The following is a 144,179-nucleotide window of genomic DNA, read 5'->3' on the forward strand; positions in this document are numbered from 1 at the left end:
TCCCTGCTCCTTGCATCTGGTCTGGGCTTGTGACCAATAGAATATAACAGAAAGGACTTTATTCTCCAAATAATGGTAAAGATGTTGACAATATAATTGAAGAGAGTGACTTTGTCTACTCATATTTGACTATACTCATAACGCTAAATATTGAGTCAATAAGTTATCCTAGATTTGGGCTATTTACATTAATAAAAAACACAAAGACCTCAACTTCAAGAATCTATTATGTTATACAATGTGGAGTCTCCCATTTCTCTGAAGTCAGCATATATCAAGTATATCTAATGGTTGAATGAAGGCACCTCTTATGTTATCATTTGTCTCCTACTAAGGGGAGCACTTCATTACTACTTCCTCCAGTAATACTGTCTCCCACACATCTAGCTATTACCTCTGTTGATTCCCAGAGCACTGTTTCTGAGACAGTCTCCATGGAAGTGCAAGGTTTGAAATTCGGGGATGATCCACATGCCACTTTGAAACCATTTCTTTTCTTAAGCTATAGAAGAAGACTTCTGAAGAAATTAAAACATTTTAGTTACACATATCAAATCCCTAAACAGACTTGCCAGACCAGAGAGAGGGAGTGAAAATGAGAGTGAGGGAGGGGGAGAGGGAGCAAGGAGAGTGGGGAGAGGAGAGCAAGGGAGGGGAGGGGGAGAGTCTAGTCCTTCTCAGTTTTATCTTCCAGTGCAGGTGGAATTGGTTTCTCTACTGAAATCCTCATGTTGATCTCAGTTTTTCTTGAAAATTCATCTTTTCCCAAGGTCTTTTCCTGAACAACCTCCTCCTATGGAATTTAATTAGATCTTTAGTAATCCAGAAATTATTAATGTAGTTTAGACATTTACTCTGGAGAAGTAAACTGTCCAAAGTGTTGTGCATTAATAGCAAAACTTCAGTTAACATATCAGAAAATGTCCCTCTGCTTCCTATACAAGGGGATTAAAACTACTTAGAATTAGTGCAGGGACAGAAGTTTGTTTTTTGGTGATAACAGCATTGCTTCAACTTATATTTTTTTGACATAAACTGTGGATGAGTCTGACAAGAAATCACCCTCGTGAGGAAGAATAACATTTTTCTGTTGCTAAGGAGATAACACCCAAATCTCAGATGGCAGAGAACATTAGAAACAAACTCAATGCTTCACAAGCATAACCTTTGAGAATTTTGAGAATTGCAGCCTCGAGAGCAGGTTTCCAATGCAGATTCTACTATGGACCAGCAATTCTTCTGAGCCCTCTACATTAGACTTCAAGGTAAATACTTAAGGAAAGCAAGAAAGGAGGGAAATGAGAAGAGTCCTAACATGGGTTTCCAATAGGGAGTGGGACCAAAATATGACTTTGTCTCAGGATTTAAGAAGCTACAAGACCTGAAAGAGTGGATATTCATACTTGTGTGTTTAAATATGGGTTATATTGAAGTATTGAAGGACTTCCAACCTCCCACATAGTTAAATGTCTCTAAAATGATCAAAGATTTGCTACCCTTGGTGCCACATCTCAGATGACCATTTGGATGCAATCACTTAATTTTTAATTACTATCTCCCAATTTAAACACTTGGAATCCACTGGTTAGCTTCCCTACAGAAGACATCCATGCAAAGAGGTCCACTTCTCCTTTCCTGGGTTTCCCACCAGACACAGCCCCCCTTTGCTCAGCTCCTATCTAGACAAAAGCAAGTTCAGGCAATTTAACTCCATGTAATGAATGACAAATAAGTTTGTAGAGGATAAGTCATTTTTCCCACTGATTTTCTCATTTCTTTTATCTGTAATTGGAGGGAATTTGAAATGATTGGTGCCAGTAATAACATATAGAACATGTCCTTTCAAGTGAAGCAATATTGCCCCCAGTGGAGTGAAGGGGTGGGAGGAGGCAAGTTATCTTATATATTACAATGCTTTGAAATCCTCCAAAGCTCAATTTTACCAAAAAAAATCTTGTTCCTTAGTATTCAATTTCTCTCACTAGGGAGAAATTAAAGTTAAATTAATTTTTCTCCTTATGATGCTAATAATGAAAAACAGGTTGAAAAACACTAGTACAGAATGGTGATTCACAAAATACAATATAATTGATTTGTATACAATATCAGTTAACTATATATGAACACTTACAAATGATATTGTCTTTAAATCCTGCATCAGTAAGGATTACCTGACTAAAGACTTTGTCCTGATTCTCTTTTTAAATCAGATGATTTTGCTGGTCTTCTTTTTAATCTCTCATGTTCCTTGATCATCTGTGCTAAAATCATTGCTACTTTTTAATCAAAGAACTTACTACTGGCAGGAAAAGTCTCAGGTTCTGCTTATGCAACTACTTAAGTTCTGATTTACATAAATTTAAAGAAATAGGAATGGCTTTTTTCTTTGTGTATCCCTGTAGCTTATCATCCCTTCCTTCCTCCCTCCCTGTCTCTGCCCATCCCCCCTTTTAACTACTAGCTTTGCCTTTTGAACCACACAGTTATGGTGCATGTGGCAGCTTCCAACTTCCATTCAATTTTCAAAGCGCCCCCCCACCAGGCAGAGTTATGGATATTGTGATGCCTTCTCTGTCACACTTAGACCAACCCCTCCAACAGCTGCTGGTTGAGGTTTTACTCCTAATCATTTTATTCCTAATTCTGTGTAGGCTATATCTATTGTTGAATCTGTTTTAACTTTTAAGTTAAAAATTTTTAATGAAATTATTTTTGGGAAGATACTTCTGAAAGAAAAAAAAATCAGCTTCTCTTAGAAGACTAATTATTCCCTTGGAGAGGACTTTAAAAATAAGGGTGATTGTATAACAGTCTAGACTTGGCCAGTTTTATCAACATTTTAAGCAAAGAATGGCTTTGCTAACTCCTTGATTTTACTGAGTCATCCATCTGATCTCTTTAGTATCATATCACATCTTATTTAAAATTCATGAATAAATATTTCACAGAGATTTTATATTTTTATTATATCATGGGAATGAAGGAACACAGTAAGTAAAATATACACATACACACACACAAACATACACAAATGTAATTCAAAATTGTAACTCTTGATTTGGGGGAAATAATAAGAAACAATTGTAAAAAGAAAACTGAGGGAATGGTCTAATCACATGTCTTACCAATGTTTATGCAACTTCCCCAAAAGAAAAGAATGAGTAGTTTATTAAATTAAATCCTAATTGTACCAAACAAGTTTTTTAACACCTGCCAGTTCATTTAATAAGCATTTATTTTGGACCTAATATGCATTTCCATATTTTGTACTTTAGGGGCAATGAATTTGAGCATAACTCTTTCTACAGGACACTTATAATCTGTGGAAGGAACAAATCCAGACTAGTATGCAATAAATAAAAAGAAGGTAACCTGATTCAGGAAAGAAATTAGATGACCAAATGCAGTAAAGAAATAACAGCACCTGCAACTGAGGAATGAAGATGGTATGTAAATAAGAACGTCAAAGTACATTCAAGGACATAATTTCTAATGCTATGACATTCCACTAACAATTCACACAACACCACAGGAATTCTCTAGAAAATGTCTTTGTAATTTGACTTACATAGAAGCTTAAATTAGACAACTAGGATAAAAAATATATACATTTGGTTCAAAATATTTTCATTTGTTGATTTTGAGCAATGATATTCTCAAAATCTCATGCGATTTAGTGTCATGAAGACTACCTTAAAATATATGCTTGAGGCAATAAACCAGAACTTACATTTATTCAGATTTATTTTAAAGAGAAAAATATGTTCTCCATTTGCTTCAACCGGCAGAACACATACTCAAAGGAGCCCAAAGGGGTTTTGTTTGTGTTAGTTATATACATCAATATTTACCGTATTAGAAATTAATATTCTGGCATTTAAAGATATTTGTTTATAAAGTTATTATAAAATAATAGTAAACATTTTTATGAAATGTCTTGACTTATAAAACAAAAAATAGAAACAGAAAGAAATTGAAGATGACACAAAGAAATGGAAAAACACTCCATGCTCAGGGATTTGAAGAACAAATATTGTTAAAATGTCTATACTATCCAAAGCAATGTACATATTCAATGCAATCCCTATCAAAATATGAACAGCATTTTTCACAGAGCTAGAACAATCCTAAAATTTGTATAGAACCACAAAAATCCCAAATAGCCAAAGCAACCTTGAACAAGAAAAGCAAAGCTGGAGGTATCACAATTCAGGACTTCAAGTTACATTACAAAGCTGTGGTCATTAAGACAGTATGGTACTGGCACAAAAACAGCTACATAGATCAATAGAACAAAATCAAAAACTCAGAAATGGACCCACAACTATATTGTCAATTAATCTTCGACAAAGCGGGGAAGAATAGCCAAAGGAAAAAGACAAGTCTCTTCAATAAATGGTGTTGGGAAAATTGGACAGCCACATGCAGAAGAATGAAACTGAACAACTTTCTTACATCAAACACAAAAATAAATTCAAAATGGAAGAAAGACCTAAATCATAAAAATTCTAGAAGAGAACACAGGCAGTAACCTCTTTGGCATCAGCTATAGCAACTTTCTAGGTATGTCTCCTGAGGCAAGGGAAACAAAAGCAAAAATAAACTATAAGACTTCATCAAGATGAAAAGCTTCTTTACTGGGTGGCTCAGTTAGTTAAGCATCTGCCTCTTGATTTCAGCTCAGGTCATGATCTCAGGGTCCTCGGATCAAGCCCCGTGTCTGGCTCTGTGCTCAACAGGAAGTCTGCTTGAGGATTCTCTCCCTCTCCCCCTCCTCCCATTCACACACTCTCTCTCTATCTCTCTCTCTTTCTCCCACTCTCTAAAATAAATAAATAAATCTTTAAAAAAAATTAAAAAGCTTCTTCACAGTGAAGGAAGCAAACAACAAAACTAAAAGGCAATCTACAGAATGGGAGAAGATATTTGCAAATAAAATATATGAAAAAGGGTTAGTATTCAAAATCTATAAAGAACTTACCAAACTCAACACCCAAAAAAACAAATAATCCAGTTGAGAAATGGGCAGAAGACATGAACAGATATTTTTCCAAAGAAGACCTACAGATGGCTAACGAACACATGAAAAGATGTCCAACATCACCATCACCAGGGAAATACAAATCTACAATGAATATCACCTCACACCAGTCAGAATGGCTAAAATTAATAACACAAAAAACAACAGGCATTGGTGAGGATGCAGAGAAAGGAGAACCCTCCTACACTATTGGTGGGACTGCAAACTGGTGCGGACACTCTAGAAAACAGTATAGAGGTTCCTCAAAAAGTTAAAAATAGAACTACCCAATGACCCAGCAATTGCACTACTAGGTATTTACCCAAAGAATACAAAAATACTGATTCAAAGGGTTACATGCACACTGATGTCTATACCAGCATTATTTACAACAGTCAAATTATGGAAACAACCCAAGTATCCATTGACTATGAATGGATAAAGAAGATGTGAGATAGCTAGATAATAGATGATTGATGATGGATGATAGATGATAGATGAGAGATGAGAGATGAGAGATAGATAGATAGATAATGGAATATTACTCAGCCATAAAAAATGAAATCTTGCTATTTGCAATGACACGGATAGAGCTGGAGAGTATCATGCTAAGCCATACCAAATGATTTCACTCATATGTTGAATTTAAGAAACAAAACAAATGAACATGGCGGGTGGGGTTGAAAGAGAGGCAAACCAGGAAACAGACTCAACTATAGAGACAAACTGATGGTTACCAGAGGGGAGGTGGTTGGGTGGATGGGCTAATTAGGTGATGGGAATTAAGGAGCACACTGTTGTGATGAGCACCAGATGTTGTATGTAAGTGATGAATCACTAAATTCTACACCTGAAATTAATATTACACTGTATGTTAACTAACTCAAATTTAAATAAAAATTTGGAGAAAAAATAGTGAGAATAGCTCTTACGTTTTTGTAAAATCTATTTAATGAAGACATTTGGGTTTTCATACCTGCATTTGCATCTAATTTATTGTGATGTGGTTTTTTTTTGGGGGGGTGACCTATATGAAGAAAATCCACCATCACCCAGATACGTAGTTAGAAAAAGAAGAACCTCATGGAACCTGAATAAAGGTCTTGGGGGAGATTCCAGTGGTCCTGGGAGCACACCTTGAGAATAGCCACTCTAAAGCAGACCAGCTGAAATCGAGGAGCTACCCTAGTTACACAAAATAAGAGAATATTTTCTGTACCTATAGTTCTGACTAAGCACTTAAAATTCATGCTTGAGGAGCAAACTGTGTTACAGACAGCAAAATTAGAAGGCCCTGTACTTGCCCAAGTTGTAGTGTTAGTTGGGAATATTTTTTGTATAATTCCCACCCTTTTAGTAAAACGCTTGCTGGAAGAGTGGAATCCCTGACTAAAACACATCTTTCTAGTTTCATTCACTTTCACAGGAATGGGAAGCAGTGTGTTTGCACCTGTATGAGTAGAAATTGATAAGGAAAAGTACACAGAACAAACAAAACAACTCACAGAAACAGAAAATAAAATCTATAAATTGAGTTATTGGACAATTAACCTTTTAGGGAAAATGCATTTAGGAGCATGATAAAATATTGTAGTAGGTGTATACAGAATGATAGATAGATATTTCCAGCCTTCATAATATCACAATTTCCTCTTTAATTTTTTTTTTAAATAAAGGCAGGGGAGGAAAAGAGGGAGAGGAAGAGAATCCCAAGCAGACTCCCTGCTGAGCACAGAGTCTGACACGGGGCTCGATCTCACAACACTGAGATCGTGATCCAAGCCAAAATCAAGAGACTGACACTCAACCAACTGAGCCACCCAGTCACCCCCACAATTTCCTCTTTATGATGCAGTTTCTGCTCAGAGTGATATAATGAACATCATCCTAAGAATTCTTTAGCTGATTCATAGTAAGAAAACACAAATGAAATTTTGCCATATGCTTAGAAAAATGAGTATTGAAAGCCTACATCCATGTGCCCTAATTTCATTAGACTTTCCATTTTCCCTGCACTTTAAAATCACTTTCATCCTTGATTTAACAAACATTTTAAATATCTACTTCATTTTTAAATGTGAGGCTTTTAAAAGATGGAGAATACATTTAGTCTTCCTTCATTTTTATAATAAAATATTACTAAGGAGAGCAACACCAAAATACCAGTTGGTTTTATTTAAAACAGAGAATGCATATAATTACACACACAAGTTGTCTTATTAATCCATCTACAAAATATTAAACTTTTATTTACCAAGGACCAAATAAAGTCTTGATTGGAGTAATATTCAAATTGACAACAAAGATAAGGGAAACAAAACTTATCTCCACTCCCTTGAACCTAAAATTAAACATGACCACTTTGCTTCAAAATAGAATCTTGTTGGTCCCATATTCCAGGAAGTGGTATCAAAGGTTTTATCAGTGAATTTTCAAAAGGAAATCATTTTTTCTGCCTATTAGTATCAAAAGAATAGATTCACTGCTTCAATAGAAAATGTATCAATTATATATACTAATAATACCACATTCACACCTTAGAGTTATCATTGATCCTTTTATCAAGAAATGTTCTAATTGAATTATATTTTATTAATTCTTAATTTAAGGCAACCAACTATTTCTGACAAAGTGTTTAATTATTACTTATCTATGGAGCACCAGGGTAATCTAAAAAATAGATAAATGCCTACATACATGAGAATTAACCAAATATTTAAAACCTCTAGTGCTAGTGTGCTATCACCCACAGCCTGGCAGAGTCCCCTTTAAAAAACACAGACTGTGATGCATGGGGATTCCTGCTCTGAGCTCCTGGAGGACCCACATTCCACCCAGCAGTCCACCAGCATGGTAACCCGTAGTGAAAATCAGGGCAAGGAGTGGACATAACAAAGCTTAAGTAAAAATATAGTGCTAAGTTTGCTATTTTACCAAGTTGTCTTCTAAATGGTAAGATCAGGTATTATCCAGATAGAATATTTTCAGACATGAAGATTTCAGATAGAAAGTTTGAAAACTGGCCTACATATTTTAAAATAGAATACCTTGCAAGCTTATGCAGGTCAAATGGCCAGCTTGCTACAGGGCTGAATTTGAACAAGTTCTATGGCTCCCAGCCCTGTACAGCTTCCACTTAAATGAGGTTAATTCCCTCATTTTCTGGTTTAATTCCTGTTGAATAAGGAATTAGCAATTATAGCAAATCATTTATCATTGTGAACATTATTTATTAATAACCTATGGGTAATGAACTTTGAATCCTGCCTGGTCACACTGTGGGCATCAATTTCATTATGTAAGGGAGGGTTGTAGAGAGGATTAACACACTGAAGCACTGAGCAGCTAGCACAAGGTAGTTTCTCAAGAAATGGTGTTATTTTTTGCTTATGAAAGAGTTATTTTATTCAAAGTATATATAGGATTCAATGATAGTCATATAAACAGTGATGGAAAAGAAGGCAGTATTTTATGTCTCTTCAGCAACTCCTTGAAACCTTGAGCTTTTATGTCTAGCATAGAACTCTAAACCCAGTGAGAATCCAGTGATTAAAACAAGGTGATAAAAATGCTGTTTTTTGTAGACAAGCTATAGACAAGCTGTCTGATTTAGGGACTTTCTGCACGGGACAGTCGTTGGTCATATCTTTTGTATTTAAATATATTTCATGTTTTGTTCCCCCATTCATGTTCAAGCCCTTATTTCCCATGAGATTTCATCATTTTCTTGAATGAAAGGACACCATGAAAAGAAGTAAGTGACCAGTTCTCATTGTATTCTCATCATTCTGAAATGACTTAACTCCCCTCACTTTTGTTCAAGGATAATGACTCCCGATTTTTATAGATTCTTAATATCACCGTGTATGAATGTGCACAATTATTCAAGTATTCTGTTTTAGTATCCTTTCTAAATTTTAACAGTATCTTTCAACAGGCCATTAATTTAGCATTATGTACATCATCTGATAAGGACACATCATTTTCCAATATAGTGTCATTGCAAGATGCTCTTTGTGCTTCAAATATTTAAATCTATGCAGAAATTTTAAAGCTAAATCACACTAAAACTACTGTGGAAATATTTTCACTAAATGTTACAGCTTTTAAAAAATTCAAATGTATTTCTGTGTTAATTAAGCTTTCTTTGGTTTTTTAATTTTCAATTTTTAATAAAATCACTACATATTTACCATGTTTATCTAACTGACACTGCAGGAGTAGTGGGGGACCTTACGCTTACCTCATCCCTCCAACATAGCCAGATAAATATCAAATCATTCTGAACACCCAAGTAATTGATCTGAAGACTGAGAAAACAAACTGCACAATTAGAGGGAGAAAAACAGCCACATTATGGAAGGTAGGAGCTGCAGAGAGTTGATTTGGGGGAGAAAAGAACTGTATATGTTGTGGAGGGGAGAGAGCCCTGATCATGGAGAGAGGAACAAGAGAGAAAGAGAGAGAGACAAAGAATGAAAGCAGCATGCAGGGGATTACACAAGAAAAACTCTTCCCCAAAACCATTGACTGGGAAAAGGAGAATGTCTGATCACCACAAGTTTTTATAAGCAGTGGAGCTCAAAGTCTGAAGTTTTAGAAGTCTGCACTATCACTGGAGTCATGCCTGGCAGGCTTAGTGGTGCTCCTGTGAGGAAGGAGGGCAGAGACCTGGGAGAAGGTAGTGTGGTCTGAGGATCCCCTGTGTCGCATGGGGAGAAACAGTTCTCCCTCTTGGAGTGCATTTGGGAGTGGTGGTATGGCCTCTCCAGGGAGAAAAGACCTGGTGGGCACCAACATACTCATTAGCATAGGAACAGAGGCACCTGCTGAGGGCAGCAAACCTTGGTGCTGGCTTTTTGATGCACTTTACAATTAACTCCAAACTGCTGTGTGATCATGGGACCACTTTTCTGGGACAAACTGGCACCAGCCACAGTACAGCAAGGCCCTCTCCCAGAGGATCAGTACATGTCCATGCTGTGCTGTGTCCCTAAAATTTGGAGTTTTGAAACCCAGCTGTGAGCCTGAGATAAAACACAGGAGAACTGTACCACCTAGCAAGCAGACCGCTAGGGCATAGACAGGGTGAAGGCAGGTATGTGACAGAAGCCAGGGACACAAGAGAGGAAACTGTTCACTCTTCTGAGAGGGCTTCCTAAAGAGTGGCAGGCCCAAACTCCCCACTCCCAGAGGAGGGAGCAGGGCAAAGCCATTTTTCCCCAGCTCATTAGCAATTACCGACTTCGGTGAGCAGCACAGCACCCTCCCTCCCCCCGTGGAGGGTGGAGCTGCTTACACCAAGCCCTGCCCCCCTACACCGTGCAGGTGCATCTTTACTAGGGCAAGTCTGCCTGAGAACAAGCACAGCAGGCCCCTTCTCCAGAAGACCAGCACAAATCCCCACACACACCCCAAGTCTACTGATCATAGAGTGCTGGATAGCTTCAGTTCTAGGGGAAATAGGATTTAGCTTCTTTTAACAAGCAGACCAAAACACACCTAGTTAAAACTTGCCACACAGTGGATAAGATCCAAACACTCCCCACTGCAGGCAAGAAGAAACTCTGCAGAGGACAGACCTGAGGACAGACAGCAGCAAAAATACAACAGCAGAGTGCATACTCAAACACTTTCTGAAGCACCAAACCCATACTCTTCTTAATATAGCCATTATTCTCAGGATCAGGAATATAACAGGCTTTCCTAAAACACACACACACAATAGTGACCTAGACAAAATGACAAGATGGAGGAATTCACCCAAAAGAAAGAACAGGGGAAATCATGGCCAGGGATTTAATTGAAACAGATATAAGTAAGATGACTGAACCAGAATTTAAAACAACAATCGTAGGGATCCTCGCTGGGCTTGAGAAGAGCATAGAAGACACTAGAGAATCCCTTTCTGCAGGGGTAAAAGAACTAAAAACTAGTCAGGCTGAAATAAAAAAATGCTATAACTGAGATGCAAAACCAACTAGATACAATGACACTGAGGATGGATGAAGCAGAGGAATGAATCAGTGATACAGAAGGTAAAATTGTGGAAAATAATGAAGCTGAAAAGAAGAGAGGAAGAAAAGTATTGGATCACAAATATAGACTTAGGGAACTCAGTGACTCTTTAAAGCATAATAACATTTGTATCAGGAGTCCCAGAAGAAAAAGAGAGGGAAAAGGGGGCGGAAGGTTTATTTGAACAAATGATACCTGAAAACTTCCCTAATCTGAGGAAGGAAACAGATATTGAAATCCAAGAAGCAAAAGAACTCCCATTAAGTTCAACAAAAGCCAGCCAACACCAAGACATATCATAGTCAAATTCACAAAATACACAAAGAAAGAATTCTGAAAGGAGCAAGGGAAAAAAGTCCCTAATACAAGGGAAGAAAAATCTGTTTTGCAGCAGATCCATCCACAGAAACTTGGTAGGCCAGAAGAAAGCCACATGATATATTCACTGTGCTGGGTATGGGAAAAATATGCAGTCAAGAATATTTTATCCAGCAAGGCTGTCATTCAGAATAGAAGGAGAGATAAATGGTTTCTCAGACAAACAAAAACTAAAGGAGTTTGTGACTACTAAACCAACCCTGCAAGATATTAAAGGGACTCTTTGAGTGGAAAAGAAAGATCAAAAGTAACAAAGACTAGAAAGAAACACAACATCACCAGAATCACCACCTTTACAGGTAACACAATAGCACTAAATTCATATCTATCAATAATCACTCTGAATGTAAATGGACTAAATGCTCCAATCAAAAGACATAGAGTATCAGAATGGATTAAAAAAACAAGACCCATCTATATGCTGCCTACAAGAGACTCATTTTAGACCCATAGATACCTCCAGATTGGAAGTAAGGGGATGGAGAAAACTCTCATGATAATGAATGTCAAAAGAAAGCCAAAGTAGCCAAATTTATATCAGACAAACGAGATTTTAAACCAAAGACTGTACCAAGACATGAAGAAGAGCACATTATCATAACTAAGGGGTCTATCCATCTAGAAGATCTAACAATTGTAAATACTTATGCCCCCAACTTGGAAGCACCCAAATATATACATCAGTTAATAACAAACATGAAGAAACTCATCGATTATGATACAATAACAGGAGGGGACTTTAACACCCCACTTACAGCAATGGACAGATCATCTAAGCAGAAAATCAACAAGGAAGCAATGGCTTTGAATGACACCCTGGACCAGATGGACTTAACAGATATATTCAGAACATTTCATCCTAAAGAAGCAGAATCCACATTCTTTTCGAGTCCCTTGGAATATTCTCCAGAATAGATCACATACTGGGTCACAAATCAGCCCTCAGCTAATACAAATAGATTGGGATCATTCCATGCATATTTTCAGACCACAACATTATGAAACTTGAAGTCAACCACAAGGAAAAACTTGGAAAGACCACAAATACATGAAGGTTAAAGAAAGAATGAATGGGACAACCAGGAAATTAAAGAAAAATACATGGAAAGAAATGAAAACGAAAACACAATGGCCTAAAACCTTTGGGATGCAGCAAAGGTGGTCCTAAGAGGGAAGTATATTGCAATACAAGCCCACCTCAAGAAGAAAAGTCTCGAATACACAACCAAATCTTACACCTAAAAGAGCTAGAAAAGAAGCAGCAAATAAAGCCTAACACCAGCAGAAGAAGGGAAACAATAATGACTAGAGCAGAAATAAATGATATAGAAACAAACAAACAAACAAATCTGTTTTTGTTCAACAAAAACTAAGACCTGGCTCTTTGAAAGAATTAATAAAATTGATAAATCCCTAGCCAGACTTTTCAAAAAGAAAAAGAAAGGATCCAAATAAACAAAATCACAAATGAAAGAGGAGAGAACACAACCAACACCACAGAAATACAAATAATTATAAGAGAGTATTAAGACAAATTATATGCCAACAAACTAGGCAATCTGGAAGAAATGGATAAATTCCAAGAGGGAGGCACATGTCACACAACGGCGTGAACATCCAATCATCATGCTTATGAATTACAAAAGGATCTGGATAAATTCCAAGAAACATACAAACTACCAAAACTGAAACAGGAAGAAATAGAAAATTTGAACAGACCCATAACAGTAAAGAAATTAAATTCGTAATCAAAAATCTCCCCAAAAAAAACAAAAGTCCATGGCCAGATGGCTGCCCAGGCAAATTCTACCAAACATTTAAAGAAGAATAAATACCTATTCTTAAGTTGTGTGGAAAGCCTTCAGGGAACAAAAGCCACATAGAGCAAACCAGAGCATATTACTCAGTCTGCCCCTGGCAAGTGCTGTGTAATTCTGCCCAGGGCAAAGACACTTGAGAATCAAAGCAACAGGCCCCTCCACCAAAAGATCAGAAATAATATCCAGCCAAGACCAAGTTTACCACTCAATGAGAACTGCAAAACTCCAGCCCTAGGAGATTACAACACATAGAATTCATGGGTTTTTCCCCATAATTCTTTAGTCTTTCAATTTTAATTTCATTTTCTTTTTTCTCTTTCCTTTTTCAACCAATTTCTTATTTTATCAACTTTTTTAAAAATCTTTTTTAATTTTCATTTTTAGAGTTACATTCTATCCCTTTATTGTATTTAATTTTATTTTTGTATATATGTAGATATATATATATGTGTGTAAGTTTTTCTTTCTTTACAATTTTGGGATACAGCTTCTTCTAACAGACGAGTATACACCCAAAATCTAGTATATGGCTCTGTTGTATTTACCTGTCTGATCATATTCTCTCTTTTCTCTTTTTCTTCTTCCTTTTTTTGTTTGTTTTTCTTGTTTCTTTGTTTTGTTAGTCTTTTTTAATTTTCATCTTTACAGTTACATTCTATCCTTTCAGTGTATTTAATTTTATTTTTGTATATATACATTTTTCTTTCTTTACATTTTTGAGATGTAGTTTCCTCTACTCGACCAAAATACACTCAGGATATAGTGTATTGCTCTGTTCTGCTCACCTGTCTGTGTATATCCCTTCCTTTTTTGCTATTGTTGTTGTTTTTCTCTTGGTTTTTCTTATCTTTTAATTTTTATTTTTGCAGTTACATTCTATCCTTTCATTGTATTTAATTTTATTTTTGCACATATATAAGTTTTTCTTTCTTTACAATTTTGGGATCTAGTTTTCTAACAAACAGACCAAAACACACACAGGATCCAGTGTATTACTCTGTTCTGTTCACCTGTCTGATTGTATTCTCTATTGCTTTTTCTTTTTCTCTTTCTTTTCTTCCCCCCCGATTTCGGGTCTCTTCTGATTTGTTTAGGGTATATTTCTCTGGGGTTGTTGTTGCCATTTTAGTATTTTCTCTCATTCATATATTCTTCTCGGGATAGAAAGACAAGATGGAAAAACTCAAAAAAGAGAACAAGAGGCAGTACTGACTGCCAGGGACCTAATCAGAATGGACATAAGTAAGATGTTGGAACTAGAGTTCAGAATAACGATTATAAAGATAATAGCTAGGCTTGAAAAAAGCATAGAAGACACTAGAGCATCCCTTTCTGGAGAAATAAAAGAACTAAAATCTACCCAAGTCAAAATCAAAAAGGCTATTAATGAGTTCAATCAAAAATGGAGGCCCTAACTGCTATGATAAATGAGGCAGAAGAGACAATTCATGATAAAGAAGACAAAATGATGGAGAATAAAGAAGCTGAGAAAGAGAGAGATAAACAACTACTTATTCGAGAGATAAGTGATACCATAAAGCAAAACAATATTAGAATAATTTGGATCCCAGAAGAAGAAGAAAGAGGGAGAGGGGCAGAAAGTATATTGGAGCAAATTATAGTGGAGAACTTCCCTTATCTGGGAAGGAAACAGGCATCCAAGTCCAGGAGGCACAGAGAACCCCTCCTCAAAATCAATAAGAATCGGCCAAAACCCTGACATATAATAGTGACCCTTGCAAATCTCAGAGACAGAGAGACAATCCTGAAAGCAGCTCAGGACAAGAGGTCTGTGACCTACAAGGGTAGAAATATTAAACTGGCAGCGACATATCCATAGAGACCTGGCAGGCCAGGAAGGACTGGCATGATATATTCAGGGTGTTAAATGAGAAAAATATGCAGCCAACAATACTTTATCCAGTTCAGATGTCATTCAAAGTAGAAGGAGTGATAAAAAACTTCCAGAACAAACAGAAACTTAAGGAATTTGTGATCACCAAACCCGCCCTACAAGATACTATAAGCGAAGAGAGAGCCCAAAAGTAACATAGATGAGAAAAGAACAGAGACAATATACAGAAACAGGGAATTAACAGGTAATACAATGGCACTAAATTCATATCTTTCAATAATTACCCTGAACATAAATGGGCTAAATGCCCCAATCAAAAGACACAGGGTATCAGATTGGATAAAAAAAAAGCAAGACCCATCCACATGCTGTCTGCAAGAAACTCATTTTAGACCCAAACACATCTCCAGATTTAAAATGAGGAGGTGAAAAACCATTTATCATGCTAATGGACATCAAAAGAAGCTGAGATGACATCCTTAATCAGACAAATTAGATTTTAAACCAAAGACTGTAATAAGAGATGAGGAAGGATGATATATCATAATTAAAGTGTCTATCCAACAAGAAGACCCAACGATTGTATTTATTCCCCTAACATGGAAGCAGCCAATTATATAAGCCAATTAATAACAAAATCAAAGAAACTTATCAATAATAATAAAATAATAGTAGGGGATTTTAAAACCCCACTCACTGCAATGGACACATCATCTAAGCAGAAGATCAACAAGGAAACAAGGGCTTTGAATGACACACTGGACCAGATGAACTTCACAGATATATTCAGAACATTCCATCCTAAAGCAACAGAATACACATTCTTCCTGAGTGCACATGGAACATTATCCAGAATAGATCACATACTGGGTCACAAATTGGGTCTCAACCAGTACCAAAAGATTGGGATCTTTCCAGGCATATTTTTGGACCACAATGCTTTGAAACTGGAACTCAATCACAAGAGAAAATTCGGAAAGAACTCAAATACATGGAGGTTAAAGAGCATCCTACTAAAGAATGAATGGGTCAACCAGAAAGTTAAAGAATTAAAAAAAATCATGGAAGTAAATGAAAATGAAAACACAGCTGTTCAAAACCTTTGGGATGAAGCAAAGGCAGTCCTAAGGAGGAAGTATATAGCAATACAAGCCTTTCTCAAGAAACAAGAAAGGTCTCAAATACACAACTAACTTTATACCTAAAAGAGCTGGAGAAAAAATGGCAAATAAAACCTAAATCATGCAGGAGAAGAGAAATAATAAAGATCAGAGCAGAAATAAATGAAATAGAACCCAAAAGAACAGTAGAACAGATCAAGAAACTGGGAACTGGTTCTTTGAAAGAATTAATAAGAGTGATAAACCCCTGGCCAGACTTATCAAAAAGAAAAGGGAAAGGACCCAAATACATAAAATCATGAATGAAAGAGGAGAGATCACAATCAACAGTAAAGAAATACAAACAATTACAAGAACATATTATGAGCAACTATATGCCAACAAATTAGGCAATCTGGAAGAAATGGATGCATCCCTAGAGACTATAATCCACTAAAACTGAAATAGGAAGAAATAGAAAACCTGAGCAGACCCATAACCAGCAAGGAAATTGAAGCAGTAATCAAAATCTCCCAAAAAACAAGAGCCCAAGGGCCAGATGGCTTCCTGAGGGAATTCTTCCAAACATTTAAAGAATCAATACCTATTCTTCTGAAGCTGTTTCAAAAAACAGAAATGGAAGGAAAACTTCCAAACTTTTTATGGGGCCAGCATTACATTGATCCCCAAACCAGACAAAGACCCCACCAAAAAGAATTACATACCAATATCCCTGATGAACAAGAATGCCAAAATTCTCACCAAAATACTAGCCAATAGGATACAACAGTACATTAGAAGGATTATTCACCATGACCAAGTGGGATTTATTCCTGGGCTGCAAGGGTGTTTCAACAACTGCGAATCAATCAATGTGATACACTACATTAATAAAAGAAAGAACAAGAACCATATGATCCTCTCAGTAGATGCAGAAAAAACATTTCACAAAGTACAGCATCCTTTCTTGATTAAAACTCTTCACAGTGTAGGGATAGAGGGAACATACCTCAACATCATAAAAGCCATACACGAAAAGCCCACAGCGAGTATCATTCTCAATGGGAAAAAACTGAGATCATGTCCCCTAACGTTGGGAACACAGCAGGAATGTCCACTCTCACCACTGTTATTCAACATAGTACTAGAAGTCCTAGCCTCAGCAATCAGACAATAAAAAGAAAGAAAAGGCATCTGAATTGGCAAAGAAGAAGTCAAACTCTCACTCTTTGCAGATGACCTGATACTCTATGTGGAAAACCCAAAAGACTCCACCCCAAAACTGCTAGAACTCATACAGGAATTCAGCAAAGTGGCAAGATATAAAATCAATGCACAGAAGTCAGTTGCATTTCTATATACCAACAATGAAACAGAAGAAAGAGAAATTAAGGAGTCGATCCCATTTACAATTGCATCCAAAACCATAAGACACCTAGGAATAAACCTAATCAAAGAGGCAAAGGATCTGTACTCAGAAAACTATAGAATAGTCATGAAAGAAATTGAGGAAGACACAAGGAAATGGAAAAATGTTCCATGCTCATGGACTGGAAGAACAAATACTATTAAAATGTCTATGCCACCTAGAACAATCCACACATTCAATGCAATCCTTATCAAAATACCATCAACTTTTTTCAAAGAAATAGAACAAATAATCCTAAAATTTGTATGGAACCAGAAAAGGCCCCAAATAGCCAAAGGAATGTTGAAAAAGAAAACCAAACTGGTGGCATCATAATTCCAGACTTCAAGCTCTATTACAAAGCTACAGTCATCAAGACAGTACGATACTGACATAAAAACAGACACATAGATCAATGGAACAGAATAGAAAACCCAGAAATAGACCCACAACTATATGGTCAACTAGTCTTCAACAAAGTAGGAAAAGAAAAGGTAGTTTCTTCAACAAATGGTGTTGGGAGAACTGGACAGCAACATGCAGAAAAATGAAGCTGGACCACTTTCTTACACCATACACAAAAATAAATTCAAAATGGAAGACCTAAATGTGAAATCAAATTCCTAGAGGAGAACACAGACAGCAACCTCTTTCACCTCAACTGCTTACTAGACAGATCTCCTGAGGCAAGGGAAAGAAAAGCAAAAATAAACTATTGAGACTTCATCAAAATAAAAAGCTCTGCACAGCAAAGGAAACAATCAACAAAACTGAAAAGCAACCTAAAGAATGGGAGAAGATATTTGCAAATTACATATCTGATGAACTGTTAGTATCCAAAATCTATAAGGAACTTATCAAACTCAACACCCAAAAAACAAATAATCCAGTTAAGAAATGGGCAGAAGACATGAATAGACATTTTTCCAAAGAAGACATCCAGATGGCCAACAGACACATGAAAAGATGCTCAGCATCACTGATCATCAGGGAAATGCAAATCAAAGCTACAATAAGATACCACCTCACACCTGTCAGAAAGGCTAAAATTAACAACACAAGAAACAACAAGTGTTAGTGAGGATGCAGAGAAAGGGGAACCCTCTTACACTGTTGGTGGGAATGCAAACTGGTGCAGTCACTCTGGAAAACAGTATGGAGGCTCCTCAAAAAAATTAAAAATGGAGCTACCCTACCACCCCGCAATTGCTCTAGTAGGTATTTACCCAAAGGTTACAAAATACAGATTCGAAGGCACACATGCACCCAGATGTTTATAGCAGCGGACTAGAGTATATTATACTAAGTGAAATAAGTCAATCAGAGAAAGACAAATATCATATGATTTCACTCATATTTTGAATTTAAGAAACAAAATAGATGAACATACAGGAAAGAAAAAAGAGAGAGAGGGAAGCAAACCATAAGAGACTCTTAACTATAGAGAACAAAATGAGGGTTGTTGGAAGGAGGTGGGTGGGGGAAGGGCTAAGTGGGGGATGGGTATCAGGGAGGGTACTTGTGATGAGCATTGGGTATTATATGTAAGCGATGAATCCTTAAATTCTACTCCTGAAACCAATATTACATTATATGTTAACTAGAATTTAAATAAAAATTTGAATTGATAAATAAATAAACAAATGACACTGAGGGGATAAATTATGTAAAAGATCCTTATCTGTACCCATAACCCTCCCACCAACTTCATTCAAAAGTGCGCACACACACACACACACACACACAACACACATTAAAAATGAGAAAGAGGGAAATTGGTTTATGCTTGTTTCCTTTGTATCTGAGTTTAGCTCTTCCTAATTTAGAGTCATGGCTTTTTTCCATTACTATAATGATTATATATGCTGTTTGTATTACTAATAAGTAAGTACATAAACTTTGAAGATGAAGCATCACTAGATTTAGAGAATAAAGTGATTCTCCCTGACATTTCCTCAAACTTCTTAATCACCCAAGTTCCTGTATTGAAATCACCATTCAGTTTTAATACATGAGGCACCTAGTGTAATATGAATTATACATCCTTTGTAGACTAATTATTTATCCATGTCCATCCTCAAATTTAAAATGCTCCAGTACAAAGTTCAATTCTTCACTTTAATGTAGCTCAGAACACCTTCTAACTCATTATTAATCAATCACCATGACAGTGTATTTGAAGAAAAAAAGAAAAGAAAAGATGTCTTATCTTGCCTATTACCCCGTAGTAAAAGTTGTAGAGAGATTAGTAGACAAACCATGTTATATTTCCTTAAATTGCTATTCTATGCCTCACTATATCCAATCCTCTCAGGCTACTTTTCATTTGGATGTTTAAAAGAGACATTTTGTTGGCTACATAGCCATTTTTGCTACTTTCTTTTCCAGAAAATTGTGCTTTTAAAAAGGTTACCATGGTTACACATGGGTCAGTAACCAGCTGTTGTTGTTTTTCTTAATTTGCTATAAACCAAATAACAATAGGACTGAAAGTTACAAAGTGCATGGATCCTTACATCTTAGAATTTTCAGGCAATGGATGCTTCTCTACAAAATGCATGTAAGTGCTTGCTGCTTATCTAACTATTCCTATGCTACAATGCCTACCTTAAGTCCTACTTCTTTCAGAAAGTGTCCTCCCTCTTTGGAATTCTTTTTTGTCCATTATCTCTCAAAATGTGAGCCAGTGAACTATCTTCATAAGAAGCACCCTGAATGAGGGGCACCTGGGTGGTTCAGTCATTAAGCATCTGCCCTTGGCTCGGCTCATGGTCCCAGGGTCCTGGGATCGAGCCCCACATCAGGCTCCCTGCTCGGCGGGAAGCCTGCTTCTCCCTCTCCCACTCCCCCTGCTTGTGTTCCCTCTCTTGCCGTGTCTCTCTCTGTCAAATAAATTGATAAAATCTTAAAAAAAAAGAAGAAGAAGAAGAAGAAGAAGAAGAAGCAGCATCCTGATGGATTGCTAAGCAGGCCAATTCCCAGGTTTCATGCCAGGCCTAATCAATCAGATTCCCTGCTGTGGAATATAGTAATCTAAATATTTAACAAATCCAGAAAATGTGCACAGTAAGGTTTAAAAATGTTTTTATCATTTTATACTTACTTTATGGAGTAAAATTCTACATATGAAATAAATCTCATAATCTATTGTTTTTTTGCTTTACACAGTCTTAAGAAATTTTCTATGTACAATTTTAACAAATGTAATACACCTATATATACCTTATCATGAACTAAAACATTTCCATGTTTCCAGGAAATTCTCTCATACTTATTTCCTGTCACTCTCCCCTCCCCAGAGCACTGCTCTGGTTCTGGGTTTTTAAAAACATATTTTATGTGGTTTATATATATGCATATGCCACCTGAGATTACATCTCTTACTGATGCATAACATAAAGCCCACTCTCACAGCTTCCAAGCATATGGCTCTAGCTTTTCCTTGGCTGGTAGGAAAAACTGTTTCCACTCAAAATAAAAATTTAATTAAGGACTAAACCATTTTTAGCAGCTGTGATGGATTTGGGTACAAATTGAGTGTGACTATACTGCTCTTCAAAAATTCAACCACACCTGCTTCCCTAAACATTTCCAGATGAAAATAACACTGATTATTAAGTAATACATGGTTGTACCTTAAAGTATTTCCTGTGAGAGCTCCAAAACTCTCATCAAAAGGTGTTAATAATGTGTGCCTCGGTGACTAATATTACAATATTCTATGCCTAACCATACAAATGTTGATATGACTCCATAGTCATTATAATTAACTCTATAACAATAGCAGAATTTACATTGTTTTCAAGTGGGTGTGTAATATTAGCAAAAATAAGCTAAATAATGTTTCATAAAATAAGTCAATAAATTTAAAAGAATGAAAGTAGTCTCAATATGAAATTAAATTAGAGATAAATAAAAAATATGTCTGAAAAGTCTTCCAAATATTTGGATATTAAATAGCAACATATCAGTCAAACAAGATATCACAAAAGAAATTAGAAAATATTTTTTGTTCTTTTTTTTCATGAGAAGTATACTCTTTAATCCCCATCACCCATTTCAGCCATCCCCCCACCCACCTCCCCCCTGGTAACCATCACTTTGTTCTCTATAGTTAAAAGTCTGTTTCTTGATTTCCCTCTCTCTCTCTGTCTCTCTCTCTTTTTCCTTTGATTCTTTGTTTTGTTTCTTAAATTCCACATATGAGTGAGACCATATGGAATTTGTCTTTCTCTGACTTATTTTGCTTAATATTATACTCTCTAGCTCTATGCATGTTGTTGCAAATGGCAATATTTCATTCTTTTTATGGCTGAATAATATTCCATTATATTATATAATTATATAATATATATCTTTATTCATCTATCAATGGACACTTAGGCTGCTTCCATAGTTTAGCTATTGTTAATAATATTGCAATAAACATAGGGGTGCATGTATCCCTTCTAATGAGTGTTTTTGTATTTTAGGGGTAAATACTCAGTAGTGCAATTACTGAATCATAGGGTAGTTCTATTTTTAATTTTTTGAGGAATTTCCATGCTGTTTTCCAGAGTGGCTGCACCAATTTGCACTCCCACCAACAATGCAAGAGGGTTCCCCCTTCTCTGCCAACACTTGTTGTTTCTTGTGTTTTTTATTTTAGCCACTCTTACAGGTGTGAGGTGATACCTCATTGTAGTTTTGATTTGCATTTCCCTGATGATCAGTGTTGTTGAGCATCTTTTCATGTGTCTGTTGGCCATCTATCAGAGATTTCTCTCTTTGGAGAAATGTTTGTTCATGTCTTCTGCCCATTTGTAAATTGGATTATTTGGTTTTTGAGTGTTGAGTTTGATAAGTTCTTTATAGATTTTGGATACTAACACTTTATCAGATATGTCATTTGTAAATATATTCTCCCATTCTGTGGGTTGCCTTTTAGTTTTGTTGATTGTTTCCTTTGCTGTGCAGAAGCTTTATATTTTGATGAAGTCTCAATAGTTTATTTTGGCTTTTGTTTCCCTTGCCTCAGGAGACATATCTAGAAAAATGTTGCTACAGCTAATGTCAGAAAAATTACTACCTTTGTTCTCTTCAAGGATTTCCATGGTTTTAGGTCCTACGTTTAGGCCTTTAATCCATTTGGAGCTTATGTTTGTGTATGGTATAAGAAGGTGGTCCACTTCTGTTCTTTTGCAGTAGCTGTCCAGTTTAGAAAATATTTTTAAAAGAATAAGTTCATTCTAAGAGGCCAGCAACACCCTAATACCAAACCAAACAAAAACATGGGAAAAGAACACCACAAAGCAGTATCTCTCATGAATGTAGATGAAAAAGCCTCAACAAAATATTAGCAAATTGAATCCAGCAATGTGTAAAAAGAATTACATATGACAACCAAGTAAAATTAATCTCAGATATTTACAGCTGTTTCAACATTGGAAAATTGATTTATGTAATCTGTCACATCAACAGGCTAAAGACAAGAAAAATCACATGATCATATCAATAGATGCAGGTAAAGCATTTGACAAAATCCTACACTCATTTATGATAAAAACTCTCAATAAACTAGGAATAGAGGGGCACTTCCTCCACCTGTAAATAATAACAAAAAACCTACAACTAGCATATTTAATGGTGAGAAATTAGAAAATTTCCCACTAAGATGAGGAACAAGGCAAGGCCCTCATCACTCCATGTCAACATTATATTGGAAGTCCTAGCTAATGCCATAGGACAACTGATTGGGACAGAGAACATAAAACTGCCTTTGTTCACAGATAACATGGCTATCTATGTAGAAAATCTGAAAGAATCAGCAAAAAATACCCCTTGAACTAATAAGCAATTATAGCAAGTTTGTAGAATATATGATCAATATACAAAAGTCACATTTCCATCTCCAGCAATAACAAGTGAAATTTGAAATTGAAAACACATTGTCATTTGCATTAGCACCCTCAAAAATGAAATACTTGGGCATAACTCCAACAAAATATGTATGCAGTCTATATAAGGAAAACTATGAAACCATAAAAGAAATCAAACTAAATAAATGGAGAGATGGTCTATGTTCATGGATAGAAAGACTCAAAAATGTCAAGATGTCAGTTCTTCCCAACTTGATCTTCAAATTCAATGCAATCTCAATCAAAATCCCAGCAAGTTACTTTGTAGATATTGCCAAACTAATTCTAGAGTTTATAGGAAGAAGCAAAAGACCCAAAATAGCCAATACAGTATTGAAAAAGAAGAAAAAAGTTGGAGGACTGATGTTACTACCTGACTTTAAGACTTACTATAAGGTGACAGTAATCATAAGACAGTGTGGTTGATGAAAGAATAGATGAATAGATCAATGGAACAAAATAGAGATCCAAGAAATATAGTCAACTCATCTTTGACAAAGGAGAAAAGGCAATACCATGGAACAGAGATAGTCTTGTCAACAAATGGTGCTGGAATAACTTGACATCCACATGCAAGAAATAAATCTAAACACAGGTCTTATATGCTACATAAAAACTGACTCAAAATGATTCACAGACTTAAATGTAAAATGCAAAACTATAAAACTCCTGAAAGACAACATAGGAGAAAATCCACATGACCTTGGGTTTGACAGTAACTTTTTAGATACAACAGCAAAGGCATAGCCCATGAAAGAAATAATTGATAAGCTGGACTTGACTAAAATTAAAAATTTCTGTTTATGGGAGACACTGTCAAGAGAATTAGAAGACAAGCCATAGGCAGGGAGTAAATATTTGCAAAAGACATATCTGATAAAGAACTGTTATCCAAAATACACAATGAATTCTTAAAACTCAACAGTAAGAAAGCAACCCGACTTCAAAAATGAGTCAAAAACCTTAACACACACTTCCCCAAAGAAGACATCCAGATAGCAGATAAGTACATCAAAAGATGCTCCACATCATGTCATCAGGGAAATGAAAACTAAAACAATGAAAAAAATAAAATAAAACAACAATAAAATAACACTATACATCTATTAGAATGACCAAAATCCAGAACAGGGACAATACCAAATGCTGGTGAGTATGCTAGTAGGAATGCAAAACAGTACAGCCACTTCAAAAAATAATTTGGTCACATGGTGTGGATATATGATCTACAAAGTTGTTTGTTGAAACTGTGTAAAGCATAGTTAAATAGTGTAGGTGGGTTAGTAGATGTTGATGTGTATGGTGTACTGTGTTGTCTCAGTAGTGTTACAAAGAATAAGCATTTGGTTCTTTTTTTCATGGTCTCCATTTATGTGGCTATCTTGTAAGTCAATAAATTCATGACTATATTCCAAAAAAAATAATAATAATTTGGTGATTTCTTATAAAACTAAACATACCCTTGCCATGCAATGAAACAATAGTGCTCTTTGGTATCTGCCCAAAGGAGTTGAAAACCTAAATCCACACAAAACCTACACAGAGATGTTCATAGTAGCTTTAGTCATAATTGCCAAATCTTCGAAGCAACCAAAATGTCCTTCAGTAGGTAAATGGGTAAATAAACTACTGTATCCAGACAATGAAATATTATTCAGTGCTAAAAAGTAATGAGCTATCAAACCATGAAAAGAGATGGAAGGCCTTAAGTGCACATTAATATGTAAAAGAAGCCAATATGAAAAGGCTACACACTGTATGATTCCAACTCTAGGACATTCCGGGAATAGCAAAATATAGAGACAGTAAAAAGATCAGTGGTTGCTAGAATCTGGGCAGTGGAGGGTGGTATGCATAAGCAGAGGATAATTAGGGTAGTGAAACTACTCTGTACAATACTGTGAGGGTGGAAACATTTCATTATACATGTCCAAACCCATAGAATATATAACACACCAAGAGTGAACCCTACTGTAAACTATGAGTTTTAAGTGATGATGTTATATCAGTGTAGGTTCATCAGTTGTAACAAATGTACCACTCTGGTGGGGGATGTTGATAATGAGGGAGGTTATGCATGTGTAGGGGCAGGGGAAATATAGAATATCTCTGTACCTTCCTCTCAATTTTGCTGTGAACCTAAAATTACTCTAAAAATTAGACTCTTTTTTAAAAAGAATAAAAATAAAACAACATATTAAAATATATGAGGTGCTAATAAGCAGTACCTAAAAAGAAATTTGTGACCTTAAGTGCTTATTTAGAAAAGGAAAGTTCTAAAATGAGCAAGTTTCTATTTTATGAAGCTACAAAAATAGGAAGAAATTAATCCCCAAATAGAAGAAAATAATTAAGCTAAGAGAATTCAGTGAAATAAAAATGGTGAAAGGATATTCCAAAATCAGAATAGAAACCATTTCTACAAAAAGTCTACCAGTGAACATTTGGAAATTTAAATTTTTTAATAGCCATTTACAATCACAACAAAAGTATGAATACTTAAGGATTAATTTAGCAACATATATGTAAGAACCATACATACAAAACTATAAAACATTACTGAGTAAAATCAAAGGTGATATAAATTTTTTTAAAGATGATGTAAATAAATGAAGGCATATAACACATTGGTGGGTCAGAAGACAATGTTGTTAAGGTGTCAGTGTTACTCAAATTCATGTATACATTTAATCCCAATCAAAATTTCAGCAGGATTTTTTATATTAATTGAAAGCTGATCCTAAAATTTATATAGCAACATAAAGGAATTAGAATAGCTGGAACAATTTTGAAAAAGAATAAAATTGGAGGACTAATATTCCCTGGTTTTCAGACTTATTATAAAGCTCATAGTAAAACTTATTATTGGCACAAGAGTAGATAGATTATAGATTGATCGAACAGAATACAGAGTCCAGAAATAGACCCACACCTTACATGGTCAATTGATTTTATTTTAAAGTATGCTCCATACCCCACATGGGGCTTGAGCTCATGACCCTGAGATCATGAGTCACATGTTCTGCTGACTGAGCCAGTCAGGCATCCCTGGTCAATTGATTTTAGACAATGGTGCCAAGGTAACTTCAATCAGGAATAGGATTGTGTTTTTCAGTAAATGGGGCTGTAACAGCTGGATATCTACATGGGGAAAAAAATAAACCCTGGATGTTTCCTCACCTCATACACAAATATGCACTCAGAATGGATCATAATTCTCATCATAAACCCTAACACTTCTAGAAGAAAGAATAGGAGAAAATCCCTGTGACCTTGGAGTAGGCAAAGATTTCTTAAGGCCACAAAACTCATGAATCATTAAAAAAATATATTTTTGACAAATTGCATTTCATCAAAATTGAAAACTTCTACTCTTCAAAAGATATCATTTAGGAAATATAAAGGCAAACACTGATGGAGAAAATATTCACAAAACCATAAATCTTTTATCTAGAAATGAGTTTGTATACAGAATATATTAAGAACTCTTATAACTTGATGATTCAAAGACAAATAGCCTAATAAAAATGAGAAATAATATATGAACAGTTACTTCATAAAAGAAGATATATGAGTGACCAATAAATATGAGAAAACATATTCAGCATCACTCATGTTCATGGAAATGCTAATGAAAACTACAGTGAGATATTACTCTGTGTCCATTACAATAGCCCAAGTTAAAGTCTTTCATATCTGGCTACTGTGAGTACAAAATAATACAACCAAATTTAGAACACAGTTTAATAGTTTCTTATAAATTTAAACAAATACTTCACACATGACTAAAACTCCATTACTAGGTATTTACCTGAGAGAAATAACACATGTTCACACAAAGACTTGTTTACATATGCAAATAGCAGCTTTATTGGTAATAGCCAAGAACTGGGATGTCTGTCATGTCCATCAACAGATGAACTAATAAAAAAAATATATTATACATCTGTATGATGGAATAGTACTCAGCAAGAGATGGAACAAGCTACTGATACTTCAGCAACATGGATGAATGTCAAAAAGCATTGTGCTGAATGAAAGAAATCAGTCTGGTGTGAGATTACACGTATATAAAACACCAGAAAGGCAAATCCAGTCTGTAGTGACTAAAAGATTAGTGGTTGTCTGGTGCCATGAGGGATAGGGTATTGACTGGGAACGGCCACAAATTAAATCAGGTGATGAAAATACTCCTGAGTATAGTGGTAGCACACAGGCATGCCCTTTTGTCAAAACTCACTCTGCAGCATACTTAAATAGGTACATTTCATTCTAGGTTAACACAATAAAGTCCTTTTTAAGGAAACTGAGTCACTGGGAAACAGCATGAAAAATGTGAATTTTCCAAAAGTCTGCTTTTGTTTACAGTCAGATGCAGACAGATGCTTTTAAATAAAATGTTAAGGGGCACCTGGCTGGCTCAGTTGGTGGAGCGCATGACTCTTGATCTAGGGGTTTTGAGTTCGAGCCCCATGTTGGGTGGAGAGATTACTTAAAAATAAAATCTTTTAAAAAAATAAAAATAAATAAAATGTTGTTAAAATCACAACGGTATCATATGGTGAGAGTTTGATCAGAAGGAAACAATTTGATCAGAAGGAAAAATAGGTTGTAGTAGCTCATCATTAGTGCAGGAGGGGGTCCAGATCACCACCTTCTTCTCTCACCCTGACAGCGCAGCTCCTCACCCCCACCAAGTCAAGGTACAGCAGAAGCAGTTGATTGTAGCCGCTCAGTCCACATACCTGGCGCACTGTTGATAGGTCTCACTAGGAGATAGCATATCTGTGTTTATCTTTGTGTTTTCTTTCTATCTTGACACACAGTTTTGACGTTTACACAAACTCCGTATCTACCAAACTTTAGCTTGTGTTTCACAGTTTACATGGTTGAATTTATATGCTATATTTCAAGCTTAATTACTTTTTGCAAAGTTACATATTATTATTTCTTTTGAACATCACGATTTTTCATTGTAATGTTCATGATGTGCCCTTCATTTTCTCATGCTTTCTACTGGAATCAAGAATAAAGGAGGTAGAATTTAGATAACAGGCCTGTTCATTCAATACATCTATCTACATGAATACAACATTCATGGTTATACAGCTGTATGCAGACTCCATACTGCTGCTTTATGACAGTTTTTTAGAAACCTAAGGAAAGTTACATAATAAATGAGGGCAAGTAAGGTGAAGTTAATTAAATTCATACTCATTTTTCCACTTGGACAATGGCTACATTGGTGTGACAGACCTGTCTCAGCATTCTGAATGATGACATGCAATGAAATTTGGTATGTCAGAGCCTTCAAACCTTTCCAATATCTGGTGCTGCCTCATGATTCTTCATCAGTTTGCCTTCAAATGTTATTTCAAAAGTACAAAATTATGCCCGTTGAATGGCCTCCTGTCAATTAATCTTGCTTTATGTAAAGTAACAACTGATAAATGTTTGCCAGTGAAAGTTACCTTGTTTGCCTTTATCATTGCTTTTCTGATAGTCTCTCTGATATTAATAAATAAAGCATTTTCTAGTGGACTGCTAAAAAGGTAAGGCTACTTAATGAGTCTCCTCATTTAGATGGCAGATTTATGTGTGTATGCAAATTTCTCTAGTTATTTTTCATAATCTGTCAATCTAGCTTTAAGTTTCCTAAGAAAATTTCTAGAAAATCTTATATAATCTTCATTGATACCATTAGAATAATTTTAGATTCTTTACAGAATTTCTGAATTTATTGTTACGAACATAAGGCATATACATATAAAACATTACATTGACAAGCATGCATTGCTAAGACCACCAGCAACAAATCATACACCATATTTGATGCTATTTGTGCTATCTGATAGCACATAAATCTTTGCACTAGAAAATGGCTTACAAGTCAGAAAGTGGGGATCTCAACTGCAAGGAAAAAGGTTTAGGTCTGAGAAGGTCACACAGAAGATGTAATGGGATGTGGATCAAGAACTATAGTGCTTGGTAGAGTTGGTGATAAATGTGAGGAGACAGACCTCAAGTTTCAAACCCGGAGCTGTTAATACAGAACAGCAAAGTGCATGAGATTCTAAAGGCTTTGGGCGAAAAGAAATTTCAAAGACTGTGAAATCGTCTGAAATAGGAATTCTGAGTTATTCATCCCTTTATTTGTTGTATCTATCACAGAACTCGGTACATCAAAGGCAGAAGTATTAGTCAAATGCATAACGTATGAATGAAGTGGAAATCCATCTGGGTTAAAAACAGGGGGTAGTATTTCTTCGTGAGAGGGGTATACCAAGCTCACCTCTCCAGTCACATCTTCTCTCTTTCTTGCCCATTATCTTCAAATAATACCGATTTTCATTATGTTTTTAGAATACTCAAAACTCTTCCCTGCTAAAGAATTTTGCCCTTGCTGTGTGCCATCTGCCTCAAACATATTTCCATAGCTAGCTTTTTTGTCTCAACTCAGAAGCTACACCCCCAGATAAAGGCCTTCTCTGACTACTATATCTCAAGCATCTCCCCCAACATTACTCTCTATCACATCACCCTATTAATGTTCTTCATAACAGCTAACTCAATCTGGAATTATCTCGTCCGTGCAAGACCTCATATATTTACGGTCGGTGCTATCTTTTCCCAAAGAACACAATTTTCTTGAGAATAAAGACCCTGTCTATCTTGTTCACTGCTTTAATCCCAAGTTGTTGGACACAACCTGGCACATGATAAATACTTGCTGAATGAATAAAATAAACTTCTAAATAAAAATGTGATTTTTGTATCAACATAACTCTGGGTTGAAAATGGCAGAAAAACCTCAACTGGCAAAAAAAAAACTAAATAAGGAATGGATTGGTTTCATCATTTAAGTGATTACATATGAGGTAAAGGAATTGCTACCTGAAACAACGTCACCAGGATGCACACATCAGCTCTATTTGCCTCTTCATGGGCTGGCTTCATTGTCAAACTCTGCTTCAGGCACACATCTTAACAATCAGGCCAGGAAGGGAGAGAGCTTCTTTTTCCTGGGAGCCGAACCTATTTCTCCCTGGTTATACCCTCATCACCAACCCAAAAACTGACCAGAGGGAAGAAATAAATTGCTTGATTGCAGCCTAACAGGTCGCATCTGGGAGTTACAAGTGGAGTCAATCCCACCCAAATCACAAGACTGAGGATGAGGGGGGGGTGGTTTCCCAAAGGAAACTTGGGGTCTTATTACTAGAAAGAAAGAGAGCAGATGCTGAGCATCCAAACACAAGATATTTTCTACAGTATCTTTCTTCTAATCCCTTAACTGGAATCAATCATAGTTTGATTCAAACCTATCCTTTTTATTTGGATGTTATTTAGCTTTACACAGTTCTCCTATTTCTGATCAGAATAAGGAAGACAGAAAGGCGTGCAGAGGCTATGTTATTTAATAGTCCTTTGGTTGTTTGTGAATATTTCTACAGCTTCTAATAGCTGGTTGCTACTCTGCCAGAATGCCCCCAGAATGCTCTATGGCTCTTTTCTTTGAGCTGGAAGCTGATAGATAATACTTAGGAAAGTCTTGGTGGTATAGCCAGCAGAACTCTGGAAAATGCTTGCTCAGCAGGCAGGGAGGTAGACTTTTGCGATTGGGGGTTGCTGGCGGGGAGACAGAGAGTAATGTCTCCGCATTAGAGGAATTTCCTCTGACTTCTCTTCTGCTTCCATCTTCAGGCTACCTTGACTTACAGAGCTCTTGAATTCAGCACAGCCACCTCTAGGGTTACCAGTTTCGCTCTTTAGTACCTCTGCTTGCCTTCTACCTCTTAAGTACCTTCTCCCTCCCACTTCGCTGCTCTTGTCATACTTCGGACTCACGTATGTCACCCGCACCATCACACCCGCCTCCTAACTGCTGTCTTTGTGCCTGTTTAACCTTTATAGCTCATCTTCACACAGCTTGAGAGTTATCTTAGAAATATATACCTGCTCCTTTCCTGCTCACCTCCATCAGGGATTCCTCACTCCTTTTAGATTATAGCAAGGGATAGAAGCCTTTCCCAGTATCTTCCTGTCTCCCTCTGCAGCCACATCTCTGACATCTCCTCCTTCACAGCTCACACTTCATCATGAAACCCTGGCAGTTCTCCAAATGTACTACATTCTTCTCCACCTTTGTAGCTTTGTAAAGACACAGCCTAAACTCTACAAAGATGAACTTCTACACATTACTCAGCTCCAACTTTAATCAATGAACGTATAAATGTATGGGAATTATGACAAAAGGAAAACAATGGAATTATTTTGACTACTTCATGTCAAATGGGAATATGAGATCTAGATTACATTATAGAAACTGATACCTTCACAAAAGGGAAATTGTCAAATAGGAAATACCCTGAAGAATACACATATGCTTGATGATGTTACAGCTAATACAATAAAATTATAGGAGTTGAGCTCCTTTCCAACTCTCTTCAATGGAACAGAAATTCAACTAGAATAAAGATAGTATTCAAAAGACAGGTAACAGAGACAGATCTCTGTTGATGTACTCTGGGGAGGTCAAGGTGAGCGGACTTCAGAAATGTCTTTGGTCAACAAGAATCTGCTGTATGTCCTAGAGTTGTCAAAAAAAGTTACACAAACTCATAGCTTCATATACTATTTGTTTTCCTATTCAGCCATTTAAATCATGAATCAAACGAGCCCATAAGCTCCCAAAATGAAATGTGGTGTTGGAAAAGATTAGGGATCTAAGTAGGAGCTGAATTTAACTGCTAACAACATTAAACTAAGAGTCAGTTAAGAGAAAAGGACGTTTACCATTTTACCTGGCTTCTGCACTGTTTATAGTTACTTCCAATCCACTGAGTGGTTTTTATAATAATGAATAAGTGGAAACCCACATAAAAGCTATCTTTAAATGCCATAAAGATGAGTAATCTAAAGATAAAGCGTTCAAAGTCATCTTTGCAACAATACGTGGGCAAATTTTCCATGGTCTCATGAGGCAGCTGAAGAAGGATTTAGATCTCTGTCTCTAGCTAGAGATTCTATCTAGAATTAAAAGAAGAGTTGAGATTAAAAAGTTATTTTTTATTCTGATAGTCATAAAATACTGGGAAATAAAAATGCTTTTACCCAAAACTATAATCATGTTATTACCGTTTTTCACATTCTCATAATTATTGGTAATTTGCCATCACAATAGTTAAAATAAATTCTTATTTATTCCCTGGTTGACTTGGCATACTATTAGTTTCCTGATAAAGGAAGTAAAAAGGCCCATATGCTTGAGAGAACAATCAAAGGCCTTAGAGTCAAACTGAACTGGGTTCAAATCCAGATTCATTCCCTTCGATTTGGAGCAAGTCCTCTAACTTCTGATTATTTCTACATTTTTGAAATGGTGATAACTTCACAGTGTGTTATGAAGATTGTATGATAAAATAGACAGAAAAGGCTGAGCTCAGTTTCTATGTTATTCCTAAACTACCCACAGTGTGGGCCATCTTTTCAGCCTAAAACTTCCCTGGATGAGCAGGCAAGAGCTTTACTGAGCAGTTGAGTCCTTATGGGTCTCACAGAGATGGGCTGAGGGTGGAGGACATAGGCAGAGCACACCTAAAAAGAGTCAAAGATTGAAATCCTATTCATAAAACCAGATATTTAGTAACTCTTTAGAAAAGATGACAATGGCCTTTACTGATAAAAATTTATGTTTCTAAAATGAAACAACCACTGGTAAAAAAAAAAAAAAGTGAGTTCGGTAAATAGGCAACTTTCTTCCCTGCAATAAATGCATCACACAAAATACCATAAACACTAGGAAAATAATTGATCTCCATGAAGCAAGCAGACAAATAGCAATTATTCAGCATAATGTTAATCAGCCATTATAATTCTTTCCATGTAGACCATCTATATAAATCTCTGTAATAGGTTTCTATGGGTACCATAACATATTACCACAAACTTAGTGGCTTAAAACAAAACAAATTGAGGGGTACTAGGGTAGTGCCATTGGTTAGGCATCCTACTCTTGGTTTCAGCTCAGGTCATGATCTCAGGGACCTGGGATCAAGCCCCACACTGGGCTCTGTGCTCAGCGCAGAATCTGCTTGGGATTCCCCCTGCCCCTCCCACTCGTGTTCTCTCTCTCTCTCTCTGAAATAAAATACATCTTTTTTAAAAAACACACAAATTGATTATTTTATAGTTCTGTAGGTTAGAAGTCCAATAATGAGTGCACTGGGCTAAAATCAAGGTGTCAATAGGGCTCTACTCTTTCTGCGGGTTCTAGGGGAGAGTTTGTTTCTTTGCCTTCTCCAGTTGCCTACATTCCTCAGCTTATAGCCCCTTCTGCCATCTTCATAGCCAGCAACAAGAGGCATTCCTTCTTACATTACATCACTCTGACTTCCTCTTCTGCCTCCCTCTTGCACTTTTGAGGATCTTTGTGACTACACGGGGCCTACCCAGATAATCCACTGATTTTAAAGTCAACTGATTGGCAATACTTAATTCCATGTACAACCTAATTCCTCTTTGCCAAGTAACCCCACGTAGTCACAGGTTCTGGGAATTAGTAAGCATTATTCTACCTACCATAATCTCTAAGGAAGATCACTTCTGAATCATATACTATTAATCTCTGGCTGTAAATAATATACTGCATCTCACACATACCTTATTCATTCTCTTCCAACGATTCAAAAACAGTGGAGTTCTTCCAGCAACTTTAGCAAAGGTGTTTCCATTTGATTGAACAAAAGCAGAAAGAGACAATGCTCTGACAGTAAGAGTTACATAACCAAAATCATTCCTGTTTATACTAGGCAGTGGAGTTTTATTTTCTCTGATATCAGGCTTCCTTTGGCTACAGGAAAATAAGGTATCAAAATTTAATATGCATGTTAACAAGCCGTATATGGCTATCTTCACACACCCCTGTAATCTACCATACTATTCAGTCCTTTTTGTATTTAGAACTTGCTCTATTGCCAAAGAGAAAAATATATGTTGTGTTAGCAATAAGTCAGAGTGATGAATTAGAAAGTGAAGCATAGTGTGGTTGGGATCTGAAAGCACAGAAACTGTGGGTTGAATTTTTTTCTTAATAGACTCATCTAAACAGAATATTTATGATTTCAAGCCTAAATGCCACTACACGTAAAAATATTTGATTGCAAAAAAATAAAAAATAAATACTTGGTTGCTTAACTTCTTTAGAAAAATTAAAATTATATAGAATGTCACTCCCCAAGAACATTTTAGAAAACTATTGTTAAAGTTTTATGTAAGTGCATTGTCTAGATCAAGAGATGTAAATTAAAGGGGTCTGGAGCCCAGGCAGGTAACAGAAATAAGTGGATGAGGCCAGGTGGGCACTGGGTATACTAGCACCTTTGTTGCCCCAACTCAAGAGGTCAACCACCACTCAGCTCTAACAGCTGATTTTTGGTTCATAAGATTGTCTGACATTTTTATAATTCAGAAAATATAACTTTTACGTGGAAACATTCATATTTTCAAGACTGGCAACTTAACAATATACTGCAATCCCTTGACAGAGCAATAAAACAAAAGCCATGGACCAAATTTAGCTAACCATCCAGTAGTTTGCACCTCTGAATCTAGATCATCCAATCCTTGGTAACTACCTGGTATTTTACTTGATAAAATCAAGAGTGGTATAATTTATTGTCTAATTGGATGCAAACATCAAAACCTAGAAGAAAAATGTGTGTACATAGATGAGGTAAAAAGCCTTAGCATGCACCTAAGGGGTTCTTTATTCCTTATTGGGAATCGATTATGACTTATGTTTTGGTTTTTTTTAAGATTTTATTTATTTATCTGTCAGAGAGAGAAGAGAGAGCACACAAGCAGGGGGAGCTGCAGACAGAAGGAGAAGCAGACTCCCCGCTGAGCAAGGAGCCAGATGCAGGCCTTGATCCCAGGACCCTGGGATCATGACCCGAGCCAAAGGCAGACGCCCAACCAACTGAGCCACCCAGGCATCCCATGCCTTATGTTTTGTTATGGCCCCAGCACATAGCATAGTATCTGCCACATAATAGGCTTTAAGTAAATATTTGTTTAATTTATGAATAACTGAACTTTAAAGAAAATTTTTGATTACTCTGAGGATTATACTCATACTTGTTAACATAAAGGAGTAGTGACCTAGCCTTAAAATGTGGGGTTGGCTTAGAAAGCAAGAACCCTTGGGGTGCCTGGGTGGCTCAGTCAGTTGGGTATTGGACTCTTGATTTCAACTCAGGTCATGATCTCAGGTTCATGAGATTAAGCCCCATGTTGGGCTCCACACTCAGCATGGAACCTGCTTGGGATTCTCTCTCTCCCTCTTTCTCTGCCCTTCCCCCTACCTCATGTTCATGCACATGCACGCACATGCTCTCTCTCTCAAAAGAAAAGTAAGAACCCTTAATATTTTCCATATTATCAAAAGATATATATAGATATAGATATTCTAACAATTGTTATGTTGCACTGACCAATAAGATCTTTCATAATATAATGGGGCAAAGCCAGATTTTAACTTGAAACTATAATGTAACAGCAACCCAAATCAAGTATTTGTATGGTATTTTTATGTTACAAAGTGCTTTCAATATGTGATTTCTCTTATCACCAGAACATTTCACTAAGGTAGACGAATATTATCTTCATTTTAAAGATAGAAAACTTGAACTACAAAGGAAGCTAAGTGATTTTATAAAGACTTGCAGAAAATTAGCTATAGAACTGAACTTAATCTTTCAGCCCATGATCATTCTCTCCTGATAAGAAGACAGCATGGGGTATGACAATAAAGCATAGAATCAGATGAATTAAATATGTACAATGGCACCTTCATAAACGGGTTGGGAAGGAATTGCCTCTGTGTGGCACAGAAGAGGAAGGCAAGAATGTGCATAGAAGGAAAGTATAATATTTTTCAAGATAGTGTGTAGACATCGGGGTACCTTATTCATCACGACACCAGTTGCATGTTGGTTAAATCATTCAGCAAAATGAGACAGATGAGCTTGACCTGTATTGTTTCACTTAGAAACACATTGCTCTGTAATATTTTCATTTCCTATATATATTTGTCTACCCCACTACAGTGGAAATGTCATGAAGGTCAGAGGCTAAGACATATTAAGAGTTCTTAGGCAATCTCTACCCAGAAGAAATTAATTGAATGCTTTGATTGGTTAATGGGAAACATAAACATTGGTGATAGTGGAGCATAATGGTTAAGAACACAGGACTTGAAGTCAGTAGATCTGTGTCTGAAACCATGTTCCATCAATGTCTAGCTGGGCAACTTTCGGTGAGTTTCTCCACCTCTACAAGTCACATTGTCATCTGTAAAGAGGGTGACAATGATAAAACTGAACCGTAAGTTTGCAGTGAGAATTAAAAAAGTTAATGTTTGTAAAAACCAGCAGGATGGTGGGTACCTGACATACACTCAATAAATGTTTCACTATTGCAACAGACTGACGTTTCAAGTTCAGGAAAGTGCTGGAGCTACATGCTGATCTCTAGTTTTGAAGAAGGAACATTTGGTTGGTTCTCAAAAACAAAGTTAGATGCCGAGAAAAAATCTTTTAAAGTGACCCAAAATGTATCTTTAAAACAAACTTTTAATTTAGTCCACGTGCCATTTGGAATACAGTAATACAACAAAGACAAAAAAGGCACAGATGCAGTGTGCCTTACTATCAGTACAAATTATTACAAACAGAATCAGTTTGCAGACACAAGCTCACTGACTGAGCAAACCAGGTGGCATGTCAAGGTTTACGGAGGACTGAAGACCTGAGATTTGGCTGGTCACAGAGGAGACATTCAAAAGAAGGAATAGGTGCAATACTATTTGGAGTAATCTTCCTTGTTTCTAGAAAGAAACAGATATTTCACAAATTTATTATCTTATCAAAGTCCAGCCACTTTTTTTTTCCAGTGTGTACTTGTGCTTAGCTCTTTCATTGTTCATGGTATGTTTTCAGACCCTAATTGCTCCTATGCACAGGCAAAAGGAATGCAATGGTAGAAGTACATTAAAATGAGAAAAAGAGGATGCTAATTTCTTAAAAGGGAAATAACACATATGGAATGATCTCGATCATACCTAGAGTGATATTTTTATGAGAGAAAACTAGAGCCAAGCAATTGAAACGTTTTCTACCCAAAAGTAGCAGGAAAAAAATGAACAATCACAGAGCAAGTACCACACAACAATTTAGAAGAGAATTTAATGCCAAAAGAAGGTAATAAACTACTCCACTGACACTTCTCCTTTTGTGTCTTTACTATTTATAGAATCCAGTTCATGCAACCTGAAAACTTCTGTGAAGTAACACTTTGAACCCGAATTTTCAGTTCTGGGGCTCAAGCAAAGGAATGCCAGCCAAGTTCATCTAACACTGCCAGAGGGACCGACTCTCTTCGAAGTCACAGTTGTTGACTGTGCGTCAACAGAGAACATCCTCTGTTTCTCCTCTGCTTCCTTCCGGGTCTGGGTTAAATTCCAAGGGCCTGGGAGACTCCACCATTGGAATCTCCTCTCCCAGCCTCGCGTTCCCTTCCTTGGTCTCCTCATGGGTCGTGCGTGGCAGGCAGTCCTGCTCCGAGTTACTCCAGACATAGCCGGGTAAAGTCACGTGGCTGTCGGGCTGGCGGCCGGCTGTCCTGGGGGTTTTGCCGGCGATGAGCACCAAGCGAGCGCTGGCTGCCCCCTGCGACTGGCTGCTGGTGCTGTGGGTCAACGTGGTGAGCACGGAGCCGTATCTGTGGCTGCCGCAGGGGGGCGTCCTTTTCCAGTCGATGGAGAGATTCCACCGACTCCACAACTTCTTCACCTCAGCCTGAACCTAAGTCGCAGGAAACATTCTGCGTCAGAAACCATCAAGGAGACCCTGCAGCCTTGTTACAATGGACCTGTGCCCTTCAATGATGGTGATTACTGAGTTTCCACTGTGTGCCAGCGACTTGATGTACATACTCTCTCTCTTAACCTGAAATGTAATACTATCACTTTTGCATAGGCATACTGAAGGAGGAAAGAATGGGGAAGAAGCTTATACATGAAAAGCAGGCACTGCAATGCATTACTAATGGGGTGGGACTCTTGCTTCCAACCTGTGGTTGAAAATTCAATTCTACTGCTATTGCCATTTACCAAAAAGGAGCTTATCTGGAAGTTCCATGGAAAACAGTGGAAATCTGGTATGCTGGTTCACCTAAAAGAACAGTAGGGCTACTTCTCTCCAGCCAACCCCTAAATGAACTGAAAGCATCCTGTCATCATTGTATAGTTTTGAAAATATCAAAATATTCTTTCTTATCCCAAGAAAACTTTTTTTTAGTTTCTTAGAGAACTTGAAATTGAATATCAGTTTAAGTATTGACTGAAATATGGAATTCACTGTCCTTCCAAGTATCAATTCACATTCCAACAAGTTGGTTTTTTGCTATCAGAGTTTCCAAATGAATTAACATTGAAAAGTGCTAGAAGAGAAAGACTCTAGCCTATTTACATTAATTCTTGCTCTCTCAAAATCATGTATGATTGAAATATCTCCCTTCTCCCTGCTCATTTTTTCCTGTAATTGCTGGGGATCCTAAAGAGATTCAGGTCACACAGCGATGACCATTTACAAGCTTACTCAGAGCTAGAGCTGTGGGATGTACAGGGGGGTTCTTCAAACCTACCTCCCCATTGCAGTAGCAGTAGATGATAGACACAAAGAATCCCTGGGGAACAAAGGAGAAAGTTAGCATACTGACAACTCCAGAAGATCACGGCACTGAGGTGTCTTGTATCACAATACATACATTGAAAAACTGGGTTGTGTTATGCTTCCTTCGGAAAATTATATGAACTCTTCTCTCCTGGTGTTTCCAAATCTTTAAGTGTATATTTTTCTGAGATCCTTCTTTGGTGTCAGCTGAACCAAACAAGTAACTGAATAAAACACTCCCAAGACACACAAATAACTGATTTCTATTATATTAGCTTCATTTATGTTTTCACTCAAGGATCACAGAATATTCCCTGGTTGGTAAGAGATATTTATACACTGTGAATCCTGGAAACTACAGACATAGGCTATTCTATGGTAAAAAGACAAAGAAACTTTTTGTTTCACTCATTCAAAAATATTTATTTTTGAATAAATAAATAAATAAATAAATATTCTACAGGGCAAACTGCTCAGCATGCCAGGGATAAACAATTCAATCAAGACAGAGAAGGTCCCTGTTCCCTTAGACTACATTCTAGAAGGAAATACAGATGATGGATAAAATATAAACAACTAGCCACACTAGAAAAATGTAAGATTATAAGGGTTATGCAGGCCAAACAACTGGTATGAAAGAGAAGAATGGAGAAGATACACTGAATGAAGACCAAGTTGAAGAGATGACCATTTAAGCTGGTTTGAGTGAAAAGAAGCCAGGCCTTGTGAATATTAGCAGGGAGCGCCTTCCAGACAGAGGGAACAGTAAGTCCAAGCCCCTGAGATAAGAATGAGCTCGAGGAACACTAGTGGGGCTCAAACTTAGCCGGCAACCGGGAACATGATGGAACTCGACGACACAGTTGGATAGGATCCCTGCCCCGAGGGCTGTGCACACCAGCAAATGGCATTTGGATTTTATTCTGAGTGCAGTGGGAAACCTCTGGGTACTTCTGGTAGAGAAGGGACATGATCATATTTATTTTTAAGATCCTTCAGACCCTTGTATGGAGACTAGATTTAAGGCAGCAGTGGGAGGCAGCAAGCGAGTAGCCAGGAGGAGAAGATAGATGTCCGCAGAAAGCCAAGTGAGGGGTGATGGTAATCATATTTTCAAATGAGATAAAATGGGTAGAAGCTACCTTTTCTTCTTTGTTGTCTCCCTTTCCCTTTTCCCCCCTCCTCCCTGTCTGCTTTTTCTTTGGCTTTCGTTTATTTTCCGTACACACACGCTGCTCTATACATATTACATATTCTACAACAAAATGTTTTCTTGTCTCACTGCCCAGGCGTGTTTGTGAGAAGCAGCTCCTGCAATGGTCAGAGGTTAAAAGCACAGGCTCCAGAGAGTATGGCCTTTTCATGGCCCTCTGGGGACAGGTCCATGAAAGCCAGACAAAGGGGCAGAGAACAAAGGTGCAAGGGGTGGGGGAATAAAAGCAAAATGCAAGAACTACATTACTAGCTGGTGCTCTCTACCTGAAAGGAATTGAAGAAGAGCTCACAGTGCATCCGGACCTCCCAGCCGAGCCCCGTGAAGGAATGGGGCAGGCACAGGAACACGATGTAGTGCACTCCAAAGACCAGCACAAGGACCAGGGTTGATTTGGCCAGTTTCCTGAAAGAGAATACCAAGCCTTTTTATTCATCAACTTCGAGTGCCTGTCAGTAGAGACAGCTTGCTGGGAAAAAAAGTGAAGCTTAGCAGAGCTAGAGGGGGCTGCATTTTTTCCATCTCTTTGGATCCCATGGCTCCTGCTAGCTTCCCCCCGCCTTCCTGTCCTTTTATACTACATCAAGTCATTTATTCTCATTTCCCATGATTATTATACCTTAAATCTTTCTAATCTCATCTCCACTCTCCTGGCCTAGAATACTATTTTCATAAAGCCATGAAATGCCCTTTTTTCTGTCCTAAATTTATTTTAACATCTATGTTTGAGACTTAAAACAAGTATTACCTCAATCCATGTTAACTGTCTTTACTTTCATAGGCCACATTTTGACTTGTTTTGTTCATTTTAAAATTAACTACTCCCTAGTTGGATCTGCATTAATCATTTCATATTTTCTTATGAACTTCATGTGGCCAATACTTCCTACTTTCTCTAAATATCCTCTGTCAAATATTCTACAAAATATCTATAGTTCTAGGTTTTGTGCTTTTTTTTTTTTTTTTGGCAAGCTAAGCAATTTGACTTTATTTCCCTTAACTACCTCTTCATATACATTTTCTTGTGTAACTGGAGGAACCCCGGGTTTCTAAGATGATTGATTCTAAAATGGCCCTCAATGATCCTGGTATTTACATTCTTGTTAATCTTCTCCCCTTGAATGTAGGCAAAGACCTGGACCTTACTTCTAACTGATCGATTACAGCCAAAATGATGGGATGTCACTTCTGTGATTACATTTCATAAGAGTGTAACTTCCATTTTACTAGCAAACTCTCTCCTTTGTTTGGTTCAAGGAAGTAAGTTAATCATGTGGTGAGCTAGTGGGAGAGATGACAAGGAGAGGGGACACTGACCACCAGCCAGCAAGAAACTGAATCCCGTCAACAATCTCATAAACTTGGAAGTGGATTCTTCCCCAGTCTTAGGGTAAGACTGCAGTCCTGACTGTCAGTTGAGCCTCGTAAGAGATCTTAAAGCAGGAGGCCCAGCTAAACCATGCCCAGGTTCCTGACCTACAGAAACAGTTAAATAGCAAGTGTGTTGTTTTAAGCCACAGACATTTGCGGTAATCCGTTTGCACAGCAGATAGCTAGTACATCCAAGCACACCATGTGTTCTTTTGTACTTTTTATCCAAGAAACTGCCAAATCTGGCTAATTCTTTCTTACTCGTCTTACCTCCAGCTACTTTTCTTCCTTCCTTCCTTCCTTCCTTATTTATGTACTTACTTATATACTTAGTTCTCTTCTTGGAAGTAAGCTGTGTGGGTGAAGCTAAACAGAAATGGATTTGGGTTCTAGATATACCATTGACTCCCTGAGTGATTGTAATTCAGTTTTCTTTTTTCTAAAATGTGGGAACAGGGCCCAGAAGTTTATAAGAGCTCTCACAGTCTAACGCTTTCCTAGGGAGGATCATCTTCCAGATACATCCATTTTCCCATTATAACCATCTTTCTGGCTCCTGCAGGAGCTGGGTGTCCCACAGAATCATATTGAAATGCCTAATTTAGGCTTTTGGAGTTGCACGCCTACCCCATCTCATTCTCCTCTGCCTCCCGTATCTCTCAGTAGTGCCCAGACCTCCTCTTGGCTCAGAGCCATCTGCTCTGCCTCACACCCATAGTTTCCCTGGTGGCCTATGGGCTTTCTCCTATGCTGCTCTAGTCCCACACCTCCTACCTTGACTCACCTATAGTCTACTTAAAGTAATTTGAAAATTCTACCTTAAGTCTGTTTCATTCAAGGCAGCATCCCTGATAAGACAATGGATTTCTCTGACCTAACTCATCCTTTCAACTTCCAGAGGCTCCTTGGGATATGCTTGTCCTCCTGAATTCTGACTAGTAACTACCCTCTTCCCATCACTGCATATATGAGCAAGACACTGTGAGTACCTTCATGATACTGTAATTCAGTCTAATCAGATAAAGTGGGGACAGCATTAACTACACTTGCAGAACTTTAGAAGTCTTGGTTAACAGCACTCTGAAAAGAAAATTGCATTTCCTCCTTTAAGATGAATGGATAAATCCCCCTGGAGACTATACTCAAAATCAAGCTAACTTTGATTGTTCCTATTGTGTGTGACTGGAGCCAAAAACTAGGTTAAAAGAAGAAAGAAAGGAAAGAAAAGAAAGAAAGAAGAAAGAAAGAAAGAAAAGAAAGAAAGAAAGAAAGAAAGAAAGAAAGAAAGAAAGAAAGAAAGAAAGAAAGAAAGAAAAGAAAAGAAAAGAAAGAAAGAAAGAAAGAAAGAAAGAAAGAAAGAAAGAAAGAAAGAAAGAAAGAAAGAAAAAGAAAGAAAGAAAGAAAAAGAAAGAAAAAGGAAGGAAGGAAGGAAGGAAGAAAGAAAGAAAGGAAGGAAGGAAGGAAGGAAGAAAGAAAGAAAAGAAAAGAAAGAAAAGAAAGAAAGAAGAAAAGAAAAAAGAAAAAAAGAAAGAGAAAGAGAGAAAGGGAAAGAGAGAGAAGGAGGGAGGAGGGAAGGGAGGAAGGAGAAGGAAGGAAAGGAGGGAGGAAGGGAGTGAGGGAGGAAGGGGAGAGAGGGAGAAAGAATACAACACATTGTGAAATGATCACAAATGTAAAAGTTTAGGGACAGTTTGGATCAATGCAGAGTAAGAAAAATCTGTTACATTAAATTTAGTGGGAATCGTGCTAGCTCAGCCATCTGGGTTTTTTCTCTCTCTTTATCTATGACTAGGCTCTTTTACAACTCTGTAGAGATAGAAGTTAATTTGGAGAAAACCAGATAGTAATTGAATTCATTTTCTATTGCTATGAAACAAATTACCACAAATTTAGTGGCTTAAACCAATATCCATTTAGTCTCTCTCAGTTTCAGAGAGGTCCTAGCCATAGGTCCCTCAGGTCTTAATCACAGACCTTCACAACATGTCAGATTACTTCTTCAAAGCCCGCAGGAGGATCTCTCTCCGGGCTGCCTGTCACAGGAGTGACTACCCCATCACCTTTCCAATATAACGTAACCTAATCAAGGGAGAGACTATCCCATCATAGGTCTTGCTCAAGAAGGTATGTGAGGGATGAGGGTTATATAGGGCATGTACACCAGGAAGGCAGTAATCTTGGAGGTTGCATCTTAGAAATCTGCCTACCACAGCAATGCAAATAATTTCTGTCCATAGAAATGCAAATTGTGTCCAATGGAATGCCACTAATTATACTCTGTGGATGTTAACAATTTGCTAATTTGCATCCATTTGTAAATTCATTTTAGCATTCATAATTCTCTTTTAAGCATGTATAATGCCTTACCAGTTCCTTCACTAATGAGTGAAATAAAATCTTTGAGGTGTGTTCATTTATATTTGTGTAAGAGTTATGATTACATCCTCTTTTAAAATGTATCCTTCAATGACGGTGAATAAGTTGAAGTAGTGGCATATGCTGGGCCAATGTATACATGGGTCATCTGTCTGTCAGTTCACTCATAAAGATGGATTTTTCCACTCACATCGAATCATGCAGCCGTCCTGGGCACTGATTTGCTCAGCGTCCATCTGATCACTCATGCACACCACACTGTACATCTTTGCAGCCTGGCTCTCTGAAAAGGCACAGCTGTCTAACGAGATGATCAGGGGTGTACGAGCTGAAAGTGGCCTTCTGGCTTGCTGGAGACATGGTGGTGGCTCTGCGTCCAAGGGCAAAGCCATGGGAGGAATATAAAGGAATCAAATGGTGTGTGGGACTCAGCGTCCTACTTAGAAAATAGATACCCAATTCTTGCAATATCTCTCTCCCCAGGTGAAAAGTGCTGGGAAATCGCTACTTTTAAGAGTCAACTTAGCTTTTTAAAAAAGTAACATTTCCCCTAAGCCTTTTCCAATCCCTCTTGAGCTTGAATTAATCCTTCCCTTTCTTCTATACACATAACACTTTGTAAGTGCATCTCTACTGGCTCTGTCCTCACTTTAATTAAATCAATCTCTCTCTCACTCTCTCTCTCAAATTTTCTTCGCAGGCAGAAACCATGTCTTCTTAACTTTGAATCTCTTGCATGGCACAAAAGGGCACTCAGTCAATGAAGCTGTTGGCTATCATGCCCCTGTCACATCCTGTACTGGATGCCTCCTTTTATTCTGCCAACCATGTGAGAGAGCCATTATTTTCCTATGTCCAGATGAGGATAGAGGCTCAGAAGAGGAAAGTATTCACCCAAAGTTAGACAATTAGTAGACAATTCAACCTTAAAAATCTGTCCTCTTTACTACCATATTGCATAACAAACACTGGTTGAATTTATTCCAAAAATAAAAAATAAAAAATGTAATTTTTGTCTAATATTGAATGGAAAGTCAAATTAGCCAAAACACTCAAGTGTTCTTTTCCACTGAATTTTGCATCTTTCATATCTCATGTTCTTCCAGTCCTGGCAATCTTCTCTTACTTTGCAAGGGGATTGGTTTGTAATTTAAAAGACAAAATAATGCATTAGTCCTGTTGTTAAATCTGATAGATTATTTAATTTTCTACACAATCTCTGTGTGTTTAAAAATCCTTTTTGTTTTAAAATTACCGATGTGAACTACAGTTATGTAGAATGTCATTTTCGAGGGAAACTGGGTAAAGGGTATATATTATATATATTACATATATGTGTGTATTATTTTTACAACTCTATTACTTGTATGTTTTATTTTATCTCTGTATTACTTTTATAACTGCATATAACTCTGCAGTTATCTCAAAATAAACAATTTCTTAAAAGCTGATTGTATTAATTCATTCCAGTTTTTTTTTTTTAAGACTTTATTTATTTATTTGAGAGAGAGAGCAAGAGAGGGCCGGAACAGTGGGGAGGAGCAGAGGGAGAGGAAGAAGCAGACTCCCTGCTGAGCAGGGAGCCTGACTTGGGGCTTGACCCCAGGACCCTGAGATCATGACCTGAGTTGAAGGCAATTCATTTCAGTTTTAAGACACTATCAATGAAGGGATACCATGTACTTTTCTAAAGTCTTCCTTTGTGTATATGTGCATGCTCACCGGGAGAGATTATCTCAGCTCTGAAAGATGTTTTCAGTCTTTCAGAGAGTTATATGCATGAGAATGTGTTTAAAAACTGTTTTAGATGCCACCATTTGGAAATATAAATATAATATACATATATTTTTTCGTTGTTACAAGAATATTTGGTATTTGAACATTTGTTTGACAAAGGTAATAGCCAACTGAAATATAAGTTTAAAGGTACAAAAAATAAATGGGTGTAAATTGAAATACTCAGTTGAACCTCATAGATAGAATTTCACTGGGACAAAGACACAAATTACATTTTTCTAGGTCTCTTTATTTACAAAGTGAGAAGGTATTTAAATTTGGTAATCTAAGGCCTCAGAAACTAAATACTGAATTGAATTCCCAAATCACTGCCAAGTAAGTACCCACATTTTTCTCTCCAAAAAGAAAGAGAGTTATTCCTCACCATAGTTTTATCTGTAGCTTAACTTCAGGCATTAGTAAGAATACTGTTTCAGCTATTTAAAAAAAAAAAAATGTATTTGGCTGGAAAATACTTTCCATGACTACTATTGGTCTAGACCCTGTTCAAACTAATGGCTCCAAAATTTAAAAACTTCCGGGCCCCAGATTATTTAAAATTTATTCTGAATTCTGAAGAGTAGATTATTTTAATCCTTGATAAATGTTTCTCTTCCATTATTTTGAGAAATAATCTCCTATGAATGAACTCAAAATATTGTCTAGTCTATTTTTTAAGATAATTCACCCTTTGTTCTCTCCAGAGTTTCTCAAATCTCTGGGGCAACTTTTAACTGAAAGTACAAGTTCACATCATTCAGAACTAGAGAAATAAGGAGCTTTTATTCAGGGCTAGAGAAATAAACAGCTTTCAAAAACCTTTGCACTGTTCCACTTTACAGAGAAGAGTGGAAAGCTATTTACATTTTCCATTGTTCTATCATCCTTTGGCCTTTGTCTTCATCAGTGGGATGCAACATGAGCCATGCTATGAGTATAGCAATGGCCCTTCACTGGAAACTCTTAAGCACAATTTACTTTATAACACTACTGCTTGCAGCACATTACAAATTACTGGAGCCTACAGCTGCTGGTTTGTTCATACTGTGCATCCTATTCCAGACTCCAGTCCATACCCATCATCTTTTCTGCCTGACAGAGGATGTTGCCTAAACAGTAGAGGGAAATGACTCAACAAAGGGTTTTGAGAACATCTGTAACACAGGACCAAAATGCTGACTATGGTTTCTTCCTTTCTGTGTCTCAGATAGCATTTCATAACAATCCAAGACAAAAAGAAATAGTTATTGCCTTGGGATTATAAAGATCAATCCAAATCCACCAGACTAATGGATATGTATATCCAGTTGGGTAGAGGCTGCTATTATTCAGAACTCCCAAAACGATCATTGGAAAAAGTTGGCTTAAGACAGTTCGATAATGATCATAAACTCTCAATTTGCCCTTTTCTTCTTGAAAGATTGAATAATGGACCTCTCTCAATCAGTACATTGGAAAGTTCTTAAAAATTTATATTCAGTAGGGGCCAGTCTGATGGACAGATAGGAAGCAATACAGCAAACTCACTTTCTTGATATTTTCAGTTATGAAGATATTATTTTAAGAATGCAGATAAAATTGTCTGCCAAGATCATCAAAAAGAGATTTTCTAGGAAGTCACACAGTTTATGGGAAAATTCCAATATGCTAATAACAGATAAAAAAATTATATTAATTAATACTTAAAATTTAAGTACATTAAAGGTTTTGGGTTATTTATATTTTCCTAAAATACATATACTTTTCTGATAAATTAAACAATTAAACCAAATGAAAATTCATATTCATAAATTTATCTCTCGGAGACATTTCAGATCAATCAGTATCTGTTCTTTACTCTAAATAGTAACCCAAATATTTCCTCTGGTAGGTGCCTGTCCTGCAATTACCTGTACTGTTTTCTTGTGTCATGCCCAACTGCATTGGTCTCCCAGATTTTGGTAGCCAGAACTCTAACGGTATTCAGAAACAGAATAAAATTGAGCTGAAAGAGAAGGTAATATTACAAAGCATTATTAAGGTAGCCTTCAAGATTTTTATAAAAATTTATATAATTGAACTTCTTTGTATTCCAAAACTGAAAATTACCTATTCCACAAATGTGAATGAGGGACTCTGAGATAAGGTATTAGACAGCTAGTGATTCTTGAATTGCCCTCATGAAAACATAGAGATAAAAAGTTTCAACAGCACTGGAAACTAGAAATACCAGAGGATTGATCTGCCAGAATCCATGGGGAATTTCCAAACCAAAGTTCAGATGAAGTCCTGTGGCAGACTGGCAGGATAAAGGATAATACTTATTATATAAATATAACCAACTGCCCTTTTTGAAATGAATTCCCAGCTTCTGTATCTATTTCAGGGAGAGGAATAATAGAGTTGTTTGGGGGACGCTGTCCCTCTTATGACATATGAAAAGTATTAGGTGAAGTATAAGGTTTTTTTGAAAAAGCAAATGGTGGGAGGAGATGGATGAAATAGATACAGGGCATTAAGAACACACTTATCGTGATGAGCACTGAGTAACATAAGAATTGTTAAACCATTATGTTGTACACCTGAAACTAATATTAACACTGTATGTTAATTATACTTCAATTTAAAAAAAATTTTTAAACACTTCTCAGAGACATACACACACAAACAAGATGTTGTATGAGAAAAGGTCCCCAGTGCAAGCAATTAGATTGAATTTTAAATATTACAGGTGTGTGCACCCCCGGGGACAATCAAGTTCTGGTTTTAAAAACGGGGAGAAGGTGTTGGTAGGATAAGCCTTTTTATGTCTGAGGGCCTCAAGGGAAGTGAAGAGATCAAAAATGAAGAAAAAGAAAAGATCTCCAGATCCAGGGTCATAAGGAAGGAGAAGCCTGAACCCCTGGAGTCCCTTTATTCAGGAAGATGCCTGCAGTCCAGAAAATGCTACTACTTAGGAATAATGGAAAAGAAGATTGTCAAGAGTAGGTCTGTGTCAGTGGGAGAGTAATAGCAGGAAGAGAAGAACCATCAAGTTCTGCATTCTTGGAAACAAATCATCTTGTAGTGTTTTCAACCATTTCTGGAATTTAGAGAATTGGGGTAATTCATGTGCCCCACTCCCTGATACAGATGATCAACTGGATCAGCCCTTAACCCCCTGCCACCTCCTTTGCCATCCCACCACTGACTATGCTGTAGGAACCTCTCACCTCTCACTAATTTCACAGCTTTCTATAGGAACCAGGGGCTGAGTCATGAGTCCCATACGTGGGAGGAAGGACAAAAGTGTGCTGTGAGCTGGTAGAAGAAGGATTCTTCAGGCTAGTAAGAGCTGCCATTTATTGAGCACTCAAGTTTAACTCACATGAATATGGGAGAAGCATTTTTATGTCCCTTTATTACGGATGAAGAAACGCCAGCTCAAAGAGATCAAGTGATTTGACCTATGCTACCCAGCTATTAGGGGAATCTGAACCATGTCTATGTGGGTCTGTACTGTGAATTCTTAACCACCACCTTACACCTTCTCTTCAGGAGGATAAAAAGATGCAAAACATGAGAGCTGAGGATCTCCATTCATCCTCACCCACTGCAACACCTGGCTCAAGACGCAGAATATTTTTCAATAAGAGGGTGAGAGCTGCTCACAGATGTCACATGAGTGCTTCTTTTTGAATGACCACTTATGCCGTGCCCCGTTAATTCCACTCTCCCTACGACCACAGCCCCCAGCAACACGGTGCAGCTGGGAGTGAAAATGGTGGAAAGCGATGCTGTGTAATTACTGTGCAAGGGACAAAGGAGTAGGCGCTGAGGCTGGCAGCGCCGTGGGAGCAGTGCCCGCTTGGGAATGTCACTGGTCAGTTCCTATCCCTGGAAAAGGAAGAATTAGAGATGGCCTCAGACAGGCCAACCCTGAACTCTATCCCTATTAAAAAGGCCGTGACCGGGAACTGTTCTCAGGCCAGTAGACCAAATAAATACTGAAAACTGGCAGAAATTTGACTAAAGAAGATACACACATCCAATACATCAGTTTAATAACTAAGAAGATGCATTTAAGGACAATGAAGTGGATTATGGAAAGAATTAAGAAAAACAAAGATTGGGTAAAACTTGCTGCCTTAGGGGCACCCGGGTGGCTCAGTCGGTTAAGCGTCTGCCTTCAGCTCAGGTCATGATCTCCGGGTCCTGGGATCAAGTCCCGTGTGGGGCTCCCTGCACAGGGGGGAGCCTGCTTCTCCCTCTGCCGCTCCCCCTGCTCTCTCTCTCTGTGTCAAATAAATAAATAAATCTTAAAAAAAAAAAACCAAAAACCTTGCTGCCTTAAAAGATCAGTTAACAAAATATACCCATGTACATACATACTGATAGCTCCAACCCCAGTTGGGTAAAATTCCAAGTAATTACCCTGAATAATTTAGAGAAGTATAGAATAAAGGTTAATTAGGAACTAAGTTATCGACTACTTGTTCACTATTCTAAGTGTATGACATGAATTGACTCTCAGTCTTCACAACAGTTCAATGAGATAGGCACATCATCGCCCCCATTTTGTGGGTTAGGAACCTGAGTAACAGCTTCCACTCATTATTCCTGGTCATATAGCCAGCAAGTGGCAGAGCTCTGAGGCCCATGCAGCCTGGATGATAAGCAGCGGGGACTCAACCACAGCACCATGCTGCCCATAAAAGAGAGTTGAGTGATAGTAGATTGAGATGGAGACAAATTTCTTTTTTATTTTTAAAGATTTTATTTATCTACTTGACAGAGAGAGAGACAGCGAGAGAGGGAACACAAGCAGGGGGAGTGGCAGAGGGAGAAGCAGGCTTCCTGCAGAGCAGGGAGCCCCATGCAGGGCTCGATCCCAGGACCCTGGGATCATGACCTGAGCTGAAGGCAGACGCCTAACGACTGAGCCACCCAGGCGCCCAAGACAGAAATTTCTTAAAGAGCAGGATGGATTAAGAAAAGATTGTTAAGAATCTAAAATATGATCAAGTTTTAAAATCAATGTTAGAAACAGCAAACAGTAGATCTAACAAAGCAGAACACATTCAGCAATGTGGAAGACCACTGAAGACTCTTCCCAAATGGGGGGATAAGGAACAAAGACACATATGATGAGGGGAGAGATGCTTACGTGGACGACATGGAATTGAGAGTCATCATGCAGATTTATTTCTCTCTCTGTAGAAAAGATTATGATAAATTGAATAATAAAAATGTAAGAGAAGAAAATTCCTGTGCTAAAGAAAGATCTGAGCCTGTATAAATGACATTATACACTGGGCAAAGGGAGTGAAAACGAACAAGACCAAGTGGAAACCTCTAGTGAGATTTTTTAAATTTCATTTTAAAAAAGATGTAGAAATAATTCTAAGAGAAAATTATTTAGAGAGTCCTTGTATCTCTCATGTGAACTTCCTCTAAAATTTTGCTTAAAGGTCTACTTCAGGCAAAGTACAGATAAAACGAAGAAGAAACTGAGAGGTGAATAAAATGACCACTCATAAGCATTAAAACCAGTCAGACATCAAACAAATTTTATGCAAATATGGTTTTTAAATAATGCAAATATAAACATTAGATTCTTCCTCAATTAAAAATTTAAAGATGTACTCAAAGTGAACCACAGATGAATTGAAACAAAGAACTCCAAATTTCAGCCTTGAAACCTCTGGCCCCTCAGGCTACCTCAGAGACTTTGTTCCTAGAGTCCCCTTTGCCTGGATCATTCTTCCACTCCCTCCGCTCTCCCTTCCTTACTAGGTTAGCTCATTCCTAGGTTTCAGGTTGAATGTCAGCTTTTCTCAGAAATTGTTCCAGCCCCACTACAGCACTTGTCACATGTGTTTGCCTCACCCACTCTGCTTAAGCTTCAGGAGAATTGGTGTCTATCTCCTGACTGTATCATGGGCCATTGTCTCACACAGCACCTGCAATGTTCTTGGTATTTAATCAAGATTTGTTAAATGAGTGAATGGATAACTGATTGAATGAGATATGCACTCTCCAAACCCTATAGAAGAATTTTTAAAAGTCATCCTCAAATCAACATCAACATGTTACAGGTGAATAACAAACTGTTATATTTGCAGATATTTATTTTCAGAACAAAAATTAATGTTTTATGACTCTAGTTCTCTTAAACATAGTTTTAACACATATGAACAAAACACAGATAACAGTGCAATAATTTTAGATTCTATGGTTCCAAAATCAAGTGATTTCTCCTAAATTTATACTGAAGTCTATGATTATGTCTAAAATTCAATTCTCTTGATAGAACTTCTTCAAATTAGAACCCATAAATGCTTATCCTCTACAAACTCTTTCCCATATTGCTTAGAAATTCTGATCACATTTTATCAGATTTTACTCTCAGATACACAAAATTCCAATTAATAGAATTTCTGTTATTCTAATATCCAAAGCCAGAATTAAGTGAGGGATCCAACTTATATTTAAAAGTTTTGGTGGAGTGCCTAGGTGGCTCAGTTGGGTAAACGTCCAACTCTTTGATTTCGGCTCAGGTCATGATCTCAGGGTCGTGAGATCGAGCCCTGCATTGGGCTCTGTGCTTAGCAAGGAATCTGCTTGAGATTCTCTCTAGCCCTCTCCCTCTGTTCCCCCCCACACACACACACATACACACTCACGCTTGCTCGCTCACTCTCTCTAAAATAAATAAATAAATAAATCTTTAAAAAATTAAAATTAAAGTATTGGCAAATAATTTTTGATAGCATATATGGAACATATCTATTTACATAAAACCATGCTACATATAATGCAAGTCTGAAAAACAAATATTTTATCCAAAGTTAACATACAAAAAACTATAAATATTACCTTAAAAATGGAAAGATCTTTTTCCCATAAATTCAAGAAACAATCTTGACATGTTTTGGAGTACCAGTGAAAAGAACACGGTCAAAAAATGTGGTTATAGTCTTATTTTGTCACACTATCTGTGTGGGCTTTAGTTTCCTTCTCTAGAAATGAAAAGGTTGCATGAAACAGACTCAGAGGTTCTGTAATCATACCGAACTTTGCTTTGTGCTCTTCTTTCACCTCTTCCCTCTTACCAGTTCCCCAGGGCATCTACTTTATATGCGGGCTTTATTTTTTCAACAAGTATTTATTGAGTGGCCACTATGTGCCAGGAAGCTTGCCAGGTACTAGAAATACAGAAGTTTAGGAAAAATATGGTTCTTGTTCACATAAACCTTACAGCTTAGTGCACAAGATGGACATTCAACAATCAGAAGTCTTATACATTGTGATGATCTTGAGAAGGAAAAACCTCACCTTGCTCTTTGGGTTATAACAGGTGACCTAATTTAGATTGGAGGTATCAAGGAGGCCACATGAAAAAGTTGCATTTAAACTGAGGAATAGAAGGAAGCTCATCCCAGGCTTCCGAGGGTACAGCAAAGAATATGGAATAGCCCTGAGGAGGCAGAGGTGGCCAGGTTCAAGGAACTGAAAGGAAAACAACACAGCTGAGGTAGTGCATGTAAAGGGTGTAGGCACGAGTGACAGGGTCTTCCCTAGACCATTGGGGATGTTGGATTTTATTTTATGTGCAAGGAGTTCATTGGATAGGGACACTGACCCTGAAGTTAGAATACCACTCCACCATTCACTAGCTCTGTGATCTTGAGCAGTTTCTTCATTTAGAAGATTAGATAAATCTCTGTAAATAAAGCACTAGGAACAGTGCCCACCGCAGGGCACTATGCAGTGTTTATTGTTATTATTTGCATCATCCCTTCTGGCTTCAGGACACTGAACAGCTGAGAGGAAGGAGCACCTCACTCAAAACACTAGGATGGGTTTTGGGGCACATCTCTTCCTTTACACCCTGGTTCTACAGTAAAGTGAGGGCATCTTAAAGGGAACTGTGATAACTGAATTGTTATACTAAAACAAAAAGGTAACTCAGTGAACAGAAAGGTACTCTTGAATCTTCTCTGATTTTTTTTAAAAAGATTTTTTTTTATTTATTTTAGAAAGAGAGGGAGCACATATGGGGGGAGGGGGAGAGGGAGAAAATCTCAAGCAGAATCCCCACTGAGCACAGAGCCCCAGAGGGCTCAATCTCACAACCCTGAGATCATGACTATGATTTTTGAAATTAAATGGATGTTGTGATATTGGAAATACACTTAAGAATTCTTGCTTTGGAGGTGTCATCATTTAACTTAAGAAGATGAAAATGGCTTCCATCTAAGTTTTCTTTAAAATGCATATGCATTGAGTATACCATCATTTCTAGCTCTCTTTCCCCTTTCCCCAACAGGGAATCTTCTAGAACCTCTATAATCACCAAACTTTACTGTTTTTCTTTGCAATTTAGAAACCTCAGCAAATAAACTTCTCATCCATGTTGACAGTGTGAGTAACTAAGATCTGCAAACAAAAAACAAAGCCTTGGTTAAAAATCAACTGTTTCAATGGAGGATGTCCTATGATTTACTTTTGTCCATTGTCCTTTGCTTCAATTCTTTTTTTTTTTTAAGATTTTATTTATTTATCAGACAGAGAGAGACAGAGGCAGGCAGAGGGAAGAGCAGACTCCTTGCTGAGCAAGGAGCCCAATGTGGGACTCAATCGCAGGACCGTGGGATCATGACCTGATCCTTTGCTTCAATTCTTAATTTTGCAAGGATCTCTTGGAGTTTTAATGTCTTTTCTTTTCATCAAATGAAAACTCAAACTTAATGTTCTTAAATTTGCCTACATTTTCATATAATATTTAATTATCTCTTATTTCACGATTCCAGTACAAGGCACTGAGGACACAAAAAAGTAATAAGACCTGAGTTATCCCCTTAAAAAGAGGATGGTAAGCGATGGACAAGCAAACACAGTGGAGGAGGAACTCGGAGGAAAGAAAATGAAAGGCTGGGAAGCACAGATGAGGATAAAATATCAGTGGATAAAAGGGAAATCAGAGTAGTAAACACCAGACACTACTTTATAAAGTGAATTTGTATCTTTAAGTTCATTGATGTTCCCCAGGGATACAGTTTATCAATAGATGGTTTAATGGGATGGTTTATCACCAGACTAAAATAGAAATACTTCATTAAAATTAAAGTGATAAGAGTTCATAAATTTAAGTCATTCATTCATTTATCCACTGTCCATTTCCAGCTTCTCCTAGGACATTGAAATGGGGTCTAATTTGCTAACAGGCTGTTTTAGCAAGGATACAAACCGGCTTCTCTGAAAGTGTTCTACATTTTATTTCCCCCTATAAACATTTACTTTTGAAATGAAGAGTCCTTTTCAAGCTTCTCTATTTCTCTTTCTGTGTTTTTCCTATGAGATAAAAAAGGTTTTCTCTGATTCTGGATAGATCCTACAAAACCTCAGTCCCATTAATAGCTGTCCTTCTGCCATCAAGCATGACAACATAATGACAAACCCAGTGATGCCTTATGCTACAGAAAACAAAATGAGAAATGTGAGAAATTGGAGAACAAAGACCAAGAAAAAATTTAGTTAAAAATTGTGCTGCTGCATTACTTTTAAGGGATTTAACAGTTAATATGGGAACATAAGTCCTCTTTCTAAGATGTTTATAATCTTGAATTAATACAAGTATAATTTCTTCATCAAATCATGGAGAAGCTAATGAGATAAAACCTTCAAGGGAAGTCAAGAATAAACATTTTGGGGGGTTGTGTTAGACACAAAGAAGTGTAACTTTGTTTTCTTTCACAATACACATGTAATATGTAGGTGAAATACTACAGACATAAAAGGTCCTCGCAGCATGCATTGTTTACTCCAGTCTTTTTCCCATGATCTATCAGACAGTATTCTGCGGGATATGTTTCCATATGGAATCAGCTTAACTCCTTGGGGACGGCATGCCAAGTAAGAGCTTTAGTCAATGCTTTATAATGAATCATACTATCATTTTTCACTCTCTTAGTAATTCCTCTGTTCTCTGGCTATTTGCCTCCTCCTCCTGACCTACTACCAAGTGATCAGAACCTTAAAGTGGAGCTCCAACATAATGGATGTAAAGGGGGAAGAGTTTTAGGACCTTCCAGCTGCTTGAACATGTACGTGTTCACAGATACTTTGAAGCCCCAGAACTGAACCCATATGCTAGCTCATTAAAGGGAGGGTATGTGCTTTCTGCATGGATCTCAGTGTCAGCCATGAATATGGATATGATCCCCAGCCCAGACTCTCCTAACAGCTATTGCTGTAATGTGAGTCTACTAAACCTTTGTAGGACAAAGTAAGAGGCACACTTTCTCTTGGTTTTAGCAGCAGTTTAATTATGCATCCTTTTTCTTTCTTTCCATGACACAGGGTTTTAACACTTACCCCAACAGCTGCTAAGATTGGGGCTTGGTAAATCCACTTGATGTTTCCAGCACTAAGTTCCCAGCATCTGAGACATGAAAAAAACTTTCATGAATAAATTGGCAAAGCAAATAGACAGTGAGAAAGTAGCATTTTAAGTTCTACTGAACATTCCAGTCCCAAGCTTTTGATTAAAAAATAAGTAGACAAAAACAAATCTCATAAGACACTCAAACCAGTAAAAAAAAAAAAAAATGTGTAATGGGTCCTGGTTTCTGTACTATTAACTATAGAGTACTATAAATATTGTTTATTTTATAGCAATAAGATTCAAAACCACATTTCCAGAGCCACAAAAAATTACTGTCTTTTAAATGTGGTGCACATGGGGGCGCCTGAGTGGCTCAGTTGGTTGAGAGTCCGACTCTTGGTTTTGGCTTAGAGTTGTGGGATAGATCCCCATGCCAGGCTCCACGCTCAGTGGGGAGTCCGCTTCACCTGTCCCTCTCCCTCAGCCTGTCCCCTCCATTCTCTCTCTCTCTCTCTAAGATAATCCTAAATAAATAAATAAATAAATAAATAAATGTGGTGCACCTGATACTTCATTTTTCTTATCACTGGAAAGATAAAGTCCTCTTACTTCCAGAAGTTCTAGCAATTTTATGTTACACCTCCACATACTGGAGAATACTGACAATAATGCAAATCATTCTTATCCATCAAAATGCAATAGAAAGCTGACAGTAATGCAAATGATTCCTGCTGGTAGAAATGCAACAGAAAACTAGATGCAAATGATTTTTGTGCATAGAAATGAAAACTAGTTGTGTTCAGTGGAATGTGATTGATCATTGCCTTCTGAATACTGAATTGTTGCATGTATTTATAAATTTATTTCAATATTCATTTTGCTAAATACAGGCATGTGATTTAGTTCTTCTTTGAACAAGTTATAACCTCTTACTGCTTCCCTCCATAATTAGTGAGTTAAAAAATCTTTGACAAGTGCTCATTTTATATCTGCATAAAATCCGTGATTTTATCTTTAACTTTAAAAGTTCATTTTTAGCAGTACTTAATAAAAACACTATATAATTTACCTATTTGTTATGTTTATCTTCTGCTTCACTCTCACCCCAGCTAGAATTTAGTTTCTACATGAACAGGGATCATTGTTATTTTCTGATGTATTATAAGTGCCTAGAATAATACAGAACATATAGGGAGTCAACAAATATTTGTTGGATTGAACTGAATTCAAAATAAGTTTGATTCAATCTCACTCATACTGGTTTGGAACAGTGTTGAGAAAAACTAGTTCCACTTGAAACTTTAATGTAGCACTTTAAGCAGTTTTTATACATTAAAGATCCATAAATAAAAGCCTCAGTTTCTTTCTCCTTAGACAACACCTAGCATTGATTGTGGGGACAATAAATGAAATTTTATAAAGAAATTTTAGGGATGGGGCGCCTGGGTGGCTCAGTCGTTAAGCATCTGCCTTCGGCTCAGGTCATGATCCCAGGATTCTGGGATCGAGCCCCACATGGAGCTCCTTTCTCCACAGGAAGCCTGCTTCTCCCTCCCCTACTCCCCCTGCTTGTGTTCCCTCTCTGTGTCTCTCTCTGTCAAATAAATAAATAAAAATCTTTTTTAAAAAAAGACATTTTAGGGATATAATGATAATTATTTAATTTTAGATGATAAATTTATCAATAAGTTACTTTTAAATTAATGAACAAATTCTGGATAATAAAAAGCTATTTCAGCTATTCCTTGAAGGTAGAACATTTTCAGTACATACGTAATGACTATATTACTTTTACATTTTAATATTTTTAGGTAGGCAATACATTCTCATTTCAAAAATCAAACTGTATAAAAAGACAGCCATTGAGACATCTCAGTCCTTCCCATGTTCCTATCTTCCTCTGCCCCTGCCTCTCTCCTTATAGGTAACATCTTTTATTACTTTATTTTACATACTTCCAGTGTTTTCTTATGCATATACAGATACAGATATTATAATCTTACTTTCCCTTACCCTTCAAAAAAATGCAATGTATACTCTTTTCTGCAACTGGCTCTTTCCTTTTAACTGTCTATTTTTTATTTCTTTCCATATCAGTACCAACACTGCTCAGTACACAGCATTCCATTGGAAGGATGTACCACAGTTGAATCAACTAGACCTCAAGACCAAAGTGTAATTCCGGCCCCACCACATTGAAATCTGCAAAGTCAATGGACTTGAAGTTTGCATAACATGGAAATATCAAAGACGGGAAAGTTTGCATTTGCACATTATTAAACATTTCCTAGCATTATTTGCACGCATCTATTCTTCACATTATTCAACCAGACAAGAAGGATAAAAGAGTGTTCCTGAGTTGTGCAGAACATCTATCACACTACCCTAAAAAGGTTTTCTACTATATGGAAAGTGGCATATTTTACTGTATGAATATAAATTGAATACAGATTCACTAGCTACGAGACTCCTGGATTCTGTAAATTTTCTTTTTGCTTTTACATTTGGTAGTATCTTCACAATCTTCTTTCTTTGCCTCAGTAACAATTCATCATTGTGTCTCCTAACACACTGCAACTCAATTGCCCAATTCCAGCTCTGCAACATACTTCGGAAATAGGTCAAAGTCAGCTACCTCTAAAAACTGGAAAAACTTGCCTTTGATAGTTTTCAATGTCAAAGCTTCAAATTTGCACTTTGATATGAAAGGCAACTGAGATTTCAGATTCTTTTTTTAAGAAAATGCTATTAATCCTTGTTTTTCATTAATTCTTCCCTGTCGCACCTCACACTGTGTTTGTTAACAAGGCTCAGAAACTACCCTCTATTCAGACTTTGTAAATGAAATTTTAACGCTCTAGAAAATGGAGAAATGAATGTCAGTAAAAATGCAGTTGTGAAAGTTGAGGATGAGGCACAGAGGTCTGCCTAGAAAATAGAACTTTCTACAGCCAGGATTAGGAATAGGAAATGCATTATTCTGCAGGAGAGATCCAGGGAAATGAACACTGCATTGTGTCCATAACTCACAATCTGAGAAGAGGAAGTACAGAAGCCCTGAGAGCCATGCAGATTTCCTAGAAATGACAGAGGCTATCTTTTCTTGGTCTTTTGTATTACGGGACCCACCTTTCCTGCTGGCATTCCATTTCCTTTGCAGGAGCAGGGAGAAGGTGATAAGGTATCATATAGGGTGTTTTGCTTTTTCAAGTAAAAAGAAAGAGAAACAAAAATACTCACTTTTTAGGCCAATTTGTCCAATCGAAACTATTCAACTTTCTTACCTTACCTTAGCCAAATGACTTTTGATAGAATTTTAGAACTGTAAGACTTCCTTTGTATATTTAATAGCATTAAGAGTGTCTTCCAAAGCTGGATCTGATTTGCTTAACTCTAAATGGCCAAGATGCAGAGAAAATCAGATTTCAGGCTTTGAAAGGTCAATTCAGAAAAAGAAGAATCTCAAATGTAAGCGATAGGACAGAGACCCCAAATTCCTTTGGAGATGCTCCAAGCTCTCTCTCTACCTGAACTTTGTGACAGAGGACTATATGTAGGTCAGATTACTATCAAGAAAACCCTCAAAAACTTTCTATCTAGAGACAAGCTGAATTCCATGAAAAATCAAATTAGGCAATTTTGAAATCATGCCATGTATGTGATAACATAGTTTTATTTTGTATGCAAAATAAATATAAAATGATCCCTTAACCCAATTATCATGCTCAGATCAGGACACTATAGAATTCAAGATCTTATTCTGAGTTTGTAAGAATAAATGTTTTGTACAGAGGAGTCACATGATCTAACATTTAATTTTTTTACATCAATTCAACTGTTTTAGAGCAATATTCAATGTCAGTTGCATTTTTTAAATATTATGTAGCAAAAGATTCTTTGCCTCAAAAATAATAAACTTTTTTCCTTGAAAAATAATAATTTTTTCCTTGAAAATACATATGACTATTAATGGTTTATGATTTAGTTTATAATTTTCAAGAAATAATACAAGATAACTAAGAAAACTAATTATCTAATTCAATATAAAATGCATTGTGAATATATTTGCTTGCATTCTGTGCTCAAGGCTTGGAATGTCTGTTGAATGGATGAATGAGTCAAAATTACTACAGGCTATGAAGATGCAACCTGGTATCTCTGGGTCTCATTTTATTCATCTCTCAAATGAGGGGATTAAACCAAAAAATGCCTTAGAATTTACCTTCTCTAAAATTTCAAATCTAAGTTATATGGTTCCACATCTCAGGGTAAAATCATTTAGCATTATCTAGTACCTCTTTACTGACTCAACCCACCCCCCAAGAAATCAAATAGCAGACACTCTAAGTCTTTGACATTTCCAGTATCATTGTGCACATATAGCAATGATGACAATTGATAACATTAACCCTAAATTATTAACATAATGTTTGTATAGAAGTTGGAGTTTATAAAGTCTTTTCATAAATGGGCTCTTACCTGATTTTCAAATCTACCCCCTGCAGACTCAATCTTACTCATAGCCACAAATGTTCTCATTTTACAAATGGGAAGGCTGAGACTGAGGGAAACTGCCACAATTAACGAATGGATGAGGAAATACATTTCCTAGTAACTCACAACTTGCACTGAGTCAAACTTTATCTTTGCTCAGTAGACCCTTAGCAAACAGAGGAAAGTGGCAAAATAGATCCATAAGAACTGAACAGCAAGTATTGGACAGTTCTCTATTGTAAAAACAGAGGATTTCACTCCTGCCCATTTGTAATTCATAGTTGTTGTTTTTTTTAATCTGACAGTTACACATGATGTCAAGAGAAATAAGATAGTATGTAAGAAAGAGATAATTTTGGAATCTACATACAAAATGCTACAGGAATTTGATAAGGAAGATTTTACATGGGGGAATAGAGCATTTGAAACACACTGAACTGGTAGAGTACTTGTAGTTATGGCTTTACTTTCTGAACACCATGAAATACAGATATAATTTTATCATGTGAATGAGAAAAACTGTCCAGTGTACAATGGGCATTGTCCACCGTGCACCCTCATTAATCAGGGGTGTTTAAGCAACTGAAGGGTGAGCAGCTGTCAGTGATACCATAAAAGGAATCCCTCTATAACACTCCTCCTCCACAGAAAATAAATATCACTGATTTTAATAGAAACCTCTAGTCTGCCCATAGTATTTACCGAGTGCCTCTGGAGCCCAACTCTCTAGACAAATTCCTTCTCTACAACCTGTGGCTGTGCAACGCCAGCTACTTTTTCTGGCCTCAGTCTCATAGGGTTGATAGGAAGTGCAATTAAATTGATATTTGCAGAACCCTTAGAAAGTGCCTGAAATGTGGGTGTCATTCAAAAATGCTAGCTTCATCTTTATTATTACTTTTCTCCAATTTTTCCTCCACATGCTGGTAATGATCTTTATAAAATGCAAATCTGTTATGTCATCATCACTGAAAAATACCCCAACCATCCTGGTATGACCTATAAAGGTCTGGAAGATCTGGCCCCCATCTCTTCTCCAGCCTCACTTTTAAGCTCTAACTTTAGCAGAATCAAGGCTCCACTGACTTGATAGGATAAACATCAACATCAGCTAGGATTAATGAAAGGGTAAGTCCTGCTTTCTAATGGAATAACAATAAACAAAAACATTAGTTTTGATCAGACATTATGTATAGGTATAAATTAATGAAATAATTAAAGGAATAATACTTGCTACTAAGTATTTAGTATTTACTATTCCAAACCCTATAGTGTTTTATGTACATTATCTCATTCAATCTTACAACACCCCTATGAAGAGTAATATTCATTTTATCTGTATTTGATCAATGAGAAAACCAAGCCTCAGAGAAGTCAGGTAGGGCATCTGTTGTCAGAGAACCAAGAAGTACCAGAACAGGCCTGTGAGTAACCTGCACCTGAACTCTTTCTCATCATGTTCCCATTTAGTGCCTACTAGCTGCCAGGCTCTGTGCCATGTTTTGTCTGTATTAATGTCATTTATACATTATTATCACTGTTTTATATTAAGAAATGGACATACAAAGAGATCATCTGTGTTTCCCCTGGTCTCAAAACTAATAGCTGAACCCAAGATTTGAACTCAGGTCTGCCTAAATCTAAAAAAGCATCTTTTACTATCACCCAGCATCACTGCCCTGTACCTTAAAACGCTGCTTTAGGGGTGCCTGGGTGGCTCAGTCGGGAAAGTGTCTGCCTTGGGTTCAGGCTGTGATCCCAGGATCCTGGAAATAAGCGCTGTGTTGGGATTGAGTGCCACAGAGCAGGGAGCCGGCTTCTCCTTCTCCTCCCCGCTTGTGTTCTCTCTTGCTATCTCTGTCTCTCTCTCAAATAAATAAATAAAATCTTTAAAAATAAATAAAATAAAATGCTGCTTTTGATAAGGAAAATCTGTGTCCTAAGATGGCTGACTGAGCCATCAAGAGAGTCCCAGTCCTTGCTCGGCGCTCTTCCGGGTTCTTCTCCTTGCTCTGCTTTCCTGAGCGCACCAATCCAGGTCCTTCTCCCTGCCCCGCTTTGTGCACGCACCAAAAGGGCCCAGTATGCAGAAGGAGAAGTGTAGAAATTTCCCCCTTTGTGCTCGGGGCTCAGACCTTTGGAGATCACTCTCCTCTGAGCCCACCGGCGTCAAATAAACCTCCTATCCTCCAAGATCTCTGGGTGCCGCTTGGTTCTTCTGTCAGGTGATCCAGTCCAGGTTCCATAACACTTTAAATTAACCCCAGGCTACTTGAAAATCCTAGTGAATCACTAGGATGGATTACTTCTAATGTGCATTTGTTTTATTTTTTTAAAACATTTAGTTTTGCTATAGAAGACAGAAAAAAAAATAGGATGGCTGAAACCCATAGTTTGTATCAAATTCAAATAAGTAGGTAACAAGTGGGCCCCATGCATGTTAAACATAAGTATAACCAGGCACTAAATATTCATGATACACCTGGGACGCCTGGGTGGCTCAGTTGGTTAAGCCTCAACTCTTGGTTTCGGCTCAGGTCATGACCTCAGGGCCATGAGATCAAGCCTTGCATTGGGCTCTGTGTTCAGCGCCGAGTCAGCTTGACATTCTCGCTCCCTCTCTCTCTGCCTCTCCCCTCACTTGCACTCTCTATCTCTCTAAAATAAATAAATAAAATCTTAATGAATAAATAAATAAATACTCATTATACACCAAATATATGAGGCACAAAATATTCCGATACACAGGAAGTGCTCAATATTCTTGACATCTTAATTCAGCCACTGATTGGTGAAACCCATGCCCACATATCCTGTGCCCAAGAAACTCAGACAAAACCCAAAGCTGTTTAGCAGGCTAACTGGTAAGCTACAGCTATGACCAGGCATACTTGCCTCCCATCAATATGAGAAAGGAAATGTGTGTCATTGGCCTAAGGCACCTTCTGTCTGTGGGTCTCCTTGCTGCAACCTCATCTCTGGTCTTCACACCCACACTGTCAAGTGGAGAAGACGGATGTGCTTCCACAGGCTTGTGTCATATCCTGTGTGTTAACTTATCCATCTCCTTCCCCTTGCTTCTTAAAATATATTTTAAAAATGATATTATAAACTAAAGAGGTCAAGCATCCTAATCTGGTCGGTGAGTCTTTCTGTCCCATGACCTCTGGGATGGATAGCTTGCTGATAATGTATCACAGGCTACAATCACATCAAGGTAACTTTCTACATGACATCCCTGGGGGTGGGGGGGATATGTAATCAACAGTAGCAGCAAGTGTCAATTCCAGGCAGGAAGCATGAGTCATGAGAAAATCTGAAGTGCTCTCCTTACCTCTCCTTTTTCACTCACCTTGCATCAGCCAGAGTTGCTCGTGCCACAGCCCAGGCCACAACAAATGCAGCTGGGAACCCTGCAATCAAAAAGGGATTCAGAAACTGTATTTACTTTAAGATGAAGGGAATTTTTAATCCCATACTCAGCACACATAAGAATATACTATGAAAGTTGAGAGGGCGCCTGGGTGGCTCAGTCGGTTAAGCGACTGCCTTCGGCTCAGGTCATGATCCTGGAGTCCCAGGATCGAGTCCCGCATCGGGCTCCCGCAGGGAGTCTGCTTCTCCCTCTGACCTTCTTCCCTCTCATGCTCTCTCTCTACCATTTTTTCTCTCTCTCTCTCTCTCCATAAATAAATAAAAATCTTTAAAAAATAAAAAAACAAAAAAAACTTAAACTTCAAAAAAAAAAAAGTTGAGAGAGAAAAACAGAAATGAAAAATGTTGGTATCTCAACAAGAAATTCCACTTGGTTTTCATCTTGTCCACTCAAAAAATGAGCCAAGTACATTGCTGTCATTTGTTCCTGAAAGTCTAAAGATAGAAGGTTGGCCCAATTTTCCCTTGAGGGATGTAGGATCAAGCTATACGGGAGGGGAAGGAAGTTCTTGGGGCCAGAAGCAGGCAGCGGCTGGAGCCCTGGGCTTTGACTCTTGCCACACTGACAGCTACATGCTTTCAAGGAGAAGTGAAGCAACATGACAGACTTCATGAGGAGCAGCAGGGAGGCTGATGTCATATAAAAAATTAGAACTTAGCCATTCTAAAAATGCAAGCCATAGAGAAGCCATACTGAGAAGTTATAAAATTGGGAAGTTTTAATCAGTTTAGCCTCTTCTTTTTGGGGGGTTCATATTGGCTCAAGACAAGCATTTGCATGCATTTAGACCATAGGGAAGGGTGACCGCTATGTGAGTTTGGTGATTTGAGTGTGAGATATGTATCCCTCATAAATGTTAAACACCTCATGAGCTTGCAATGTCAAATCCATTACACTACTTTCCACAAGTCTGAAAAGGCTGCCCACGGTAAAGGCTGACTGTTCAGTTCATGTTATAGTTGATTGGACTCTGACATCACACACAAAAAAATCACAAATCATAACTTTTATGGAACACAACAAAACAGACCAAAGGATTTAATGGACAACTTCTCATTCTGTGGAATTTATGAAAGTGGTTTAAAGAAAGGAAAGAGAGAGCATAATGGAAACACTGCAGAAGTTAAGACGATACCTTAAAAGGGAGAGAAAAAGTTTTAATCTAACTTAGAACATTTTTTTATTAAGCACAATATTAAATTCTTTACTTTTAAAAACACATTTGTAATTTTTCAAATATTCTTTTTTTAGCAAAAAAAAGTGAAAAAGAATAGGTTCAGATGAAGAAAAACGCTATTAAAAGTGAAAATAAGATGATACACTGCAATAGAAAATTTTTTGGCTTCCTCAGTGATCATCTAATTGAATTTAACCTCAGCCTGACTGTGTGGCCACTTAATTTCATGATTCCACATTCAAATTTTATTTATTGTTTGCATAGAACATCTAAATTTCAAACATTATAAAAAAATATGTTCGAATTCTATGTTCCAGGAAACTGTTTTTGTCAAAACAGATCTACCAATTCTGGTTATTTCTTAGGTTCAGTTCACATATTTTATCTATCTTTCTATCCGTCTATGTATCTACCCACCTACCTATCCGTCCATCCATCCATCTATCACGTAACCATTTATTAAGTGCCTACGTATGTGTCAAGGATTGTTCTAATTTCAGAAGATAAAACAATAAACAGATCAACACTATCCCTGTTTTTCTGAAGCATATTCTGGAAGGAGATGCAAAATTAATAACATAACTTTGGTTCAGTCAGTGCTATGAATTAAAAACAAGAATGATGCTGTATAATGGAGTAGAGCTCCTTCTGATAGGGTGATTCAAAAGGCCTGATGTAGCTCCCTTTACTGTTCTGCTGCCTTGGCTATCTTTAAAAAGTATCTGTCTTTGATCAGAACTTTCACATTTTCTCATTTCCAGGTCTTTATCTTTTGCTTCCTTTACAATCTCCCAATCAAGCAATTTCCTGAATGATGTTCTATACACATTGATCAATGGTGCTTGAGTTGAGGGGCACCTAGGTGGCTCAGTCGTTAAGCATCTGCCTTTGGCTCAGGTCATGATCCCAGGGTCCTGGGATAGAGCCCCGCATTGGGCTCCCTGCTCCGCGGGAAGCCTGCTTCTCCCTCTCCCACTCCCCCTGCTTGCGTTCCCTCTCTCACTGTGTCTCTCTCTGTCAAAAAAATAAATAAAAAATCTTTAAAAAAAAAATGGTGCTTGAGTTGGAATTCTGTTTTAGATAATAATTATAACAAACATCTTATATCAGATACCATGTCTTAATGAAATTACTTTTCTCATCATCTTGGAAGACTCTAGCTCACAAAACTAGCACAGAGGCAACCACAGAGGAAAAAGAATTAAAACCACTCTGGGATTTAAGGATTTGGCATCACCAGTCTTAGTACCATATTATTATATAATTTAGGACACATAAATACAGGGGAAAATGTTTGAGATTTAGATGTTATTTTAAGTCTAAGTGCTAATTTAAGTAAATTTAATGTAAATTTGAATGTCACTTAATATATACATTTACCTTGAGAGCTATCTTCATAAAATATCAGTATAAATAAGTGACTCTGAGAGGGAGGCAATCTCTAGTCTAATAATAAGTAGATATGGGTACTCATGTGGCTCCATTACTACTCTCCTTTGAAATGAAGTTTTGGACTAACTAATAGTAGTCAAAATGTTTTAGCAATTAAACCTTTCCTTCAAATAAAAACTTATGCAGCAGCCCACTGCATAAAACAGAGATGCTTTGAAGTCATGGAGGGTAAAAAGGATCTTCTCATCTTGGTCTATGTAGTTTCATCTTGTTTTAGATATTTTAGAAGCTTCATAAAACCATACCTCAGCCTTACCCTCCTCCGGTGGTCCTACTGTAGTATTGTAAAATCACAGGTTGACCATAAAGAGTAAAGTTAGTTCTAAAAATTAGAGACCCATCATGACATAGGATGCCTAGCTTTGCTACAGACATACTGTGTATCTTACCAACCAGAAACCTTGATGCCCCTAGGAATCCATCTGTGTTGACTGCTCAGACATGAAGCTCTAGGCTATGCTTCCAGTTCCCTCACTACCCATCATAGAATGCTGGAATTCAATACCCACCACCTATGTTTCATCCTTTAAGGAACCAAGAAGTACCTCCATATGATTTTGGCAGAATTGTTCTCAACTCTCATGGGACTCTAAGCCAATACTGAATGAGTACAACTCTCTTTCAGGAAAATTGCAAAGCCTATGAAAGTCTTCCATTACAACAAAGAAGAGTGTCTATTTATGAAACTTTAGAAGAGCTACCTCCCCCTGAGATGGAATTGCTACAGGAAACAAAAGAAATATTTTAAAAATATATCTAATTTATAGTCCAAAAAAATGCTCTAGAAGAAGAGTAAGGCATTGTGGGAAAGGACCAGTCTAAAACAGAAGAGCTACAATAAAAAAGAAAATATGTTTACTGAATTAAATATTGCCAGGGGGCAGAAACTTAAAAGATCAAATTGATGGAGATGAAGTGAAATTTTGAAACCAGGTGAACTCACTGAGATAAATCTACATAACTGCTACAAACGTAAATCTAAATGTGACTATATTGGGGCGCCCTGGGTGGCTCAGACGGTTAGGCGTCTGCCTTCAGCTCAGGTCATGGTCCTGGGGTCCTGGGATCGAGCCCCGCATCGGGCTCCTGCTTGGCGGGGAGCCTGCTTCTCCCTCTCCCACTCCCCCCTGCTTGTGTTCCCTCTCTCGCTGGTGTCTCTCTCTGTCAAATAAATAAATAAAATCTTTAAAAATAAATAAATAAATAAATATGACTATATTTGTTTTCTTTTAAAGAGGTAATAATCTATATAATCTTAAATGGTTAGGAGTAAAATCCCAAATTACATCTAAAAAGACTGGGGAAAATGATTAGCAGAAAGATTCAAATTCTGTATCTTTCATAAAGTAGGGTTAAAATATCGATCTTTTATTGACTCTAATTGTTGAATATAATTTTAACTTTAAGGCAACATTCAGTAGAACTAGTAATGGCATTAAAACTCATAAGGAAAGGGAGAAATAGCTTTTCTACGTTTTTAAATTTTGCTTGAAGCCAGTTGAAGATTTTTAACTGTGTAAAGGTATTACATTGACTATTCTAAACAATTTTTTGGAGAATAGATCTTGTAAATTAAATATTTTGAATATAATATGTATGATCAGAACAAGGCAAACACAAAACAAAATAACCTACTGGGTCAGACTGCATGCTTATTGTGTGCAGAGACTTCAACACATATCTCTGTATTTCAATTATATTTACTGTCAATGGGATAATCAAAAAATATTTGCTGAATTGAGATCACCTGATACAAATATAATAAAACTGGAAGTGTACTATCTTTTCCTGATTATTTTCAGAGAATACAGAATATGAAAATATTCTACAGGAAAGTTTGGCAACGGTGACATGACTACATGATAAAATCAGGATAAATCACATCATTGGAAGAAAGTATGAAATTGGATTCACTCTAAACTACTCTAGCAAAAGATCACGCAAAGCAGCTATAATGTTTTTTGATCATTGTTTTTCTTAATGGAATTTAGAGAAATGAGTCAGAAATCAAAATGATAATGCTAAAATCAGACTGTCAGTGCTAAGGGAAAAACTGTCTATTAATCAAATATACTTAGGTATTTATTTCATTAAATAGTAGCTGCATTTAAGTAATGGAGAGATCCTCTTTTTTTAAAAGATTTTATTCATTTATTTGAGAGAGAGAGAGAGCACACGTGCATGCACACTCATGAGTGGGGGAAGGGGCAAGGGCAGAGGCAGAGAATCTCAAGCAGACTCTGAACTGAGCCTGAAGCCTGATGCGGGGCTCGAGGAAGGACTCACTGGGGGGCTCAACCTCACAACCCTGAGATCATGACCTGAGTGGAAACCAAGAGTTGGACCCTTAGCCGACTGAGCTACCCAGGCACCCCAGTAGCGGGGAGATATTCTTTAGACAATATTACTATAGTTATAGACACCCTAGACCAGAGAATTTTTTTTTAATGGAGTTGCAAACAAAGAATCAGAAGGTAGACCAAGTGCGGAACCATAATTCCATAAAGACTGGTTATTAGCGTTTTATATTGTGATTAAGTGTGTGTGGATATATCGCATGTAAAATGTTTTTCAAAGCAAGCTTCCATGGGAAGCCTACTTGCTTTCTTGTTGGTTCTTAAACCATCTGATGAAAAGAACACTTCAAGTAATGATGCTTCTACTGTAGTCATCATTCCAACGCTAAAGTTCTTGTGAACAAATCAATAAATTTGTATAGGAAGGGAAGAAATTCATATGCATACAGAAGCTCACTGGACTTTTTTTTTTCATTCTGTTTTTCATAGAAAGGTATGAAAACTAGTTTCTCAGGTTTAAGTGAGACAAACTCCTGACTTTAAAGAGGAACAGACTGAGTGATAGAGGATGTGAAGAACAAAGGCAAAAGGAAATGTAGATAAAATTAAACTTCTTTAGGGTGCCTGGGTGGCTCTGTTGGTTAAGCGACTGCCTTCGGCTCAGGTCATGATCCTGGAGTCCCAGGATCGAGTCCCGCATCGGGCTTCCTGCTCAGCAGGGAGTCTGCTTCTCCCTCTGACCCTCTTCCCTCTCGTGCTCTCTCTCTCTCTATCTCATTCTCTCTCTCAAATAAATAAATAAAATCTTTAAAAAAAAAATTAAACTTCTTTATAACTTGCAGCCCACTGACAAATACTTGAGGCAGGCAGAATATGACATTCCTCCAGGAACTCCCAACTGTCTTAATGTTAATGCCTTGCTAAAGGGAAAACACAACCTTAGTTTGACAATAGCTAGGCCCCCCAGGATCCTGTAAGTCTTCTTTAGCATATGAAAATCCTTTTGGAAACTTCCTTTGTCTTTACCTCCTCCAACTCCAAAGTATATAATCAATTGCAACGCACAATCCCAGAACAGCTCTGCCTAGGGGTCCTGTCGCTGAGCTTTAATAAAGGCACGTTTTTGCACCTGAAAAATGTCTCAAGAATTCCTTCTTGACCATTCACTCAGGAACCCCACTTCAAATCACATCAATAGAGACCAAGTCAGAGTTCTGGGGGAGTGGCTATCAAACCAGTAAGTACATAGAGAAAAAAAGAATTTATTATATATGACCAGTGGTGTAGAAATCCAAAATATAAAATGTAACTCAGACAAATGTCTACATTCATTGTTGAATTTTCTATCAACACCTTTGCCAATTTCTAGTAATTAGGTTGGTGATGTAGGAAAGATGTTAGGGTTCGAAACCGACGGCCAAGAAAGAATTCTTGAAAAAGAATTCTTGAATTCAAGAAAGAATTCTTGAGTCTTTGGTGCAAAAAGGTGATTTAATTAAAGCCCGGGGGACAGGACCCCTGGGCAGAAAGAGCTGCACCGGGGTCATGAGGAGCGGCCCATTGTATACTTTCAAGCTGGGAGGGGGTTAGGGATAGCGTAAGTCTCTAAGGAATTCTGGAAGCAAGGTTTCCAGGACCTTGAGCGGGCTAGCTATTGTTGGGAAAAGGTCATTTATTACCGTCTAATAAAACCTTAGTCATGAGACCCTTCAGATGTATATCAGTGGACCATATGCTTGGGGGATGACTGCCAACACGTATCTTGGGGGGTTCAGAGATAAAGGAAATTCCCAAAGGAATTTTTATACAACAAAGTAGACTTAGAGGATCCTGGAGGATGAGGGGCTTAGGCTAGGATTGCCTTTTGCCCTTAGCAAAGTATTAACACTGAGCAGTTGAGTCCCTGGGGGAATGTCGCTCTGCCTGTTTCAAGGACTTGTCAATGGGCTGTAGGTAGTAAGGAAATTTAATAATTTTTCTTCTGCCTTTGTTTCCCACATCATTGGTACACAGATATAATTTTGATTTGAAGGCAAACTATCAAAAACTATTCAGGAAATTTCCAAAGTACCCTAAAAAATAAAATATCCTTTTTAGGTTTTTAGTAACTGCTAGTCAAAGGGAGAGCTTTAAAACAGACAAGCTGCCTTCAGAAATAGAACTTTATTCACAATAATAATTTCATAATAAATGAAATGTTATAGTAAATAGACCCTTTATCTTCTAAAAGGTTACTCATTAACTAGCAGGAAATGCATTATTCCCTACTCCACATTTTCAAATGTTAAAAAAAATAATATTAAAGCCAAACAAGCAAAGAAACATTCTTATTTTGGAGGAGAAAAAAAAAGCCCTTCAAATTTAATCCTGAGCCACTCAGTTAATTTTTTTCTTATGCTGAGCCCCTTATAATGTGGATATAAAAATAACAATGGAGATCTGCAATTGTTGATCATGAGGCTTCTTAATTGTAACCACATATGAGTTTCAATTTCTCTTAAATTTGAACAAGCAACATCCTTTCCCCATGTCATGTTGAGTTAGTGCCTAGTCCAGTGTAGTGCTGAGAAGGCATTTTTGGAATGTGAGCTAAATATCCTTTTTTTAAAAATTACTTATGCAGAAAGCAATTTGAATTATTTCCTTCCAAAAGACATGGTAAGTCTACATAATTAGTTTGTAATTTGTATCATTAAATGCAGTCAAGATGATCTTTTAAATTCATTTCTGGTATTCTCATCATACAACCTAAAAATACAAATCAACAATTCATCACTATAGCTTAGAAATTTAAAAATCAAAATATTTAGGATAAAATTATTGCTAAATCAGGACATTGACATAAGACATGAGCGTAGCAGTTCTCAATGTGTTCTCTTATATTTCCACCAAAGAATTCTCTCAACAATCTGACCTAAGAACACTAACCATAAGTTAAAGATGAAAAGTTTGTTACCACTGGGAGGATTTTAGACTTGATCTTAATAACTTTCCCAATGAACAATGGAAGAGAAAGAAAGAGGTATAAAGGTAAGATAGGGAGAGATTTCAGGAAAATGGCTGAAAGTATGCTAATGATAAGTGATACAGGAAAATGTTGGGGTTCGGAGCAAACAGTCAAGATTTGAGACATCTTCTGTGCAAAAAGGTGGTTTTATGAAAGCATGGGGACAGGACCCGTGGGCAGAAAGAGCGGCACTGCGGTTGTGACAGGTGTCTGATTGTACACTTTCAAGTTCGGAGGGGGTTAAGGCTAGCATAAGTCCCTAAGGAATTTTGGAAACATGGTTTCCAGGACCCTGAGGGGGCTAGCTATTGTTAAGAAAAGGTCATTTATTACTGTTTAGTAAAAACTCAGTCCTGAGACTCTTCAGATGAGTATCAGTGGGCCATATGCTTGGAGGATGATTGCTAATGTGTATCTTATGGAGTAGAGATAAAGGAAGTTTCCAAAGGAATTTTTATATGTTAAAGAAGACTTACAGGATCTTGGAGTCAGCATAATGTTAAGCTAAGATTGCCTTTTGCCCTTAGGAAAGTGTCAACATCAAGGCAGCTGAGTTCCTAAAGGAATGTCACTCTGCCTGTTTCAACGACTTGTCAATGGGCTGTAAGTAGTAAGGAAATTTAATTTTTTCTTTTGCCTTTGTTTCCATCAGTAGGTTTAACAGAAATCCATAATCCAGTTTAAAGGGAAAGGAAACAAAAATACCTTACCCCAGCCTATCAAGATGAAGCCCCACAGGTATTTGGTGTCCGAAAAGAACGCCACAAAGATTAGACTATGCAGGTAGAGACCTTCCACCAAGATCCAATAGTAATTTGTAGCCAAGAAGTAAATGAACATCACAACAGCAATCTTGCACCCAATCTGTTACAAATAAACCAGAATTGCATCATTTTAGAACTCTTAATTATACTACATGCAACAGACCATGAAAAAGTAGTTCTGTATTTCTTTTTTATGATCTGTTTCCTGTATGTAGGAAAGCCAAGAGTGTTGAATGAGACCAGAACAAAGTTATTTTAAGACAACATCTCTAAGACTATGGGCTCAGTTCTGTTTTTAAAATAAGATATTTTTCCTTTAGAAGTTACCAAAAAAAATCACTTTAATTTGATTTTTCCTATTTATGAAAATAATACTTGATCATCAGAGAAAATTAGAAAATACAGAAAAGCATAAAGAAGAAAATAGTAGCCATTATTCTACCATGATTTTATTTTATTCTCATCTTTCTTACGCCCCAAAAGTCAATGGCTAAAATAATAAGCATTTACTACATCTTATGAACCTATGCATTGGCTCAGTGATTCTGCTGATCTGGGCCAGCCTCCGCTAATCTTGGCTAGGCTCATTCACAGAGCTCTACCTTTCACTGGCACACCGTCACTTCCATTTCATTCTGTGGGATAAAACAAGTCACCAAAACCAGCACAGAATGAGAATCAGCAGGGACTACAAAGTTACAGGGCAAAGCCCAAAGCCACAGAAAGGGCATTAACTCATACTATCAAGACATATAATCTCTTATACTTAATTCCCAGATATAGCACATCAGTGATCTAATTAACTGAATTACTGAGTGATTCTATTTAGTAAATAACACCAGGACATTTCAGAGCAGAATCAAGTACCCTGGAATCTTATATTGGAACAAGTCTGAATCTAAAGTAAAGAAGGTAAATGTTGTGGGCTTTAAAATAACACACTTCTGGTTTTGCAAGTGGGCTCTTTACTTTTGAACATGGTAAGCCATGAAAGCTAGTATGAGCTCCACATCAAATGCACTCCAGTCATGTGATTTTTGAAGTTTCCATGCCAGAATGTTCTTATGGAAAGAGCTCAAGACTTTTAATAGTCTAAGATGATGAGTAATTAGGCGTAAAGCTTAAGGACAGAATTGAGGTAGTAAATATCATCATATAAATTAGTCATCTATCTTGGTTAATTCAGAGATTACATAAGCCAAAACAAGTTAAGATTTAGTGGCCTGTAAGATTTTAGTTGTCTGTAATGTTATAGGAATCAGTAATGAGAGAAAATGGTGAAAATACTTACATATTTTGATTTGTCCACAGAAGGCATTTCTATGGAATTTTGTAGGTCATCCTGCATCAACAGGGACTGCAGCTCCTTCACTCCTATGTGAGCATGGACCACTTTGTCCTTGACAAAGATGCTTACAGCTCTCAGCATGAAAGATACAAACAAGTGCATGTGGATATAGTTCCTAGTGCAATGCAATCGTCTATGGAGAGAAAATATTCAGTATTTAGATTTGGATGAAATTAGACATAGGTAAAGAAAATACATAAATGTAACAAAAAAGAAGAAAGTATAGTAAGCCTGAACAAAGACAGAAACCCATTACTATCTATTTCCAATTGAAACAACTGGGATCAAAAACTAAAATGTAACTCTTTGAGAAATAATTTCAAATTTAACCTGATCTACTACTGTATTTATCCCGATTTTGCAGAGTTAACAATTGTGCTATATTAAACTAAAGCATTATACTAAAATATATATTAAAGTAATAATTAATAAGTAATAAGTAATGACTACTGGAGAACCATTTTGAAAAGGGATAAATATTATTTAAAAATGGAGCTTTCAGGGGCACCTGGGTAGCTCAGTCAGTTAAGCATCTGCCGTCAGCTCAGGTCATGATCCCAGGGTCCTGGGATCGAGTCCCACATTGGACTCCCTGGTTAGTGGGGACTCTGCTTCTCCCTCTCGCCCTGTTCCTGTGCTCTCTCCCTCTCTCTCTCTCACTTGCCCACGCTCTCTCAAATAAATAAATAAAACCTTTGAAAAAAAAAAGTGGAGCTTTCACATTTTCAACACATACTCTACAAGAAAAAGTAAATATTTTGGTAACACTACACAACTTTATGTCCTAGTAATGTTAAAGAGTAAACAAGCTTACTTTAACATAAAAATCTTGGGTTTATAAAAGAATCTTAGACACAAGTTAAACCATAACATACATAGGAGTAGATATAGTATTACTAATTTCCTGTACAAAAAGCTAACTCCAAAAGATAACTTTTCTTAAAAACACTCTTAAGAAAGGATTGTAGAATCTGGCCCAGCTCTACCATTGCTTGACTGTAAGACAGGGCAGCTTTCCTGTACAATGATCACCCTATTACTACTTCTCTTCCAGGAAGGACAAAGTACATAAGTGTAAGAGAGTAAAAAATTTTTAATCCAATAATATATTTTTACATTTCATAATATAGTAGGCATAGGCCAACTGAGAATGAGCTAAATTTAGACATTTTGGAAATGTTATTTTGTCAGTATGGTGAGGGCATGTATACATGTCCATTGTGCCCAGACAGTCCTCCTCATTAATCAATTCCTTTTGGGGAGTGTCTTCACAGGTGAGTGGGATTTGACCATATAGGGTTATCAGGTATCTGTGGAAATTATTGACTGTGAATAGTGCTATCACAGTATATAAGTAGGTATTGATTTTTAGAAGACTCAACACTATTTATTATCTTAATAAAAAAGTATTTTGTTTTGTGAAACAGAAGAGTTTCTGAAATTTTTGTGTAACATTCTGCTATATAGTATAGTAATTATATAAAAAGTATTATAGAAAGAATTTGTTAAACAGAGTGATAAATTACTATGTAAATTGAAGAATTACTACTTAGTGATTTGTATCCTCCTGAAACGTTATGTAGCTTTTTTTCTCATAAATACTCAGCTATTATTCTGAACAACCAGAGCTACACTTAGTATAATGGAATGAACTCCGGATAGGAATTGGAAGATGACGGTTCTGTTTCCAGCCATACCACCTATGACTTTGTGACCTTGGACACTGAACTTCAGTTTCTCGGTCTGTAAAATAGGATAATACTGCCAAGCCAATTTCACAAGGCTGTCTTGAGGAACCCCTCCATAATTCCACAAATCTGTGTTTCCCTTCTACTTTAAAAACTTCATTAGCTCCCTATTCTCTACCATTACACGATAAAATTCAAAGCCTTTGACAAAGACGGGCAAAACCAGTGCCACAAAATCTAGTTTCTTCCTAGTCATTCCTATATGGCCACTCCATCCTATGCACCAAATGCTGCATTCATATGGGACTCTTCTGTGTTCCCAGAGTCTATACTGCTCCTTCCTAACTCTCAGTTTTGCACATTCTGTTCCCATCATCTGGAATATACTGAATTCCTTCTCATCATTGCAACATCAGTTCACATGTCAGTGTTTTCTGGGAAGTCTCTCTCTCTTATCTAGTCAGTTTTAGCCTCCTTGTTGTTCCCAAAACCCTTTATAAAAGCCTGTACTATAGTATTAACAATATTTTATTTGATAATCATTTAACGAGTCAGTCTCTCATATATACTGCTTTTCTTTTTTTTTTTTAAAGATTTTACTTATTTATTTGAGAGAGAGAGAGAGCATGAGAGAGGGGAGGTCAGTGGGAGAAGCAGACTCCCTGCTGAGCAGGGAGCCTGATGTGGGACTTGATCCCAGGACTCCAGGATCATGACCTGAGCTGAAGGCAGTCGCTTAACCAACTGAGCCACCCAGGCGCCCTATACTGCTTTTCTAGTCTGTAACATATCTTAATTTGTCCTCCATGAATACTAAAAAGAGTCTATCATATATGGTAGAGAAAAAGCTTGTTGTGTCAATGGACTAGTGAATCAATAAAGAAAAAGTTTTGGATATATAAACTATACTGTCATAAGATGAGTAATTGCTTTAGAAGAAGTAGTTGGAATATTAAACTAGTCATTTATTTATTAATTCAACAAATATTTATTAAGCATCACTATATATCAGGTACATTACAACCACTAAGAATGCTACAATGAGCAAAAAATAAATAAATAAATAACTATTCTCATGTGGCTTTACATTCTAGAGGGAGAGATAAAAAATAAAAAGAAATAAACAAAATAAAAAGATAAGTAAAACATCAGATAGTACATTAGATAGTGATAAATCCAAAGAGAAAAACAGCGAAAAGAGGTAGAAGAAGTTTCAAAGAAGAGGGGATTGTAAGATGATAGGAAACAAAATATAAAACATTGTTTTTTAAATATGTCATCTACCCTCCTTCCTTTTCCCATGTATAATTTAGCACTAAATTCCTAAAATTGTATTGTCTTAATTAATATACCTCAAGATCTTCCCTTTCTATCCAATCGTCAAAGCCACTGCCCTTGGCCAGGCCACCATCTTCCTGTCCTGAGTTACTCTAACAGCCTCTTCCAAATGGGCTTCCTATTGTGCTTCCCACCAACTCACACTCCACCTCACAAGTGACTTTCATGTCATTCTTCTGCTTAAAATCCTTCAATGGCTCCTCATCACTCTTAGGGTAAAGTTCAAATTTCTTCATATAACCCACAGGTCTCAAAACATTCTCAACCCTGCTTACCTCTCCAGTCTCACTGCCCATCACTTAGCTGCACCAAAACTCTGCAGTCTCAAACATTCCATGCTTTTGATCTAAACTTAGGTTTGGAATTCTGTCCCCCAGTATTCTCTTTTGGTTAAATCTTATTTAGAGTCATGCATCTTTTGAGATTTCACTTCATTCCCATACTCTGCCTTCCCAATTACCATACACCACCTGAATCACACCATTTCTCACACTGTACACTGTTTTCTCAGATATGTGTATCACAAACCAGCTGCAAGCATCCTGAGTACACATTTCCCATACATGTTGTGCACTGTGTTTTGTTTTGTCTTTAAAGATTTTATTTATTTATTTGACAGAGAGAGATACAGCAAGAGAAGGAACACAAGCAGGGCGAGTGGGAGAGGGAGAAGCAGGCTTCCTTGCGAGCAGGGAGCCAGATGCGGGGCCCGATCCCAGGACCCTGGGATCATGACCGGAACCGAAGGCAGACGCTTAATGACTGAGCCACCCAGGCGCCCCATGTTGTGTACTGTTTTATCTCAATATTGGTGCTCAAAATTTTGTACTGATTTACATTAAATTGAATTGAATTGGTCAAAAGTTTCAGTGGAAAAAATAAACCATAACAGAAGCAATAAATACAACTTCTTTAGATACAATATCAGATCATTTGGGAGATTATTTAAAATGAATTTCTGTCCAATGGCACCAAAATCATTTGGGAAGAATGAAGTCTTTGCATCATGAATGAAAATCTTTGTAGCTCATTCTGCTCTACTCTGCAGCCTTTTGCAAACAAATACACTGTAGTGCAGATCTAGAGGCTTAATGGTTTCATACTGCTTTGATATTTTTGAACATTTTTTTAGTTTTTAAACAATAAAAACCCTGAATTTCCTCATGAAAAATAAATTTTCAAAGCCAAATAATATTATAACACTAGGCTGAATTCAAAAACTTGTGCTGGGAAAAGTATTTGGGCCAGAAATTGTGAGACCTCTGTGTCTTCTATGTGTAGGACACAGAACCTGTCCCTTCATGGAGAAAGGGATTGGGAATCACTCACCTGAAGTAACCAATGATGAGAATAGCCCCAGCCAAGGAACCAAAGGAGACAGAATATCCAATTGTGTACATGACATAGAGGCGTTCAAAGAATTCTTGCTGAAGGGGAAGAGATTTAATTAGAAAAATAGCTTTTTTTAACAAGTAGATGTAGATAAACCTAAAAATAATGCTTCTTCCTGTTTAGAGACGGGCAGTGTGTTATCACATTTATATAACATAGATTATTCATCTGGCCTTTCTTTTATTTCCTAAATTCCAGTCAGAGGGTTTGGTTTTTTTTTTTTAAGATTTTATTTATTTTTTTGAGACAGCGAGATTGGTGGGGGGGCATGAGCAGGATGAAGGCACAGGGAGAAGCAGGTTCCCCGCTGAACAGGGAGCCCAATGAGGGGCTTGATCCCAGGACCCTGAGATCATGATCTGAGCTGAAGGCAGACGCTTAACCAAATGAGCCACCCAGACACCCCTCAAGTCAGAGTTAAAGATGTAATAATAATAATAATATTCAGCATTTCTTGCTTAAGTGAGGTCAAATTAAATGTTGCAATATTTATTTAGTGAATTTTTGCACTGTCCATTTTAATTAATTGAAATTGTATACCTAATGTGATAGTTGAAGTAAACAAAACATGTGTTACAGGGCTATTGTAAGAGGAAACTAGTAAAAACAATATGTCATTTTTCGAATATTATTTCTAGTTTTCCTTAAGTTTTTTATTGAGCTGTAATTTACATGAAATAAAATATACAGGTCTCAAGTGAGCACTTTGATGGGCTTTGACAAGCCATGTTTGCTGTGCACCTTGCCAGCCAAAAAACCACCCAGCATTCACTCCCAGGTAACTAACTACTGTTCCAATTTCTGTCATCACAAACTGGCAGCATCTGTTCATGTACTTCATGTACTTTTTGACTGTTCTTAAACTTCTTAGAATTAGATAGTATATAATTAGTATATACTCTTTTTGGCAACATACTGTTTTTGATATTCACCATTATTGTTACATGAATCAATGGTCCATTCCTTTGTAATTTTTAAAAATAATTATAAATTCACAAGAACTGGAAAAGATAGTAAAAAAGTACCATTTATCCTTCACCCAGTATTCTCCAATGGTTACATCTTAACATAATTATACTAAAATATCAAAGGCAGAAATTTGACATGGTGCACTTTGTGTGTTTATAGTTCTGTGTCATTTTATCACATATGTAAATTTTTGTAACCAGCACTGCAGTCAAGATACAGAACCATTGTATACCACCTTGAAGACCTGCCTTGTGCTGTCCTTTAAAGTCACCCATAGACCCCTCTTCCCCAGCATCCCTGACACCTAGCAACCATTAATGTTTTCTACCTCTATAATTTTGTCACTTCATAAGTGTTATAGAAATGGAATCATACAGTATGTGACCTTTTGAGACTGGCTTTTTTCACTCACAATAATGACCTCAAGATCCATTCAAGCTGTTGTATAGATCAAGTTTGTTCTTTTTTATTGCTGAATACTATTGCATGGTATGTATGTAACCTATGTATATCAGTATATATAAAATGTTTCAAACTTTGTAGACAGCTTACATTTGGGTCACATTTTCTAATAGATTTTTCAATCTCTGTTAATTGGTATAATTAGACCATTTTTTAAATATAATATTGATATGTTAAGGCTAAGTCCATCATTTTATCTTTTTATTTTCTATCATTCTATTTTTCATTTCTCTGTTTTATTTTTCCTGCCACCCTGTGTGTTACTTGAACATTTTGTAGAATTCCATTTTGATGTCCCTTTTTGTATCGTGCTTTTGGTGGTTGATCTATGTATTACATTGTACCATTAATGTGGAGTCTTTGACTACTGAATGCTTACCTTTCTTCTTTTCTAATTAAGCTATAATTAAGCATATAATGAAACTATAATCTAATCAAGCATATGATAAGCTATAAATCTCCTTCTAAGCTCCGCTTTTGTTTCCCCCAATTTTTTGATATATTCAACTTTCATAATTACTCAGTTCAAATTTTTGCCATGGATGGCATATATTCCAACAATTTGTGAATTGTCCACATATTTTATTTCAATTGATTTTCAATTAATTCTTTTGTGGTCAGAAAATACACTCTGTATGATTTTAATCTTGAGGTTTATTGACACTTGTTTATAGTCCAGCATATGTTCAATCTTGAAGATTTGATGTGTAATTTAAAAGAATGTGAATTTTATAGTGTTTGTATTCTATAAATGGCATTTTCATCAAATTGTGTGTAAGGTTATCCTATGGAAGTTTTGTCTAATTGTTTTACCAATTACTGAGAGAATGGTATTTTTATAAATTTCAACATGGTGGGATTTGATCATGTCTCCCTTTTGCTTTGACAATTTTTGCTTTATGCAATATGAAGTTCCTAAACGCATGCATATGTAGGATCATTATTTCTTTCTGGTAAGTGGATTCTTTTACCGTTCTGATATGTCCCTCCAACTTAGTAATACTCTGTCTTGAAGTCTACTTAGCCACAGCCATTTTCTTATGCTTAGGGTAAGCACTGCATATAACTCATCCACCCTTTTAATTTCAACAAATCTATGATCTTCATATTTATCTGTATCTTTATATTTAGAGTACATTTCTTGCAGACGGTATATACTTAAGTTACACATTTATTACCCATTCTGTCTTTTAAGTGATTGTTTAGTTCATTTACATTGAATACAATCATTGCTATGTTGGGTTTAAATATAACACATTGGTATTGGCATTCTAGATGTCCTATCTTTGTTCCTTTGTACCTACTTCCTTACCTTTTATTTGGGGGGGTGGTGTCAATTAACTATTTCTTAATCTTTCACTTGTATTAATTTTTAGCAATTATGCATCCTGAACTTACCAGAGCCTCCACTTAAGTAATATTGAACTATTTCACAAACTACATAAAAAGTTTACAAATGTATACTCAATTTTGCTTCCCAGCCTTTGCCCTTTTAGATTTTGTCTACATAGTGCTCACTTCAGCAGCACATACAAGAGATTTTGTCTACATAATTTATAAACCTTAGTAAGAGACTACTATGTGTGCTTTAAGCAGTCAATAGACATTTAAATGAATTATAAAGATATAAAGATAGATGTAAGTACAGTAGTAAATAAGGATGATAAGAATACAGTTTTATTATTTTAGTCTGTCATTTTTATTCATATATATATGAATATATATCATATATCATATATCATATGTATATATATATATATATACACCCATTCTGGTCTTCCTCATTCCTTCCTACCAATCTATGTTCCCATCTGGCATATTCCTCTTTGACCTAGAGAACTTTCTTGAGCATTTCCCATACTGAAGGTATGATGAAGATGAATTCTCTCAGATGTTTTCTGTCTGAAAAGTATCATTATTTTCCCTTTATCTTTATGCATATTATCACCTTAAAGATGTCATCCCATTATATTCCAGCCTCCGTTGTTTCCTGAGTAAAAGGCAGACATCTTCTTTATTGCTGTTCCCTAATATGCCCTTTTTCTCTGTCCACTTTTAAGTTTTCTTTTGACTGTGATTTACAGCAGTTTAACTATGATATATCTAAGTATGATTTTCTTTTAATTATCCTGCCTTGGGTTTGCTAAAAATCTGGAACATACAGGTTGATTAATTTCATCCATTTAGAAAATTCTTGGCCATTGTCTCCTCAAATATTTATTTTGTCCAGTTCTCTCTCTTTACCTCTAATTTCACATGTGTTAGACAATTACATGTTGTCTCACAAGCCTCAGACGCTTCCGCTATTTTAATTTATTTTTTCTCCTAAATAAATTAAAATATTTTTTAATATTCAGTTGGAAAATTTCTATCGACCTCTTTTTAAGGGCATTAATCCTTTATCATGCTGTATCTAGTATGCTATTGAGCATATTAAATGAATTCTTCATTTTTGAATTGAATATTTCAATTTTAGAATTTCTATTTTATTATTTTTTGAAGTTTTTATTTCTCTGATTTTCCCATCTGTTTTATGTACCTTTTTCACCAAATCATCTAACATATTTATAATAGTTATTATTAAGTACTTATCTGCAAATTCTAACATCTGGATCATCTAGTTTTTTCTGCTCTTATTTTTACTCCAGATTTTGGGTCCCTGCCTTTTAATTTTGTATCACATTCCAGGCCCTGTAAGTAAAAGAATAGTAGAGACTGAAGTATATGATGTCAACTGCCTGAAAAGGCAGACCTCATCCTCCGTCAGGCTTCTTGGGTAAGGAAGCTGGATTACTTTGTTGTTAAACTAAGTTGAGCTTTGTTGTAGTTTTTGTCTCATGTTTTTTGTGATCCTGGTTTTGCGTTTTGAGAGCAGAATCAAGACTCCTTCAGCTGACCTCAAGATTTTAGCACTAGCAGCCTCTAGTGGCCATTATATGGATTTTAGTCCACCTGACATTTTCCAAGCCATAGAACTTTTGCGGCTATTTGAACTATCCATCAGTTTTTTGAGTTGCTAGGGATTTTACTTTGCTTTCCTGCCCCTCCCTGGCATGTGGGCTGTAGCAATCATGCACCATGTGCCTTAAAGTATGTCTCTCAGATCCTCTACTCTGTCCCATGACTTTGGCTAACTGCTGCCTTTCACTCTGAGAGTACTTTGCACCTCTTGGGAAATTTCTCTTAGCCCACCTGCGCTGTCCCCAGCCTCTGGCACATGGCCTCCATGCACTCAGTGAAGGCCCCATAGGGAAAAATCGTCTGGTGGGTGATGGTTCACTGTGAATGGGGCTCACTACTTGGGATTCTAAGCCCATATGCTAACCCTTGGCTGTTAAAAGTTGGTTTAAGGGGCACCTAGATGACACAGTTGGTTAAGCAACAGACTCTTGGTTTCAGCTAAGTGATCTCAGGGTCTTGGGGTCCAGCCACGCATCTGGCTCAGCAGTCTGCTTCAGGATTCTCTCTCTCCCTCTGCACCCCACCCCAGCTCGCTTATTCTTTCTCTCAAATAAATAAATAAATCTTAAAAAAAAAAAAAACTATTGGTTTAAGAGCCTGGCTCTTTTCTTTCGATCCCCTTCTATGACCTGGTTGTTCCTCTTCTGCTACAGACCCAGGGATTAATAGCAGTCATGGGTCTCTTCTCTTATAGGAAGGGCCTGCCCACTTCTAGAATTAGGATCGTTTAGACTTCTTGGCATCCTCAACTCACTGATGAGTTATTACAAATTGCTGATTTTGCATCTTACTCAGTTACTTTTCCTAACTGAAAGCAAAAGATTTTGCCTCTTGTTCCTTTAAAAAAAATTGTTTGGGGCACCTGGGTGGCTCAGTCGTTAAGCATCTGCCTTCGGCTCAGGTCATGATCCCAGGGTCCTGGGATCGACTTCCACATCGGGCTCCCTGCTCCGTGGGAAGCCTGCTTCTCCCTCTCCCACTCTCCCCCTGCTTGTGTTCCCTCTCTCGCTGTGTCTCCCTCTGTCAAAGAAATAAAATCTTAAAAAAAAAAAACTGTTTACTACATATTCTTATCAGTTAATAAAATACTAAAACTTTTTATAGAAAATATTTGGGGGTGCCTGGGTGGCTCAGTCACTTAAGTGTCAGATTACTGGTCTCAGCTCAGGTCTTGATCTCAAGATCACAAATTCAAGCCCCATGTTGGGCTCCACGCTGGGTGTAGAGTCTACTGGAAAGGAAAGAAAGAAAAGAAAGAAAAGAAAGAAAAGAAAGAAAGAAAGAGAGAGAGAGAGAAAGAAAGAAAGAGGGTGGTAGGGGGATGGGTTAGCCTGGTGATGGGTATTGAGGAGGGCACGTTCTGCATGGAGTACTGGGTGTTATGAACAAACAATGAATCATGGAACACTGCACCAAAAACTAATGATGTAATATATGGTGATTGACATAACAATAAAAAAATTAAATACAAAAAAAAAGAAAGAAAGGGAGAGAGAGAAAGAGAGAGAGAGAGAAAGAAAGAAAGAAAGAGAGAGAGAAAGAAAGAAAGAAAGAGAGAGAGAGAGAAAGAAAGAAAAAGAGAGAAAGAAAGAAAGAGAGAGAAAGAGAGAAAGAAAGAAAGAAAGAGAAAGAAAGAAAGAGAGAGAGAAAGAAAGAGAGAAAGAAAGAGAGAGAAAGAGAGAAAGAAAGAAAGAGAAAGAAAGAAAGAGAGAGAGAGAAAGAAAGAAAGAGAAAAAGAAAGAAAGAGAGAGAGAGAAAGAGAGAAAGAAAGAGAGGGAGGGAGGAAGGAAGGAAGGAGAGACAGAGAAAGAAAAGAAAGAAAGAAAGAAAGAGAGAGAGAGAGAGAGAGAAAGAAAGAAAGAAAGAAAGAAAGAAAGAAAGAAAGAAAGAAAGAAAGAAAGAAAGAAAGAAAAAGAAAAGAGAAAATATTTGGATAATGTGTGAAACACAAAAGGGGGGGAGGATCTCCTGAATTCCTACCAACCAAAAAGAAACACTGTATTTCATGTATTTCTTTTCATTCTATCTCTATGCAGCATTTTCTATTGTTTTGAGCATCTACATTCCCAATTTACATACAACTTTATTACCTGATTTTTTTTTTCTGTTAACTGTGTAACAAAGGAATTTTTTTCTAAGGCCACAAAGTCTTTACAAAAAACATTTATATAAGTTTATTTAACCTTCTCTGGAAGGTTCTTCATTGGAAATTTATATTCTTCAGAATAAACTTAAATTCTTCCGAATATTCACTATAAAAATCAATGGTTCAAGGAATGTTTTGTCCACTCAATTCCCACCACTCCAAATCCTTATACTTGAATCTTAGAAATAATTTTATAAGATCAAAGGATATGACTGCTTTGAAGTTTTTTAAACACACATTGCTAAATTGCTTTCCAGAAGTTCATTTAAACTTTAAACATGAGATGGATTATATGGTAATTTCTACAGTATGCTGCTGTTTTAAATATAATACTCTAACAAATGTAATAACCTTATGGCCTATCAGAAGAGTTCGTTCCCATCTATTTACTAAGAGTAACCGTCTCCTATAAAGAACTTATCAAACTCAACACCCAAAGAACAAATAATCCAAACAAGAAAGGGGCAGAAGACATGAACAGACATTTCTGCAAAGAAGACATCCAAATGGCCAACAGACACATGAAAAAGTGCTCAACATCACTTGGCATCAGGGAAATACAAATCAAAACCTCAATGAGATACCACCTCACACCAGTCAGAATGGCTAAAATTAACAAGTCAGGAAATGACAGATGTTGGCGAGGATGCAGAGAAAGGGGAACCGTCCTACACCGTTGGTGGGAATGCAAGCTGGTGCAGCCACTCTGGAAAACAGTATGGAGGTTCCTCAACATTTGAAAATAGAGCTACCCTACAACCCAGCAATTTTACAACCAGGTATTTATCCAAAGGATACAAACATAGTGATTTGAAGGGGCACATGCACCCCAGTGTTTAAAGCAGAAATGTCCACAATAGCCAAACTATGGAAAGAGCCCAGATGTCCATCAACAGATGAATGGATAAAGAAGATGTGACATATATACACAATGGAATATTACTCAGCCATCAAAAGAATGAAATCTTGCCATTTGCAGTGATATGGATGGAACTAGAAGGTATTATGCTAAGTGCAATAAGTCAATCAGAGAAAGACAATTATATGATCTCACTGATATGTGAAATTTAAGAAACAAGGCAGAGAATCATATGGAAAGAAAAGAAAAAATGAGACAAGATGAAACCAGAGAGGGAGACAAATCCTAAGAGACTCTTAATCTTAGGAAACAAACTGAGGGTTGCTGGAGGGGAGGGGAAGTGGGGGGATGGGGTAACTGGGTGATGGACATTGGGAAGGGTATGTGTTGTAATGAGCACTGGGTATTATATAAGACTGATGAATCACAGACCTGTACCCATGAAACAAATAATATATGTTAATTTAAAAATAATAATAAAATATGAAAGCTGAAAAATAAGTAAATAAAAGTAACTGTCTCATTTTGTCAAACCAACAATAAGGAAATTATATAAGGAACAAGACAATAGATGTTTACAAAATCTTAGTCTTATTTCCCCTCAATAAAGATGTTTATTCTCAATGCACACTTTTTTTTTTTTTTACTTCTTGTTCCTTTTATAAAAACTTTCATTACTGGGTGCCTGGGTGGCTCAGTCACTTAAGCATCTGCCTTTGGCTCAGGTCATGCTCCTGGGGTCCTGGGATCAAGCCCCACATTGGGGGGGGGGGTGTTCTCCGCTCAGCAGGCAGTCTGCTTCTCCCTCTGCCCCTCCCTCTGCTCCTGCTCTCTCTCAAATAAATAAATTTTTAAAATCTTAATAAAGTCCTGATTAGGGGCGCCTGGGTGGCTCAGTCATTAGGTGTCTGCCTTCGGCTCAGGTCGTGATCCCGGGGTCCTGGGATCGAGCCCAGCATCAGGCTCCCTATTCTGCGGGAAGCCTGCTTCTCCCTCTCCCACTCCCCCTGCTTGTGTTTCCTCTCTTGCTGTCTCTCTCTCTCTGTCAAAAAATAAATAAATAAATCTTAAAAAAAAAAAGTCCTGATTATTAGTGCAAAATCAAAGAAATCTTCAACTCACTGCTTCCCTTACTGCTCTCCCTACTCCCCTTCCTTCCAAAAAAATCAAGCATAAAGAAAAATGTCTAATGCTGGTAGAGTTTATGTATGATAGACTGTTCTCAGGATCCCCATAAAAGCCACTTATATATCCATTTATCATATTAACTCCTATAATATGCACATATCATCATGCATTTTACTCATGAGGTCTGAGTGACAGGAATTTAAGCATGACTTAAAGCACCACCTATCACTTAAAAGTGAATACCTAGAAGTTTCCAACATTCACATATGATTGCTATACTGCAAATAGCACTGATGAGGAATTTGGAGATCAGGATTCAGCTTTAGATCCTGTCATCAGTGAGCTGGGTCACTCTGACTAACACCTAATCTCTGGCTCTGAGTTTACTCGTGTGTAAAATTAAGGTATTGTCTGGAAGACCTATGGGATGCCCCTTGCTTCCGCTTAATTCTACAACTCTGATCTTTCACCTACTAATGAAATCACCTACTGGCTAATCTTATGAAATGACAAATACATCTTTTTTTTTTAAGATTTTATTTATTTATTTGACAGATAGAGACATAGCGAGAGAGGGAACACAAGCAGGCGGAGTGGGAGAGGGAGAAGCAGGCTTCCCGCGGAGCAGGGAGCCCGATGCGGGGCTTCATCCCAGGACCCTGGGATCATGACCTGAGCCGAAGGCAGATGCTTAACAACTGAGCCACCCAGGCACCCCAACAAATACTTCTTTAAAATACAAATCTCCTTTAGGAATACAGAGTGAAATGAGATGTAGCCATTCATAGGTAACAAAAAAGAAATCATAAATCATGTTGCTGACTACCTATTTCGATTTTTAAGCAAAATATTTAATATAGCATAATATAATGTAAACATAATGTACCATAACATAATACACACAGATACATACTTATAAGTATATGTGCATATATCTTAGCCAGATAACTCTAACCTAAAGAAAACACCAGAATGTTTCAGGTCCTACACCATTCCTTAACTGGATAGCTAAAAACATTCCAACCTTGCTTTTATCTTCTAGGACATTTGTGTCCTAGAATAAAGGGGTTTTTATATATAATAGTTGGCAATCAAGAAATATATAAAAATATTATCCCAGTTTCCCTGTGGGGTTCACAAATACAAAAATTATCATTACCTTTCCTATGCTGATATCTGGCTGCATAAAGCGAAGACAGTCTGAATAATTAGCCCATGTTTTATTTAAACTGTACATAAAATCCCATGTTCCATTGGGGTTACAGTGTCGGAAGGCAACTCCTATAAAGACATGAAGAAAAACATTGAAATTGCTCAATTCTCTTGGTTTTCATTAGGGGAAAAAAAGTCCATTTCTATTCCAAATTAATCATTTCCAAAAAATTCAATACCTTTATGATTGAAGTCATAAATATAAGGAGGGCATGGAACCGCCAATATTTTCCCCACTGTTCCTCTGGGCCAACAAATGAGTCCATCCCATTCTGGGAAACAATTTCCCTCTAATAAAGAAAAAAATTAAAAAGCAAATAAAAATGCAATTGGAACCAGACAGTAAATGTGCTCAAAATACAAAATTTCAGGTCTCCACCTGTAGCAAAATGTAAAACAAATTGGTAGTTGTAAAAACTAGAATGGGGTAGATACGATGCAAATGTCCTAAGATTCATCCACCTCACCTGGTCCATTAAGAGGAACGTTTGATTTGCATAAATTAAAAATATTTTAGTGATTCCACTATATATGAGTTATAGCAATTAATATATAAGAAACATTGGAATTCATTGTGAACAACCGTAGTAAAATTCTATCACAGTTGTAGCTACATTTTTTTACCCTAGATTTTAAAAAATTGCTGTTAAGAAATATGATACCTGAAACAGATTGAGCTTCCCAGGTAAGCTCCAAGATTTGAGTTTGCTTTTTACCAATAATTCTTTATTTTCTTTTTACCAATAATTCTAGTAATTTGAGTCTAACACTCATCTCAAACAAAATTCTCACAAGCTCTACTCTCCTCAAGAATCAAGTATAAAGATTTGGAGTGGGGGGGAGAATTGAATGGGCAAAATGCACCCAGAACCCTAGCACTTCTCAAAACCTCCATTGCCAGACCCATGGTCCAAGCTTGTCAAACCATGATATTTACACAGAACAATCTAGAATTTGGAAACTCCAACTTTGTCTCTTTTCGGTTCTATAACTGAACTGATAATATAATGTAACCATAACACTGTAACCATACATTTGTGAAGTTGAACTGGGATGAATAATATTTTGGGTTTTGTTTTTAACTACTTGAATCATTTTATAACTAGGTATTTGCATTTACATTTCATTTTCTTTCGTAGACATGAGGAAAAATTTTATTACAAAAATTTTTTCATAAATAAAGCACATTGTATACATATATACACACACACATATCACCCAGAATTGATATGTGCTAATATTTTACCATATTTATTTCATCTAATTTATTTTTTGCGGTGGTATTTTAAAGTTAATTGCAGACAGTGTAACCACCACTCTTAAATATTTTGATACGCTTCTCTCAACGTTAAGGGAATTTAAAAGGGGAAATTTCTTAAATTAGCTAGTGAATTCAAAATGCCATTTTAGTTTTTTACACATAAATTGAAGAAAGTTTTCATTGAAAGGTAAATCTGATCTTTCAGGTTCCATTCTTGCTCTCCTTTCATTCATTCACACAGTAAGCCAAAATCTTCCAAAGGCTTCCCATCTCACTCCCAGCAAAAGCCAAGTCTTTACAAAGTCTGAAAGCCCTGCAAGATCCGCTTTCCCCCATACTTATCGCCCTGACCTCAGTTCTGCGAAGGTCCTCCTAGCTCTCCCTTCAATTCAGTGCGTTCACCAGATGGCTTAAGGTTTATTCCCCTCCGCCCTACAGACTTTTACTCACAGGTCGCTTCTGAACAAACTCTCCCCATTTATAGTTACCTTCCAAACACTCCTTACACCCTTGCCTTCTATACTTTTTACTTGAGCTGTCATCACCTTCCAATAGTAAGTGTTATTTTATTATTGGTTCCTTAAACCTCAGGGACCCTAAAGATAGGGAATTTTGTCTGTTTTGTTCCATGCCTTAGGCACCCAGCACTTGGCAGGGGCTTAACAAATATTCAGAGTCAACACTGTGTGTTCTTTAGGACTGCTCTCCATTAGTTGTGTATTGAACTTCCAGGAAAGAGTATATCCTTCGTTTCAAAATGAGATTACTTTTAATGAGTGTTGTATTCATTTTTTCTATTGCTACCATAACAAATTACCACAAATGTAACGGCTTCAAATAACCCAAACTTATTATCTCACTATTTCTTTAAGTCGGAAGTCCAGTGAGTTCAGCTAGGACTGAGTTCCCCATTTCCTTGCTGGCGATCAACTTCTAGAAACCACTTATATCCCTTGGTTTATGACTCCTTTCCTCCATCTTCAAAGTCAACAAGTCAAGGTGACCCTTCTCGTCAAGTCTCTCTTCCACTCTCCTTTTCCCCTCCTGATTCATCCACCACATACACCACATTGGGCCCATCCAGATAATCCAGGATAATTTCCCCATTTTAAGGCCTGTAATCCCACCTGCAGTGTCCCTGTGCCATGTAACATAGCATACACAGGCATAACACCAGGTAGTTAGGGTATGGACATCTTTGGGGACCTTTATTCTGCTACCACAAGTCCTATCCATTATAGCTCTCTCAATTTTTTTGTTACCAATTACACTACTGTAGCTGAGGAATTTTGCTCTAACCGATGTTCATGATGTCAAGTTGTTTGTTCAATTTTGAATAGTCATGCAAACCCTGATCTGTACAGAAAAGAATTCAGCATAAACCTGAAATTAACTTCTTAGTGTCCTCCATATCACATGGAAACAAACAACTCGATTTGCTTTGGGTATTGCTGAAGCAATAAGAAAAAGAAAATGTCTTCCCTCGCCCACACTGTTCTTATAGAAGAGAACGTTCTCTTGGAAACAGCCTCACTTTGCTTGCATAATAAAAGCCTATACTTTACATATCACAAGCAATCCAGGAACCCATCACACTGACTCTTGCTTCTGGTGCACAGCTTCATCGGCTTCTTTCCACCATTACCTATGTTTTGTTTTGTTTCTTGTTCAGAGTGCAATGAACCAACCTCTTTCACCAACTTTACCCTAGACACTCTTCTGTATCTTACTACCATTCCATGTGGCTTCACATCCATTCACTTTGTCTTTAACAAGTCATGCATCCTCATTTATTTGTACTGTCCAATCCTTTACCAGATATCTATTGTGCATCTACAATAATTTGACCTGGACACACATTCTTGTGTTCTGACAACTAGTTGTCCCTCTACAATGTATGCTGCAGGGGTGCCTGGGTGGCTCAGTCAGTTAAGCACCCAACTCTTGATTTTGACTCAGGTCATGACCTCAGGGTTGTGAGATTAAGACCTGTGTAGGGCTCCGCACTGAGCGTGGAGCCTGCTTGGGATTCTCTCTCTCCTTCTTCCTCTGTCCCTCCCCACCGCTTGTCTTATCTCTCTCTCTAAAATAGATAGGTGATAGATAGATAGATAGATAGATAGATAGATAGATAGATAGATAGATAATAGATAGATAGATAGATGATAGATGGATAGATAGATGATAGATAGAAAATAGATAAAATGTATGCTGCAATATCATGATATTTTCTGGCAAGAGTTAGTTACATGATGGAATAAGGTCTTCATACAAGTTTAAAACCCAATGACCATTTATTCTATAATTATGTAGTTTTTAAACTACCATGGAGACAAATCTGCTGATATTTTCCTCATGCTCTAAAGGGGATAGTTTTCTAGTTCCTTACAAGATACCACCCCACACACATACACACACAATCCCCAAAATTCAGAAAACCAACATTCCTCAAAAATAATGTTTCTGTAGATTGTGTTCATCTCTCTGGTGGCTCTTTGACAAAGAGAATAGTAAATATTCACAAACGTTGAAAGGACTGGGGAAGCCATGCCCTCACACAGCTAACGCAGAGATCTTAATTAACATCTACTCTTTGATCATCATTTCACATCCTATGTGAGTAAATACTTTCATCAGTTACCAAGAAACTGATTAATTGCATGATGATTCACCAATCTCTCTTTATAAATTAACACCATTAATTACATTTCTTGTCATCTTTTGTGTGTGCCAGGACAAACTACTTATTAGTGATGCTTGTCACACCATGATCTTCACACAGAACAGTCTAAAATTTGGAAACTCCAACTTTGTCTCTTTCCAGTTCTATAGTTACCCATAATACAGTGTAACCATACATTTGTGAAGTCAAACCAGGATCAATAATATTTTGGGTTTTGTTTTTAACTACTTGAATCATTTTGTAGCTAGGTATTTGCATTTATACTTCTTTCACTTTCATAGACATGAAGAAAATTTGTATTTTCTTTTTATTACAATTTTTTCATAAATAAAAGAGAATATTATATCTATACAGCACCTGGAATTGACACTTGCTCATATTTTGCCATATTTATTTCATCTGATTTCTTTTTTGAAGACACAAAGAGTAGGGTGAGAAAGTCCTACATTTGTCTAATTAGTGTTCCAGATGGAAAGACTAGGAGAAGGGGAGAGAGCAAAGTTTCAGACAAAATAGCAAACCATTCCTACCAATGACTAAAGACACAGATCCTCAGACCTCAGAAATCAAATGAATCCATACCTAGATACAGATAAAACTGCAGAACATCAAATGCAAAGAAAAGCTCTTAAAAGGAGCCAGAGAGAAAAAACTAATCATCAACAAAGACTGAGTACTGATTTGTCACCAGTAACAATGGAAGCTAGAGTAAAAGTGAAATAATATTCAGGTGTGAAAAGTAAATAATTCTCAACCAAGGATCATATGTCCAGAAAAAGTATCTTTGAGGATTGAGACTGAAATAAACACCTTTTCAGACAAACACTGAGAGTGTTCACTGCAATCAAGTTCTAACGTAAAGAAATCTTACAAAAAGACATATTTCATCTTGAAGAAAAATTATAATATATAATTAAGATAAAACTATATGACTTTATTAATATAAAATTATATGACAATAACATAATTTGGAAGTAATTAAAGTACTTCAAATTGCTTATATTATTCAAGAGGGAGAAGTTATAAACTTCAAATGTTCTTAAGTATTTGGCAATTAGAATGAAGTAGATCAAACTAGACATTTCATTATAGGGCATAGCTTTTTTTTTTTCCCCCTAGGGAGGAAGAGGAGGGGGGAGGGGCAAAGGGAGAGGGAGAGAGAATTTTAAGCAGGGTCCACACCCAGTGCGGAGCTCAGTCTCACAACCCTGAGATCACGAACTGAGCTGAAATCAAAAGTCTGAAGCTTAATCAACTGAGCCACCCAAGCGCCCCTAAGGCATAGCTTTATTTTTTTTAATCCTTTATTTAAATTCAATTTAGTTAACATATACTGTATTATTAGTTTCAGGGGTAGAATTTAGTGATTCATCAGTTGCCTATAACACCCAGTGCTCATTACATCAAGTGCCCTCCTTAATGCCCATCACCCAGTTACCCCATCCCCCCACTGACCTCCCCTCCAGCAACCCTCAGTTTGTTTCCTAGGCTTAGGAGTCTCTGATGGTTTGCCTCCCTCTCTGATTTCATCTTATTTTATTTTTCCTTCCCTTCCCCTGTGTTCATCTGTTTTGTTTCTTAAATTCCACATATGAGTGAAATCATATTGTGTCTTTGTCTGACTTATTTCGCTTAGCATAATACTCTCTAGTTCTATCCACGTCATTGCAAATGGCAAGATTTCATTCTTTTTGATGGCTGAGTAATATTCCATTGTGTGTGTGTGTGTGTGTGTGTGTGTGTGTGTGTGTGTGTGTGTGTGTGTATGCCACATCTTCTTTATCCATTCATCTGTTGATGGACATCTGGGCTCTTTCCATAGTTTGGCTATTGTGGACATTGCTACTATAAACATTGGGGTGCATGTGCCCCTTCAAATCACTATGTTTGTATCCTTTGGATAAATACCTGGTAGTGCAATTGCTGGGTTGTAAGGTAGTTCTATTTTTAACTTTTTGAGGAACCTCCGTACTGTTTTCCAGAGTAGCTGCACCAATTTGCACTCCCACCAATAGCATAAGAGGGTTCCCCTTTCTCCACATCCTCGCCAACATCTGTTGTTTCCCGAGTTGTTAATTTTAGTAGGGCATGGCTTTAAAGACATCTGCTGCATTGAGACTGTTGGGAATTTAGGGAAGCTCAGTAAACAGCACCTCCCTTTTTAAAAAATTCATTAATTATACTCAACTATAAGGGCGAAGCATTTTCCCCATATAAAACATTGTAATTTACCTACTACTCCAAAGATTCCAATAAATAACTTTTCTCAATGGCTCCAATAAGAACTGAGAGTGATCACCAGGCCCCAAGTAGCACAAGCCACAAGTTCCTGAGCAGTTACAACAGTAAGCCACCCAAGTGGACCAAGGCTACCAAAAGCTCACCTGTAGTGTTGTCATTTTGTTTTTCTAGTTCCCCACTTGAATTTGGAACTAATTGAGAAATTACATATCTAGGTCCCCACTTGAATGTGGAACCAGTCAAGAAATTACATAGAGAGCCAGGCATATGGAAATTAAATAATCATTTTATTAAGAAGAAAATTTGTTTTGAGAACAGGGCCTAGGTACATATAAAAAGGCCTGCTTGTCTGTTCCTCTAGTATTTACATATACTACCTAAAACTGCAAGCAATATGCACAAGAACAGAGCCTGCCGCTCCAAGCTTACTACCTGGTTAAGGGCAAATCAGGATGCATGCTCTCTGTAGGCAAACAGATCCCAAAGAGAGGCCTGAGAGACCAATGTGCACATGCCCAGCTGCTATTCTGAAACTCAAAAATCAGGCAAGTCATTCTGTCCATAGGGAGGGAAGAGCTTGTGGTTAAAGAAATGAAAAGAGTGGGGCGCCTGGGTGGCTCAGTTGTTAAGCGTCTGCCTTCGGCTCAGGTCATGACACTGGAGTCCTGGGATGGAGCCCCACATCGGGCTCCCTGCTCAGTAGGAAGCCTGCTTCTCCCTCTCCCACTCTCCCTGCTTGTGTTCCCTCTCTTGCTGTGTCTCTCTCTGTCAAATAAATAAGTAGAATCTGAAAAAAAAAAAAAAAAAGAAATGAAAAGAGCATGATTCTGCTACATGATCCTCCATATGAAAACATGTAATGACTGATGAGGAACACCCTACTACTACTTAAAAGGGGAATTTGAGTCTTTTTGAGGACTGGGGTAGGGTAGGGACACAAGAAGACATAATTTTTAGCACCTTTACCTCCTTCCTGAAGTTGGGCTGTGATGTTGAGTTCACACTGTACTTTAGCTTTCAGCACAAGGACAATCTGCTCCTCTATAGTAATGGTGCCATCAGAATCCAGCTATGGAAATGAATAAAATACAAACAGAAAAATATTCCCATTAGCTCTTTTTTAAACCATGATATAATCTTTCATTATCTCCTCCTATACAGTTGAAAATTAAAGTTTTGATATCCAGCTATCTGGAATAGTCTTTTATCTGAGTCAAACTTTCCACTAGATATCTTTCACCAGATACCTTGATACCCATTCCCACCCTGGAATGTGCTTCTAACATACAAGTGAATAATGAATTCTTATTGAATGAGTTCACCTAGATTTGGCTTTAACACCACCAGTAATGGAGAGGAAATTCTACTTTGGAAAACCTTCATTTCAATGAAATATATTTTATTTTAAAAATGACAAAATATTCATAGGTGTTTGTTCAAAGCATGGTGCCTGGACCACCTGAATCTGATGCTCATATAAAATGTATATCCTTAAGCTACACATCAGATTCAGTGAATCAGAATTTATTTCTGGAGGTGGTGATTGGTAATCCCCATGTTTCACAGGAACCCCTTGTGGTTCTTGCACCAACTTTAATGGGTTTGTGAACCAACATATTTGAAGGTACAAGATACTCGTGAAGATCATCCTACTAGTCAAGTTTCAACCAGAGAAGCAGAACTACTAAGAGAATAAACAAAAACTAATTTTTTGGACTGGAATACACATCATAATTTAATCATCAGGCGAACCCAACGCAGATCCTGAGTTAAAAGTAGCTACACTAAAAGTGAACCATAAAAAGCTCACTTATCCAGAAGGGAGAATGAAATGTGGGCCTATGAGCCATCTGGGTAAGCATGGTAATAAAACTGACTTCTTCCCATTCATTATCCAGAAACAGCCAAGCACCATTCATGTTTTGTTTTATTCTGTTTTCTGGCTGGTTTTTTGTTTGCTTTTTCATTTCAATAGTTATTTTCTTTTACTTCAATCCTAGAAACCACTGGGTAGGCTGTGCCCAAGTTTCAGAACTATAAATTTGATTCGGAGAAATCTGACTTCAGTTATCAAACATGAACACTGCAAATCGTTCCTTGCCCATTTTTACTTGAATAAATACATTTTTTGTTTTCTTTTGTGCAGATTTAGCCTTTTTATCAGGATAACATTTTCAGGAACATAAGCATTATAAACTATAGCTTCTACAGATATTTTGCTCTACACAATGTGGCCAGTTTAACCAGGAGCAAATTTGATTAGAATGTGCTAATTCATGATCTTTTAAATTGCTCTTTAGTCTTTTCAAGGGAGAATAAGGAAATGTTTAACATCTTTTATATTGCTTTCCCTTCCTCCTTAGTTACAGATACAAGTATTCTTCACCATAGAGGGACAGTAAAATCATAGTGTACTTAAAACAGAAGAGGAGTTTTCATGTTCAATGTCTGTTACTCCAAAGGCAACAACTGCATCCAAAATAAAATGGCACATCTAGTAAAAAAAAAAAAAAAAAAAAATCAGTAATTTTTTTCTGAGTAAGTGATCATTTACAATTTGAAATAAAATGTTGTATTTTACTGAAAGTACTTAAAGTTGTTGTTATAGATACTGATGGGTTAAAGTTAGAATATGCAGATTCTTATAATTTCAATATTCACATTTATTCCATTTTTAAGTAAACATGAACTGATAAATTAGATATTCTTAAAAAGAAGCATTCTGGAACTTCCACTTCTGCATGATGGAGTAGATGTGTTTTTCTCTACTTCTCCTAGTAAGTACAACTAAAACCTCTGGACATTATATATAAAATGAACATGAGATGATTCTGAAAAGCAAAGAGCAGAAAGCAGACCAGCTAGGGAATTCAGATCCCAAAGAACAACACAGTGGTAAATTCTCTTTTTTTTTTTTTTTTTTTTTTTTGCCTTATGTATTTGGGACTTGGAGTTGAGAACCTGGCAACTCTGAAACACCAACAGACACTGACCAAAAAAAAAAAAGCCTCAAGAAAACCATGCTCTTTACAGCAAGGAAGGAAAGGGACAGCCTGAGTAGACAGAAAACTTTTACATTAATAACAGCTTGACCTAAGCCAAACACCACAGAAAAAACACTGCAGTTCTATCCCAACTGAAACCAGCAAAGACCAAGTGGAGATCCACCCTCAGTGGGTTGTAAGGAGGTGACCCTATACTCTCTCCAGAGTGGTTTCAGAGCGAGGTAGAGAGCCAGGACATTCACCCACACTGGTCTGTAACATGCCCCATCGCCCCTCAGGTGTCAGTGGAGACCATGTCGGGAGCCTGGACTTCCACCCCCTGCTGGCAGTTAAAAGGTACCCCTCCTTGGGGTGCTGTCAGAAAAGACCAAGTAGGGAGTCAGCCTAGCAATGAGGCCATCCCATTGTGGTGTCAGTGGGGACCATGTGGGAAGTAGAACTCATATCCCCACCCATCAGCAACAAGGAGCTCCCCACCTTGGGTGTCAATAGCAGCTGCCTGGGGAACCTAAACTTCTACTTCTACAGACACCCTCATTTCCCCCAATTATAGTAATACCAAATAAAGTAGACTTCAGAGCAAACAAAACTACCAGAGACCAAGAGGGACATTATGTAAGGATAAAAGTGTCATTCCACCAATAAAAGACATAGCTATCTTAAAAGTGTATGCAACAAAAAACAAAAATATGGGCGCCTGTGTGGCTCAGTCAGTGAAGCAAATGACTCTTGGTTTCGGCTCAGGTCATTATCTCAGGGTCATGAGATGGAGCCCCACATGGGGCTCTGCACTCAGTGGGGAGTCTGCTTGAGATTCTCTCTCTCCTTCTCCCTCTGGCCCACACACTCTCACTCTCTCTCTAAAATAAATAAATAAATTTAAAAAAAAAAACAGAAAAATATATGAAGTAAACATTGAGAGAATTGAAAGAGGAAATAGACAAGTCCACAATTATAGTTGGAAACTTCAATACTCCTTGCTCAATTGAGAGAACGATGAGACAGAAAAGCAGCAAAGATATAGAAGAACTCAACAACACAGTCAACTAAGAGGATCTAATAGGCATTTACAGAACACTTCACTCAACAAGGCAGAGTACTCATTCTTTCCGAGTGCTCACAGAATATATACCAAGGCAGACCATGTCTCGGGCCATAAAACAGATCTCAACAAGTTTAGAACTGAAATCATACAGACTAGGTTCTCAGACACAATGCGTTCAAACCAGAAATCAAAAACAGAAAGATAACAGGAAAATCTCCAAACACTTGGAAACTAAACAACATACTTCTAAATAATCCATGGGTCAAAAAGGAAGTCCCAGGGGAAATCAAAACAATATACTAACTGAATGAAAATGAAAACACAAAATATCAAAGGCACAGCTAACGCAATGCTAAGAGGAACATACAGCACTAAATACCTATATTGGAAGAGAAGAAAAGTCTCATATCAATAACACAATGTCTCGCCTCAAGAACCTGGAAAAAGAAGAGCAAACTAAAACCAAACCAAATAAAAAGAAGGACATAATAAAGATAAAAATGGAAATCAATAAAATTAAAAGAAAACAGTAGAGAATATCAATGAAACAGAGAGTTAGGTCTTTGAAAAGACAATAAAATTGACAAACTTCTAGATAGTGAACAAAGGGGAAAAAAAGAGAGAAGACACACAGTAAATTATGGAAAAAGAGAACAGATTAGTGGTTGCCTTGGGGTTGAGGAGGAGAAGATGAGAGTGTGTCTATAGAATGGCAACAGGAGAATCTTTTGGAGACGGAAAAGTTCTGTATCTTGACTCTATCGATGTCAATAAGCTGGTAATGATATTGCACCATGCTTTTGTAAGATGTTACCACTGGGAGAAGCTAGGTAGAGGGTACAGGGCTCTCTCTGTGTTATTTCTTACAACTGCATATGAATCAATAATTATCTAAGTTAACTTTTTTCAAAAGAATCAAGGTTCCTAACTTGAAAAAACACAATATATATAAAAATATTACCTCATTTTGGTACATGATGATTTGCCACTAGGTGGTTGTAAAAAACAAAGGTAAACAAGAAATGTTAAAATATGAAGTCATTTTATAATTTTGCAAAAACATTTCCTTTATAAAGTGAAGTTTCCTTAATGCATATAATGCCTTCTTAGAAAATTACTGTAATATTAATATACCAAATTTGACTCTAATTCGGGAAGGATTGAAAGAATATGTTTAAAGAGAATGAATTTCTTTGGACATTCTACTTTCCACAGTCCAGAGAGAAAGGTGAGCTGCTCTATAATAAGGAATTTTGTTTGGAATTCAGGATTGGTCATAGAGTCTAGTATTAATGAGCCAAATAATAAATCAGTTTTATTAACTTTTTACTCCATATTTTTACACAGGCCTCAAAAGAGTTCATACAGACCTATTAATATTTTATTTTACTTTACTTAAATACTGATTTCATTCTCAAGAGTATGATTCCCTTGAGAGTAGCTAAAGTTTTTATACTGTGAAGTGAATTTGAGAATGAAACATGTTTTTAATTACTTAGAATTTATTGTCTGTAATATTGGGTTCCAATAGAGAAAAGGATTCTGTTATAATAAACTGATAATTTGGGGGAAAATATTGAACCATCCACCTTTAATTAAAACACCAACTATGAAAGTGTTTCCCCACATGTCCTTTTTTAATTCAAAGTAAAACAAGTTATGTGGATAAACCACACACACACACAACCCAAACACAAATGTCCATACTTCTAAAATTTTTTAATCCTTTCACAAACTGACCTCTAACTCAGAACTAAATCTAAAGACCAGTCCATTTGGCACATTAGGCAGTAAATCATAAAACTTCCATGACCCTGTTCATGCAGGAAGCAAACTGAAAACATTTTAAAAATACAATGGATCTATCTGTGGCCTCATTCAAAATCAGCTAGGATTTCAGCATTAGAAGAGTGATCACATAGAACGGTCATCCTTCATACCTATCATCCACTCTTTCTCTTTCATTTTAACCACACGAATTTATTAGGTATTTACAGAGGTCCAATTACTACTTAGAAACCAAGCATAGTTAATTTTTTAAGTCATCTAATGATTATAGAGATGGAAAACGGATTAGTGGTTGCCAGGTATTGGAGAGAGCAGGGGACAAGGTAGAAGGAAGAGGTTGTGGCTACGGAAAGGTAGCAGGACGGATTCCTGTGTTGAAACTGTTCTGTATCTTGTCTATGGTGGTGGTCAAGGGCATCTGTGCATCTGATAAAAACTGCATAAAACTAAATGCACACACACACCAATGAATACATATAAAACCAGTGACAGCTGAATTAAGTAGGTGTATTATATCAATATCAATTTCCTGCTTGGGCTAGTGTATTATAGTTATGAAAGAGGTCACACAGGGAGAAATTGGGTAAAAGGTATATACTATCCCTGTATTATTCCTTACACTACATGTGAATCTACAATTTTCTCAAAATACTTTCTTCATTTGTGCAATAAAGAGTTTTTAGTGAATTGTATTTTTTTTTAAGATTTTATTTATTTATTTGACAGAGAGAAGCACAGCGAGAGAAGGAACATAAGCAGGGGGAGTGGGAGAGGGAGAAGCAGGCCTCCCACAGCGCAGGGAGCCCGATGCAGGGTTTGATCCCAGGACCCTGGGACCATGACTTGAGCTGAAGGCAGATGCCCAATGACTGAGCCACCCAGGTACCCCATGAATTGTATTTAGTTTAATGATTATAACCATGACAGAGAAAGACCAAGTAAATTTTAAATTAAATGCAATTAAATCTATTAATCTGAGCTAAATTAAGTTCAAATATATTAAGACTATTTGGCAAAGAATTTGAGTGCAAAAGAAATCATGCATTAGGCAGTTCCCCATAATTTATAGGCTTCTATAAATATGAAAGATTTCCTATCTTCTAAAAGAAAACCAATTAGAACTGACAAATTTTAAATTCCCACCCATTACCAGATCTCCCAAGCAAGAGATTAATTGTCAACTATTAATCATCAACTAATTTAAAATAACTCCCTTGGCAATTCATTGAAGTAACTGTGTGTATCTTCCTCAAAAGTAATTTATTTATTTTACAAAGAGTTGCCATCAAAACACAAATTCAGAATTAGCCAAGTGAATTATGCCCACAGGCAGGTGTGTGCAACATTCAATCCTCAAGTCAAAAGCTCCATTTTCAAATCTCAGCAAAATTGGCCCAAAAGCTTTAGTTACTTAAAAACCTAACTACCTAGTATCTAAAATGGCTTTCGAAATCATTCCACACTAAGAATTTGGGAAGTTTTCTATGAACATAGCAAAGCTGAAAATTTAGGGGCGCCTGGGTGGCTCAGTTGTTAAGCGTCTGCCTTCAGCTCAGGTCATGATCCTAGCTAGGGTCCTGGGATCCAGCCCCATGTCAGGCTCCCTGCTCCGCAGGAAGCCTGCTTCTCCCCCTCCCACTACCCCCGCTTGTGTTCCCTCTCTCACTGTGTCTCTCTCTGTCAAATAAATAAATAAAAAATCTTTAAAAAAAAAAAAAGCTGAAAATTTGCTTTGAATGAGGCATACCCCATTTTACTGCACTTTGCTTTATTGCACTTCTCAGATGCTGCGGGTTTTTTTTTTATATAAATTGAAGGGCTGTGGCAACCCTGCATCAAATGAGGCTATCAACGCCATTTTTCCAACAGCATTTGCTTATGTCATGTCTCTGTGTCACATTTTGGTAATTCTCCCAATATTTCAAACTCTTTCATGTGCCACCATATTTCTTATGGTGATCTGTGATCAGTGATTATGACCCAGTGAAATCTCAAGTGATGGTTAGCATTTGTTCAGCAATAAAGTACTTTGAATTAAGATATGTACATTGTTTTTTTTCAGACATATTGGTACTACACACTTAATAGACTACAATATAGTATAAATAAACTTTTTATATTCACTGGGAAACCCAGTAATTTATTTGACTCACTTTCTTGCAAGATTTACTTTATTACAGTGGTCTGAAACCAAACCTGCAGTATTCCAGGGTAAGCCTGTGGATCTTAAGTATTCTCACCACACACACACACACACACACAAAGTGAGGTGATGGATGTGTTAATTAACTTAATAATGATAATCATTTTATAATGTGTATATATGTATATATATATATTAAATTATTGTGTTGTACACCTTTAAAAGAATCACATTGTACAACCAAAAAAAAAAAAAATGAAACTCAATACAAAATAAATAAGCTACCCCCCACCCTAACAGTGTTGGCCTGTTTGGGGATGTAACAAATCATCAAGAAGACGATTGTTTCCTTCAGGCAGTTGGCAACCAGAATTTGAGATACAGAAAATCAGGCTGCAGGCCAAATTGCAGTGAAAACATTCCATCCATTTGTATCTATAGTGTCACCACCCCAGGCAACACATCTGTCACAAGGCATAGCTGTGGGATCCCGAGAAAGAACAATGGCTGGGAAAAATAACATGGTTGATATCCAGTGCGAATGAGAAGGCTAATTTTGAGCAAAAGCAATGAAGTAAAATCACCATTAATAATAAGGTCAAGAAACGATAAGGTAAGCTTTACACATAGTAGAAACTCCGTGCACTCATTAGCTATAACAATTGTGCACGTATATTAAGAGAATAACGAAAAATTACTATGAGAACTTTCTATGACCTCTCAAAAAAGGGATGAATGCTGGAATGAAACTTTGGTTTCCCTAATTTCTGACATAAAGATGTAACCACCTATCACACAACAGCTAGCTTTATGGATAGAAAAGAGGAGGTCGAGGTGTGACTGTTTTTAGACAGTTGAATGTGTAATGGTGTGCGGGTAGTAGGAAACGGTAACATGTAATGAGGAATGTAGTCAATAGATCTGGGAATAATAAAGAGGTTCTAAATCAGTGAGAAGTGAGAGTCCACATGGTCTTACTGGAGGTAAAATAAAACTTAACCCAGCGGGCCAGGGGTGGCGGGGAGCAGGAAAGAGCTATATTTGACGAGACTGTGTGAGATCAGTGTAGTCTGGGACACAAACTTTTGGACAGATGAAGGGATAGACATAAGAGGCAGCCATCCAACAATACAGTGTCTTACCAAGTTGACTTCCCTCGTAAAGGAATCATCATCACTCAAAGGCTGTATTAAACTTTAATTCAAATGTAGAAACCTTTCTAAGAGTACTGAACATGATCTGTTTGAAAAGGTGGGCATGTGTTTGACTCTATTTCTATTTCCAGTGATTATCACAGTGCCCAGCACGTGAGACCCTCAATCAAAAAAATTGCTGAACTGAATTGTCATGAATAGAAGTTTATGGATTTTTTATTGTTGTGTTTTAATTGATACATAATTGATGTGTAACGCATTGTATTATTTCCAGGCATACTGATTTGATATTTGTATATATCATGAAATGATAATCACAATAAGTCCATTTAACATCTGTTACCATATATTTACAAAATTTTTTTCTCGTGATGAGAAATTTTAAAATCTACTCTCTTAGCAACTTTCAAATATGCAATACAGTGTTATAACTGTGGTCATCATGCTGCACATTATACCCTCATGACTTACTTATTTTAAAACTGGAAGTTTGTACCATTGAGCACCTTACCCATTTTGCCCTGTTTGGATGGGGTTTTTTTGTTTGTTAAGTAAGGTGTTCTGGTTTTTTTAACAGCTTTATTGAAATACAAAGAACTCGGGGTGCCTGGGCGGCTCAGTCAGTTAAAGCGTACAACTCTTGGTTTTGGCTCAGGTCATGATTTCAGGGTCATGGGATCAAGCCCCACATCGGGTTCCATGCTCAGTACAGAGTCTACTTGTCCCTCTCCCTCCGCTCCTCCCCCTCCAACCACCCCCCACCCCAGTTTACATGCACACACACACGCTCTCTCTCTCTCAAATAAATAAGTAAAATCTTTTAAAAAAAAGAAAAAGAAATACAAAGAACTACATATAGTTAATGGGCACAATTTGATGGGTTTGGACATATGCAAACACTTATGATACCATCACCAAAATTGAGGAAATAGATGTAGCCAACATCTTCCTCAGGTGGGTCAGGAGCAACAGTATGACTCTTGGGCACTTACTACACTATTAGCATGAGTGGTAAAAAATGTGATAAACTCACAAACAAAATGCCATTACTAATACATTACCAATCTGGTGGGAAACAGAAGCATGCTGTGTCTTTTGGATTGATTTTAAAAGGCATTTTTTAAGACTGCAGGAAAGCCCCACATATCTCCTATGGTTTCTTCTAGTTTTTTAGATATCTATAAGTTCAATTAATCAACATGGAAAATTGTATTTAAGTTTTGCTTACATGACTACCCAAAAGCTTCTGGATGTCGTGTCTTACAGACTTTATTCATCTAGGAAATAAGATGCCAGAATATATATTGAGAGAAGTTCCACCTTGGCGCTCATTATACGCATGAGCGCCTTTCTGAAGGCAGATTCTCCCGTGGTGTAGGCAGAAGAATATGCAAGCTTAGACATATCTCATGCCCACAAAATTGGTTTAAATGCATTGTTAAACATTATCTTTGCTCTCAGAAAGTGTATTTTAAAAAATAACTAAAAATTTTTTTTTCATAGAAAACAGATCTAGCCTGATTATATAAGTAAGGAAAGTGACAAGAAGTATAAATTATTCTCACTTAAGAAATTGTAGCCAGTTTGCAATTTGATGTAAATGGTTTCATAAAGAAGAGGCAGAAGTTTACCTTAATTACACAAAGAAGTCTGTTCTAATCTAGTCACATAAATATTTAGCCGGATAGTATTAAGCAACACTTTTGTTTGTTTGCTAGGTTTTTAAGTATGTTAACAATATGTATCTTGTTACTAACAAGAGTATTTGACTTATTTGCTAATTCAAGCAGCAATATATAACAGGTCTTCTACCTATGATCATGCAAACACTTACCAATATTTAATGAGTATCTACTAGGTACTATATGCTGTAGAAAAGTTATTAAGAATCATTTCTTGCCCTCAAGTAATCCACTATCTGTTGCAGAACATCAAAACAATTAATATGGCATATTTTTAAAGAAATAGCATACCAGGGGCACCTGGGTGGCACAGTCGGTTATGTGTCCAACTCTTGGTTTGAGCTCAGGCCATGATCACGGGATCCTGGGATCCAGCCCCATGTCAGGCTTCACACTCAGTGTGGAGTCTGGTTGAGATTCTCTCTCTCCCTCTCCCCCTGCCCCTCCCTCTCACGCTGTCTCTCTCTAAAATAAATAAATAAAATCTTTTAAAAAAAGAAATAGCATATCATTTATGACTTTAAAATAAAAACTATACATGATATAATTCAGAACTTTCTACACTCGCCTTCCATTAAACAACTTAATAAAATTAGCACTGATGAACATGAGCAAATACCCTACTTGATAAATCTTTAGAAGCAGTCCCACTGAAGTAATAAACAAGGTAAGATGCCTGTAATAATTACTACCATTCAACACTACATTGGGAGTTCTAATTAATGCAGTAAGATAAGACAAAGGATAAAAAGAAATAACAGATACAGTTATTGAAGAAAATTGTTACTGCCCTGGAATAAACTTGGTAGGTATGAATCAGTAAATAAAAATAATCGATCCTCTATACCAGCGATAGCTAGTTAGAAAAATATAGAAATGATGATGATGATGATAATGGCATGTGTAATGGCCAACACTTAGAGTGAGCAAACTCTGTGACAGGTAATGCATTAAATGCTTCTCCTGAGGTTTTCATGGTATATAATCCACACACCAACTCAATGAATTTGGCATTAGGTTATCCCCATTTTTCAAATGAAGAAACTTGAGTTTTCGAGATGTTAGTAACAGCTAAAGAGTAGGAAATGTAGATCCCAAATCCAGTTCTGATATCAAGTTTCATAATCTTAAACATTTTATATACTTCCTTCCCCCTCCAGAAACTTACAATTTACTTTCTTTGAGCATCTACAAAATTCCACCAGCCAATAGAACAACTGCCAAGCTCAACACTGAGCCTGCTTTATCAGTTATTAGGACAAGAGAGCTCTGGAAACACCAAACTCTCTTAGAGACCAACAGCACTTTTCCTTCCATCTCCATGACCAGATGCAGGTTCCGTGACCTCTGCCTCTTAGAATAGAGTGACCTTTTTAAAATTAAAACAGGAGTAAATGATTAGAGACTTGAGTTCCAAGTGGGATCAAAGAGGATGAATTTTCTTAAAATGAAAAAAAATACAAATGAGCTTATTCAAACATTTATGCAGAACCTACTACCCAAAGATACCACGCTGATTGTCACAGGGTATTTCAAATTGTTTATTAGTCCCTTTTTCCCTGTGAATTTACAATTTAGGGGTAATCTTCAAGGAAACCTGTCTGCGTACCCTCTTTTAAGCAAGTTAACCAGTCCTTTTACTTCCATTATACCCTCACTGAGAACATCACTCACACCTGTGGTTTCAGGTACTCCCTACAAAGTGCTGATGCTAAATCCAGAGTTTTCGTAAGCTTTACAATCCAATATCCAACCAGCTACTAAATATCTGAGGCATCTCACGCTCAGCTTATCTAAAAATTTCACTCATCATCTCTGCCCCAATCCACTCTTCCTCCATCTGAATGTACCTTCTATCTCTTGAATCCATCTGCCTTCTTGCACCTCCAATTCCACAAGGACATACCAGTCAGAAGAGCTGCAACTGCCTTCTGATTAGTTGCTCTGTCTTCAGAATGACTTCTTCAAAGGGGGAGACAGATATTAATCAAGTACTCAGATCAATAAACGTAAAATTATAACATCTATCAGTACTATGAATAAAATGTCCAGTTGCTGTCAGAACGCAACTGGGTTCTGAAGGAGAAACTGTGAGGAATAGAAGGAACAGTGTTGGAGGCAGAGAGAATAACCCTGCAAAATACACACACACACCATTTAAAAGTCTTCAGTGGCTCCCAGTTGTGTTTAGAAGTAATCTCAATCTAATAATCATCCCATTAAATAGCCCTTGACTAATCTACTAATAGAAAAGGGCTGGCATTTTCATTATCCAACACCTTAAGGCTTGTGTGTGTTGCACACTTTTCAATTCAGTATTCCCATGTGCCATGAGATAAACACCATCATCACCGTCATTTTTGATTGGACGAAATGGAGGCTCAGAAGGTACCCTGGGCTGCCTAAATTCACACTTCCATTAAAAGACTTAAAGAATAACTCAGGGAGAAGGCACAACTCAAACAGAGGGGAAAGAACGAACATGGATTCTAGTGGATGACGAAACCAACTGAAGCTCAAGACAGGAAAACAGGGGCGCCTGGGTGGCTCAGTCGTTAAGCGTCTGCCTTCGGCTCAGGTCATGATCCCGGGGTCCTGGGATCAAGTCCCGCGTCGGTCTCCCTGCTCCTTGGGAAACCTGCTTCTCCCTCTCCTGCTCCCCCTGCTTGTGTTCCCTCTCTCGCTGTGTCTCTCTGTCTGTCAAATAAATAAAGAATTAAAAAAAAAAAAGACAGGAAAACAAATGGAATATGTGAATGTTAGTTGAAAATGTTCTATTTTTATTCACGAAGGACTGAGGCAGTTCCAAGGAAAGGAAAGCCCTCTGTGCACGGCCAGGAAGAAGCCACACCTAGCTCCCTTCTGTCTTGCAGCTTCTAAGCTGCCAAGGCTGAGGAGTTGACCTGAAATTAGTGCAGCCACAGAGAAGTCCACCGCCTCCGGGACACAAGGCTTCCCGATGCCTGGAAGACGAATGAAAACTGTCCTGGCTGTCAGTAGGAAAGGAGAACAAACCAACCATTGGCTCTTTAACTACAGTAGTGCTTATGGAAATAGGCATGATGCAGACTAATCAGCAGTCAAGTTTCAGGTTGATTTTGCTAAGAATAGTCCCTTAGCTTACCCTCTTGGAGAAGCTGTCTACCTCCTAATTCTGTCCTCATTCTTAAATCTACCAATGATGGCTTGTTGCTAGTTCCATCTGCTACCACCACAATCTCCAGTTGACACAGAGATTGAGATATGGCTGTAGGCTTATTTATTTATTTATCTCCCTATCTCCCCTTTTCTCTCTAGACCCCACTTCTACTTCTCTACCTCCCCATATGCAACCACTTATGTGAAATTTATATACACATATACCTCTTATCTGGATGTTTTACAGGATGTATTGCTGCTTTATGTACATGTATTGAAATGTATGTAAACGGTACTATGTAATATATCTCATTGTTTATATGCTATAGCTTATCCTGTTTGAAAGCTCTCATACATGCTGTTTTGTGTACGTTGAATCTACTGCTTTTTTTTTTTTAAGATTTTATTTATTTATTTGACATTGAGAGAGAAAGCGAGAGAGGGAACACAAGCAGGGGGAGTTGGGGAGGGAGAAGCAGAATCCCCATGGAGCAAGGAGCCCGATGCGGGGCTCGATCCCAGTACACTGGTATCACGACCTGGGCCAAAGGCAGACGCCCAACAACTGAGCCACCCAGGTGACCCTGAATCTACCGCTTTTTATTGCTGCCCAGTGTACCCCATTATGAACACCCAAGTTGACCCCAACACCACAGAATTATTGCAATAACCATTATGAACTTGTCTAAGAAATTCCTCGGGATATATACACAGGGGTAGATATTGTTGGGACAGAGGGCTATATAGACATAATTTAGCTAAGCCGTGCCTAACTGATATCCACAGTGAGGACACCAATCTGAGGGGTGGGTTCCAGGGTGTGAATCATGACTACACTACTTGTTAGCTGTGTGACCTGAGAATATTACCTAACATGTCTTAGCCCCATTTTCTCACTTATGAAATTAAAAAGTATGGTACCTATCTCATAAAGTTACTATGAGAATTAAATGAAATAATAATAGATTAAAGTGCTTAGCACAGTATTTGGTACTTGGTAGGTAAATAAATATTATCACTGATTATCACCCTCTCCCCCCCAAGTATGAGATTTCTGACTCCCCAGTGGACTCTGAATCTGCACACTGGAAGGTCAGGAGAGCTAAGCCTTCTCACTGAACAGAGTAAGAGTAGCGACATCAAGTTTCATGCCCAAGGAGGTTGCATGTTTCCGGAGGAGGAAATTGAATGTGGCTTTTGGGTTCCCAGGTTACTGCTCCTTTCCCCACATCAGAATGTCCATGACAGTGTTGATATTCCACTCGGGCAAAAAAATGAATGATTACTGAAAAACAAAACCTGCCCATGAGTATCTGTTCACACCTAGTACTGTACGGAACTTACATACTTCCCCTCAATATGTCATGGTCTTCTGGGAATTTTCTCTAGTCATGGTGATGGGTCTGTACCCACTTGCAGGCACGTACACTGTCAGAGTCACACTGACCTGCAGCCATGGAGCCTGCAGAAGGTGACTGAATCACATGGGGTCAGCCCATTCTCAAGCCCAGCAAAACCAGTGTTGTCCCTTGATAATCTTGTAAGGAAAGCAGACACAGAGGTGCACCACTGACACAGTCCTTCAAGAAAGAACCAACTATGTCTGTAAGGAGTGTGGTTGCCTGGCAGCCTCCAGCTGCGGTACTTTCAACCATCTGTCTGAGCTTCGGAGCCAAGTGCACAATGATATAAACAGTGCTGAACTAATGAGTAAACCACAGTCGGAGTACTAGGACCTGGCCATTTTATCACCACATGGGACTCCTCTGATGGGCAACCTTTACTCCCGAGCTCTCCGTGAGGTTGGCCAAGACTCGGCCAGATTTGCATTCTGGTCTGAGGCTCTCCCTGTCCAACTCTCCTTTCTCACTCTTTTCTCTTTCACAGGTATTCCTCCCCAGTAAACCTACTGTACCACTGATTCCATCTCAGAGTCTGTGTCCAGAAGGACTCACTGACACAGCAAACAAAATACTACACATATTTATACGGTGCTCCCCATTCCCATGGGATAATCTGACTTCAAGAAATGCATTACTGGGCACTGTAATGACACTTGATACGTGAACACATGAGTTTTGAATTGCACATCTTCACCAACCAAAAACGACAGGGATCTCTGAAAACAATTGACAGGTACTACTCTATATTATCTATTTTGTGATGTGATCCAATGTTTATTAAATATGAAACATTTGTTCTACACAAGCTATTCTGCTTTGATACATTCTGTTTGTGGTTCTATCAATATGTTTTCTAAATTTAATATACATATTAGCTGGGAATGAAGATGAACAGACTGAAGATCAGAGAAGGTGTCAACATGTCAATGTAAATCATTTTATTTTAACCTTCAGATTTTGTTTAAAGGGCCAAAAATCTAATGTGTTACCACAAACTATCATTTCATACATTCTTAATGTATAAACATAAATGGAAGTCAATTTAAAGCAATGTATCTCAACCAGGGCTGATTTTGCCTCCCAACAGACATTTGGCAACATCTAGAGACATTTTTTGGTTGTCACAACTGGGCAGGGGCAGGGGAAGAGGGGCCGGGACGACGGGCCATGCTACTGGCATCTAGTGGAGAGGATAGGAATGCTGCTAAATATCTTACAAGGCCCAAAACAGTCCCCACAACAAAGAACTATATGGCCCAAAATGTCAAGAGTTCCAAGGTTGAGAAAACTTGGTTAAAATTATAGAAAAGCGTCTGATGTCCCGCGTGTTTTATTGAAAACTAAAAGTAAAAGAAATATTCTGCCCACAATCTCATAGTGGTATTTTGTTGTTGTGCTAATCAATATGTCCCCATTCCCTTAAAAAAAGTAATCTGGAACACGGAATAAAATAAATGATTACAGTTCATTTGCCCCTTATACAAGGAAGCCATGTTTTTAAGCATATTATTCAAATATCTTAATGAGACAGAAATGCAGGACGTACATTAGAGATCACCAGAGTGCCATAACTGTCACCAAATCCTTAGGGTTTCTTTTGTTTTTTCCATTTGCTCATATTCCTCCTGTTACCTTGGTGAAATTTTTCAGGTTTGAGCATACCCTACTTTCAAGCATCCATTGCTATTATTAGTCAATGTATAATACACATACTGTTTGATTTTTTAACATAACAAGTCATGCTAGGTAAAGCCCTGTATTGAGCAGGGCAAGGCACTTTTTCCGTTAACACATGTGGCCATGTGGTAAATAATAATAAAAATTTTTTAAATTGCGCTTTTAGGATAATTGACATTTAAACTGATCATCTGAGAGCCAAGAATATAGTAGTAAGTTTAGATACTATTCGTACATAAATCGATGCCTTAATTTTCTCATGGTTAAAGAATTTAAAACGAAAAAACTTGGGGCTCCATTTGACGGCCAAAGGACGCCCCCTGCTGAACAGAAGGGAGAAATAACGTTGAAACAGTTTAAATTCACAGGGCTCTTACACTGCATTAAACCCATCACTACACGCATTTCCATACCGCTCATCCGAAAAGCTGAGTGTAAACCCCACATTTTATTTGGCTCAAAAAAAATGTGAGGGTGAATTGTGACTTGCACATTAGAAAGGTCCTATTCTAAAAGATCACCCAGAAAATCTCTAAGTATTAGCAGCATGACATGACAACTAACACTCTTAACATTAACAAACTGAGCTTTACTTAACACTGTATTTTTGTTCTATCAAGTCCCTTCGCTTTAATGATATGTGTGTGACTCTCTATCAGGGAGAGCCAGTTATCCTTTCAGTCAGTAGTTACTATCGATCCTAGAAGTTTAAGTTCTCAAAAGTGACAGTAAATTGCCAGCCGACAAAAATAATTCGGATTAATTAAACAGGAACCAAGGAGCCTAAGGGCAAGAAAAGTTCGTTCATCTCCCAGTCTCGCCCTCCTGATCCAGAACCGGTTGCAAATTAAATATCCCCTTACTTCGCAGAAGCCAAAACGCTGGTCTGAATGGTACCCAACCCAGGACACTCAACCTAAAATATATCTTTGCAGCTCCACTAAATGCCTGTCAAACCCTGAGAGATGTGTGTGTGTGTGTGTGTCTGTCTGTCTGTCTGTCTGGATGTGTTAGCGTGAGCCTGTGCGCCTCGGTCTCCGTCTCCCTAAGGCCGAGTCCGGAGGCTCCGGGAAGCAGGTGTCGCGGGGCACCTGCTCTTACCTGGGCTCCGGCGAGAAGGCAACCGCCAAGCAGCAGCCACCCCCAGACGTAGGGCGATGCTCCCGGGCCGGCCATGCCCAGATCAGCCCGAGCGAGAAGCAGGGACGCTCTCCCGGAGCCCGGAGAGGCTCCCCACTCGCAACTTGGGCCGGTGCGGGGCAAACTTGTGGCCGGGAGCGCGGCGCAGCTGGGGCGGCTCGGAGCGCGTGTCGGATCTCGGTCCCGCGCGCCGAGGTCCGCGCCTTGGTCGGGTCTGCAGGGGAGAGCGGTCCCGCAAGGCCCGCGTGGGAGGAGGGGGCGGGCGGACCCTACGGATCCCCGCGCGCCGCCCGTGGTTTGCAGGACGGGCGGGGAAGCGCTCGCGCTCCTGCTCAGAGTCACCGCGTCCTGCAGCCCAGGGGACCCGATGGCAACGGATCCCGAGCGCTGCTGTCGCCACCCCCAGCTCGCGCCGTCTCTACTTCCGTCCGCTCTGTACCGGGTTCCGACCCCCTGTCTCTAGGGGCGCCCTGGGTCCTCAGGGAGTGGTCTGAAAGTTCCCTGCTGTCCAGCCGTACTGACTACCAGTCACGGGAGGCCCTGGGTAGTGTGGTTGAAGGCTTCGGAGGCCAGGCGGGTGCTGCACCTGCGGCTGTGTGCGGAGCAGTCTCCGCAACCTTCTCAAGTTCTCCGATTCCCTTTCTTCTACCCACTATTAATAGCGCGCGCGCGCGCGTGTGTGTGTGTGTGTGTGTGTGAGAGAGAGAGAGAGAGAGAGAGAGAGAGAGAGAGAGAGATTGAGAGAGAAGGAAGAAGGGAGGGAGATTCTACTCCGGCAGAAATCTCTAGGTCAAAGTTTCTTTGTATCATTTTGTGAGTTTTGGATCCAGGTTTCATTGAAAGACAACTAATATTCGTTTATAGGTGTGTGTGTGTGTGTGTGTGTGTGTGTAAGAGAGAGCGAGAGATTGAGAGAGAAGGAAGGAGGGAGGGGATTCTATCCCAGCAGAAATTTCTGGGTCAAAATTTCTTTGAATCATTTTGTGAGTTTGGGATCTAGGTTTCATTGAAAGACAACTAATATTCGTTTATAGGTGTGTGTGTGTGTGTGTGTGTGTAAGAGAGAGCGAGAGATTGAGAGAGAAGGAAGGAGGGAGGGAGATTCCATCCCAGCAGAAACTTCTGGGTCAAAATTTCTTTGAATCATTTTGTGAGTTTGGAATCAGGGTTTCATTGAAAGACAACTAATATTCGTTTATAGGTGTGTGTGTGTGTGTGTGTGTGTGTGTGTGTGTGTGTGTGTGTGTGTTTAGATATCTTCATTAGGGGTGTGTGTGTGTGTGTGTGTATGTGTGTGTTTAGATATCTTCATTTGGGACAAAGCCTGTTCCTTTATTTTTCTTATAGGCGTAATCATCAAGATGCCAGAGAACTTCTTTAGAGACATTGAGTCTGGGAATATTTAGTCTCTCAGATCCTGGATCAGGATCTGATCCAATTGGGAAAAAACACAATAATTCCCTCTCCTCTTGACAATGAGGATCTGAGGTTTGTCACCATCAGCTTTCATATGAGTGCCAAAGTGTGAAAACTGGGTTTGCTTTTAAAACTTCTAGATTATTAATGGTTGGCCACCCTAAAACACTAGAAAGGGATAATTTTTATTTCTATTTCTACATGTCTGGAATGTTCACTCCTATCTCTATTTTAATAGGATTGTTTATATTATGTGTATGTATTGTGAACAATCTCGTGCTTTTTGGAAGAAGCAAAATCTAAATTATACAACATATGCACAGGCACACACTAGTAAAATTACCAAGTAAAATTCCCTTTCTACCTATTCTATCAAAGATTTATAGCACTATCTATGGTGACTATTACCTAAAGTCTTCAGTTTGATTAAATTACTTAGAACTACTAACTGTTACATTATCTTACTCAAGCAAGAAAATAATGGTAATATTATAAGACTGATAGATTAGATATCTATCAGTATAAAGCATTAAGTGCTTTATTACATTGCAGTTACTCTTTTAAGTACTTTACATAAAATTAACTAATTTTCCATTAACCCTGTGAGATAGGCATTATTGTTATCCATATTTATAGATGAGGAAACAGTAAGTCACTTGCCCAAGGTCAAGGTAGTCTATCATTGTGGCACTACTAATCATGTGTTCTATTTGTGCAAAAGTCTTATTACAGATTTTTTCCATACTCCTTGGGCCTCACAAAACCAGAAACACTTTTCCAGCCAGTTTTTATTTTCATTTTTTTGTTTTCTCATCCTCCTTTAACCAGAGAATAATTTACTGTGCATTATGGCATTGGTTCTGAGCCAGGGACAATTTTGTCCCCCAAGGGACATCTGGCAATGTCTGGAGACAGTTTTGGTTGTGTCACATTTTTGGTGTGTCACACTATACATTACTAGCATGTAGTGGGTAGAGGCCAATGATGCTGCTAAATATCCCACAATTCACAGGACAGTTTCTTGTGACAGAAATATCTGTCCCAAAATGTTAACACTGACAAGGTTGAGAAACTGCATTACAGCAAAAGGGTACCCAAAATTGTTAGCTGTTTATTAACTAGTCAATAAAATAAGATAGGCCTATACGTTGGAACTTACAATCAATTTGTGTGAAACTTATGCTATTCAAATCATTCATTCCTACAAAAGGTAAAAATCAACAGGCTCTAGACTAGAATATTCAAAGTTTTGAAGATATTAAATTATGCTAATTGAAAAATTTGCATAATATAAAAAATAATTACACAAACTGCTGTGATATCATTAGGATATTTGTTGACTCTTGTCATAAAATATATAATTGCTGATATTATGGGTAAACTTGGAATAATTAGTTAAGATTAGTTGTAAACTGATAACTTAAAAAAGAAAAAAACCTTTAGGGGTGCCTGGGTGGCTCAGCTGATCAAGCATCTGACTCTTGATTTTGGCTCAAGTCATGATCTCAGGGTCATGAGAGCAAGCCCTGCACAGGGCTCTGCACTTAGCAGGGAGTCTGCTTGAGATTCTCTCCCTCTCCCTCCACTCCTCCCCCTGCTCATTCTCTCTCCCTTTCTCAAATAAATAAATCTTAAAAAAAAAAAAACCTTTATGCAAAGTCGATGGAGTAACTTACCCAACAAATCTCTTTGCAAATGACATCTCGTCAATCCTTAAAATCAATGAAAGACAATGACAGTTCTGATCATCCCCATTCACAAATGAAAAAGAGGATCTTGATCATTAAGGGACTCAATCCCAAGAAAAACATAGCCCCAAGGAAATGATGTGATTTCTAGCAGTTTTATTTTGTGTTTTGCTATTGTTTATTTGTTCATTGCTGTCTCCTGTAGCTTCACTATGTCACATACTGACCTGTATCATGATTAGCTGGCATGCTTGTTAAGAATATGTTTATAGCAGCAATGTCCACAATAGCCAAACTGTGGAAAGAGCCCAGATGTCCATCACAGATAAATGGATAAGAAGATGTGGTATATAGATACAATGGAATATTAGGCAGCCATCAAAAGGAATGAAATCTTGCCATTTGCAACGACGTGCATGGAACTGGAGGGTATTATGCTGAGCGAAATAAGTCAATCAGAGAAAGACATGTATCATATGACCTCACTGCTATGAGGAATTCTTAATCTCAGGAAACAAAAATGAGGGTTGCTGGAGTGGTGGGGGGTGGGAGGGATGGGGTGGCTGGGTGATAGACATTGGGGAGGGTATGTGCTATGGTGAGTGCTGTGAATTGTGTAAGACTGTTGAATCACAGACCTGTACCTCTGAAACAAATAATACATTATATGTTAAAAAAAAAAGAAGAAGAAGAAGATAGCAGGAGGGGAAGAATGAAGGGGGGGAATCAGAGGGGGAGACGAATCATGAGAGACAATGGAGTCTGAGAAACAAACTGAGGGTTCCAGAGGGGAGGGGGTGGGGGGATGGGTCAACCTGGTGATGGGTGTTAGAGGGCACGTTCTGCGTGGAGCACTGGGTGTTATACGCAAACAATGAATCACAGAACACTGCATCAAAAACTAATGATGTGATGTATGGTGATTAACAACATAATAATAAAAAAATAAAATAAAATAAAAATGCACATTCTTGAGCTTCACCTCAGACCTGCTGAACCCCAACCTCCAGGACTAGGGTTTGGAAAGCTACATTTCTCAAGTTCCGGGGTGATTCTCATACAAGATCAAGTTTCAGCAGCACTGTCTAGACTGATCAGTACACGCAGCTGGTGGACTTACAGGCAGTTGTGAGGTCTGAGAGCCCAGTACTTGTCTTCCATAAAATGTTCACTATCCTCTGCAACGGAGGGGCAGGGGTCATGGGTCAACAGTCTACTTTGTAAGATGGAGATTTGGGGACAGTAGGCTGTTAGCCCAGCTTCCCCACAACTGCACAAAAACAGCCTTATTGTATGGAAGGCTGCTTTTGTTTCTGTTGTTGTTTTTCCATTTCTAAGTATAGGTATCTTTCCATGTTTTCAAGCTGTGCTTCTGTCTTTGTATTCGCTGAGGAGGACCAAAGGCTCTGAAGCCCTGCTTTCCTTTCTCAGGCTCCAGGGCTCCTTGCTGAGCTTCTCCTGAGCAGACCCACAATCACTGTCTCTAGGGACTAACTAGAGAAGCTTTATTCTGGGAGCAAAGATCCCTGCCATCAGCTGCTCTGTATTTGGGGAAAGGGCAACTAAAATGCTAAAATAATTAATTAAATTGAGATTAATTAATCAATGTAATTTAATTGCCTTAATGGCTTCTCTAAGTTCCTTCAAGCTTTTTGATCCCAAGCATGTGTGGTTTTTGCTGCTGTTGTTTTATGTGTCTGTAATTGTGTCTCCCTGTGTGTATCTGTGAGTGTGAGTGTGTGTGTGAGTCTGTGACTATGTGTGTTTGCAGTTGTTTTTGCTTTTAACATTCCGGGAATTTCTCAAAAATTTTAGTGTACCAATCTCATTCTTTGATGTTTTCCAATATGATGAAGTTTGATTCTTTAAAAATACACAGTTGACCTCTAAACAATGCAGGGGTTAGGGGCACCGACCCTTATTCAGTCAAAAATCTGTGTATAACTTTTGACCCCCCAAAAACTTAACTACCAATACCTTCCTGTTGGCCAGAATCTTACCAATAACGTAAACAGTCAATTAACACATATTTTGTATGTTATATGTATTAAATACTGTATTCTTACAATTAAGTAAGCTAGAGAAAAGAAAATGCTATTAAGAAGATCATAAGGAAGAGAAAATGTATTTCCAGTGTTGTATTTATCAAAAAACATCCACATATAAGTGGACCCTTGCAGTTCAAACCATGATGTTCAAAGGCCAACCATATATACATTTTCTCTCATTCCAATGAAGCTTTCAACAGGAAGTAGAAATAAATCTATATTCTCAGCCCACCATCTTTTTCTGGAAACCCAAGGTAAAATACATATTTAAAAATTCTTAGTCACACTTTTTTTTAATAATACATTCTGGAAACCCAAGGTAAAATACATATTTAAAAATTCTTAGTCACACTTTTTTTTAATAATACATGCTCCAAAAGCAAATTTTGAGAACACAGAAAAATCACAAAGAGAACAAAGATCAACCAACCTTCCTTTATCTAATCTTGTGCCTACTCATAATTATTTTAAAGTAAAATTGCAGTGTACATACATTTTTTAAAGGAGGAGAAACAAACAGACTCAATAAGAATGTTGGGCTAGATGGCTTTTATTATTTAGTTTTCTATACTTTCTAAATGTTTATTGTTTCATAACATATTCTGGAAACAAAAAAGTCATAAAAATATTCTAGAAACAAAAATATCACTGTGATAACTTTCCTTGAACATGTATTTTTATGTAAATCATTGAATATTATCTTAATTTTTTAAATCAGAATTTTTGTTAAAGATAAGCTCAAATTTAAAGCTTATTGTGGATATTTGCAAAGTGAACCTATTTCTAGTCTCAGTGAAGCATTTTTCTACACACTTGCTTTCATTGGCATTATGTTTAGAATCCTGTCCATTTAACAAAGATGACACATCAATTATTGCTTTAATTTAAATTTTTAGTTTACTAATAAGGTTGACTATTATATAGATTAATTGGATAATTGTATGACTTCTTTTTAAAAATCTTCCATTCTTGAATATTACTCAGCCGTCAGAAAGGATGAATACTTAACATTTACATGGACATGGATGGAACTGGAGGGGATTATGCTGAGTGAAGTAAGTCAATCAGAGGAAGACAATTGTCATATGGTTTCACTCATATGTGGAATATAAGAAACAGCACAGAGGATCAGAGGGGAAGGGAGGGAAATCCAAACGGGAAGTCATCAGAGACGGAGATAAACCATGAGAGACCCTTAACCATAGGAAACAAACTGAGAGTTGCTAGAAGGGAGGTGGGTAAGGGGATGGGGTAACTGGGTGATGAGTATTAAGGAGGACACGTGATGTGATGAGCACTGGGTGGTTTACGCTCATTGAGTTTAAATTATAAATAAATAAATAAATAAATAAATAAACAAATAAATAAATAAATAAAATCTTCCATTCTTTCCTGCAGTCTAAAGCCGAATAGCCTAGGTTTGAAACCTTAGCTGTGTAGCTGTGGAAAAAGTTTGTTGGAAAAGTTAAATGAGTTAACAAAGTGTGAAGAGCAATGTCCGGTCCAGGGAAAATACTCAATAAATGTTAGTTATTGTGAGTGGTATCAAATTAGTATGATTATTACCTTTATTGTTATCAATGATTTTAGTCTTGTGACCATAGTCTCTGAATGGGCAAAGGACTATGGTGAGTTTGAATGTTTTCTACTTGTGTAGAAAAGCACTGTCTATATTTAGAATATTAAGTCTTTCTCTGGTATAAATACCAAAATGTTGCTCCAACACTATTTTCAGCCTAATTTGCACAATTAAACAATTGTCATGCTTAATCAGTGCAGAAATTTTTCAAAAACTTTTACTTATCTAAATCTATCAATGTTTTCTTTGACAGTTTCTTCCTTAGTTTCTATGCCAAGAAGGAAAATGCACACTAAAAATTAAAGTAGCTTTTCACCAGATTTTTTTCTAGTTCTTTTCCACTATTTCATAATTTTACATTTAACATTTTAAAGAATCAGATTTGTTCCATGGTGATTTAACAGTTTTCCCAACTCCCTAACCAATTAACACAGCATGATGTGTAAAAGAACCCATCTTCTTAATGGGAAAGACGTTTTGAAGGGAGGGAACGAAAGTTTGCTGATGGCTCTAAAATCATCACCTCAGCCCCACATGAGGCTGTTCTGCTGGAAGGGGCTTAGAATAAAGCAGAGGGTTTCATAGAGCCTCTCCCCATTTTACCCAGGGTAGAATCCATTCCTCAAACCCAGATGTCAGAGGCCCCTGTCAAGCTGTTGTCAGGGTTCCCTCTGAGTGTGTTAACTGTTAAGATTTCAAAAGCTGGAAGAAATGAAGCGGCTGAGGTTTGGATCTGAGGGCTTTCTGGCTGGAACTCAGGAAATAGGCAGATAGCAGCAGGGAAAGGCCTGGCCATTAATTTTTTTTTAAGATTTTATTTATTTATTTATTTGTTTGAGAGAGAGAACAAGCATGAGCAGGGTAGGTGGGAGCAGAGGGAGAAGCAGACTCCCCGCTGAGCAGGAAGCCTGACGTGGGACTCTATCCCAGGACCCTGAGAGCATGACCTGAGCTGAAATCTGACAGTTAGCTGGCTGAGCCACCCACGTGCCCCAAGTCTGGCCATTTATACACAGGTGTAGGTCAGTTACTCAGAAGGGAAAAGCATTCCACAAGGAGAGGGCTTCTGTCCGGACCCCAAACTGATATGCAATGGCTCATGTGCAACGGTTTCCTGTCTGTTTACTCTGGGATGGTTGTCATTATTAATAACTCGCTTTCAACGTTCGTGTGAGAAGTAAGTGGGGCAATGACTTCAAAAAAAGTTATTAGCTGTACAAAATTACACAAAGGACAGTGAGTGGGTATTTACAGGATTCAAGGGTATCCCTCACATTCAAGTTATAACTGTTAATATGCAAAGTCCTATAAAATACTCAGTAATTCATTTGTAGCTTAAGTGAAAACAATGAAAAGGAAGCAACAGCAAATCTTATATTTTTCCTACTGAGGATTAAAGGAAATAATCACTAAACTCAGAGCCCACCTCAGTCAAGATAAAGCCTAAAGAAAACTAGGAAGTTGGACAATTACATGTTTGGCCTCATCCCACTTCCTGTCTCTCAAATCTCCCTTTGCCCTGGCTCATTAAATGCCCAGTGTTTCTCATTTGTTTCTTGATAATTAGATGTGAACCTCTTTCCCAACAGCTAACTCACACCTCAACTTACCCTTGTCCTCCAAGATTTCTGCCCTCTGTTTTCTCTTTATATTCTCTATCTGTAGAGGTTTTAAAATATGTCCCCAGAATTCTTTTAAACTCTTCCCATGTGAGAGGTGTGGGAGATTCTATGTCTCTTCCCCTTGACTCTGGGCTCTGTGATGGTTCAACCTGTAAAATACAGAGGAAGTGAACCCTAGCTTTAAGAGACTGGTAGCTTCCACTTCTAGGGACTCCCTTTCACTCTTGGAATTTAGCCACCATGCTCTGAGGAAGTCCAAAAAGCCCACAGAGGAACTCACATGGAGACAACTGAGAACCTCAGCTCTTAACTTCAATTGCTATTCCAGGCAACAACCAGCACAAATTCAGCAGCCATGTGAGTGAGCCATGTCAGAAATGGATCCTCTAACCCAAGTTGAGCTGCCTCAGCTACTGCTATGTGGAGCAGAGATGAGTCTTGCTCAGATTACAGATTTCTGAGCTAATAAACGGTGGTAGTTATTTTAAGTCATTAGGATTTGGGTTAGCTTGTTACACAGCAATAACTAAACACGATCCCACCATCAAACAACTTTTCCTGTGGTCTCAAGATCTCACGTACTAATGTTTACATAGAGAGACAAAAGACCCAGAATAGCCTACACAATACTGAAGGAGAAAAAAAGTTGGAAAACTAACACTACCCAACTTCAAGACTTATTGTAAAGCTACAGTAATCAAGACAGTGTGGTATTAGCAAAAAGATAGATAATGCCTCAATGGAACCAAATAGACAGCCCAGAAACAGACCTACATAAATGGGGTCACTGATCTTTGGCAAAGGAGAAAGGTAATACAATGGAGCAAAGACAGTCTCTTCAACAAATGGTGCTGGAACATCTAAACATCCACATGCAAAAAAGTTAATCTACACACAGACCTTAAACCTTTTCAAAAATTAACTCAAAATTGATTGTAGACCTAAATGCAAAATGCAAAACTATAAAACTCCTAGAAGATAACATAGGACAAAACCTAGATGACCTTGAGTGTGGTGGTGACTTTTAGATGCAACTCCAAAGACATGGTCCATGAAAGAAATAAGTGATATGCTGGACTTCATTAAAATTAAAAAATTCTCTGCAAAAACAATACCAAGAGAATTAGGAGAGAAGCCACGGACTGGGAAAAAATATTTCAAAAGATACATTTGATAAAGGACTGTCATCCAAAATATGCAAAGAACTCTTAAAACTCAACAATAAGGAACAAACAACCCAATTAAAAAATGGGCCAAAGAGCTTAACAGTCACTTTACCAAAGAAGATAGACAGATGATAAATAAGCATATGAAAAGATGCTCCACATCACATGCCCTTAAGAAAACTCAAATTAAAACAGTAAGGAGATAACCCTATAAACCTAATAGAATGACCCAAACCTAGAACACTGACAAAACTGAAGCTCTGCGTGTGTGGGAGCAGTGGGCATATGGGAGATCTCTGTGCCTTCCTCTCAAGTTTGATGTTAACCTAAAACTGCTCTAAAAAAATAATAAAGTCTTTTTAAAAACCTCATCTAGCTCCTGGCATAGGATATGAGAACAACTTGGTTTCATTGTTAAGTCATTTGGGACTATGACTCAATCTTGGCCAAATGTTGACAGGACAGGTAACCCCTTCTGCCCTAAGACTCCATTTTGTCTCTCCAAAATCATATGGCTTTCTCAGAGTTGACTCATTCTTTTTTTTTTTTTTTTTTTTTTACAAATCTACACCTTTATTTACTTTTCATTAAATTTAAATCCTTGAGGGGTGCAGCATCACACAGATTCTGTGGCCAATGGCTTTAGCAGGAAGTTGCTTCAGAATTTGGCACGAATCATGCCACTGTTTCCATAAGCACGACTTACTTTTCCCCCAGATTACTCTGGTTTTGTTTGGTTTGCCACCAGAAGTCACTGTGTTGTTCTTTGCTTTGTACACATGAGCACATCTCTTGCCTAGATAGAATTCCGTTTCATCTCAAGCATAAACACCTTCGATTTTAAGAAGAGCTGTGTGCTGCTTCTGGTTCCGGAGACCCCGCTTCGAGCCAGGAAAAATGGTCTTGGACCACAGCCTTCCAGACATTATTTGGCGTTATAGGAGTCCTTTTCCCAGCAGGCCTCCACAGACTCCAAGATGGCAGAAAAAAAAGAGAGATTTGACTCATTCTTCTGTCAAGAATTTCTGAGAACTGTGATTCTTCTCTAGAGATGCCATAAAATACGAGTATTTGAAAAATCTTTCAACTTCTTCCTAATACGTAAATCACCTCTACAAGTCTATAGCCATATTTCCTCAATAAAAAGATTCCTGAGGTAGTGAGATTTATGTGGAAAACATCTGACTGGACAAACCAATAGCCCAGATGAAATGGCTACAGTTGGCTGCCAATAACAATCACTTGGATTTTATAGTGCTCTATAAAATGTTTACAAATTCCTTTCATAAATTCATATTTTGCAAAATATCTGTGTCAGCAAAATACCCCTGTTCCCCCAACAACCCTAAGAGATGAGGAAACTAAGGCATCCATTTCAGTGATGGGATCATTGAGATGAGGAAAGGGCAACACAGAGAAAAGGTCTTGCAGAAGGTCATGCAGCAGCAGATAGGGACCACGGCCTGGGTCTTCCATTTCCACATCCATCACTTTTCCTACTAGCCTACCCTACCCTTCTGGAATGCACTTCAGCATCTGTGTAAAACTCCACAGACCTACTAAGTGCCTTCTCAATCATTTCCCCATTTTTCCCACAAAGACGATTTCCAGTAGAATCACATTTTTCTTTCCAAGAGATCCTTCTTAAACTAAAGGGTTAGTCACATTTCGGGCAGTATGACATAGCTACCAGTGATTTATTTTTTGAGTTTTTCAGCACAGGAAGCCATATGCTCCCAAGAATGTACTAAATAACACTGAAAAGTGAAATTGAACCTAGATAAGGAAAAGAGTGACACTTTAATTTGGAGATGGATTAGGAAAGAACAATGACCATGTTTTTCAAGATTTTATTTGAGAGAGGGAGCACCAGTGGGGGGGGGAGCAGGAGGAGAGGGAGAAGCAGACTCCTTGCTGATGGGGCTCGCTCCCAGGACCCCGAGATCATGACCTGAGCTGAAGGCAGACGCACACAGCTGAGCCACCCAGGCGCCCAGGACGTTGAAATTTTTAATTTTAGTTGTTTCTCTAGCTCTAAAAAAAAAGGTTCAAGGATTCTTGAAGAAGGTAATCTGATTAAGACCTCTAAGTCTTTGGGGTGCCTGGGTGGCTCAGTTGGTTGAGCGTCTGCCTTCGGCTCAGGTCATGATCTCAGGGTCCTGGGATCGAGCCCCGCCTCAGGCTCCCTGCTCCGCGGGAAGCCTGCTTCTCCCTCTCTCATTCCCCCTGCTTGTGTTCCCTCTCTCACTGTGTCTCTCTCTGTCAAATAAATAAATAAATAAATAAATAATAAATAAATAATCCTTAAAAATAAAAAAAAAAGACCTTTAAGTCTTGGGGAGCCATGATAGTTTGCTAGCAATTTATACTCGTGCTTTCTAGACCCCAAAGCTCACTGTAAGAAGTAAATATTGATAAAAACAAAGAAACAGAACATATTATTTGTGCCCTAAAGAATGTATATGACAAAGCAAAATATCAACACAGCCAAAATAATGTATTATAAAAGTAGCTATGGTCTATAGAGTGAGGGAGTGATCAGGTTGGGGGACTTCTAGGAGGTGGGAAGATTTGCAAAGCTTCTGAGGTGATATGACAAAGGAAGAGGGCATTTATGTGTTTTGCAATGGCCTGAACTCGCCACAAACCTGGGTATATCATACAACTATTATAGAATAGAACCACATTATATAATGGGTACAAGGAAGCAGGAAGAAAATGGCCTTGCCAGTAAGGACAAGAAGGTGAGAAGTAGCAGGGGCTGGGAGTCCCTCATTATCCGGCTAAGACACGGGCCTGGGAATGGCATGGCAGCCAATCATGCACCCCTGCAAAGTTGCGACATTAAAATGTTTGCATGAGAAAAAGTGTTCTGTTTGCTCTGCGCAGAACAAGATGCAGTGAGGAGGAACCAGGGAGCCGTGTCAGAGGACCAGCTGTAGTAAGAACAGCAATACCCGGGGCACTGCGCGCTAGATGCCAGAGCTTCAAAGGGAAAAATCCTGTTCTGCCTCCAATGTGCTCCCAAGAGGTCACTTACCCTTGTGTAGGTGTGAGAGGATTTCAGAGGAAACATGCGGACTGACTGTGCAGGGCAGCTATGCCTGAGTCAACGGAGGACATGGAAGGCGGCATTCCAGGCAGAGAGAAAAGCATATGCGAAGGGAGGGAGACATGGAGAGCAAGATGGGCTCTAGAATAGCAGGTGCGAGGAGGAGGAGCAGGGGGCAGTGCAGCCATAAACCTGCGGGATGAAAATGAGAAGTAGGAAAATACACAGGAAGGGGCAGTGTTGAGAGAAAATGTGAAAGAAAACATTAACGGGCCTTGGTCACTGACCGACATTAAAAGGTAAAAGAGATGATGGGGTTAAAAACAACCCCATTTTGGCGCACCTCCATGGTGCAGTTGGTTGAGCATCTAACCCTTGGTTTTGGCTCAGCGTCATGATCTCCGGGTCGTAAGATCGATCCCCTACTCCACGGGGTCCATGCTCAGCGCCAGAGTCTGCTTAAGACTCTCCCTCTAAATAAATAAATAAATAAATCCTTTTTTAAAATCCCCTTTTGAAAGTCTTGGGGACCAAAAGAATGGGAAGGGTGTCAAAGGCAGGAAAGGAGACTGCTTTGCGAGGGGAGAGATGCTCATCTTTAACACTTCATGTTGCATTTCCAGTAACAATGGAACACACAGGTGGCAGGAGGGGGAGAACCAGTGACCGAAGAGAAGTGGAATCGGAGTGGGGCCAAGGTGAGCCCTGAAGCCAGACTTAGGAACAATCCACATTCAAGTGGAAGCTGAGACCATGAGTGGATGAATTACTTGAAGAAATTCAATATACACAAGAATATGCATGATTTCCTTGTAGAATTTGTATACGCACAATACCTGGAGTATAATTAACGAAGGAGGGAGCACAATGCTGCTAAACTAGTCTGATTGCCTCTCTTATCCTCTCCAGTTGGTTTCTACTCCAGAAATATGAAGCCAACACTTGTCAAATATTAAAATCTACTATGAGGCTGCCTGGGTGGCTCAGTCGGTTGGGCATCTGCCTTCAGCTCAGGTCATGATCTCGGGGTCCTGGGATCAAGTCCCATGTCAGGCTCCCTGCTCAGCGGGGAGTCTGCTTCTCCCCCCCTCCTCGGCCCCTCCTCCCTGCCCATGCTCCCTCTCTCTCAAATAAATAAATAAATAAAATCTTAAAAAAAAAAAAGATCTACTATGAAATGTGTGTTTATCTTCTCCACAAAACTTTTTTGCTTGTAGGGAAACGTTCAAGAGATACAAATACATCTGCTTAAATATCCATTTAAACATCAAATATCTTTTGATAAAAGAATATCTTGCTTAGTTGCACACAACACACATACATCATATTTCTTTTTTTTAAAGATTTTATTTATTTATTTATTATTTGAGACAGAGAGAGAGAGAACTCTAGAGAGCACAAGCAGTAGAGAGGGAGAAGCAGATTCCCCGCAGAGCAGGGAGCCTGATGCGGGGCTCGATCCCAGGACTCTGGGATCATGACCTGAGCTGAAGGCAGACACTTAACCAACTGAGCCACCCAGGTGCCTCCATACATCATATTTCTAATAAAACATAGATAGGCTTTAGAAATTAAAGAAATTATTTTTAGCAATTATATGTTGAACTCTCATTGACTTAACTTGAAAAACATTTAGATAAAATTAAGTTACTATCTGATTTTTCCATGTCTAAAATAATTTTCCCTAAATTAAAAGAAATCAATGGGATCTGCATAAGAAATTATAGATAATATACTAAACCTAATACCAAAATAGCCACAAATGTAATTTATTCTGAACCATCCCTTAGCAATCTGGGTAATGTTGCTGTTCTTACTACATTACCAGGCTAAAGTAATATTTTTTTAAAAAAAGGTTCTAATGAGAAAATCAAATAGCTCTTGCTATTTTTGAAAATATAAGAATATCCCACTGCAGTGTAAATAGACATATCCTTTCATGTTAGGTGGTCCCAAAGATAGGTACTGATGACTAATTTAATAACTGAGCAGATTTTTTTTGGCAAGTTCTTCTCAGGATGCTATAATATTACAAAAGAGAAATGTCTACTGAAGTCAGTTCTATCCCTGTACATTTTGGGAAATTTGGACATTACTATTTAAAATTCATATTTTGTTTTGTTGGCAATAAGCAAGTATGTTACCAGCCTCTGGACATATAAGCACTATAATATTTATTTTAGTAGGCTATAAAGAGCAGCATTCTCTGCAGAAACAAAATGGGCCAAATAACTAAAAGAGGTAGCTTGAGATTTAGGAAGAGTTTAATTTTCCAGGTGATTTAACCAGAGATCTATTGAAATAAAGTTCTTTTTTCCCCCTATGGGATTATTAATGAAGGTTTAAGTCTCCAGAGACAGATGAGTGAATGTCAATATAAAGGGCTGGAGGGATATTACATAGAGGTTTGGAGCTCCACTCTATGCAGAGAAGAAAAAGCCAAGTAGAAGGCCTGCAAACTTTCTATCAGAAAGGAAAGTCAAACCTCAAATCTCTTTGTGAACAAGCTGTACCGGGGGTCTCCAAGCCCACCATCTTCACTCTGGATGATGCGTTAGAAGGACTCATAGGACTCAGAAGCTGTTATGGTCTCAGTTCATGGCAGTGAAAGCATACAGATTAAACTCAATGAAGGGAAAATGCACACGGAGCAAAGTTCAGGAGGAACCAAACACAAGCTTCCAGGTGTCTTCTCCCAGTGGAGTTGCACTTAACTCTCCCAGCTTAGAATTTGTAGATTTATTGGTGGTATGGTTTGTTGCAAAATAAGAGCTGATCATTCAAACAGTTAATCAATGGGATATGTAGAAGAGATGTTCCCTAACCAAAATTACTCCCTTTGTTTGAACAATGCTTCTGCATACACTGCATGGGAAGAATCTTGTCTATCATGTCTAAGCCAAAGCTCAGCCTCCTGCATAAGAATAGGGCCATTTTAAGAAACTATGCCCAATGATCTCAGACTTCTCCAAGAAAAGACAGTTTTATTTGTGCCTGGTGTTTGCCTGATCTTTTGAATCATTAGTCAAGTTTGGTGCTGGTTAAGAGCTAGTATTCAAGACAGTCTAATTTGATAATTCAAGCCTTTGCTGTGTTATCACAAAGGACATGGGTCAATGAGACAATTCTTCTCTATGTTAAGACCCAAATTGTTCTAGGCATGTATCAAATGGCACAAAATCAAGATAGCAAATTAATTAGTAATATAACAACTTTGGGAAAGAGAGAAGTCCCATTAAATATTTTTAATAGAGTAGTGTAATTACATTCCTAAACCATATCCACACACCCTATATACAGGCTCTAAAATGACTCTTAATAGTGATATAATGTCCCTTAAAAAGCTTTTCATTTTGAATGCAAGAGTGTGATTGTCTTCCCTTTTCCAAGTTCTGTGTCTAAAGGACTCACATTTAATTTAACTCATCCACTAAATCACCATGGTGATTGGAAATGGGTGGAGCATTGATCTCAGCTACTAGAAACAAATAAACCCATCCAACCAATCATTACTATAAGCCCGCAGTAAACTTGTTAATCCATTTCCTACATGAGACGTGTTTGGTTTTCATGTCCATTCTGGCATCAGATCCTTGAAGACAATACCAAAGAGCGCTAAGTGTGAGATACGGATGCTATATATTAAAAATTAGGTAAACATTACCATTTCAGTAAGCATAACGAAGATATATATGCACTGAAACTTACATCATTCTGAAAGAAAAAGAAACTAGTATTTTTTAATGAAATGCCTAGAGTAGTAAATTCAGTTTTTTCCAAGATTTCTATGATTTAAGAAATCAAAGACCCCAAAAATTAATTTTCTATTGTTGAATATTATTGTTAGACTGGATGAATATGTTGCTTTCTAGTATTAAATCATATGTATTATAATTATTAATTGGATAATGAATATTTACTTTCAATATTTTCTGATATGTGGTCTTTGGAGACCAATAAAAATGTTAGTACACTCTCTAAGACAGGACTAAAAGCAACTTTTCATCTTTCCAACAAATAATTTTTTAATACCTACTATGTGCCAGTGGCTTTTCTAGATTATGGCATTACTGTAATTTTTTTTAAAAATCTTCATTCAAGAATCTTAAAATTTTGCTGGTTGCTGGTTTGCAATAAAACATCAATGTTGGGAACACTGTTAGTGGTAATGCAAGAGTCACTTTAACCATGATTCACTAATTTCTCCTCATGGGTCACATATAGCCTAGACTTTGAGGAAAGTGCTATTCTGGAGCCTACACATTGACAATCTGCCAACTAACATGAGCTAAATTTTATTTGTAGGCTAGAAATTAAAAGATGCATTTAATTATCAGTCCTCCAGTGCTTCTGTTATCTTTTGGCATTTATGAGAGTTAATAAACCACCATGGTTTCTGCAAACATAACTGGCAGTAATCCACAATTGATTGAGTTAATTAAGCAGAACAATTGGAAAGAGCTAAAAATAATGAGAAGAATTTTAATGAAATGGTGCATAATGCTGTAGACCTGAACTAAGGAGTGTAGACAATGTATTTAGAGATTTTTCTTGATAAATTATGTGTGTGCTTTTTTTTAATGTATTTAAAAAGTATGGCATATTTCTAACATTCAGAGTAATGGAAAATAAATGATTAGAAATTTAGTCTTTTCCAATACCTTGAGTGTATAATACTTTCTAATGCTTAAATTCAGATATGATGAGAGCATCTTCATTATGAACACGCTATAATTATTAATCAGAATCTCTTGATTTTAAGAAGGGGATAAAGATGTTGATACTAAGGCTACTTTATTCAATTCAACATATTCATGAAATGTTCAAATAATCTTCCATTGCTTTCTTATGTGTGGAGCCCAAGGAGTCTGGGCTACAGGATATTTGCTGGTTACATCGATGAGTGCTTACTGGGTACCAAACCCCGGGTTAGTATTCTCTCCTTTTCTGTTGGTGCCAGCTAAAAATTGCATTTGAAGCTGCTGGGGGTAGAATTACAACCAAACAACAAGAGAAGCAGAAGTTCAAAGATACTGGGCAGTGAACTGCTGTGTCTCCTCCTAATAGTTTGGCCATGGTCTTTGACAGTTTTCTTTCTGAAGTCATGTTTATTATACCACTTCTATTTTGCCCAATAATATGATTCTTATCTCAACATGTCTGTACCAGAGCAATTACTATTACTTGGAAATTCAAAGTGCACAATTCATAACAATGCACTTTATGCAAAGATAGAGGATTTCAGGATTTACAATATCTATGTACCAACACAGAGTAAGTAGATAAGGAGATAAATATGACCTAAAAGGTTATTTCAAGCCTTGATGGAATGGGACTCAGGAGTGGACACAATGGAAGAGAAACATCTAACAACAGTGTTGAGCAGTGGCATGGAACATCACCCAAGGTGAGACCTTACAGAAATCACATGTGGAATTAGAGCTTCAATGCTGTTGGGACTGATGCTGATTGAAGGCTGAAATCCTTCAGCTGTTGCAGGTCACACATGGCTCCATCCACAGCTGTGTAACCTATGTTCTGAGGAAGCATGGCACAGTGTTAACCGACTGACTTTGAGTGGGAGAGCCCTGCACCCAAATCCAGGTTCTGCCACTGTCAGGATCATCTGTGATCCTGGGATAAGTTATTTAACACTTGAACACCAGCTTCCTACTCTTTGTAAAATAAAGGGGGGAGGCGCCTGGATGACTCAGTCGGTTGGGCGTCTGACTCTTGATTTCTGCTCAAGTCATGATCTCAGGGGTGTGAAATCAAGCCCCACGTTGGGCTCTGCACTGGGTGTGGAGCCTGCTTAAGATTCTGTCTCTCCCTCTACCCCTCCCCCCTTAATTAATTTAATTAAAGGGGGCAGGGAGGGACACGTGGATCAGAGCTGTTGCAATGATGTAATTAGTGATTGAAACAGATGTGGTTAACTCCCCTTCAGAGAATAGTCAAGTAAAAAGATTACAATAGTGTGACATCCTCTACGTAATAATAGTACGATGGAAGAATAAAGAAGCAATATTACTTAAACGTTATTTTGCCTCAGTGATTTGCATTACGGAAAATGATCATCTAATTGCAAAAAACAGAGCCACACTTTTAAGAGGGGGATAGAGTTCTAATGTAATTAAGTGGCCCCTCATTTCTCAAACCCCAGGAATTTTTTCTAAAGGAACCAAAGCAGCAGAGTCGGGAGCTTCAGCAATCAGGAAGGTGGGGCAAGAGTATAATAGGGCAGAGACTTTTAGGAGGGTGTCCCTTTGAGGGTTCAGTGTATGACCTATTGGATTAGTGGGATGAGATGGGATGGGATGGGACGTGGATACCTGAATGTACATTTGGAAAAACAGGCCTGTTTATTTAGGATTTAGCCCCACTACAGTTCTAGCTGTATAAGGTACCCCAGACTCCACCTGGAGCTTATCTGTAAAATAAATATGTATGTCCTTTTTACCTCATACAATGTTTCATGAACATTTTGATACAGCACATAAAACTTTTTAATAACATAAAGTGCTATCTCTGCAAATATAAGATTATAGGATGATCATGATTATAATAGTGCAAATAACAATCCAGATCTCAAAAAGCAGAAACATTTAGTCAAATTGTTCTTCCTTTGCATATGGAAGTTCAAGAACTGAAAAGTAAAAGAATTTTTTTTAAAAGAGAGAACATAGACTACAAATTGCCATTTAAACTTAAAATTCTGTCATTGGGGCACCTGGGTGGCTCAATTGGTTAAGCGTCATCTGCCTTCAGCTCAGGTCATGATCCCAGGGGCCTAGGATCGAGCCCTGCTTCGGGCTCCCTGCTCAGCAAGGAGTCTGCTTCTCCCTCTCCTTCTGCCCCTCCCTCTGCTCATTCTCTCTCTCCCTCTCTCTCTGTCTCAAATAAATAAAATCTTCAAAAAAAATTCTGTCATTAATGACAGATCCCTGCATAAAGAATACAAATTCTTGAGATATTGAGACTTATCTGTTATGGGCTTGAACATTTGGTCTCCCCAGAATGTATACGTAACCCCCAATGTGATGGTATTTGGAGGTGAAGCCTTTGGGAGGTAATGAGGTCATGAGGGTGGAGACCGATGATGGGATTAGCCCTTAGAAGAAAGCTGATCTCCCTCCCTCTCTCTCTCTCTTATTTCTGTCTCCATCTTTATCTGTTTGCCGTGTGAAGATATAGCAAGAAGGTGGCCATCTGCAAACCAGGAAGAAGGCCTTCACAGGAAGTGAATCTTCCACCACCCTAATCTTGGACCTCCCAGCCTTCAGAACTGAGAAATGTCTGTTGTGTAAGCCATCATTCTGTGATATTTTACTGTAGCAGCCCAAACTAAGATATTACCAAATAAATTACATTTATTAGCAGGTTCTCTCTGTGTCTGTCTCTCTATGCCTGTCTCTATCTATCTCTCTGTCTCTTGCCCTCTCTGTAATTATTGTTGATTGCAATGTGCCAAATGCTGTGCTAAGAGCTTCACATGTATCAACTTATTTATGCCCCACAAGTCAATGAGGTATTGGTGTAGATACAATCTAGATGTAAATGAAATACAGATGGAATTATACAGCTGGGCTGTAACCATGTCAATACTATGCCTACATCCCCCTGTATCATCATCTGTGTGTACTTACATCTAAATACATCACAACACAGGTGCAACCAGGTGGCTCAGTCGGTTAAGCATTCAACTCTTGATTTTGGCTCAGGTCATGATCTCAGGTTCGTGAGTTCGAGCCCCGGTTCCACGCTTAGCCTGAAGTCTGCTTCCTTCTTCCCCCCACTCATGCTCTCTCTCTTTCCCTCTTTCAAATACATACATACAAATACATCACAACACAAACACAATGTGATATATGTATACACATATCAATGTGAGTTATGTGAGTACAACTCAGCAGGTCTTAATCTATGATGTCCAGGAGATGAATATGACGAAGAACATAAGTCTCACTTTCTCTGGCATTGAGATAATGAGGACACCTTCTTGTGCCAGATATATGAAACAAATCAAAGATTTGATGATTCAAATGTTTTCTGGGACTTTCTGTATCTGAAAAGACACAGGAAAATCGACAGTGGGGACAGTGATTTGGCTGCTAAAAGTAATAACTCACAGAATATGGTGAAAATGAATGCCCAGATTTGGGGGTCTCTGAGTCAGGGGAGGGCTGGGAAGTTTCTTCATGTGTGTTTCAGGTGGGTAGAGCTGTAGAGCTGTTTTGTTTAATAAGAAAAAGCTTCTTTACAGTTTTCCTCAGTTTAATTCTATTGACGTAATAGTAATTACGGCAATAAATTATTTGTCAAGGATTTTTTTCTGTATCTAGCTCTTCAGAGACCTTTTACTATGATGCTGGGAGAAGCCATAGCATGTCCAAAAGCCCGATTCCACTTCAAATCCAGAGTCTTACAAATAAGTTTGACTTAGGAGCTTGACTTACAGTAATATTGAAAATCGGAGCATGAACCACTCTAAGAAAGACTGCAGCCCAGGAGAGGATCGGATTGCTCTGATGCCTCTGGACCTCGTCAGGCTCTCTCCCAGATGACCACAGAGCTCTATGCACCAAAGTCTAGAAGTGGAAATGCTGGGTCAAAGCATATAAGGGTTTTTATTATGTGCATCAATTGCCAAAAGAGGTGTGTTGATTTGCAATCCTATCCATAAAATTTACGCAACAATTTTCAAAGTATTAATTTGAGAGGCAAACTGGTATCTCATTATTTTAATTTGCATTTCTTTGACTATTAGTGAGGGAACATTTTTTAACGTGTTTCCTAACCACTCTTACTGCTGGTTTTTTAAATGACCTGTTCGTGTCCTTTACTCAATAGGTCATTTTAAAAATAATCATAGCGCACGCACACAATTAAGTCAAAGGACGCAGTTTCTTGGAACAGGTCGTTTCCCTGTATTTTTTAAAGAAAGGTACTAAATAAAAGTATTAACACTATCAGGAGTGGTAACATGGGAGAATGGCAAGCGCAAATAACATTTCTCTAGCCAATATTTTAAAGCACAAGGCTTTTATGTCCATTCTAAGAAGGGAGTGCTGGAAGGGAGATGTGTTTTTCAAATGTTCCTGCTGTTTTTGCTTACGTTCTTTTATTTCCATCCAAAACACTGAACTGGAATCAGTTTGCTAAACATACTTAACAATAATCTCTCCTTTGGGGGTTAGCAACTTAACGGTTTGTTGTTTTATAGGACTAGTAACTTTTTAGTTTAAAAAACATTTCACCTATCTAATAGAAAAATTCTCAAAAGAAAAATGTGTTTGTGTGTGTGTGTGTGTTTGTGTGTGTGTGTTTGTGTGTGTGTGTGTGTGTGTGTGTGTTGCATATGTGCGTATAAAGAAACAGCAGGAGCACCAAATTAACAATCTTTTTTACACTATGTTGTTATCATGGGTACTATTCCTTGCAAAAGAGGTAACAGAATGGGGGCACCTGGGTGGCTCAGTCGGTTGAGCATCTGCCTTCGGCTCAGGTCATGATCCCAGGGTCTTAGGATGGCGCTCCGCATCGGGCTCCCTGCTCTGTGGGGAATCTGCTTCTCCCTCTGCCTCTCTCTCTCATAAACAAAATCTTTAAAAAAAAAAAAAAAAAAAAGAGGTAACAGAATGGTCAGATGTTTGGGGTTTACTCATTCTGCTGACCAAGTTCAGATTTTATTTTTTTTTTAAAGATTTATTTATTTATTTGAGAGAGAGAGAATGAGAGCGGTAGAGAGCACGAGAGGGAAGAGGGTCAGAGGGAGAGGCAGACTCCCTGCCAAGCAGGGAGCCCGATGCGGGACTCGATCCCGGGACTCCAGGATCATGACCTGAGCCGAAGGCAGTCGCTTAACCAACTGAGCCACCCAGGCGCCCCAAGTTCAGATTTTAAAAAAGCTTTCATAGGTCTCTCTTCAACACTCCAGAGCCCCTCGTCAGCATGCCTCAAACTGGACTTCACGAGCCTCTGGACTTTCAAGGATTCCTCCTTATCATCATGCCCTACTTCTCCTGGGTTTTCTGACACAAATACTCATGTGTCCTCAAATCCACTGGCACGGCTGGGTTTTGGCATGAGACACCCACACTCTCTTCCCACTAATCCAAACCCTTGAGGGCCTGGTCAAGCCCCACTTTCACCAAGGACCCTGCTCACACCCACGTGGCACCCACAGAGCTCTTACTCTGCTAAACCGCGCGGGTGCTTTCTTCTCTGCACCACACAGGCTACTGTTGGTCACGTGCTCTCTTGTTTGGACAACTATTTTTCACACAGATATCTTCTCTTCCAAAGTAATGGTAGGTGGAAACATTCGTTCCCTATTCCGAGCTTACGCAGATAGGGTCCTATTTAGAGGGAAAAGCCTGATCTTTCCCCACATCCCACCTTCCATTTGCTCCAGATTATTATCTTCATCATGGCGAATAGCCATTCACCACGGAGGAGATCTGTCTTACCCAGAGCATGTGGATCTCACTGATGCTCAGTGTGGGGCTGGGATGTGCCCCTGGTCTCAGCAGGGGAGGGACAAAAGACTCTTCTCACGGGGAATCATCCCCGCTCACACTCATACATCATGTTTGAGTTTGGCTGTTGGCAATCTCTATGTTCCCTATTCGTTACTTCCGTGAAATGTATTGCTAGATTGTTTTCCTGGGATCATTTATAGGTCAAAAAAATTTAGGTCAAGCGGCTAAAAATTACCATGTTTGTCCAGGCCACACAAGGTGGCCGGAATGAATCAAGCTTTAGAGTCCTCACTGCATGTTGTAAGAGTTTCACAAGAATCTTAAATATTTAAACATTTCTACCTTTTGCAATAATTCTACCAGAAAATTGAAGGAATTCCTTACATCTTATAAAGTGCCTTGGCATCTCTGACAGTATTATTTCTCCTCGGCTGTGTATACCACTCCCCTAAATCTCTGCTGGTTGCTACCTGTGAGCAGTTTGGCAGAGACACCAGACTGTTGGAGGAGGTCATCAAGAGGACATGACCGCCAGTTACCATGCAAGCTGGGACCCAGGAAATCGGAGGCTCCTCACCCTCTCTCTTATCCTTGGGATGTACTTTCTGCCCCCCATTCCCAGAGCTGGAGTCATTTAAAGGATTCAGCCTTGAGAGGGTAATGTGTTGTTGAGATCATCTGGATGGCATTATGTGACCGAACCCAGTGAAAACCTCTGTATAAACTCAGGATTCTCGTGGGGGTGGTGGGAGTCGGGTGTAGGGGTTGGGTTGTAGAGCTCAACTCATCTTGCAGCTGCCCAGGAGAAGCCTCCTGTGTAAATTCCCTTGCTTATTCAAACTGCCACCTGCCAACGAGAAGCGGTCTGCCTCTTTTCTCCCGTCTCTCCCTGTATCCCATGTACTGGGAACAGTTTCAGACTCATCCAGGGCTGCAAGCCAACAAAGACAGGCCTTTATTTCACATCCATGCTCCTTAACACATTTCTGCCCAAAATTTAAAAATCAATTGGTATACATTGTGCACATAATAAAAGGAAAATCATCCTTGCTTGAGATCCAAAATACACTTAAAAGAAAGAAAAATATTTAATACCTTACAGCTTCTACCTACTTCCCTGTAAGTATTTTTCTCACTGATGAATTTCTAGACAACATAACAGTTTTACTATAAAAAGGCTTGGTCCAGCCCTCAATCTGCCCATGAGGATGAAACAGAAAGAGTGGCCTGATTAGTGTGTAGGTGCAGTTCTTAGGCTGAAGAGACTAATAATAATGATAAGCCGGAGGCCCAGGTCTCCCAAGGGACAGCAGTGGGAAGGTGGGTCAAGGAGTTTGGCGTGGACTCAATGTTGAAGACCCAGCTTTATGACCCAGGGCACACGCTAACAGCATGAAGTGAACCTCACACAGTAACAGAGTGAACTACTCAACTCTGGGCTAATAAACCTCCAACTGAGCTGGCAGCTGGGGTGACCTATAGGGCCACCTAGCGATCCCTAAGTACAGAGTAATACCAAAATTTCCCTGAAAGAGCTTACGTTCTTCCTGCCTCTGTGTCATGGTTCAGTAACTAGAGCAGAAAAAAGCCTGAAGGCTGAAGAATCCATCTCCTTGTGAGTAGAGATCAGACTTCTGGAATGGGGTGGAATGAGCAAGTTAAAGCAGAACTTTCCAGCCCAAGTTTCCTGCATCCCTGATCCATCTCTCCACCCTCTCCATGCATGCATTACCTGCACAATTCCTGCATTGACCGGGGAGCTATTTGATTCTCTAAGGTTGTGGATACATGGCATCGAAGTAGCTCATCTATGTCTTCTTTTAAAACTCAAGTATGGTAAAACCATTGTAGAAAACAGTTTGGTAATTTCTCATCACTATAAACATATACTTGCCATAGGACCCAGCAAGGCTACTCTTATGTATCTACTTAATAAGGTAGCTATGATTACCCCCATTTTATCAACAAGTAAACCAAGGCTCTATGAAGGTAAGTGACTTGCCAAGGCTGCAGGGTTCATGTGTGATGGGAGCTGAAATAGGAATTCAGGGGCATTTTCCCCTCTTTCCTATGAAACATAGCATTCCATTATAGCATGGTGCTTACTTAAAGAAAAAAAAAGAAAAAAGAAAAAGAACCAAAGATTTCCACCCAAGTTTATCTTAAAAAGGAAATAGAAAAATGAAAGGAAACATCTTTAATGCCTCATTATTAAGTAAACTGTATTTTTCAGAATATTTTTATTGTACTGATTTTAACACCATTCATGCATTTCTTGTTCTATTAAAGTATTTGAATATTTAATATGCCTAATCAATTTTGTGTGGTGCTGACTTCATGAAAATGGGGGTTGTACAATTATTAACTGAAAATATTATACTTGAGCTTTATGGAAACCAAATTCTCCTTTCAAGACTGGCTTGGGAGCAAATAAAAAACACGGTCACTTGGGTAGATGTCATAAGTTAAACAAGACTTTTTTTCCCCTGGATAACAATTTTACATTCATTTGCAACTAGCTTGCTAGCATACTATTACAGATCTGTAGAACCCACCTTCAATAATTTCTCTATTCTCTAGACAGGCTTATGTTTATGTCTACAGAATAGAGAAATTACTGCAGGTACACTCTACAGATCTATAATATTAGGCTAGCAAACAAATTGCAATGAATGTAAAATTGTCTTCCAGGAAAACAACAAAAAATTATGTACTTTGATTATTATAAATAGGCCAGGATTTTACCTCTAATTTAAGATGGAAACCTCACATGATGTGTAAAGGTGATGGTCTGTCAGAACAAAAATCTTGATTGCACCAGAAGAATGTTTTACATCCTTTGTAGTAACAGCTGGTTAGAATCCAAAGAGAATAACTCAGAACAGGTATCTCTGAATGTATTGTTGGCATTACTCCCGTTTGAGAGGAAGTGGCTATTACTGAATTTTACTGAAACAGAAATAACTTTTCATTGCAGAAGAGGGTCTTCCTTATATGGGAGTCGGTATTTTCAGTAAGTAAAGAAGATCTTCAACTACATGAGTCAAAAACACAATAACAAACAAAAAAGAAAAGAAAAATGCCAAAATCTACACAAGGACAGATCAGGCTCTGTTTCTAACTTCCACAATCTTGACCTAGCAATAAATGCTTGCCTGTGGTTTCAGGATTGAAATTAATTTAGTAGGAGCCCCATACAAATCTAGCAACAGCCCTTACTAAGTTGGCTACTGTCTTGCCTTCCTGTATTTTTCCACATCCTTATGAAATTCTTGAACTTTCACAAAAAGGTCATTATATTTCTAATATGTATACTTCTTTTCTGAAATCCTTATAACATTTGCATGTGAAAGGCCTGGCTTGATCATTTTAAATATTTTAAATATTTGATAATTTTAAATATTTGCCAAATCCACAGAGCAATAGAAACTAGGGAAAGCACACCCTTTGTCAGATGCCCTGAAAAGTCGGTTCTACCTGGAAACCCTTGAATGTCATGGCCACTGAGTTGGCTCTATACTTAAATTAAATCAAAGCAGATCTGAATTCTGTTAGAGCTCAAGATCAGTCTTCAGCACTAAGGATACCAGCTCTGTCTAGGAGACCAAATATACCTGAATAATTGAATTTTTCCTCATTTCAATCTGAATTCCTGGCTTTATGTTCATGGATAGCACACTTTAAAAAAAAAAAAAAAGCATATGGTCTCAAGTCCCTGAAGGAGAGGGGGGAAGCATTAGGTGCTGAAGGCAGTTGTCAATCAAATGTACCTTAGATACTTGAAAGAGGCATTTTTTTCCCCCTTTTGTAAGGGGAGGGGAGCACATACTAAGGAAAGCTGTAAGGGGACCTGGACTATTGCAGAAAATAGAGCCCATCCATGTGAATACGACCAACGCATATGCTAAAGATGAGACCAGGAAATAAAATCCTGTGTCTTAAGAGTGGAACCTAGATTTTAAAAGATGATTCAGATGAGTGTTTCCTTTTTTCTGACTCTTACTTAATTGCCTGTGTGGGTTGGGGAGCAAGTCCAAAAATAATAGCTAAAACCCTGTAGGTACTCTTATAAATCAATTTACCAATTGTAAATGAGCTTTTGCTGATCAATTCTTGCGGTAACATGAAATTTCAACTGCAAACAAGGGCAAGTTTTACAAAAGCATTTAATCTTCAAACAAAGTGTATCTGATGAAAATCATGTATTTGCCAGTCCTGAGTTTATTTATATGTACGAAACACATTAAAATAGACCAGCAGGCATTTTGATTTAAATAAGAACTATTCTAAAATAATATGGATAATAAAATTCCTTCTCAGACTTACCTGGTTAGTCTTGTTTGTAATACTTTTTAAAGTGCTAGTTTACATTAAAATCACAGTATTTCAAGCAATGCAATTTAACACTATATTATCTTGGCAAAAATGCAAGCGTTACTGATTGGCAAACACAGAAGCAACGTAAGGCTAAATGTGAATAGTATGGTGAAGTTGGCATGCTGTTACAATGTGTGATATGGCAATAGAAGCATTAATAATTCCTTTTAGAATTATTACTGCCTAAATATTGTGTTAGCCTCTTAGAGGCTGTGAAGAGCGGGCAATGCCCACCTCACCTGATGGGCATTTATTATGCACAAGCGAGAAAAAAAGGAAGCCCTAGGACCTCTATGGGCTTCATGGAGAGCTAGAAAAGTCCTTGTTATTCATGAGAGGGTAGCAGCTCAGGCAGCTCGAAAAAGTGCTGGAGACACGGGCAACCAGTCAACCCCTCAGAAGCCAGCTTTGTCTCACTCCCTCCTCTACTGTCCCCACTGAACTCATGACTCAGCTGCATTCTCAGTTTCTCCCTCTGCTGCCTCAACTTACGCACACAGTGCCTGCTTCTACTGCCTTCTCTGAAAATCCAAATGACCGAAAAAGAGAATTTGACTGAATCCATTAGGCGCCATCCAACATGGAGTCTTTCTATTGGACACACTCCTCAAACCAGATCATCTCACAGGCTGGTGGGCTCTGTACGTCTAGCCTATTTGGACAATTGTTTGGGCATAAAGAAGGGTTGGGTCAACCAGTGAGGGTCATGATAACAACCACATCACCTGACAAGAATCATGGGAGCTTATACAGAAGAAAACTGTGGTTGCCTAAGTAGCGCTCTGTCCCTAGGGGGCCATGGCCTTGTCTCCAGTTCAACTCTGTGAAGAACTGTTATGGGGGACACAGAAATGAGTAAAGAAAGGTCCCTGCCTTCACAGAGCAGCTTCAAACTATTAACAGTATATTTTTAGGGGGGATTTCACTTAGGTGTCTTCACAAGGGTTTGGAGTTACCCTCTGCCTTAACTTAGAGAACCTCCCTCACTGAGCAATTCAGGTTGTTCCATGACAAATGCCTAAAATTAGCTGTTCACATTAAGCGGTCTTCTCCCTGACATTCAGTTGTCAGGGAGAGGCAACACTTTGCAAAGCAGACTGTATCAAGTTCACATCATAAAGAACAAATAAAAGATAAATCTCTTCTAAAGTGACTGAAACATAGGATTCTTCAAATCAGGAAATTTGTCATGTAGCTAATTGAATAAATATTCTCAGAGAATAAAGCTTACCTCCATTCACAAAATAAACATTTATTGGTCTTTACCTCACATCTTATGGTTATTTGCTTTATATCCATTTCCACCACTGAACTGCAAGCTACTGGAGACTGCGAATGAGGTCATTCATCTCTGCAACAGCAGGACCTAGTCAAGAGTACATGTTCCATATATGTTTCTTGATTGATTGAGTGAAGGTATTTATTACCACCAGTAGACACAGAAATATGTTGCTGATGCAGTATTGTGAAATAGCACACACACCATGTCCATGGGAAGGAGCAGATAAAAATCTCACTCTGGTGACAGAATGTACCAGATAGCAGCTTCCAGGCTCAGACTAAGGCAGTGCGTATCCACCTTCCATCATCATCGAAGGGCTTGGATTTCTCAGAGCCATCACGCCCATTTTCTGTAGTGTCCCTTACAATGCATTCCCTTCTAATGGACAGAAGGAAAAAGCAATACCTCTGACATTAAGAGCAATCTCTGCAATTTCCCTCTATGGGTATTTAGAAATGAGCAAGGAAAAGCTACAACAGGGCCCTTATACAATGGTGGTATGACCAGTCCAAACAGATGTTACTACAGGAATCACTTCTAGAACATCAGGGTGTGCTCTTCTGGCAGCAGCTTGAGCTGGACTCTCCCTAAGGAGTATTTCCTTAATGATACCATGTTGTGGTTTGGTACTTTATGTGGTATCACTGGAAGGAATGATGATAATCAGAATCTGAGTGGCTGGCTGGAGCTGCCACATGGGTTTCTCCCAGATCAATCGGCATGTTAGGAATAGAAATGCCCATTAAATTCTATGTGGAAAAATCTAGAAGTACCTACCAAGCTCTGCTACCAATAAGCTATAGGGCAATTAGTTATACCTAATGTTCAAGACATTCTTGAACAATCCTGAAGTTCAACAGCATTTTCAAGATGAGAAGCTAAAAGGCATAATAAATATGGTGGCAACACCAGGAGCCTGGTTCAGGGTTCTTTGCTCCCCAGAACATGCTCTGCCAGGTGATAATGTGTATCTGTGTATAGGATCACAATTATCTGCTGGTACTTCAAGCATATTTTTGCATATTGAATTAAAATTTTCTTTCCTAGGGGCACCTGGCTGGCTCAGTCAGTTAAGCATCAAACTCTTGATTTCAGCTCAGGTCATGATCTCAGGGTTGTGAGATCAAGCCCCACATCAGGCTCTGTGCTGGGTGTGAAGCCTGCTTGAGAATTCTGTCTCTCCCTCTTCTCCCCTCCCCCACAAAAAAATAAATACAATTTTTTTTCCTAGTTGTCTATTTTAATTTGTTGCAGAAAACAGGACTTCAATTAGAAGATTGGATTTTTTAAATCATTTTTACAACAGTCATGAAGAGAGTATTACTTTTTACTTTGATAGAGAAAACATTTTATCTATAATTCAACATAGCATTTAAATATAATCTTTATAAATTCCTTCTGATTTGGGCTTCTGCTTCTGGCCAAAGTGAAGCAGTAGGGTCCAGATTTACTGAAACAATCATGAAACCAGGCAAAATCCAGAGAAAGACAATTTTCGAAACTGGGTATCAGCCAATAAAGGACAGCGGATCCTTCAGGGGTGGGAAACAAAGGTGAGCTCACTTTGTCCCAGATTATGCTCGGAAAGTTTTGAGGCCAAAGCAGAGGGAGGCGCAACTGAGGAGGATCCTGTTCTACTCCTTGGGGAAGACCCAAGGCAGCTGAGTTCGTGGGACAGAGTACCGGAGAGGAGAGGGCCTCACAGAGACAGAGCCCCAGAGATCTGTGGCTGATGGGTACCCAGCAGGACTGCTCTTACATGCATGAGGAAGCTGCCCACAGCAAGATGGCAGGGAAGGAGCCATCAGAAATGCAAGTATACATACCTCTTTTCACTTGCCTATCTTCTTCTAAAGAGCAGTTGGTTCTTTGAATTGGGGAAGGAAGAAAGTATTTTAATAGGATAAGAACAACAAAGGAAAAAACGACACTCTAATCTCATTAAATTCAACATCTCTAGAGTGAGGCCTTCCTATCTACAATATAATCACTTGTTTTGTTTTTTGTTTCAGAAAAAAAAATTACAAGATAGTATAGTTTCCATACACCCAGCTTCTACTATTGATATCTTACATTTAATAAGGTGCAACTGTTACAATTAATGAACTAATATTGATGCTTTCTTCTTAAAGTCCATACTTTCAGATTTTCCTAGTTTTTCCTAATGTCTTTTTCTGATAGTCACTCATTTGTACTTATGATTCTATTTCAGTGGTGTATGGACAGCAAATTTATCAAATATGTGCTCTTTCAAATGAAAAGCTTTTAGTGCTACCTTCATTTGAAAAAAGAATTACAATTCTGAGTAGAAAATACTAAACTAGGGGTGCCTGGGTGGCTCAGTCCGTTAAGCATCTGCCTTTGGTTCAGGTGGTGATCTAGGTGTCCTGGGATTGAGCCCCGCATCAGGCTCCCTGCTCAGTGGAGAGTCGGCTTCTCCCTCTGCCTCTGTCCCTCCCCCCTGCTCATGCTCAAGAGCTCTCTCTCTCTCCCCCCCCCTCTCAATAAATAAATAAAATCTTTAGAAAAAAAAATACTAAACTATTTTTAACTTACACCTCCATCTGAAAACTACACATTCTAAGATAGAACAGACTCGTGTCAAAAAGTAGCTTACAAGGCACTTAGGACTCTGGTAAAAATTTTTGGGGCTGGGGGGGGTCC

General features: G+C 37.9%; 1 protein-coding gene and 1 pseudogene across 1 annotated transcript; both read right to left on the reverse strand.

Annotated features, from left to right (window-relative positions):
* Positions 1–12,940: 12,940 nt before the first annotated feature.
* LOC114216028 (small nucleolar RNA U13) lies at positions 12,941–13,065 on the reverse strand (annotated as a pseudogene).
* A 24,896-nt stretch (positions 13,066–37,961) lies between these two features.
* Positions 37,962–112,840, reverse strand: PTH2R (parathyroid hormone 2 receptor). The gene is made up of 13 exons (XM_028112179.1): positions 112,766–112,840; positions 95,596–95,698; positions 88,624–88,734; positions 88,392–88,513; positions 78,645–78,742; positions 74,233–74,422; positions 72,888–73,041; positions 64,161–64,221; positions 56,305–56,371; positions 47,856–47,950; positions 40,710–40,848; positions 39,202–39,243; positions 37,962–38,360 (listed from the first exon to the last, which is right to left on the reverse strand). Exons 1-13 carry the CDS (start codon positions 112,838–112,840, stop codon positions 37,962–37,964), a joined length of 1,656 nt encoding a protein of 551 aa, XP_027967980.1.
* Positions 112,841–144,179: the final 31,339 nt, after the last annotated feature.

Source organism: Eumetopias jubatus, unplaced genomic scaffold (genome assembly GCF_037043125.1).
Source record: "Eumetopias jubatus isolate StellerSeaLion01/CBP00866 unplaced genomic scaffold, mEumJub1_p1.0 scaffold_3, whole genome shotgun sequence".
Taxonomy (NCBI): domain Eukaryota; kingdom Metazoa; phylum Chordata; class Mammalia; order Carnivora; family Otariidae; genus Eumetopias; species Eumetopias jubatus.

What these genes read in the sequence shown, in the direction of transcription:
- PTH2R (XM_028112179.1), bottom strand. Translation starts at nt 112,840, where the DNA reads ATGGCCGGCCCGGGAGCATCGCCCTACGTCTGGGGGTGGCTGCTGCTT. An exon ending in CAGATATCAGCATAGGAAAG is followed by an intron (nt 78,743 to 88,391) that starts GTAATGATAATT and finishes CTTCCCCTTCAG; the next exon opens with CAAGAATTCTTTGAACGCCT. An exon ending in TCTTCTTCAATTCCTTTCAG is followed by an intron (nt 39,244 to 40,709) that starts GTAGAGAGCACC and finishes TTTGTTCCCCAG; the next exon opens with GGATTCTTTGTGTCTATCAT.